Source organism: Pseudorasbora parva, chromosome 25 (assembly GCF_024679245.1).
Source record: "Pseudorasbora parva isolate DD20220531a chromosome 25, ASM2467924v1, whole genome shotgun sequence".
NCBI lineage: Eukaryota > Metazoa > Chordata > Actinopteri > Cypriniformes > Gobionidae > Pseudorasbora > Pseudorasbora parva.
The window spans coordinates 101,094-222,989 of record NC_090196.1 but is presented as its reverse complement, the minus strand read 5'-3'; the positions used below and the strand labels follow the sequence as shown (position 1 = coordinate 222,989).

The 121,896-nt window shown below is 39.6% G+C and overlaps 7 protein-coding genes across 13 annotated transcripts; 3 read left to right on the top strand and 4 right to left on the bottom strand.

Moving 5' to 3' along the window:
• Window positions 1-207: 207 nt before the first annotated feature.
• LOC137065493 (uncharacterized) lies at window positions 208-7,666 on the bottom strand. 2 transcript variants are annotated; one of them, XM_067437161.1, is made up of 11 exons: window positions 7,626-7,664; window positions 7,385-7,439; window positions 5,488-5,552; window positions 5,347-5,382; window positions 3,765-4,050; window positions 3,486-3,622; window positions 3,364-3,396; window positions 2,270-2,555; window positions 1,956-2,098; window positions 533-575; window positions 208-365 (listed from the first exon to the last, which is right to left on the bottom strand). In XM_067437161.1, the coding sequence occupies exons 2-10, from the start codon at window positions 7,393-7,395 to the stop codon at window positions 535-537; spliced, it is 1,038 nt and encodes a 345-aa protein (XP_067293262.1). In that variant the 5' UTR covers window positions 7,396-7,439; window positions 7,626-7,664; the 3' UTR covers window positions 208-365; window positions 533-534. The 2 variants fall into 2 exon arrangements, with proteins under 2 accessions (XP_067293262.1, XP_067293263.1); XM_067437162.1 differs by having other exon boundaries at window positions 210-361; window positions 7,626-7,666.
• A 4,313-nt stretch (window positions 7,667-11,979) lies between these two features.
• LOC137065487 (uncharacterized) lies at window positions 11,980-17,073 on the top strand. 2 transcript variants are annotated; one of them, XM_067437151.1, is made up of 10 exons: window positions 11,980-12,051; window positions 12,231-12,285; window positions 13,192-13,256; window positions 13,362-13,394; window positions 15,056-15,335; window positions 15,508-15,644; window positions 15,732-15,764; window positions 16,093-16,375; window positions 16,551-16,693; window positions 16,792-17,073. In XM_067437151.1, the coding sequence occupies exons 2-10, from the start codon at window positions 12,275-12,277 to the stop codon at window positions 16,857-16,859; spliced, it is 1,053 nt and encodes a 350-aa protein (XP_067293252.1). In that variant the 5' UTR covers window positions 11,980-12,051; window positions 12,231-12,274; the 3' UTR covers window positions 16,860-17,073. The 2 variants fall into 2 exon arrangements, with proteins under 2 accessions (XP_067293252.1, XP_067293253.1); XM_067437152.1 differs by having other exon boundaries at window positions 11,983-12,051; window positions 16,788-17,073.
• A 9,826-nt stretch (window positions 17,074-26,899) lies between these two features.
• LOC137065497 (uncharacterized) lies at window positions 26,900-34,483 on the bottom strand. Of its 2 annotated transcripts, none has more exons than XM_067437167.1 (11): window positions 34,409-34,483; window positions 34,175-34,229; window positions 32,286-32,350; window positions 32,145-32,180; window positions 30,564-30,849; window positions 30,285-30,421; window positions 30,163-30,195; window positions 29,073-29,358; window positions 28,759-28,901; window positions 27,339-27,381; window positions 26,900-27,171 (listed from the first exon to the last, which is right to left on the bottom strand). In XM_067437167.1, exons 2-10 carry the CDS (start codon window positions 34,183-34,185, stop codon window positions 27,341-27,343), a joined length of 1,038 nt encoding a protein of 345 aa, XP_067293268.1. In that variant the 5' UTR covers window positions 34,186-34,229; window positions 34,409-34,483; the 3' UTR covers window positions 26,900-27,171; window positions 27,339-27,340. The 2 variants fall into 2 exon arrangements, with proteins under 2 accessions (XP_067293268.1, XP_067293269.1); XM_067437168.1 differs by having other exon boundaries at window positions 26,900-27,167.
• Window positions 34,484-46,054: 11,571 nt separating this feature from the next.
• LOC137065491 (uncharacterized) lies at window positions 46,055-50,538 on the top strand. 2 transcript variants are annotated; one of them, XM_067437157.1, is made up of 10 exons: window positions 46,055-46,113; window positions 46,293-46,347; window positions 47,251-47,315; window positions 47,421-47,453; window positions 48,517-48,796; window positions 48,969-49,105; window positions 49,193-49,225; window positions 49,556-49,838; window positions 50,015-50,157; window positions 50,256-50,538. In XM_067437157.1, the coding sequence occupies exons 2-10, from the start codon at window positions 46,337-46,339 to the stop codon at window positions 50,321-50,323; spliced, it is 1,053 nt and encodes a 350-aa protein (XP_067293258.1). In that variant the 5' UTR covers window positions 46,055-46,113; window positions 46,293-46,336; the 3' UTR covers window positions 50,324-50,538. The 2 variants fall into 2 exon arrangements, with proteins under 2 accessions (XP_067293258.1, XP_067293259.1); XM_067437158.1 differs by having other exon boundaries at window positions 46,057-46,113; window positions 50,252-50,538.
• A 9,809-nt stretch (window positions 50,539-60,347) lies between these two features.
• Window positions 60,348-69,521, bottom strand: LOC137065496 (uncharacterized). Of its 2 annotated transcripts, none has more exons than XM_067437165.1 (11): window positions 69,485-69,521; window positions 69,251-69,305; window positions 65,806-65,870; window positions 65,665-65,700; window positions 64,037-64,322; window positions 63,758-63,894; window positions 63,636-63,668; window positions 62,546-62,831; window positions 62,232-62,374; window positions 60,807-60,849; window positions 60,348-60,639 (listed from the first exon to the last, which is right to left on the bottom strand). In XM_067437165.1, exons 2-10 carry the CDS (start codon window positions 69,259-69,261, stop codon window positions 60,809-60,811), a joined length of 1,038 nt encoding a protein of 345 aa, XP_067293266.1. In that variant the 5' UTR covers window positions 69,262-69,305; window positions 69,485-69,521; the 3' UTR covers window positions 60,348-60,639; window positions 60,807-60,808. The 2 variants fall into 2 exon arrangements, with proteins under 2 accessions (XP_067293266.1, XP_067293267.1); XM_067437166.1 differs by having other exon boundaries at window positions 60,348-60,635.
• A 12,082-nt stretch (window positions 69,522-81,603) lies between these two features.
• LOC137065498 (uncharacterized) lies at window positions 81,604-89,126 on the top strand. Its single transcript, XM_067437169.1, has 10 exons — window positions 81,604-81,672; window positions 81,852-81,906; window positions 83,216-83,280; window positions 83,386-83,418; window positions 87,106-87,385; window positions 87,558-87,694; window positions 87,783-87,815; window positions 88,158-88,440; window positions 88,612-88,754; window positions 88,849-89,126. The coding sequence occupies exons 2-10, from the start codon at window positions 81,896-81,898 to the stop codon at window positions 88,860-88,862; spliced, it is 999 nt and encodes a 332-aa protein (XP_067293270.1). The 5' UTR covers window positions 81,604-81,672; window positions 81,852-81,895; the 3' UTR covers window positions 88,863-89,126.
• An 18,894-nt stretch (window positions 89,127-108,020) lies between these two features.
• On the bottom strand, window positions 108,021-115,554 carry LOC137065492 (uncharacterized). 2 transcript variants are annotated; one of them, XM_067437159.1, is made up of 11 exons: window positions 115,534-115,554; window positions 115,300-115,354; window positions 113,411-113,475; window positions 113,270-113,305; window positions 111,687-111,972; window positions 111,408-111,544; window positions 111,286-111,318; window positions 110,196-110,481; window positions 109,882-110,024; window positions 108,459-108,501; window positions 108,021-108,291 (listed from the first exon to the last, which is right to left on the bottom strand). In XM_067437159.1, exons 2-10 carry the CDS (start codon window positions 115,308-115,310, stop codon window positions 108,461-108,463), a joined length of 1,038 nt encoding a protein of 345 aa, XP_067293260.1. In that variant the 5' UTR covers window positions 115,311-115,354; window positions 115,534-115,554; the 3' UTR covers window positions 108,021-108,291; window positions 108,459-108,460. The 2 variants fall into 2 exon arrangements, with proteins under 2 accessions (XP_067293260.1, XP_067293261.1); XM_067437160.1 differs by having other exon boundaries at window positions 108,021-108,287.
• Between the last annotated feature and the right edge of the window lie 6,342 nt (window positions 115,555-121,896).

Genomic DNA, 121,896 nt, shown 5'->3' with positions numbered 1-121,896 from the left:
TAGATGGGTAGCTTTAACTCTATACCTCCTCCTCCTCCTTATTGGTAAATATCTAAATCAACATTTTTTGATCCAGAAAAACACAATACATCATGCGATGCTGTAGTAATTTATTCATGTAGAAAGTAAAGATAAACAAATAAGGGTAAATACACACCCCTCTGAATCTGGTTTAGTTAAACAAAAAAAACAAAAACAAAAAAAAAATCAAAAAAAAATCAAACCTTTACTAATTGTGCACTGAAACTGATCTTTTATCTTAAGGGTAAAATTAAATCAATGAAAAAAAGTGCTCAGAAAAGAGTAGTTTGGTATTTTGCTTGTAGGATCAGTGGACTGTGGTGTAACATCTCATTCCACTCTATCTGGCAATGAAAACAGGAAAGAAATCATTAAGACAATTTACACATAGAAAAGGTTTGGTTCTGGACAAGAAGTGCACGATGACGAAGAAGATAGCTGAATTAGCTTTTAAATCATATACACAGGAGATTGAGGAGAAGGGTAACCAAACATTAGCATTTATACTTACGTTTATCGAGGACAGGGAGAGTGTGAATCAATACAGCCCATCCCTTAAATGAACAGAGACAAACGAGATAATTAATGAACTAATCAACAGCAGAGAAAACAAGGTCACAAAGAGCAGAACTAAAAACACAAAAGATCAGACATGTGACACACATAGTATGTATGTATGCATGTATGTATGTATTATATATATACTGCTGAAAAAAATTAAAGAAACACTTTGAATACACATAAGATCTCATTGGGGAAAAATATGATGCTGGAAATCTCTACTAATATGGACTGGGTAATGTGTTAGGAACGGAATGATGCCACATCGGTTGATTGAAATGAAAATGATCAATCTACAGAGGACTGAATTCAAAGACACACTGGAAATCTAAGTGAAAAAAAGAGCAGGTTAGTTTATTTTGCTGAAATTTCAATGCAGCAACTCAAAATGGCACTCAGGAATTCATCCCGATACCCAATGCCTGTCAGGGTGCCATTGTCTAGCCTTTAGAGGTCTATGTGTCCCTCCATGGATTTGCCTTCTCAGACCATCACTGACCCATCACCAAACCAGTCATGCTGAATGATGTTACAGGCAGCATAACTACCCAGCTTCTCCAGACCCTTTCACGTCTGTCACGTGTGCTCAGGGTGAACCTGCTCTCATCTGTGAACAGCACAGGGCACCAGTGGCGGACCTGCCAATTCTGGTGTTCAATAGCAAATGCCAATCAAGCTCCATGGTGCCGGGCAGTGAGCACAGGGCTCACTAGAGGACGTCGGGCCCTCATGCCACCCTCCTGAAGTCTGTTTCTGAATGTTTGGTCAGAGACAGTCACACCAGTGGTCTGCAGGGGGTCATTTTGTAGGGCTCTGGCAGTACGTATCCTGTTCCTCCTTGCACAAAGGAGCAGATACCGGTCCTGCTAAGTGGCTAAGGACCTTCTACTGCCCTGTCTAGCTCTCCTAGAGTAACTGTCTGTCTCCCAGAATTTTCTCCATGCTCTTGAGACTGTGCTAGGAGACACAGCACACCTTCTGGTAATGGCACGGACTGCCTGTGCAACCTCTGTAGGGTCCAGGTATTGCCTCATGCTACCAGTAGTTACACTGATCCTAGCCAAATGCTAAACTGGTGAAGAGTCAGAAAAGATGAGTTGGGGGAATAAAAAAAGTCAGTGGCCTCCACCTGTAAAACCATTCCTGTTTTGGGGGTCTTCTCATTGTTGCCCATCTAGTGCACCTGTTGTTAGTTTCAGTAACACCAAAGCAGCTGAAACTGATTAACAACCCCCTCTGCTGCTGAACTGACCAGATCAATATCCCTGGAGTTTAACTGATTTGATGCTATTCTCTGATTAGAAAGTGTTCCTTTATTTTTTTGAGCAGTGTATATAGTATTTGCACACCGTCTCTCTCCTTTTATCACTCACCTGCATACACCTCGACCTCACACAGTGTGAGAAATTCCTTGTGGAGTAACTGGGGTATGAAAATATTGACATATCGACCCTTAATAGGGCTAAACGTAAATGTTTTTGACTCTCCGGCTGGAATGGACTCAATAGTTGCCGCTCTGTGAAGACACACAGTAACAGAGAAATAGAGATGGGCGAATCAGAACAGCATGAATCATATTAAATATACTTCTGTCAAAGACAAGTTTGTATTAAAAAGATTCATTCCAAGTAATTGTATCTTATTTACTCATTTTCTAACCAAGTATTAAGAGAGAGACCATACTCACAGCTCATTATTGTTGCCATTATTGTCCAGCCAGTTGCCGATACGGATCTGAGCACCATTTATCCTCTCTGCAAAACCATCTCCTCGATTAGTGATGCGAACTCTGGTTACCACTTGTTCTTCCAGCAGGTCAACTCTCCACCAGGGGTTCCTCTCCTCTCTAGTATGACTGCATGAGCCACCATCCATAATTGAATTCCTGTTGCCATCAACAGCATTTTGAGCAGCTGCCTTGTGCCGCGGGTGTGTGGAAGACTGGACAGCTGTGCCTCCAAGAGCAAGATTCCCTGTTTAACATAAAATAATAAACAATTACTTTTTTCCTTATCTTTAATGTGCTAAAGTAAAAATAAATAATGCTAAGCTATGTAATCCAAATGATTATTACATGTCTCTCTGAATGATTGTGATTGGTCAGTAGTGACATTCTGAGGTCAGATATTTCCAGATAGCGAGCGTCATCAGTAGCAGCGCTCTATAACAGAGAGCTCATCCGGTTTCTGAAGCCGGCCTTTCTTTGATGTTTCTTGTATCACACATGGACCCGCTCTCTCTCGTTTCATTCAAACACAACTGGTGCCAGCTCTGTTATGGTTTGTGATTGTATCGAAGTATTTTTAGTATTAAGAGTACTGTAGTGTTCGTCTTGTTGCCTGAATGATTGCTCTTGTACACAGTAATGGATTCTAAGATACTAAACAGCTAAGAATTAAATATGTTTGTCTCTCAACTCTATATGTCTATGTAATTATTTTAATTTACTGTACATGACTGTACATTATCCCTTAAATGTTTTAGTTTGAACTTGTTCGTTTGTCTTGGTGGGAATATTTTTTCTTCCTGGAAGCTTTGCATTATTCAAGTGAGCTCATAAAATATTTCAACTCAAATCAATATTTTGTATCAAAAATTGGTCTAAATGTATTATTATTATTTCTTTCTCTTTGTTTTCTTGTTGTTTTTCACTCTTCTGTATGTTTTGTATCAATGGTCTCTTACTGTGTATAAACTATTCTTTTGTTAATTTGCAATTTTGTCCAATAAAAAACATTATATATGTCACTAACAACATTCAAAGTAATGAAGAACACTCACTTGGAGCACAACCGTACGCTGATGGGTACTTTTCTGTTGATAAAATAATAACAATTATACACACATTAATAAGTACATAAAAAAATTATATCACAGAGTCATCTTCTCTCTCTGTCCCTTACCTCCAAACACCTCGACCTCACACAGTGTGAGATATTCACTACGCCCAGGAATAAAAATGTTGACATAATGCCCCGAAATAGGCTTAAACTCAAATGTTTTTGTCTCTCCGGCTGGAATGGACTCAACAGTTGCCGCTCTGTGAAGACACACATTAACAAAGAAATTGAAATGGGCGTATCAAAACAGCATGAAGCATATTAAATATACTTCTGTCAAAGACAAGTTTGTATTATAACACTCATTTTCTAACCAAGTATTAAGAGAGAAACAATACTCACAGCTCATTATTGTTGCCATTGTTTTCTAGGCTGTTGCCGATACGAATCTGAGCACCATTTATCCTCTCTGCAAAACCATCTCCTCGATTAGTGATGCGAACTCTGGTTACCTCATAAAATTCCAGCAGGTCAATTCTCCACCAGGGGTTCATTTCCCCATTAGTTTGACTGCATGACCCAACATTGAAAATTGAATTCCTGTTGCCATCAACAGCATTTTGAGCAGATGCTTTGAGCGTCTCATTTGTAGAGGACTGGACAGCTGGTGCTCCAAGAGCAAGATTCCCTGTTTAACATAAAATAATGAACTATTTTAATAACTTTAAAAAAAAAACAACTTTAATGTGTTAACCCAAAATAATGGACAAACTAATGCTAAGATATGTAATCCAAATGATAATTACTTGGCTCTCTGAAATACTTGATTCTGATTGGTCAGTCATGACATTCTGAGGTCTAATAGGGCTGATAGGTCTTTAACTCATTTGGTAGCGATCACATCGTTATCTTAATACCACAGGCCACAGCTACATTTTCATTAGCTATGCTTAACATGTTGATGTGGTGTCGGAGCACACTCCTCTCTTTCATGATCGCTCCTAATGTTTGCCTTTTATCAAATAAGAGCATAAGGGTTATGTACTATTTATCAAATGACTAAACTGATGATACTTGACCTCAAGGCTAGATTATTGTAATGCTCTACTGGGTGGTTGCCTTCACACTTAATAAACAAACGCCAGCTGGTCCAAAACGCAGCAGCTCGGGCTCTTTCTAGAACCAGGAAGTATGACCATATTAGCCCAGTTCTGTCAACACTGCACTGGCTCCCTATTAAAACTATTGCGATCTCAAAACTCTGACCAGTTGATAATACCTAGAATATCTAAATCAACTGCAGGCGGTCAATCCTTTTCCAATTTAGCACCTAAACTCTGGAACAGTCTTCCTAGCATTGTTCAGGAAGCAGACACACTCTGTCCGTTTAAATCTAGACTATTCTCTTTAGTAATGACTTTAGTCTCTTTACAGCATACACAGAACATTTATCATTTATATTATTCAGATCAGTTTAATGATTGTTAGGCTGCATTAACTAGGTCAGCCGGAACCGGGAACACTTCCCATAACACCTGATGTACTCGTTACATCATCAGAAGAACAGCATCTACCCTAATATTAGTCTCTCTGTTTATCCTGAGGTTTACTGCAGTCAGCCGTATCCAGGCCGGATCCAGATCAGATGAAGGACCTGCGCCTGGACACGACCACAACACATCCTTGAGGAGTCAGAAGAGACTGTGTCTACTAGACTCTCCTTTGTGACTTCAACAAAATGACCGTAAACGACTAAAACGCTGTATTATTCATGCCAGACATATAGTAAAACATACGGCCCCATAAAAAAACAAAGCAGCACATATACGTCCCATACTCTGAATTTGTGTACACCTACACAGCAGTGAGTAGAGAACATATGAACGAATGTACATAAAGACAGTTATCAAATATACAGTAAGAATATTATATGTGTGTTATATGTGTGTTAGTGTCAACATTTAAAGTAATGAAGAACACTTACTTGGACCACAAGGGCACGATGGCATGACGATCTTTACTGTTAATAAAGTAATGACAGTTAGACACATTATTAAGTACATACATTTAATCTGGTTACAGATTTTTAAATCCAGGCATTTTACTTGTATTATTCTAAACGTACCTGTGGGATCAGCGACGCACATCACAGTAAAAAGTGTTAGAAACAAAATCCCACGAACGGCCATCCTGATATAAGACACAACAACACATCACCTCATCTCAGCATATGAAGGAATCATTTTCAGTTTCTCATCCTCATTTAAACAAAGAAACTGGGGACTAACCTGCCTCAGTTCTTTGGATTTTAAATGTCTTTGCTGAGTTTGTTCTAGTTTTAACTTATATACTAGCCTAGAAATCTAGACGCACCCTAGCGGCAGCAAATTTAATCTGCCCGCAAGTGTCTTCTAGGAACTCTCAATACCCTTCTGAGCTGTATTCCCCTCACTCTGGACGGGCCAATCACATCGTGTATAGAGTCAGCGGGCGGGACCATAATGATGATGCCGTGTTGCGTTTGCGTGCTTCTAGTAAACACAGAAACTGGCGAACGGCGGCGGTCTTTCGAATCAGCTGTGACTGCGATTCTGGAAGACTTGGAGTTAAGCTTTTCTCTGAGAAAAGAACGGCACTGAAGTCCTTCTTAAAAAGGGAAGATGTGTTCGGAGCTTTGCTGACCGGATATGGCGAATGTTTAATCTATCAACGAGCTCTGTTTCACCTTTGTGCTCTGGTTGGTGTAGCGCTATCCTATCGCGTGCAGAGGGAGTTTGAAAGACAGCCGTTTATCCGCCCCTCGGATTGAGCCCTGTCTTTGGCGAGTTTCCAGACCAAACATCTTGATGTGGGTCTGGCTTGTCAGGCTACTTATATACACTACCGGCCAAAAGTTTTTGGTTGGTAAGATTTGTTAAATGTTTTTAAAAGAAGTCTCTTCTGGCCAAGGCTTCAATTAGTTCATCCAAAAATACAGCAAAACAGTTAAATTGTGAAATATTTGTACTATTTCAAATAACGTTTCTATTTGAATATGCAGTTTGTTCCTGTGGTCAAAGCTGAATTTATCATCATTACTCCAGTCTTCAGTTTCACATCATCATTCACTAATCATTCTGATGAGGATTTGTCAGTGCTGTCAGTGTTTAAAACAGATTATTTTATGAATACAAAGTTCAAAAGCACAGCATTTATTCTGAAATAGTAAACTTTTGTAACATTATCACTAGGTACTGTTCAAAAGTTTTTTTGAAAGAAGTTAATATATTTATTCAGCAAGGATGCATTACATTTATCAAAATTGACAGTATATACGTTCATTATAATGTTGATATTTCATTAATTATGATAATAGTTTTATATTTATTAAATGTTCAGTGTTATTTAATGCTTTTGAGAATAATTATCAACAGTAATGTTTAGCCACATTTTGCTCTTTATAAAAGACAGATTGTCAATAAAACTGATTCTTGCTGAATGTTGTCTTGTCATTATTGGATTGCAGCGAGTGACACTTCTAGACTATTATATACTATATCTATACACCCTGAGTTGTCCAAACAAAAGTTTAGTTTTATTAGTAAAACCTCCTTTGCATATGATGCTCTCAGAGAAACACCACTAACAGCTTCTTCACTAACAAAGCCGTCTTTACGTCAGAACAGTTGCTATTAATCAAACGTGATTGGTTAATATTAAATGTGTGTGTGTTCAATAAGTAACAGTGATGATTTAATGGAATTTAATCTAGCTGCTCTTAATTATCTCACTTAATTTTAAGTTTATTATTTTGTGTTTTTTTCAAAATATGAACTTGACATTTACTCTGATATTATGGTTTTTAAAAAGGAAACATTCAACATGAATTAAAGAACAGTAGCGTTACAAGACTGAACGGCTTAGAGTTTTGAGATTTTTGCAAATTGTATCACTAATAAAACTGATCAACTGTATTCAATACATCTTAATTTCTATTATGACTATATCCTGGTGTAGAGCGTTCATAAACATTCATCACTCACCTGGAAATCATCAATGAATCAGCCTCACTGAAGACCTTCACAATTCAGCAGTTATCTGTAAATAATAAATAGTAAATAATACATTTTATGTCATAAATAAATTCCATTATTAATATTTGCTTATAAACAATCACTTTATTTATTATTTATCCAATAGATTAATCATATGAGGAATATCTTACCTTGTCAAAACATTACAAACCAAAAATGTGCCATTAAACATATGAATATTAATACTCACCAGCAGTCTATGTAGAGGGTCTAGTTGAATAATATTGTGCTCAGAAATGATGCTCTATTTATTGGTGAATTAAGGCCCTCCTAACCAAAAGAGTCTTATCTGATATCAGTAAAATCAACATTAAATTGACCTATTACAAAAGATTTCCTGTTTTTTTTTGATATCGTGACAGCCCTAGTTCAAATATTACTTTGGAGTTTGACATGCAAAGCGAATCGCCCACATGATTGTACACAAAACGAGGCTTTATTTCGTCCTTGACCGAGACAATACACTCTCCGATGAATGAAATTAAATATTAAATTAAATATACTTTATTGTCCCTTGAAGGGAAATTCGGGATGGACTCCTTAGCCAGCATTTGAACAAACCTGATACATTATAAAATTTTACACAATAATCATTCCCACCATATATACCTTAAGCGAGCTCTTAACACATTATACTCCATCACGTCTATTGCGGTCTCTAAACTCTGGCCAGTTGATAATACCTAGAATATCTAAATCAACTGCAGGCGGTCGACACGTGTACACACACACACACACGCACGCACGCACGCACGCACGCACGCACGCACGCACGCACGCGCACACACACACACACACACGCACGCACGCACACACACGCACACAGAATGTGAATTCATGAACCGTGACACGTATGTCATACTTCAAGATCTTAGGTCTGCTTTAACGCATACTGTGTTAATTATTAGTTGCAAAACAGTCACTAAACAGCTGCCATGAAAATACATTTATCATACAAATAATGTATTTTCATGCCAGCTGTTTAGTGATATTATTGAAGGGTTGTCAAGAAAGCTTTCAGAAGCTTAAGAAACAACCCCATTACTTTTTAATTTATGTTACGAATAATATTACATTTCATATTTATAATCACACAAACTTGCCAAACAGAGACATCAAATGAAAGCTCTGTTAAGAATATCCCAGTGTGGTCTATTTGACCAATATAACACTTTACAGTAACATAGTTATCAAAAGAATCAAAAAGATGGAAATGACTCCTGCATCACATTCCTCAAACGCTTCATCAGCTCTTTCCTTGGGTTTTTTCTTCAAGATGAGAGCATGGCCAAATAACACTGTAATATGTCCAGGATGTGAAGATCAAAACATCATGCAGCCAAAACCTTGTTGATTCTACCTCCTTTTGCATCCTGAGTGTGTATCAAACTACCTAGAAAGTAGGAAGTCTGATGACTCAACATCAGAGTTCGATGTTGATTCAATGACTTAATGTTGACAACAGAATGTTGATTTAACAAAGTTTCAATGACCTTTTGCTATCTGGGTAATAGACTGCGCTTCTCAGCGGCAGTAGTAGCTCAGTGGTTCATGTAGGTTGGCTACAAACCGGAAGGTTGGTTGTTCGATCCCCGGTTCTACCTGACCAAGTGTCGAGGTGTCCATGAGCAAGACACCTAACCCCAGCTGCTCCCGACGAGCTGGATGGCGCCTTGCATGGCTTACACCGCCGTGAATGGGTGAATGTGAGGCAAGATGTAAAGTGATTTGGATGGCCATAGGTCTGTTAAAAGCGCTATATAAATGCAGTCCATTTTACCATTTACCATTCTCGTCTTCCCTGCCAATTCGACAATACAACTTAACCATCCAGCTAGGTTCATCTCTGATCACCCTTTTCACGGCATCTGTTTAGTGATTCTTTATCAACTAATAATGAACACAGAGTATGTGTTAAAGCAGACCTAAGTCCTCGAAATATGACATACGACCCTAAGGAGAGCCAAAGTTTAAACACTTTGTCACAGTACCAGTCTTTTTCATAGACCCTTCAACTTGGCAGCCCAATTTGTGTCATGATTTCTCAGGCTGCATTTACACTGCAGGTCTTGATGCACAATTCCGATTTGGTGACTATTTTTTTTTTGACGACCCGCTTACATCATCTTTTCAAAAGCGACTCGTATCCGATATTTGCGTCTACACTGTACACTGGCAAAACAGCCCAAGACCTTCTTAACCGGTGAAAGGGTAAAACGGAAAAAATGGACGCAGACAAATGAAACGCAGACAAAATGATTGCACAATGTTTTGCCGTCTGCACAGTGCCACACATCTTTAAAGGTCGGCAAAACCTTTCTCTCCTAAGGCGGAGAAAAAGAGGAGAGCCCTTGACAGGGTTGCCAGGTTTTCACAACAGAACCCGTCCAATTGCAACTCAAAACTGTGTCCCAATTCTGCATGAAAACCGCGGACTTGGCAACACTGGCCCTTGATCACAGTTTGTGTCCACCTGAGTTGACGTCATTCGCCTCCGTCCTTTATTCAATGACGTACGACTCGCATTTACTGGAGAATATCCGATTGGACCGCTTACATGGCAGACGCTGATGCACGCATCCGAATCATATCAGATTTATTCCCACATATGAGTGAGGCCTGAATCCGATCTGAGGATATCGGAATTCATGTGTTTTTTTCCTGCTTACACGTTCTCATGTCATATCCGATCTGAGCCACATGAGAGGAAAAAATCGGAATTGAGTCACTTGAACCATGCAGTGTAAATGGGGCCTCTGTCGCCATAGATGATGCACAGATCGTGTTTTCTTCATAGTAAGATGGCAGTAACGCTCAAAGGAAATAGGTTGTAGTATATATACAAATAAAAATGTTACTGTTTTAGCTTGCAAAAAAAAAAAAAACAGTTCACGAATGCAGTTTCTGTAAAACACGAAAAAGTTTCTCGAATGCATGTATAGGTCTGTCTATTTTTTAGGGGCTTTGTGTGAATGTAGAAAGGATCCAAAGGCGAAAGCTGGTTTCAGTAATTTATTGAACAGAATAATTAAATCGGGCCTTCTGCCGGTCCCAGCCGTCAAGGCGGACACAGGTAAGGAGAAGGAAACTAAAAGAGTCCAGACATGAAACCGGCGGGTTGAAAGAGCAGATTTGTAGGCAGCAGATAACAGGAGAAAATCCTCTTCAGCCACTCACACACGGCAAAACAGGACAAGACGAGCACGCGATGACAAGGCGTTAGTTGCAGACATGATAGAACAAACAATAACCCGACAAAGAGGAGAGAAGAGCATGAGAATGAAATAGCAAGGTGATCAGGGCAAAGGAGGAACAGGTGTGAGATGCGCAGACCGTTGATTAAGATAGTGAAGAGCTGAAGCCTAGTTCACACTGCCGATTCTTGCCCCGATTTTGAGTCGCCGACAGGTTTTGCGAAATCGCGACAAGTGCCCGAGATCATAGGCAAATCGGTGCTCGTGCACGTGAGTGACAATCACGCAGTGTGAATAATCATATAGATGAAAATAATGCTGTATGAAACTGCTATGGGTATTGAAATGGAAATCTGGTAAATATTCATTTTTAATAGCACATTTTTGGTTTAAATGTTGTGACAGCATAATATTCCTAGTATGACTAATATATTGGATAAATAATAATCATTTTATAAACAATTGATATATTTATTAATTCAAAGTATTTGTTTAATAGTAGATCATTGCTGAATTTTGATGTTCTTCTGTGAGGTAGATACATGCATAAAATTGTTGAGTTGAATGTTTATGCACTTTCTATAGAGCATGATGAGGAATAAAGGTTTTACTAATAAAACTAAACTTATGTTTTATAGATATAGTATATTATAGTCTAGAAGTGTCTTGTTGCACTCACTGCAATCCAATAATGACAAAAGAACATTCAACAACATTCAGTTTTATTGACAATGTGTCTATAATGATTAAGATTTAAAAAAGGGCAAAATATGGCTAAACAATAGTGTTGCTTATAGCAACTATGAATATTAATCATCTGTATATCATTCAAGCTGATAGTTCCATGGGAGGTTTAATGCTAAAGATCTTGTATGTTCTATTAATTATGGAGCAGGAACCCTCATAAGGAACCATACCACCAAAGATAACTTGAGTTTCAATAAACTCAAAGTATTGGCCAAAGCTGTCCTGTCTGAATTGTGTTTGTCTTAACTTGAATGTTTCTGGACTCTCTCCTGGATTGCAGTTTGCGCTCTTCACAAAACATGCTAGTGATGTTACGAATAACACTGAAGCTTCGAGGCGCATATCAAGCACACAGCACAATCTCCAAGCCCCGTATCGGAGAGTGTATCGTCTCACAGTCACGTGACGTGATCACGGAAATAAAGCCTCATTTTGTGTACAATCATGTGGGCGATTCGCTTTGCCTGTCAGAATGTTCAAACTCCAAAGTAATGTTTGAACTAGGGCTGTCACAATATTAAAAAACAGGAAATCTTTTGTAATAGGTCAATTTAATGTTGATTTTACTGATATCAGATAAGACTCTTTTGGTTAGGAGGGCCTTAATTCACCAATAAATAGAGCATCATTTCTGAGCACAATATTATTCAACTAGACCCTCTACATAGACTGCTGGTGAGTATTAATATTCATATGTTTAATGGCACATTTTTGGTTTGTAATGTTTTGACAGGGCAAGATATTCCTCATATGATTAATCTATTGGATAAATAATTAATAAAGTGATTATTTATAAACAAATATTAATAATGTAATTTATTTATGACATAAAACGTATTATTTATTATTTACAGATAACTGCTGAATTGTGAAGGTCTTCAGTGAGGCTGATTCATTGATGATTTCCAGGTGAGTGATGAATGTTTATGAACTCTCTACACCAGGATATAGTCATAATAGAAATGAAGATGTATTGAATACAGTTGATCAGTTTTATTAGTGATACAATTTGCAAAAATCTCAAAACTCTAAGCCGTTCAGTCTTGTAACGCTACTGTTCTTTAATTCATGTTGAATGTTTCCTTTATCAAAACTATAATATCATAATATCAAAATGTCTCGTTCACTCTTTAAAACAAATAAAAAAATAATAAACCAAGTGAGATAATTAAAGAGTTATTTCAGCAATTTAGCATATTATTACCATATTGAAATATCAACATTATTAATGTCTATACTGATGCATCCTTGCTGAATAAATATATTAACTTTCAACAACAAAACTTTTTTTTAAACAGTAGTATCTAGTGATAATGTTACAAAAGTTTACTATTTCAGAATAAATGCTGTTCTTTTGAACTTTGTATTCATAAAATAATCTGTTTTAAACACTGACAGCACTGACAAATCCTCATCAGAATGATTAGTGAATGATGATGTGAAACTGAAGACTGGAGTAATGATGATAAATTCAGCTTTGACCACAGGAACAAACTGCATATTCAAATAGAAAAGTTATTTTAAATAGTACAAATATTTCACAATTTAACTGTTTTGCTGTATTTTGGATGAACTAAATGAAGCCTTGGCCAGAAGAGACTTCTTTTAAAAACATTTAACAAATCTTACCATCCCAAAACTTTTGGCCGGTAGTGTATATAAGTTAAAACTAGAACAAACTCAGCAAAGACATTTAAAATCCAAAGAACTGAGGCAGGTTAGTCCCCAGTTTCTTTGTTTAAATGAGGATGAGAAACTGAAAATGATTCCTTCATATGCTGAGATGAGGTGATGTGTTGTTGTGTCTTATATCAGGATGGCCGTTCGTGGGATTTTGTTTCTAACACTTTTTACTGTGATGTGCGTCGCTGATCCCACAGGTACGTTTAGAATAATACAAGTAAAATGCCTGGATTTAAAAATCTGTAACCAGATTAAATGTATGTACTTAATAATGTGTCTAACTGTCATTACTTTATTAACAGTGAAGATCATGCCATTGTGTCCCTGTGGTCCAAGTAAGTGTTCTTCATTACTTTAAATGTTGTCACTAACACACATATTCTTACTGTATGTTTGATAACTGTCTTCATGTACATTGTCCCTTATTGGTTAATATGGCAAGTAGCTTCTATTCAAATTATTCCTAGCAAGACAAGTGAACACGTTCAAAAATGACAAACATTTAGGGGATAATGTACCATCATGTAAACCCAAATAAATAACTACATAATTATAAACAATATTCTGTATGACATATTGATTTTAAATTAGTACCTGTTTATTATCTTAGAATCCATTACAGTACAGTACAAACACTACAGTACTCTCAGTCGTAGCCTAGCGGTTAGAGAGAGTTGGACTTGGACTTCAAATCTCAGGTCGGGGAGTGAATGATCAGTGCTCTCTTCCATTCTCATTACTCATGACTTAGGTGCCCTTGAGCAAGGCTCTTAATCCCCAATCTCTCCCCGGGTGTGTGTTCTCTACTCACTGCTGTGTAGGTGTACACAAATTCAGAGTATGGGACGTATGTGCTGCTTTGTTTTTTTATGGGGCCGTATGTTTTACTATTTGTCTGGCATGAATAATACAGCGTTTTAGTCGTTTCCAGTCATTTTGTTGAAGTCACAAAGGAGAGTCTAGTAGACACTAGTAGTCTAGTCTCTTCTGACTCCTCAAGGATGTGTTGTGGTCGTGTCCAGGCGCAGGTCCTTCATCTGATCTGGATCCGGCCTGGATACGGCTGACTGCAGTAAACCTCAGGATAAACAGAGAGACTAATATTAGGGTAGATGCTGTTCTTCTGATGATGTAACGAGTACATCAGGTGTTATGGGAAGTGTTCCCGGTTCCGGCTGACCTAGTTAATGCAGCCTAACAATCATTAAACTGATCTGAATAATATAAATGATAAATGTTCTGTGTATGCTGTAAAGAGACTAAAGTCATTACTAAAGAGATTAGTCTAGATTTGAACTGACAGAGTGTGTCTGCTTCCTGAACAATGCTAGGAAGACTGTTCCAGAGTTTAGGTGCTAAATTGGAAAAGAATTGACCGCCTGCAGTTGATTTAGATATTCTAGGTATTATCAACTGGTCAGAGTTTTGAGATCGCAATAGTTTTAATAGGGAACCAGTGCAGTGTTGACAGAACTGGGCTAATATGGTCATACTTCCTGGTTCTAGAAAGAGCCCGAGCTGCTGCGTTTTGGACCAGCTGGCGTTTGTTTATTAAGTGTGAAGGCAACCACCCAGTAGAGCATTACAATAATCTAGCCTTGAGGTCAAGTATCATCAATTTAGTCATTTTGATAATTCAATATGTAAATATTACATAACCCTTATGCTCTTTTTTGTTAAAAAGGCAAGCCATTAGGTAATGAAAGACGGGAGCGTGCTCTGACACCACATCAACATGTTAAGCATACTGTAGCCAATGAAAATTTAGCTGTGGTATTAAGATAACGATGTGATCGCTACCAAATGAGTTAAAGACCTATCAGCCCTATTAGACCTCAGAATGTCATGACTGACCAATCAGAATCTAGTATTTCAGAGAGCCAATTAATTATCATTTGGATTACATAGTTTAGCATTACTTTTTTTTATTATATTGGAATTATACTTTAGCACATTAAAGAAAAAAAGTTATTATTTATTATTTTATGTTAAACAGGGAATCTTGCTCTTGGAGCCCCAGCTGTCCAGTCTTCCACATACGATAATTTAACAGCTGCTGAAAATGCTGTTGATGGCAACAGGAATTCAATTATGGATGGTGGCTCATGCAGTCAAACTAGAGAGGAGAGGAACCCCTGGTGGAGAGTTGACCTGCGGGAAGTCTTCGCGATAACCAGAGTTAGCATCACTAATCGAGGAGATGGTTTTTCAGAGAGGATAAATGGTGCTCAGATCCGTATCGGCAACAGCCTAGACCATCATGGCAACAATGAGCTGTAAGTATTGTCTCTCTCTTAGTACTTGGTTAGATAATTAGTAAATAAGATACAATGACTTTTAATTAATCTTTTTTAGTAAAAACTTGTCTTTGACAGAAGTATATTTAATATGCTTCATGCTGTTTTGATACACCCATCTCCATTTCTTTGTTAATGTGTGTCTTCACAGAGCGGCAACTGTTAAGTCCATGGCACCCGGAGAGACAAAAACTTTTGAGTTTAAGCCTATTCTTGGGCGATATGTCAACATTTTTATTCCTGGGCGCAATGAATGTCTCACACTGTGTGAGGTCGAGGTGTTTGGAGGTAAGGAACACACAGAGAAGATGACTGTGATATAATTTGTTTATGTACTTATTAATGTGTGTATTACTGTTATTATTTTATTAACAGAAAAGTACACATCAGCTGACGCTTGTGCTCCAAGTGAGTGTTCTTCATTACTTTGAATGTTGTTAGTGACATATATAATGTTTTTTTTATTGAGCAAAATTGCAACAAAAAAAAAAAATAGCTTATAGAGGCTAAGAGAACAATGACAAAACATACAGAAGAGAGAAAAACAACAACAAAACACAGAGAAAGAAAATACTAATAGTGTCATAGTATAAGTAATAATCATACTAATGATGATAACAATAATAATAGTAGTAGCAGTGGTCCCTCTGGCCGACCGCACACCCAACCCCAGCAGTTGAGACTCTATGCCACATTTAAGAAAAAAAGTTATTGTTTTTTATTTTATGTTAAACAGGGAATCTTGCTCTTGGAGCCCAAGCTGTCCAGTCTTCCACATTCGATATTTTAACTGCTGCTGAAAATGCTGTTGATGGCAACAGGAATTCAATTATGGATGGTGGCTCATGCAGTCAAACTACAGAGGAGAGGAACCCCTGGTGGAGAGTTGACCTGCTGGAAGTCTCAGAGGTAACCAGAGTTAGCATCACTAATCGAGGAGATGGTTTTGCAGAGAGGATAATTGGTGCTCAGATTCGTATCGGCAACAACCTGGACAATAATGGCAACAATAATGAGCTGTAAGTATTGTTTCTCTCTTAATACTTGGTTAAATTTGTAAATCAGCGATACAATGACTTTGAATGAATCTTTTATAATACAATTTTTTTTTGTTTTGACAAAAGTATATTTAATATGCTTCATGCTGTATTGATACGCCCATCTCTATTTCTCTGTTACTGTGTGTCTTCACAGAGCTGCAACTATTGGGTCCATCCCAGCCGGAGAGACAAAAACATTTACGTTTAGGCCTATTAAGGGTCGATATGTCAATATTTTCATACCCCAGTTACTCCGCAAGGAATTTCTCACACTGTGTGAGGTCGAGGTGTATGCAGGTGAGTGATAAAAGGAGAGACGTTGTGCAGACATTTGTACTATTTATACTATGTGTACATTGTCGTAATGATTTTTTTCTGTTTTCATTGCCAGATAGAGTGGAATGAGATGTTGCACCGCAGTCCACTGATCCTACAAGCAAAATACCAAACTACTCTTTTCTGAGCAACTCTAAAGCACTTTTTTCATTGGTTTAATTTTACCTGTGCACATTGCATCATTAAGATAAAAGATCAGTTTCAGTGCACATTCAGTAAAGGTTTGAAATGTTTTTTTTTAATTTCACCTGATTCTTAACCCCAGTTTAATCCAGAGGGGTGTGTATTTAACCTTCTTTGTTTATCTTTACTTTCTACATGAATAAATTACTACAGCATCACATGATGTGTTTTGTGTTTCTGGATCAAAGGTTTAGATATTTACCAATGAGGAGGAGGAGGAGGTATAGTGTTAACGCTAACCATCTTGGATTGAGGAGCTGGTAACAAAGTAAAGATTTACATTTTACAAAAAAGAGGAAGAGAAAAACAATGGACAGAATGAGGATGTTCAACCTTCTGTCCCAGAATCAACAAAACAACCACCAAATCAATATATATGGAATTTTAATGTTCAGTTATAATTAAATAATAAATAATAATTAATTTGTAAATAATTGTCCTGAGCAATCGTGGCAAGTTCAAAGCACTCATAATGCTTGAGGGTATTTCTGAGCCAGGGTTGATGCAGGAAATGACGCAGTATTGATGTGCGCATGCCCAGGGCCCGTAGTTTTATCCCTTCTAGTCTTTCCCGTGCAGGACATGGTGGGATGACATCACCGTTTCACAAAATATACGGATTGGCTGTAGCCCTTACACATGGAAATGCAAGGCTGTCGTTTTCAGATTTATCCACTCTGGGATCTGGTTTAAAAAAATATCAGATTCATGCTCCTAAAACGCTGGATCCGTGTGGACGAAATGCTGATACTGTACTATATTTAAGTGTATATAGCTAAACACATCTCTGTGTGAACAGGGCCTTAGATATCACCACTTTATGTCCCATCAAAATCAAACTTGAAATGGCCTGAAAACTTTTAGACGGCTTGGGGAAATTAAAGGTACATCTTTGTGTCTGTGACCAGTCTGTACAAGCTTGACTGCTGAAATAAGTTACTATTTAAAATATAAGCTGACCATAAGTTTAAATTTTCTTTAGTTATTATTTTGGAATAATTGTGTTAAAGACTATTACATTTACGCATGTCACGCCTCTCTTCATCAGACTGCACTGGTTGCCAATGGCTGCACGCATCAAATTCAAAGCACGGTTCTCGCATACAAAACAACCACTGGCTCTGCACCAATATACCTAAACTCGCTTGTTCAGACTTACACGCCCTCCAGAAGCTTGCGTTCTGCGAGTGAGCGACGCCTCGTGGTTCCATCCCAAAGAGGCATGAAATCACTCTCACGGACATTTTCCTGGACCGTTCCCAACTGGTGGAATGAACTGCTGATCTGGAGGTTGTTCCCCTGGTCTGGGGAACCATCGGCCGTCCCAGCGGTTGACTACCGGTCCCGGGAGAGCAAGAGGGTCTGGGACTCCACACATCAACAACTCCAACGAGCCCTTTGCAGACGCAAGATGGCAGCGGAACTTCAACTTTCCAACACTCCCACCTTCCATCCAGGGCAGAAGGTCTGGCTGTCCACGAGGGACATCAGATTGCATCTGCAATACAGGAAGCCCAGTCCCAGATTTATTGGCCCCTACTACATCGTGAAGCAGATAAACCCAGTCACCTACCAGCTTCAGCCGCCACCTGTGTTTAGGGTAATGTCACAGACACACCAGGCTCCCACACCACTGAATATGCGCACGCTCTCACCTGAGTATTAACCACACACACCAGCAGCTCATCACCACCCCAATCAACAGAAGTTTCAGCAGTCTCCTTTGTAAAATGTACTAACCCTTCTGTTTACTTCAAGGACTCCCTCAATGTTACTTGCCTATCTCCAGGTCCAGGGTGTGTGTGTGTTCTGCCATCTGCAAGTTTACCCAGAGTATCAAGCCAGAGAACCATCACTGGCAAATCTGCACTTCAGTCAAGTTACTGACCTACTCACCTGTTCACTCTACTGGTTACTCAATAAACCTGATTCACTTACCATCTTGTCTCCATAGCCTCTGTACCATAACACTAGGAGCCCAGCTGAAATATTGACATTTAATGCCAAATCACTTAAAAAACAATATTCATGAAAAAAGTTGTTTTCCTCTCAAATAAAACTTTCAGGGTAATGGTCTTATAAGACCACTGAATAAGCTTCATTTTGTTAATTTGAGCTCAGGGCAGTAGATCTTCAAAATTATACGTGTAAAATAGAGTGCATCAATAGAGTGCCAAGACAGCTGAAACCTAAAAATAACTCAAAAAGCCCTGTATAGCAGGCGGGATTATCTACAAACCTTAATTCAAAACCGTTGGGACACTGTACAAATTTTGAATAAAAAAGAAATGCAATAATTTGTAAATCTCATAAATCTCATTAACTTATCTCACAATAGAATATAGATAACATATCAAATGTTGAAAATGACACATTTTGAAATGGCATGCAAAATAATGGCTCATTTTGGATTTCATGAGAGCTACACATTCCAAAAAAGTTGGGACAGCTAGCAATTAGAGGCTGGAAAAAGTTAAATGTGCATATAAGGAACAGCTGGAGGACCAATTTGTAACATATTAGGTCAGTGCTGACCCTGCACTTATGCAGGAGCTGCGGTCGGCCATCGACCTCGCCCTACAGGCGACGAAGGTGACCGCTCACGCTGTTGGTCAGGTGATGTCCACATGTGTGGTCCAGGAGAATCACCTATGGCTCAACCTGGCCGAGATGCGTGAGGCTGACAGGACACGGTTTCTGAACACCCCCATCTCCCAGGCTGGGCTATTCGGCGGGGCGGTTGAGGACTTAGCCCAACAGTTCTCGGCCACTCAGAGACAGACTGAGGCAATCAAACACATCCTGACCCGGCGGCCAGCTGCAGCGCCCGTTGGAACTGATGAGGAAGATTATGTACAAAGCAATCTTTAGTCCCAGCGGTTATAGTCCTGCCATATTTGAAGCAATGGGAAGGCTTTGCAGCCTTAGGTAAATTAAGTATACATGATACTAGGTAATGATCTGAGATGTCATCGCTCTGCTGCAGAATTTCAACGGTATCAACATTTATTCCATGTGACATTATTAGATCTAAAGTATGATAACGGCGATGAGTGGGTTCTGATACGTGTTGTCTAACTCCAATAGAGTTTAGAATGTCTCTAAATGCCAATCCCAAAGTGTTGTTTTCATTGTCTACATGGATATTAAAATCACTAACAATTAGCACTTTATATGCAGCCAGTACTAACTCTGATAGAAAATCAGCAAATTCTCTGATAAAGTCTGTATTGTGCCCTGGTGGCCTGTATACAGTAGCCAACACAAATGTCAAACGGGATTTATCATTTACACTACACAACATTACATAAAGCACCAAAACTTCAAAGGAATTATATTTGAAACTAGACTTCTGAGTAATGCTAAAGATATTATTATAAATTACAGCAACACCCCCTTTACCTTTCAGACGTGGCTCGTGTTTATAACAATAATCTTGGGGAGTGGACTCATTTAAAGTAATGTAGTCATTAGGTTTTAGCCAGTTCCCTTTATCGAGGGAACTTCCCACTGCGTCGGAACGACGAAATGGGGACGCTTCCTAAGCATCAGCGACTCTGAAGTCTGAATAGAAACTAGACCAATCCGATTGGTGTGCGTAATGACGTCATTGTGACGGCGTACCCGGAAGTATAAAAGGGGAGCCGGCGCATAATGGCGGCAGTCTTTGTTCTTCAGCAGGCGCTCTGTGTTACATTGTCTGTCTATTTACTGTTGTTCTGTCCAGTTGCGATTGAGTGTGTGTTTGAGTAGTTTAAAAAGTGAGAATGGAGAGAGAGTTTAAGCAGTGTGTGCATCCTTGCCCTCGTTACATCTCGGGCTCGGATACACACATGCTTTGTGTGCAGTGTCTGGGTGTTCAGCCCGCTCGGGCGGCTCTCGAGGGAGAACACTGCACATCGCCTGTGAACACTGCGAGTGGCTGACACTCAGACTGCTCCGCTCTCGGCTGGCCATATTTGATGAGACCAGTCAGCCTCGTGAGCCCCGTGGTTCTGGACCCGCAGTTGCTGAGGCGGCTCGGCGTCGCAGATCATGGGGCTCATAGCGGGACTTGTCAGAGGGTTTTGGGACTGCTGCGGCACTTTCCCAATCCTCCTCTGACAGTTCTGATGATCTTCCTTCCCGTGTGGAAGCCCGCTCTGCGGCATCTTCCCCCGGGGTGGAGGGTCAGATGCTCGTTCTCTCCGGTTCTGAGGAGCCAGAGGGAGCGGGAATCGAGGCGGGGGATGAAGCGGAAATTATACGTTTCATCCACCCGTCCATGAGGAGCTGGTTGAGGTGTTGACCCAGGCGGTGGCCAAATTAAAGATCGAGTGGCCACAAGAAACGCAGGAAGTCCAGCCACCCAGCAGGCTGGACGACCGGTTTCTTTCGCACCGGGTCCAAACACCGCGCCGGGGCTTACCTTTCTTCCCGGATCTGCACACTGAGGTGTGCAGATCGTGGAAGAAGCCCTACTCCTCGCGTGTTTCCAATCCCCCGGTGTTGGATTATTCCAATGTTCTGGGGGCACGCGAGGCGGGCTATGGGGCAATGCCGCGGGTGGAGGATGCTCTCGCGAGCTATCTTTCGCCCGAATCGGCATCGTCCCTGAAAGCTCCGGTGCTGCCCACCAAGCCCTGTCGTGACACCTCGGCTTTGGTGGGCAAGGCTTGTATGGCGGCTGGACAGGGCTGGTAGTTCCCTGCACACCCTTTCCATTCTGCAGGCCTACCAGGCCGACCTCCTGAAGGAGTTGGACGAGGGGGAAGTTCCCTCTCCGGAGGACATTTTAGAGCTGCGGAAGGCCGCAGATTTGTCTCTCCGCATTACCAAGGAGATGGCCTGTGCCATCGGCCGCTCCTTAGCTGGTATGGTAACTGTGGAGAGGCATCTCTGGCTGAATTTGTCAGGGATAAAGGAGAAAGATAGATCTTTTCTCCTTGACTCCCCGATCTCGCCTTCTGGGTTGTTTGGGGACGCGGTTAACGCCGTGGTCTCCAGACACAAGGAGGCGAAGAAACAGTCAGCGGCCTTCCAGCAATTCCTCCCTCGCCGCTCTAAACCAGGGAAGGCTGGCCCTAGCGGGCAGCCTCAGCCGTCTGCCAGCTCCTCGCATTGGCAGATGCAGAAGGAGAGCGTCGCCTCTAGAGCCCCTCCTCCGGGAGCTTGGCAACAGAGGCGGTTAGGGTTATAAACGGGATTTATTATTTACACTACACAACATTACATAAAGCACCAAAACTTTAAAGGAATTATATTTGAAACTAGACTTCTGAGTAATGCTAAAGATATTATTATAAATTACAGCAACACCTCCCCCTTTACCTTTCAGACGTGGCTCGTGTTTATAACAATAATCTTGGGGAGTGGACTCATTTAAAGTAATGTAGTCATTAGGTTTTAGCCAGTTTTCTGTCAAACACAGCACATCTAGGTTATGGTCTATAATCATATCATTAATAATAAGCGCTTTTTGAGAAGGGGATCGAATATTCAGCAACCCAAGCTTTATCATTTGTTCATCTGCATTATATATGCTGTTTGTTTGCTGGACATCAATTACATTTGTACTGTTAAAAGGATTTGATGGTTTTTGTTTTTGTTTTGTATTTACTAATTTGGGGAACATACACAGTCTATGTGATAATATCTAGGTGAAAGAATCTCCATGTACTCTGATTTTGCTGATTCTGGTGACGTGAGACAGCTAGCAGACGGTTGGTTTAGCCAGTTTGTCTGCTTCCTGACCTGGGCCCCGGTGAGTCAAGGTTTAGCTCTAAGACTATGTGCCAAATTACTAGAGAGAAGAGCAGCACCAGCCCAGCAGGGATGAATGCTCTCTATCTTCAACAGGTCAGGTCTGCCCCAAAAACTTTTCCAATTGTCTATGAACCCTGTTATTTTGCGGACACCACTTAGACAACCAGCCATTGAGTGATGATAATCTGCTAACTATCTCATCACTCCTTTTAACAGGGAGGAGACCAGAGCAAAAGACTGCCTTTGACATCGTACTTGCGAGTTTACACACCTCTTTAATGTTAATTTTGGTGATCTCCAACTTGTGAAGTCGAACATCATTAGTGCCAATGTGAATAATAATCATATAGAATTAACGATTAGCTTTTCCCAGCAGTTTTAAATTTGCTTTGATGTCAGGCGCTCTGGCTCCCGGTAAACATGTGTATATGGTGGCTGATGTCTCTGTTTTCACGTTCTGTGTAATAGAATCATCAATAACTAGGGCACTTCCAACATGATCCTCAGTGGGTGTGTCACTGAGTGGGGAGAACCTGTTTGATGTTCTAATCAGAACGGAAGAGTGATTTTTGATCCGCAAAGTGTTTTTTTGATCCGCGATACATCAAACGAATTTTATTCTTTAGCTAACAGTTCTCCAGTTCTTCGGGTTCCGCGACCATGAAAGCGAAAATTAATCTTTCTCACCTGCCATCTCACATAATGACCAAATAAAAGTATGATATGCCTGATAACACTAAAAAGGAGATAATAAACCACAAACTCAGTTCATTACTGACGGTGTCAGAATGAGTGTGGATTCTGTGTATACGTTTGCCGCCTATCAATGCTTATTAATGTGGTTTACTTGTAAGATTTTGGTCATATTTCCCTCAAACCCAAAGCCTGAATTTTCCATTATTTGTGATAAAGCGCTTCCCCGGCAATCGCAGAATTTTCTGGGTTTTTGTGTTTTTACTGTTAGGCACTAGGGGACGCTATTACGCATATTCTGAATGAGTACAAAATCTCCTGATCAAAACACACAAAAGGAAGACCCAGTAAAACAAACGATTGCATGTAATCATATTCATATGCAAAATAACATGATCATCATTATTAAACAGCTTATAAATTGCAAAACTATCTAATGTAACTAAATGAAATGTGGACCCAAGGCAATCTACAGGATGATGCAAGCATTAAGGGTGTTGACGGACTTGATCTACTCCATCTGTGTTTGATCATTGCTCTGAATCTGATCCTGATGTAGTCTTTCACAAAAATGAGATTTTCTCAGCTTTTGTTCAAAATGTTGCTTTTTTATGAAACTTAAACATATTCAAGTGTTGATAAAAAAAGCATTAAGCTAGAAAGCTAAAATAAAATATTCTATAGTTTATTACATTTTTGTGAAAAATGGTCCAAACCCGGTGACTGACAACTTTTTTTTTTAAACGCTAGCAAGGAAAGAGTTAAGCGATCATGTTATTAAGCCCTGGGCCTTTTATTGTCATGTGTTTAATTGGTGGTTGTGTTTTTGATAAACTTTTTGATCCAGAAACACACAATACAACATGTGATGCTGTAGTAATTTATTTATGTAGAAAGCAAAGATAAACAAAGAAGGGTAAATACACACCCCTCTGGATTAAACTGGGGTGAAGAATCAGGTGCAATTTAAAAAACATTTCAAACCTTTACTGAATGACTGAATAACTAATATATTAAATGGATAGTTCACCCAAAAAGGAAAATTCTGTCATCATTTACTCTCCCTCAAGTTGTTTCAAACCTGTATGAGTTTCTTTCTTCTGCTGAACACAATGGAAGATATTTGCAAGAATGTTTGTATTTAAGCAGATTTTGGGCCCCATTGACTACCATAAAAATACTATGGTAGTCAATGGGGACAACAATCTGCTTGGACACACACACACAAAAAATCTTCCTTTGTGTTCAGCAGAAGAAAGAAATTAATACAGGTTTGAAACAACTTGAGGGTGAGTAAATGATGACAGAATTTTAATTTTTTGGGTGAACTATCCCTTTAAAGTAAAAATAAACTGATTTGCAGGGGTTGTATTTAACACACGGCAGCATATATTTTTTAAATCTTGTTTATTTTTTTATTTTATGCTGCCAACAATTCAAGCTATACATGTTTTTGTTCAATAATAATAATTATTATTATTATTGAACAAAAAATGTTTTTATTGTTTGTGACAAATTTCTTCTTATTAATTTTTCACACAGTTTATTAGGTTATTAGAATAAATTTGTATTAAAGTTTATGGGAAAGCAAATTCTAAAGAATTGTTCACAAAGATTCTCCAATGCAAGAGTTACTGAATCGCTCTGATAAATCTAACTAATTACATACTGATTTGAAAAGTGAAAACTTAAAATTAAGCTTAAATGTCAATCAGTGTATTTGTTGACTGGCTGTTCATATGGAACATGCTATCTTTCAAAAGTTTAGTGGGTATGGTATTGACATCCCCCAGGAGGTTCCTCATCTGGTCCATTACGGCCTTCATCTCCTGTTTCTTCTGCCTCACTTTCTGTTAAAAATAATACATTTATTATTTTATTCAGCAAGCATGCATTGAATTGATAAAAAAAAAAAAGACCCCTCCAAATCACTGAGTTCAGGTGTTCAATTCCTTCATGACCACAGGTCTATAAATCAAGCTCTAGGCATGCAGACACTTCTACACACATTTGTGAAAGAATGGGTCGGTCTCAGGAGCTCAGTGAACTCAAGCGTGGCCCCGTGATAGGTTACCACGTGTGCATGATATTTCCTCACTACTTAATATTCCACGCTCAACTGTTAGTGGGATTATAACAATGTGGAAGCGATTGGGAACAACAGCAACTCAGCCACGAAGTGTTTGGCCACGTAAAATCCCAGAGCGGGGTCAGTGCATGCTGAGGGTCAAAGTGTGCAGAAATTCCCGTAAACACACTCCTAAACCTTGTGGAAAGCCTTCCCAGAAGAGTTAGAGATTTTTGTGGTTAAATAGATATTACATAATAAGGAGAGACCAAATACAAATCTGTTTTGCATTTTTACATTATGCAATGTACTATTTATTAAAAGCAAGTGTAAATTTAATAGTGTTTAACATATTTAATCCAAAAAATATAAACTAATGGTCAACTTATATTTTTAACAGTTATCTTATTTTAGCAGTCAAGCTTGTACAAACTGGTCACAGCAACCCGATCATAAATGCGTATAAATAGTACGAGTGTGCAATGTCGTGGAATGTATACGCCAAAACTCATTTTGGCGTGCATATGATACGCTCTTTATGGCGTATATATATGACACGCGCTTGGGTAGGTTTAGGGTGGTGGGGTGGGGGGTTCGTATGTATAATGCGCCATAAAATGCGTATCGTATGCACACGAAAAACAGCGTGCCATAGACACGCCAAAATGAGTTTTGGCGTATACATTCTACGACATTGCACACTCGTACTATTTATACGCATTTTTGTGAGAATACCCAGGTCACAGACACAAAGATGCAACTTTAATTTCCCCAAGCCGATTGCTCTTTAAATCCCCACCATCTAAAAGTTTTCAGGGCATTTCAAGTTTGATTTTGATGTGACATAAAGTAGTGATATCTAAGACCCCGTCCACACAGAGATGCATTTAGCTGTATACGCTAAAATTTAGTACCACACGGATCCAGCGTTTTGGGAGCATAAATCTGATATTTTTTTAAACCAGATCCCAGAGTGGATAAATCTGAAAACGACACCCTTGCATTTTCGTGTGTAGGGGCTACAGCCAATCCGTATATTTTGTGAAACGGTGATGTCATCCCACCATGTCCTGCACGGGAAAGACTAGAAGGGATAAAACTACAGGCACTGGGCATGCGCACATCAATACTGCGTCATTTCCTGCATCAACCCTGACTCAGAACTACGCTCAAGCATTATGAGTGCTTTGAACTGGTGCACTTGCCGCGATCGCTCAGGACAATAATTTGCTCTTTATAACTGATCATTAAAGTTAATATTTATTGATTTGGTGGTAGTGTTGTTGATTCTGGGACAGAAGGTTGGACATCCTCATTCTGTCCCTTGTTTTTCTTTTTTTTTTTCTAAAATGTAAGTCTTTACTTTGTTACCAGCTCCTCAACCCTAGATGGGTAGCTTTAACTCTATACCTCCTCCTCCTCCTTATTGGTAAATATCTAAATCAACATTTTTTGATCCAGAAACACACAATACATCATGCGATGCTGTAGTAATTTATTCATGTAGAAAGTAAAGATAAACAAATAAGGGTAAATACACACCCCTCTGAATCTGGTTTAGTTAAACAAAAAAAAAAAAAAAAAAAAAAAAAAAAAAAAAAAATCAAACCTTTACTAATTGTGCACTGAAACTGATCTTTTATCTTAAGGGTAAAATTAAATCAATGAAAAAAAGTGCTCAGAAAAGAGTAGTTTGGTATTTTGCTTGTAGGATCAGTGGACTGTGGTGTAACATCTCATTCCACTCTATCTGGCAATGAAAACAGGAAAGAAATCATTAAGACAATTTACACATAGAAAAGGTTTGGTTCTGGACAAGAAGTGCACGATGACGAAGAAGATAGCTGAATTAGCTTTTAAATCATATACACAGGAGATTCAGGAGAAGGGTAACCAAACATTAGCATTTATACTTACATTTATCGAGGACAGGGAGAGTGTGAATCAATACAGCCCATCCCTTAAATGAACAGAGACAAACGAGATAATTAATGAACTAATCAACAGCAGAGAAAACAAGGTCACAAAGAGCAGAACTAAAAACACAAAAGATCAGACATGTGACACACATAGTATGTATGTATGCATGTATGTATGAATTATATATATACTGCTGAAAAAAATTAAAGAAACACTTTGAATACACATAAGATCTCATTGGGGAAAAATATGATGCTGGAAATCTCTACTAATATGGACTGGGTAATGTGTTAGGAACGGAATGATGCCACATCGGTTGATTGAAATGAAAATGATCAATCTACAGAGGACTGAATTCAAAGACACACTGGAAATCTAAGTGAAAAAAGAGCAGGTTAGTTTATTTTGCTGAAATTTCAATGCAGCAACTCAAAATGGCACTCAGGATTTCATCCCGATACCCAATGCCTGTCAGGGTGCCATTGTCTAGCCTTTAGAGGTCTATGTGTCCCTCCATGGATTTGCCTTCTCAGACCATCACTGACCCATCACCAAACCAGTCATGCTGAATGATGTTACAGGCAGCATAACTACCCAGCTTCTCCAGACCCTTTCACGTCTGTCACGTGTGCTCAGGGTGAACCTGCTCTCATCTGTGAACAGCACAGGGCACCAGTGGCGGACCTGCCAATTCTGGTGTTCAATAGCAAATGCCAATCAAGCTCCATGGTGCCGGGCAGTGAGCACAGGGCCCACTAGAGGACGTCGGGCCCTCATGCCACCCTCCTGAAGTCTGTTTCTGAATGTTTGGTCAGAGACAGTCACACCAGTGGTCTGCAGGGGTCATTTTGTAGTGCTCTGGCAGTACTTATCCTGTTCCTCCTTGCACAAAGGAGCAGATACCGGTCCTGCTAAGTGGCTAAGGACCTTCTACTGCCCTGTCTAGCTCTCCTAGAGTAACTTTCAGTCTCCCAGAATTTTCTCCATGCTCTTGAGACTGTGCTAGGAGACACAGCACACCTTCTGGTAATGGCACGGACTGCCTGTGCAACCTCTGTAGGGTCCAGGTATCGCCTCATGCTACCAGTAGTTACACTGATCCTAGCCAAATGCTAAACTGGTGAAGAGTCAGAAAAGATGAGTTGGGGGAAAAAAAAAGTCAGTGGCCTCCACCTGTAAAACCATTCCTGTTTTGGGGGTCTTCTCATTGTTTCTCATCTAGTGCACCTGTTGTTAGTTTCAGTAACACCAAAGCAGCTGAAACTGATTAACAACCCCCTCTGCTGCTGAACTGACCAGATCAATATCCCTGGAGTTTAACTGATTTGATGCTTTTCTCTGATTAAAAAGTGTTCCTTTATTTTTTTGAGCAGTGTATATAGTATTTGCACACCGTCTCTCTCCTTTTATCACTCACCTGCATACACCTCGACCTCACACAGTGTAAAAAATTCCTTGTGGAGTAACTTGGGTATGAAAATATTGACATATCGCCCCTTAATAGGCCTAAACGTAAATGTTTTTGACTCTCCGGCTGGAATGGACTCAATAGTTGCCGCTCTGTGAAGACACACAGTAACAGAGAAATAGAGATGGGCGTATCAGAACAGCATGAATAATATTAAATATACTTCTGTCAAAGACAAGTTTGTATTAAAAAGATTAATTCCAAGTAATTGTATCTTATTTACTCATTTTCTAACCAAGTATTAAGAGAGAGACCATACTCACAGCTCATTATTGTTGCCATGATGGTCTAGGCTGTTGCCGATACGGATCTGAGCACCATTTATCCTCTCTGCAAAACCATCTCCTCGATTAGTGATGCGAACTCTGGTTACCTCTTGTTCTTCCAGCAGGTCAACTCTCCACCAGGGGTTCCTCTCCTCTCTAGTATGACTGCATGAGCCACCATCCATAATTGAATTCCTGTTGCCATCAACAGCATTTTGAGCAGCTGCCTTGTGCCGCGGGTGTGTGGAAGACTGGACAGCTGTGCCTCCAAGAGCAAGATTCCCTGTTTAACATAAAATAATAAACAATTACTTTTTTCCTTATCTTTAATGTGCTAAAGTAAAAATAATGCTAAGCTATGTAATCCAAATGATTATTACATGTCTCTCTGAATGATTGTGATTGGTCAGTAGTGACATTCTGAGGTCAGATATTTCCAGATAGCGAGCGTCATCAGTAGCAGCGCTCTATAACAGAGAGCTCATCCGGTTTCTGAAGCCGGCCTTTCTTTGATGTTTCTTGTATCACACATGGACCCGCTCTCTCTCGTTTCATTCAAACACAACTGGTGCCAGCTCTGTTATGGTTTGTGATTGTATCGAAGTATTTTTAGTATTAAGAGTACTGTAGTGTTCGTCTTGTTGCCTGAATGATTGCTCTTGTACACAGTAATGGATTCTAAGATACTAAACAGCTAAGAATTAAATATGTTTGTCTCTCAACTCTATATGTCTATGTAATTATTTTAATTTACTGTACATGACTGTACATTATCCCTTAAATGTTTTAGTTTGAACTTGTTCGGTTGTCTTGGTGGGAATATTTTTTCTTCCTGGAAGCTTTGCATTATTCAAGTGAGCTCATAAAATATTTCAACTCAAATCAATATTTTGTATCAAAAATTGGTCTAAATGTATTATTATTATTTCTTTCTCTTTGTTTTGTTGTTGTTTTTCACTCTTCTGTATGTTTTGTATCAATGGTCTCTTACTGTGTATAAACTATTCTTTTGTTAATTTGCAATTTTGTCCAATAAAAAACATTATATATGTCACTGACAACATTCAAAGTAATGAAGAACACTCACTTGGAGCACAACCGTACGCTGATGGGTACTTTTCTGTTGATAAAATAATAACAATTATACACACATTAATAAGTACATAAAAAAATTATATCACAGAGTCATCTTCTCTCTCTGTCCCTTACCTCCAAACACCTCGACCTCACACAGTGTGAGATATTCACTACGCCCAGGAATAAAAATGTTGACATAATGCCCCGTAATAGGCTTAAACTCAAATGTTTTTGTCTCTCCGGCTGGAATGGACTCAACAGTTGCCGCTCTGTGAAGACACACATTAACAAAGAAATAGAAATGGGCGTATCAAAACAGCATGAAGCATATTAAATATACTTCTGTCAAAGACAAGTTTGTATTATAACACTCATTTTCTAACCAAGTATTAAGAGAGAAACAATACTCACAGCTCATTATTGTTGCCATTGTTTTCTAGGCTGTTGCCGATACGAATCTGAGCACCATTTATCCTCTCTGCAAAACCATCTCCTCGATTAGTGATGCGAACTCTGGTTACCTCATAAAATTCCAGCAGGTCAATTCTCCACCAGGGGTTCATTTCCCCATTAGTTTGACTGCATGACCCAACATTGAAAATTGAATTCCTGTTGCCATCAACAGCATTTTCAGCAGATGCTTTGAGCGTCTCATTTGTAGAGGACTGGACAGCTGGTGCTCCAAGAGCAAGATTCCCTGTTTAACATAAAATAATGAACTATTTTAATAACTTTAAAAAAAAACAACTTTAATGTGTTAACCCAAAATAATGGGCAAACTAATCCTAAGATATATAATCCAAATGATAATTACTTGGCTCTCTGAAATACTTGATTCTGATTGGTCAGTCATGACATTCTGAGGTCTACTAGGGCTGATAGGTCTTTAACTCATTTGGTAGCGATCGCATCGTTATCTTAATACCACAGGCCACAGCTACATTTTCATTAGCTATGCTTAACATGTTGATGTGGTGTCGGAGCACACTCCTCTCTTTCATGATCGCTCCTAATGTTTGCCTTTTATCAAATAAGAGCATAAGGGTTATGTAATATTTATCAAATGACTAAACTGATGATACTTGACCTCAAGGCTAGATTATTGTAATGCTCTACTGGGTGGTTGCCTTCACACTTAATAAACAAACTCCAGCTGGTCCAAAACGCAGCAGCTCGGGCTCTTTCTAGAACCAGGAAGTATGACCATATTAGCCCAGTTCTGTCAACACTGCACTGGCTCCCTATTAAAACTATTGCAATCTCAAAACTCTGACCAGTTGATAATACCTAGAATATCTAAATCAACTGCAGGCGGTCAATCCTTTTCCAATTTAGCACCTAAACTCTGGAACAGTCTTCCTAGCATTGTTCAGGAAGCAGACACTCTCTGTCCGTTTAAATCTAGACTAATCTCTTTAGTAATGACTTTAGTCTCTTTACAGCATACACAGAACATTTATCATTTATATTATTCAGATCAGTTTAATGATTGTTAGGCTGCATTAACTAGGTCAGCCGGAACGGGGAACACTTCCCATAACACCTGATGTACTCGTTACATCATCAGAAGAACAGCATCTACCCTAATATTAGTCTCTCTGTTTATCCTGAGGTTTACTGCAGTCAGCCGTATCCAGGCCGGATCCAGATTAGATGAAGGACCTGCGCCTGGACACGACCACAACACATCCTTGAGGTGTCAGAAGAGACTGTGTCTACTAGACTCTCCTTTGTGACTTCAACAAAATGATCGGGAATGACTAAAACGCTGTATTATTCATGCCAGACATATAGTAAAACATACGGCCCCATAAAAAAACAAAGCAGCACATATACGTCCCATACTCTGAATTTGTGTACACCTACACAGCAGTGAGTAGAGAACATATGAACGAATGTACATAAAGACAGTTATCAAATATACAGTAAGAATATTATATGTGTGTTATATGTGTGTTAGTGTCAACATTTAAAGTAATGAAGAACACTTACTTGGACCACAAGGGCACGATGGCATGACGATCTTTACTGTTAATAAAGTAATGACAGTTAGACACATTATTAAGTACATACATTTAATCTGGTTACAGATTTTTAAATCCAGGCATTTTACTTGTATTATTCTAAACGTACCTGTGGGATCAGCGACGCACATCACAGTAAAAAGTGTTAGAAACAAAATCCCACGAACGGCCATCCTGATATAAGACACAACAACACATCACCTCATCTCAGCATATGAAGGAATCATTTTCAGTTTCTCATCCTCATTTAAACAGAGAAACTGGGGACTAACCTGCCTCAGTTCTTTGGATTTTAAATGTCTTTGCTGAGTTTGTTCTAGTTTTAACTTATATACTAGCCTAGAAATCTAGACGCACCCTAGCGGCAGCAAATTTAATCTGCCCGCAAGTGTCTTCTAGGAACTCTCAATACCCTTCTGAGCTGTATTCCCCTCACTCTGGACGGGCCAATCACATCGTGTATAGAGTCGGCGGGCGGGACCATAATGATGATGCCGTGTTGCGTTTGCGTGCTTCTAGTAAACACAGAAACTGGCGAACGGCGGCGGTTTTTCGAATCAGCTGTGACTGCGATTCTGGAAGACTTGGAGTTAAGCTTTTCTCTGAGAAAAGAACGGCACTGAAGTCCTTCTTAAAAAGGGAAGATGTGTTCGGAGCTTTGCTGACCGGATATGGCGAATGTTTAATCTATCAACGAGCTCTGTTTCACCTTTGTGCTCTGGTTGGTGTAGCGCTATCCTATCGCGTGCAGAGGGAGTTTGAAAGACAGCCGTTTATCCGCCCCTCGGATTGAGCCCTGTCTTTGGCGAGTTTCCAGACCAAACATCTTGATGTGGGTCTGGCTTGTCAGGCTACTTATATACACTACCGGCCAAAAGTTTTTGGTTGGTAAGATTTGTTAAATGTTTTTAAAAGAAGTCTCTTCTGGCCAAGGCTTCAATTAGTTCATCCAAAAATACAGCAAAACAGTTAAATTGTGAAATATTTGTACTATTTAAAATAACTTTTCTATTTGAATATGCAGTTTGTTCCTGTGGTCAAAGCTGAATTTATCATCATTACTCCAGTCTTCAGTTTCACATCATCATTCACTAATCATTCTGATGAGGATTTGTCAGTGCTGTCAGTGTTTAAAACAGATTATTTTATGAATACAAAGTTCAAAAGCACAGCATTTATTCTGAAATAGTAAACTTTTGTAACATTATCACTAGGTACTGTTCAAAAGTTTTTTTGAAAGAAGTTAATATATTTATTCAGCAAGGATGCATTACATTTATCAAAATTGACAGTATATACGTTCATTATAATGTTGATATTTCATTAATTATGATAATAGTTTTATATTTATTAAATGTTCAGTGTTATTTAATGCTTTTGAGAATAATTATCAACACTAATGTTTAGTCACATTTTGCTCTTTATAAAAGACAGATTGTCAATAAAACTGATTCTTGCTGAATGTTGTCTTGTCATTATTGGACTGCAGCGAGTGACACTTCTAGACTATTATATACTATATCTATACACCCTGAGTTGTCCAAACAAAAGTTTAGTTTTATTAGTAAAACCTCATTTGCATATGATGCTCTCAGAGAAACACCACTAACAGCTTCTTCACTAACAAAGCCGTCTTTACGTCAGAACAGTTGCTATTAATCAAACGTGATTGGTTAATATTAAATGTGTGTGTGTTCAATAAGTAACAGTGATGATTTAATGGAATTTAATCTAGCTGCTCTTAATTATCTCACTTGGTTTATTATTTTGTGTTTTTTTCAAAATATGAACTTGACATTTACTCTGATATTATGGTTTTTAAAAAGGAAACATTCAACATGAATTAAAGAACAGTAGCGTTACAAGACTGAACGGCTTAGAGTTTTGAGATTTTTGCAAATGTATCACTAATAAAACTGATCAACTGTATTCAATACATCTTCATTTCTATTATGACTATATCCTGGTGTAGAGCGTTCATAAACATTCATCACTCACCTGGAAATCATCAATGAATCAGCCTCACTGAAGACCTTCACAATTCAGCAGTTATCTGTAAATAATAAATAATACGTTTTATGTCATAAATAAATTACATTATTAATATTTGTTTATAAATAATCACTTTATTAATTATTTATCCAATAGATTAATCATATGAGGAATATCCTGCCCTGTCAAAACATTACAAACCAAAAATGTGCCATTAAACATATGAATATTAATACTCACCAGCAGTCTATGTAGAGGGTCTAGTTGAATAATATTGTGCTCAGAAATGATGCTCTGTTTATTGGTGAATTAAGGCCCTCCTAACCAAAAGAGTCTTATCTGATATCAGTAAAATCAACATTAAATTGACCTATTACAAAAGATTTCCTGTTTTTTAATATTGTGACAGCCCTAGTTCAAACATTACTTTGGAGTTTGAACATTCTGACAGGCAAAGCGAATCGCCCACATGATTGTACACAAAATGAGGCTTTATTTCCGTGATCACGTCACGTGACTGTGAGACGATACACTCTCCGATACGGGGCTTGGAGATTGTGCTGTGTGCTTGATATGCGCCTCGAAGCTTCAGTGTTATTCGTAACATCACTAGCATGTTTTGTGAAGAGCGCAAACTGCAATCCAGGAGAGAGTCCAGAAACATTCAAGTTAAGACAAACACAATTCAGACAGGACAGCTTTGGCCAATACTTTGAGTTTATTGAAACTCAAGTTATCTTTGGTGGTATGGTTCCTTATGAGGGTTCCTGCTCCATAATTAATAGAACGTACAAGAGCTTTAGCATTACAGATGATTAACTCTGCAAATGTAAATTATTTTATTTTTATTATTTTAGATGAATTAGTTACGGTCAGACTTAAGTCATCTAACTTTTCATACAATTGATTGATGAAGAATATGATACAGGGCAACAACTCACTGTGTGAGGAAGCCTATAGAATGCAGTTAGAATGTCCCTAAAATTCAATATATGGGGCAAAAATGCCCAAGTTTTTGTCTCTGTGTTTTTACACTGGGCACGTTTGTTGTGCTCCACGTCAGATCATGATTGTTCCCTCCGGTGCGTGGATACACTGCAGGCTCTCTCTCGCTCGTATCAGAGGTAAATAATCAACACTGTCATTTGTTTTATTGATCTAAATACATCGTCATCTGATAAAACGCATCCGCAGGTTACGTTTCTTGCGCACAGAGTCTGTGTTGCTTTCCCATTCCAGTGAATCATGGCACAGTTTGAGCGCAATGAAATTTTCATTAAAAGTTTTAGAGAAAAACCCTGCATTCAATATCTCTCCAATGTGCTTTGTAAGTGAGATTGCACCAGCAGAGTAATGCTAGTACTGAGATGTAATAACTCCTCAGGTATGGTAGACCTTTCTGTTTCAATAGTTGTAATGTTTTATATCAGACTCAAGGTTTTTCCCCTTGCCATAGGGATCTTGATATAGTTTTACAGGTTTTCCTTATTTAAAATAAGGTATTTTACTTTAATTTTATGTTGTTGTTTTGTTTATTTGGTAGCCGCTGCTGTAAGTCATGTTATTTGACCATATATATATATATATATATATATATATATATATATATATTACATTGAAACTCTGTAATTCTGGCTACAAATATATTCTTTACAAGCTCATAGTCCCCCCCCCCCCCCCCCCCAAAAAAAAAAAAAAAAACATAAACTATCCATAAACTATTACAAACACACTAATGGCATACAGCCATCTCAAAGTATTGGTTGCTATATATTTAATCTGGTCATAATGTGCATTTGTTGTCTGGAGAGTGTGAGAGAAACCAACACTGAGACATTTTAAACTAGAAAAAGCAGAACAGGGTCTGAAAGGACTGGAATGCATCTCAGCATGTAATGTATGGAAAACACACATTAAATTGGAAAGTTTAGAACCCTCAGTTTGTCAAATGTGCATGTCTGTGTTGTGGAAACACCTTGTTGTGAGGTGCCAGTATTAACCACTGGGCCATCATGCTGCTGCAAGCACTTCAGTGTTGAAATGAATGACAGAAAATGCCACAGTTGTGTGCACAGCTGCATTTATGCATTAGAGTGGTTTTAATGGAAAGGCAAGGGATTGTTAAATGTAAATCTAATTCACAAGTATAGCCAAACATGTACACACACTATCTCTTAGTCTTATCTGATATCAGTAAAATCAACATTAAATTGACCTATTACAAAAGATTTCCTGTTTTTTTTTTGATATCGTGACAGCCTAGTTCAAATATTACTTTGGAGTTTGACATGCAAAGCGAATCGCCCACATGATTGTACACAAAACGAGGCTTTATTTCGTCCTTGACCGAGACAATACACTCTCCGATGAATGAAATTAAATATTAAATTAAATATACTTTATTGTCCCTTGAAGGGAAATTCGGGATGGACTCCTTAGCCAGCATTTGAACAAACCTGATACATTATAAAATTTTACACAATAATCATTCCCACCATATATACCTTAAGCGAGCTCTTAACACATTATACTCCATCACGTCTATTGCGGTCTCTAAACTCTGGCCAGTTGATAATACCTAGAATATCTAAATCAACTGCAGGCGGTCGACACGTGTACACACACACACGCACGCACGCACGCACGCACGCACACACGCACGCACGCACACACACGCACACACACACACACACACACACACACGCACGCACACACACAGAATGTGAATTCATGAGCTGTGACACGTATGTCATACTTCAAGATCTTAGGTCTGCTTTAACGCATACTGTGTTAATTATTAGTTGCTAAACAGTCACTAAACAGCTGCCATGAAAATACATTTATCATACAAATAATGTATTTTCATGGCAGCTGTTTAGTGATATTATTGAAGGGTTGTCAAGAAAGCTTTCAGAAGCTTTAGAAACAACCCCATTACTTTTTAATTTATGTTACGAATAATATTACATTTCATATTTATAATCACACAAACTTGCCAAACAGAGACATCAAATGAAAGCTCTGTTAAGAATATCCCAGTGTGGTCTATTTGACCAATATAACACTTTACAGTAACATAGTTATCAAAAGAATCAAAAAGATGGAAATGACTCCTGCATCACATTCCTCTAACGCTTCATCAGCTCTTTCCTTGGGTTTTTTCTTCAAGATGAGAGCATGGCCAAATAACACTGTAATATGTCCAGGATGTGAAGATCAAAACATCATGCAGCCAAAACCTTGTTGATTCTACATCCTTTTGCATCCTGAGTGTGTATCAAACTACCTAGAAAGTAGGAAGTCTGATGACTCAACATCAGAGTTCGATGTTGATTCAATGACTTAATGTTGACAACAGAATGTTGATTTAACAAAGTTTCAATGACCTTTTGCTATCTGGGTAATAGACTGCGCTTCTCAGCGGCAGTAGTAGCTCAGTGGTTCATGTAGGTTGGCTACAAACCGGAAGGTTGGTTGTTCGATCCCCGGTTCTACCTGACCAAGTGTCGAGGTGTCCATGAGCAAGACACCTAACCCCAGCTGCTCCCGACGAGCTGGATGGCGCCTTGCATGGCTGACACCGCCGTGAATGGGTGAATGTGAGGCAAGATGTAAAGTGATTTGGATGGCCATAGGTCTGTTAAAAGCGCTATATAAATGCAGTCCATTTTACCATTTACCATTCTCGTCTTCCCTGCCAATTCGACAATACAACTTAACCATCCAGCTAGGTTCATCTCTGATCACCCTTTTCACGGCATCTGTTTAGTGATTCTTTATCAACTAATAATGAACACAGAGTATGTGTTAAAGCAGACCTAAGTCCTCGAAATATGACATACGACCCTAAGGAGAGCCAAAGTTTAAACACTTTGTCACAGTACCAGTCTTTTTCATAGACCCTTCAACTTGGCAGCCCAATTTGTGTCATGATTTCTCAGGCTGCATTGACTATTTTTTTTTTGACGACCCGCTTACATCATCTTTTCAAAAGCGACTCGTATCCGATATTTGCATCTACACTGTACACTGGCAAAACAGCCCAAGACCTTCTTAACCGGTGAAAGGGTAAAACGGAAAAAATGGACGCAGACAAATGAAACGCAGACAAAATGATTGCACAATGTTTTGCCGTCTGCACAGTGCCGCACATCTTTGTAGACAAATCTTTTTATTGAATTTTCCAAACATTTAAACAACAATCACAATAACAAATTAAAATGTTAATACAACATTGCAACCGTTATATGAAACAAAACCAACAAACAAACAAACAAAACCACTGGGTGTGGGGGAGGGGGGATTGGGAGGGGAGCTAACAGTTAGTGTTTGGGTTGAATCTATCTTCAAAATATGAAAGGAAAGGCCTCCAGACTTTAAAAAATTTGTTGACAGAGCCTTGCATGGAATGTCTCAGTTTCTCTAACTTTAAATATGTCATGACATTTTCTACCCATTTAATGTGTGTTGGTGGTTTATTTGACTTCCATTTTAGAAGTATTAGTCGTCGAGCCAACAAAGAAGAAAAAGCCAGTGCATCTGACTGACCTGGTGGTAGTGAGAGGTTCTCAGATGTCACACCAAATATTACTAATGTGGGATCCGGTTTTATCTCCTTTCCACACATGTATGAAAACGTCTCAAACACAGCAGACCAGAATGGTCCAAGAGCTGGGCATGTCCAAAACATATGACCCAAAGTGGCCTCATATCTTTGACATCTAACACATGTTGGGTCTATTTCTGGAAATATTCTTGCCAGTTTACTTCTAGAAAAGTGTAGCCTATGGATTATCTTAAATTGCAGTAGTCCGTGTCTGACACAAATGGATGTCGAATGAATTCTCCTAATGGCTGATTGCCAGACTGTTTCTTCAACTGCACTTCCCAAATCCTCTTCCCATTGTCTCTTTAAAAAATCTAAAGATGGAGAGGCCGCTCTTTGGATCAAACTGTATACTGTTGATATCAGACCTCGTTCAGATATACTCAAGTCAAAGAGCTCCTCAATCCAGCAATGAGGAGGAGGGGCCGAAAGGGTATTAAAATATTTTTTGGCTAGACTTCGCACTTGCAGATATCTATAAAAATTAGATTTGGGAATATCAAATGCTTTGGTCATATGATCAAAAGAGACAAAACTACCACCCTGAAAAAAATCCCTTACACACCTGAGTCCCTTTCTAAACCATGCCTGGAAAGCATGATCAATAAGGGATGGTGGAAACAGTGCATTGGAAGTAATGGGTAATAAGGAAAGTGCTTGTTTTTGCTTAAAGTGTGACCTAAACTGAGCCCATATTTTTAGAGAGCTAGTCACCAATGGGTTGCTTGTCAGATGTTTTCTGTTGAGTGGTAGTGGGCCACAAAGCATTGAGAACAGCGAGATTGGACCACAAGATGTTTGTTCCATCTCCACCCAAACAGGTTTATTCTCCTGATCCAAATTTCCTGCCCAATAAATAACTTTATCAATATTACATGACCAGTAATAATACAGAAAGTTGGGCAATGCCAGTCCCCCTTCATCCTTCTGTCTTTCTAAAAATGCTTTTCGGATTCTCGGAATGCTTTTATTCCATATGAAGGAAGATAAAAGTTTGTCTAATTCCTTAAAGGAAGATTTGGGGATAAACAATGGGACATTTTGAAATAAAAATAAAAACCTTGGTAGAACAGACATCTTAATTGTGTTTATTCTGCCTGCCAGTGAGATAGGTAATAAGGACCATCGGTTTAAATCTTTTTTAGTGTTTTCCATCAATACAGTGAAATTACATTTATATAGCTCTTTGAATGTACTTGTCACTGAAATTCCCAAATACTTAAAAGAATTGTGAGTTGTTTTGAATGGGAATTTTTTGAGGTCTAACTGCTTTGCCTCATTATTAATTGGGAATAATATACTTTTATTAAAATTTATCTTATATCCTGATATTCCCCCAAAACTGTTTATAAGTTCTATCGCTTTAGGTATGGACATGTCTGGGTTGGATATATAAATTATGAGGTCATCTGCATACAGCGAAATCTTGTGGGTGCTCCCACCTCTAGTTATACCCAGCAGATCTACCTCCTTCCTTAAAGCTATAGCTAGGGGTTCTATTGCTATGTTAAATAAGAGTGGTGACAGGGGGCAGCCCTGCCTTGTACCCCTGTGCAGACGAAAATAATCTGATATTACCCTATTGGTTCTTATACAAGCAGTTGGATGTGAATAGAGTATACTGATCCAAGTGCAAAAACTGGATCCAAAACCAAAGTGTTTTAGAGCTGTAAACAAATACATGTATTCTATGCGGTCAAAGGCTTTATGTGCGTCTAATGACAACAGAACCTCTGGTAGTCGTGAGCTACCTTGTGAATAAAGTATATTGAAAAGTCTTCTGAGATTACTTGAGAGCTGCCGTCCAGGTATGAACCCAGTCTGGTCTTGATGAATAATAGATTGCATGACAGGATTCAACCTCATTGCTAAAACCTTAGCTAGTATCTTATAATCATTTGAAAGCAAACTTATAGGGCGATATGAATCGCATTTTAGACGATCTTTACCTTTTTTGTGTACAACTGTAATAATAGCCTGAGACATTGTTGATGGTAAAAAATTTTTCTCAGTTATTTCCTTAAACACCTCTTTCAAAATAGGGGATAATTTTCCTGAAAACTTTTTATAGAATTCAATTATAAACCCATCGGGGCCAGGTGCTTTTCCACTTTTCATTTGTTTAATAGCTTGTTCTATCTCTACAGTTGATATAGATTGTTCAAGATTGGCTTTATTTTGTTCACTGATGGTAGGTATTTCTAATTTGGCGAAAAAACTTGCCATATTCGCCTTGTCACATGGTTCTGATGTATACAATTCCTCATAGAAATTTTTAAACTGCTTGTTAATATTCAATTGGTCTGCGGTTACTCCATTTGCTGTCTGAATTTCAGCTATGTAATTAGCTTCAGCTGTTTGTCTCAGGTGGTGCGAGAGCAGCTTGCTAGCCCTTTCACCATATTCAAATTCTCGCTGTTTAGATCTCAAATAGAGCGCCTCCTCTGCCTCTGTAGTCAGGTTATCTAATTCTGACTGTAATACTCCTCTCTCCTTATATAGAGTATCAGTGGGGGTTCTAGAATGTTCTTGATCTATATCATTTATCCTTGAGATAATCTGATTAATCCTCTCCATTCTTTTTTTCCTCATAGCTACACTGTATGAAATTATTTGGCCTCTTAAAAAGGCCTTCATTGTCTCCCAGAGGATGCAGTGAGTCATACCCGGTGTGCGGTTTGTTTCAAAGAAGTAGTCTATCTGATTAGATAAGAAATCAACAAACTTCTCATCCGTCAATAATCTGGAATTAAATCTCCACATACCCTGGGGTGGAATGTTATTAGGAAAGCAGAGAGTCATCAGTACAGGGCTATGGTCAGAAATTACTATACCTGTGTATTCACATGATCTAAGTAGTGGTAACATTCTCTTGTCTATAAAGATGAAATCAATCCTAGAATAAATCTGATGCGCTGCAGAAAAAAAAGAATATTGCCTAGATGTCGGATTCTTATATTTCCATGCGTCGATCAAGCCATAAGTTTGCATAAACTCATTGACACATCGAGCTGATTTACTAAGTGGCCCAGATGATGCTTTAGATCGGTCCAGCACTGGGTGGAGTGTACAATTTAAATCACCGCCTAAAATAAGCTGGTGACTGTCAAGATCTGGAAGACGTGCAAAAAGGTCTTTGAAAAAATTTACATTGTCCCAATTAGGTGCATATATGTTTACCAGCAGCACTTGCTTGTTGAACAGTTTCCCTTGAGCAATAACATAACGCCCCTCTTTATCAGCTATCACCTTTGATTCCTCAAATAGCACATCTCTATGAATTAATATGGCAGTACCTCTACTTTTCCCAGTAAACTTTGAATGAAAATTTTTTTGAAAACCTCCTCTTTTCAACTTATTGATATCTTTAGGAATCAAATGTGTTTCTTGTAAATATACAATCGATGCTTTCTGTTTGGAGATGTGAGAGAAGACCTTGCTGCGTTTTATTGGGTGATTAAGACCTCGACAATTCCAAATTAAAACTACTGTGCTGCCTTTTTTCTCCATAGGCCTACGTGATTACTATGTACTGCATAACATATGCTCCCGTGGGGTGGGGTGGGCGGGCGGGCGGGGCGGGGCGGGGCAGGGTAAAAAAAAAAAAAAAAAAAAAAAACACACACACAACAACAACAATTTGAGCTGGCCTCCAAAAGGAGGCTGCTAATACTACCAGTTACCATATCCTCTTGGCTTAACTCCGTTCCACTGACTTAACTCCATTCTGAACTGTTGTGATAGAATAATATTGCACAAACTGCATTTCTCTTATTTACAAGAAGATGATTAATACTAGAGATATAAAGAACGTATCTCTTAAATGTATTAAGTTACTGTTAACCGACTTTATCTTCAGATACGAGGTGTCATAATCAGTTAGCAATCAGATAAAGTCCGAATGATAAAGATTTAACTCACCACGCATTAATCAGCAAGATACTAAAGGTATCGCTTGCATTAGGGTTTCAGAGTGTCTCTAACGAACTCCATAGCCTGCTTTGGATCTTTGAAACTCCGTCTCACCCCATCTTTCGCGGTGACTCTCAACTCTGCGGGATAGAACAGACCGTAGCGCACACCCTCACATCGTCTGAGTAGTCCACGCACCTCATTGAAGGCAGATCGCTGCTTCACCACCTTTTGGGTATAATCAGGCTGGAGGTGTATTTTGTCTCCGTCCGGTGTGACAATTTCCCTTCTTTGCATGGCTTTCTTAATCAATGATTCCTTCTCCTGAAAGTAGTGAAATTTCACTATGATTGCCCTTGCTGGTTGATCGTCTCCTGGTCTCAATCTCAAGGTTCTGTGTGCGCGATCTATTACAGGGGCCTTGTCCAGCTGTAACGAGTCCTTTAATAGCTCGGATATGAAGTCGGGAATATGCTTTCCCTCCTCCCGTCTCTCCTTCACTCCCGTGATGCGTAGATTACAGCGGCGCGATCTAGCCTCAAGATCCTCATTTTTAGCTTCCAATGCAACGACGTCTTGTTTAAGTTTCGCCACCTCTCGTTGCAGAGTACTCACGTCATCCGAGTGACCGCTTTCTGCTTCTTCCAGCGAGAGCACTCGCGTCTCAATTGTGGTCATTCTCGCGGCTGCTAGGCCCAACGCGGTCCCAAACTCCTCTTTTAGTTGCTCACATTGCGTCTTTATTGCCGCGGCCTGAATTTCAGCTTTTTCGTCTATTTTCAACAGTAGCTCCGTTTTAAGCATTCGTATCTCTCTGAGAATAATCTCTTGGTTAGTTTCCATTCTGTTTTCGGCTACTTCCATCGTCGTATTTTCCGCCATCTTATCTGGTTTGCTGCGAGTACCTGGCATATTCAATAATCCTCTAAATTAGGCGGTTGTTTACTCGAACTTTACTTTGCAGGGTCTCTTCTCTTTTAACTATATTAAATCAAAATGAGCTGGTCGAGAATGCATTTGTTTTTTAACTAGTTAAATAAAGTTCTGTATGGAGACAAGTCCAACACGTCTTCACATGTTGCCGTCCAAACCGGAAGCCCCGCACATCTTTAAAGGTCGGCAAAACCTTTCTCTCCTAAGGCGGAGAAAAAGAGGAGAGCCCTTGACAGGGTTGCCAGGTTTTCACAACAGAACCCGTCCAATTGCAACTCAAAACTGTGTCCCAATTCTGCATGAAAACCGCGGACTTGGCAACACTGGCCCTTGATCACAGTTTGTGTCCACCTGAGTTGACGTCATTCGCCTCCGTCCTTTATTCAATGACGTACGACTCGCCTTTACTGGGGAATATCCGATTGGACCGCTTACATGGCAGACGCTAATGCACGCATCCGAATCATATCAGATTTATTCCCACATATGAGTGAGGCCTGAATCCGATCTGAGGATATCGGAATTCATGTGTTTTTTTCCTGCTTACACGTTCTCATGTCATATCCGATCTGAGCCACATGAGAGGAAAAAATCGGAATTGGGTCACTTGAACCATGCAGTGTAAATGGGGCCTCTGTCGCCATAGATGATGCACAGATCGTGTTTTCTTCATAGTAAGATGGCAGTAACGCTCAAAGGAAATAGGTTGTAGTATATATACAAATAAAAATGTTACTGTTTTAGCTTGCAAAAAAAAAAAAAACAGTTCACGAATGCAGTTTCTGTAAAACACGAAAAAGTTTCTCGAATGCATGTATAGGTCTGTCTATTTTTTAGGGGCTTTGTGTGAATGTAGAAAGGATCCAAAGGCGAAAGCTGGTTTCAGTAATTTATTGAACAGAATAATTAAATCGGGCCTTCTGCCGGTCCCAGCCGTCAAGGCGGACACAGGTAAGGAGAAGGAAACTAAAAGAGTCCAGACATGAAACCGGCAGGTTGAAAGAGCAGATTTGTAGGCAGCAGATAACAGGAGAAAATCCTCTTCAGCCACTCACACACGGCAAAACAGGACAAGACGAGCACGCGATGACAAGGCGTTAGTTGCAGACATGATAGAACAAACAATAACCCGACAAAGAGGAGAGAAGAGCATGAGAATGAAATAGCAAGGTGATCAGGGCAAAGGAGGAACAGGTGTGAGATGCGCAGACCGTTGATTAAGATAGTGAAGAGCTGAAGCCTAGTTCACACTGCCGATTCTTGCCCCGATTTTGAGTCGCCGACAGGTTTTGCGAAATCGCGACAAGTGCCCGAGATCATAGGCAAATCGGTGCTCGTGCACGTGAGTGACAATCACGCAGTGTGAATAATCATATAGATGAAAATAATGCTGTATGAAACTGCTATGGGTATTGAAATGGAAATCTGGTAAATATTCATTTTTAATAGCACATTTTTGGTTTAAATGTTGTGACAGCATAATATTCCTAGTATGACTAATATATTGGATAAATAATAATCATTTTATAAACAATTTATATATTTATTAATTCAAAGTATTTGTTTAATAGTAGATCATTGCTGAATTTTGATGTTCTTCTGTGAGGTAGATACATGCATAAAATTGTTGAGTTGAATGTTTATGCACTTTCTATAGAGCATGATGAGGAATAAAGGTTTTACTAATAAAACTAAACTTATGTTTTATAGATATAGTATATTATAGTCTAGAAGTGTCTTGTTGCACTCACTGCAATCCAATAATGACAAAAGAACATTCAACAACATTCAGTTTTATTGACAATGTGTCTATAATGATTAAGATTTAAAAAAGGGCAAAATATGGCTAAACAATAGTGTTGCTTATAGCAACTATGAATATTAATCATCTGTATATCATTCAAGCTGATAGTTCCATGGGAGGTTTAATGCTAAAGATCTTGTATGTTCTATTTATTATGGAGCAGGAACCCTCATAAGGAACCATACCACCAAAGATAACTTGAGTTTCAATAAACTCAAAGTATTGGCCAAAGCTGTCCTGTCTGAATTGTGTTTGTCTTAACTTGAATGTTTCTGGACTCTCTCCTGGATGGCAGTTTGCGCTCTTCACAAAACATGCTAGTGATGTTACGAATAACACTGAAGCTTCGAGGCGCATATCAAGCACACAGCACAATCTCCAAGCCCCGTATCGGAGAGTGTATCGTCTCACAGTCACGTGACGTGATCACGGAAATAAAGCCTCATTTTGTGTACAATCATGTGGGCGATTCGCTTTGCCTGTCAGAATGTTCAAACTCCAAAGTAATGTTTGAACTAGGGCTGTCACAATATTAAAAAACAGGAAATCTTTTGTAATAGGTCAATTTAATGTTGATTTTACTGATATCAGATAAGACTCTTTTGGTTAGGAGGGCCTTAATTCACCAATAAATAGAGCATCATTTCTGAGCACAATATTATTCAACTAGACCCTCTACATAGACTGCTGGTGAGTATTAATATTCATATGTTTAATGGCACATTTTTGGTTTGTAATGTTTTGACAGGGCAAGATATTCCTCATATGATTAATCTATTGGATAAATAATTAATAAAGTGATTATTTATAAACAAATATTAATAATGAAATTTATTTATGACATAAAACATATTATTTATTATTTACAGATAACTGCTGAATTGTGAAGGTCTTCAGTGAGGCTGATTCATTGATGATTTCCAGGTGAGTGATGAATGTTTATGAACTCTCTACACCAGGATATAGTCATAATAGAAATGAAGATGTATTGAATACAGTTGATCAGTTTTATTAGTGATACATTTGCAAAAATCTCAAAACTCTAAGCCGTTCAGTCTTGTAACGCTACTGTTCTTTAATTAATGTTGAATGTTTCCTTTATCAAAACTATAATATCATAATATCAAAATGTCTCGTTCACTCTTTAAAACAAATAAAAAAATAATAAACTAAGTGAGATAATTAAAGAGTTATTTCAGCAATTTAGCATATTATTACCATATTGAAATATCAACATTATTAATGTCTATACTGATGCATCCCTGCTGAATAAATATATTAACTTTCAACAACAAAACATTTTTTAACAGTAGTATCTAGTGATAATGTTACAAAAGTTTACTATTTCAGAATAAATGCTGTTCTTTTGAACTTTGTATTCATAAAATAATCTGTTTTAAACACTGATAGCACTGACAAATCCTCATCAGAATGATTAGTGAATGATGATGTGAAACTGAAGACTGGAGTAATGATGATAAATTCAGCTTTGACCACAGGAACAAACTGCATATTCAAATAGAAAAGTTATTTTAAATAGTACAAATATTTCACAATTTAACTGTTTTGCTGTATTTTGGATGAACTAAATGAAGCCTTGGCCAGAAGAGACTTCTTTTAAAAACATTTAACAAATCTTACCATCCCAAAACTTTTGGCCGGTAGTGTATATAAGTTAAAACTAGAGCAAACTCAGCAAAGACATTTAAAATCCAAAGAACTGAGGCAGGTTAGTCCCCAGTTTCTTTGTTTAAATGAGGATGAGAAACTGAAAATGATTCCTTCATATGCTGAGATGAGGTGATGTGTTGTTGTGTCTTATATCAGGATGGCCGTTCGTGGGATTTTGTTTCTAACACTTTTTACTGTGATGTGCGTCGCTGATCCCACAGGTACGTTTAGAATAATACAAGTAAAATGCCTGGATTTAAAAATCTATAACCAGATGAAATGTATGTACTTAATAATGTGTCTAACTGTCATTACTTTATTAACAGTGAAGATCATGCCATGGTGTCCTTGTGGTCCAAGTAAGTGTTCTTCATTTCTTTAAATGTTGTCACTAACACACATATTCTTACTGTATGTTCGATAACTGTCTTCATGTACATTATCCCTTATTGGTTAATATGAAAAAAATAACCCAGGCAGGGTTTTAGTAGCTTGTATTAAAATTATTCCTATGTCTGGCATGAATAATACAGCGTTTTAGTCATTCCCGATCATTTTGTTGAAGTCACAAAGGAGAGTCTAGTAGACACAGTCTCTTCTGACACCTCAAGGATGTGTTGTGGTCGTGTCCAGGCGCAGGTCCTTCATCTAATCTGGATCCGGCCTGGATACGGCTGACTGCAGTAAACCTCAGAATAAACAGAGAGACTAAAATTAGGGTAGATGCCATTCTTCTGATGATGTAACGAGTACATCAGGTTTAGGTGTTAGAGTTTTGGTGCTAAATAGGAAAATGATCGACCACCTGCAGTTGATTTAGATATTCTAGGTTTTATCAACTGGTCAGAGTTTTGAGAACGCAATAGTTTTAATAGGGAGCCAGTGCAGTGTTGACAGAACTGGGCTAATATGGTCATACTTCCTGGTTCTAGAAAGAGCCCGAGCTGCTGCGTTTTGGACCAGCTGGAGTTTGTTTATTAAGTGTGAAGGCAACCACCCAGTAGAGCATTACAATAATCTAGCCTTGAGGTCAAGTATCATCAGTTTAGTCATTTTGATAATTCAATATGTAAATATTACATAACCCTTATGCTCTTTTTTGATAAAAAGGCAAGCCATTATGTAATGAAAGACGGGAGCGTGCTCTGACACCACATCAACATGTTAAGCATACTGTAGCCAATGAAAATGTAGCTGTGGTATTAAGATAACGATGTGATCGCTACCAAATGAGTTAAAGACCTATCAGCCCTATTAGACCTCAGAATGTCATGACTGACCAATCAGAATCAAGTATTTCAGAGAGCCAATTAATTATCATTTGGATTACATAGTTTAGCATTACCTTTTTTTATTATATTGGAATTATACTTTAGCACATTAAAGAAAAAAAGTTATTATTTATTATTTTATGTTAAACAGGGAATCTTGCTCTTGGAGCCCCAGCTGTCCAGTCTTCCACATACGATAATTTAACAGCTGCTGAAAATGCTGTTGATGGCAACAGGAATTCAATTATGGATGGTGGCTCATGCAGTCAAACTAGAGAGGAGAGGAACCCCTGGTGGAGAGTTGACCTGCGGGAAGTCTTCGCGATAACCAGAGTTAGCATCACTAATCGAGGAGATGGTTTTTCAGAGAGGATAAATGGTGCTCAGATCCGTATCGGCAACAGCCTAGACCATCATGGCAACAATGAGCTGTAAGTATTGTCTCTCTCTTAGTACTTGGTTAGATAATTAGTAAATAAGATACAATGACTTTTAATTAATCTTTTTTAGTAAAAACTTGTCTTTGACAGAAGTATATTTAATATGCTTCATGCTGTTTTGATACACCCATCTCCATTTCTTTGTTAATGTGTGTCTTCACAGAGCGGCAACTGTTAAGTCCATGGCACCCGGAGAGACAAAAACATTTGAGTTTAAGCCTATTCTTGGGCGATATGTCAACATTTTTATTCCTGGGCGCAGTGAATATCTCACACTGTGTGAGGTCGAGGTGTTTGGAGGTAAGGAACACACAGAGAAGATGACTGTGATATAATTTGTTTATGTACTTATTAATGTGTGTATTACTGTTATTATTTTATTAACAGAAAAGTACACATCAGCTGACGCTTGTGCTCCAAGTGAGTGTTCTTCATTACTTTGAATGTTGTTAGTGACATATATAATGTTTTTTTTATTGAGCAAAATTGCAAACAAACAAAAAAAAATAGCTTATAGAGGCTAAGAGAACAATGACAAAACATACAGAAGAGAGAAAAAGAACAACAAAACACAGAGAAAGAAAATACTAATAGTGTCATAGTATAAGTAATAATCATACTAATGATGATAACAATAATAATAGTAGTAGCAGTGGTCCCTCTGGCCGACCGCACACCCAACCCCAGCAGTTGAGACTCTATGCCACATTTAAGAAAAAAAGTTATTGTTTTTTATTTTATGTTAAACAGGGAATCTTGCTCTTGGAGCCCAAGCTGTCCAGTCTTCCACATACGATAATTTAACAGCTGCTGAAAATGCTGTTGATGGCAACAGGAATTCAATTATGGATGGTGGCTCATGCAGTCAAACTACAGAGGAGAGGAACCCCTGGTGGAGAGTTGACCTGCTGGAAGTCTCAGAGGTAACCAGAGTTAGCATCACTAATCGAGGAGATGGTTTTGCAGAGAGGATAATTGGTGCTCAGATTCGTATCGGCAACAACCTGGACAATAATGGCAACAATAATGAGCTGTAAGTATTGTTTCTCTCTTAATACTTGGTTAAATTTGTAAATCAGAGATACAATGACTTTGAATGAATCTTTTATAATACAATTTTTTTTTTGTTTTGACAAAAGTATATTTAATATGCTTCATGCTGTATTGATACGCCCATCTCTATTTCTCTGTTACTGTGTGTCTTCACAGAGCTGCAACTATTGGGTCCATCCCAGCCGGAGAGACAAAAACATTTACGTTTAGGCCTATTAAGGGTCGATATGTCAATATTTTCATACCCCAGTTACTCCGCAAGGAATTTCTCACACTGTGTGAGGTCGAGGTGTATGCAGGTGAGTGATAAAAGGAGAGACGTTGTGCAGACATTTGTACTATTTATACTATGTGTACATTGTCGTAATGATTTTTTTCTGTTTTCATTGCCAGATAGAGTGGAATGAGATGTTGCACCGCAGTCCACTGATCCTACAAGCAAAATACCAAACTACTCTTTTCTGAGCAACTCTAAAGCACTTTTTTCATTGGTTTAATTTTACCTGTGCACATTGCATCATTAAGATAAAAGATCAGTTTCAGTGCACATTCAGTAAAGGTTTGAAATGTTTTTTTTTTAATTTCACCTGATTCTTAACCCCAGTTTAATCCAGAGGGGTGTGTATTTAACCTTCTTTGTTTATCTTTACTTTCTACATGAATAAATTACTACAGCATCACATGATGTGTTTTGTGTTTCTAGATCAAAGGTTTAGATATTTACCAATGAGGAGGAGGAGGTATAGTGTTAACGCTAACCATCTTGGATTGAGGAGCTGGTAACAAAAGTAAAGATTTACATTTTACAAAAAAGAGGAAGAGAAAAACAATGGACAGAATGAGGATGTTCAACCTTCTGTCCCAGAATCAACAAAACAACCACCAAATCAATAAATATGAAATTTTAATGTTCGGTTATAAATAAATAATAATTAATTCGTAAATAATTGTCCTGAGCAATCGTGGCAAGTTCAAAGCACTCATAATGCTTGAGGGTATTTCTGAGCCAGGGTTGATGCAGGAAATGACGCAGTATTGATGTGCGCATGCCCAGTGCCCGTAGTTTTATCCCTTCTAGTCTTTCCCGTGCAGGACATGGTGGGATGACATCACCGTTTCACAAAATATACGGATTGGCTGTAGCCCTTACACATGGAAATGCAAGGCTGTCGTTTTCAGATTTATCCACTCTGGGATCTGGTTTAAAAAAATATCAGATTCATGCTCCTAAAACGCTGGATCCGTGTGGACGAAATGCTGATACTGTACTATATTTAAGTGTATATAGCTAAACACATCTCTGTGTGAACAGGGCCTTAGATATCACCACTTTATGTCCCATCAAAATCAAACTTGAAATGGCCTGTAAACTTTTAGACGGCTTGGGGAAATTAAAGGTACATCTTTGTGTCTGTGACCAGTCTGTACAAGCTTGACTGCTGAAATAAGTTACTATTTAAAATATAAGCTGACCATTAGTGTAAATTTTCTTTAGTTATTATTTTGGAATAATTGTGTTAAAGACTATTACATTTACGCATGTCACGCCTCTCTTCATCAGACTGCACTGGTTGCCAATGGCTGCACGCATCAAATTCAAAGCACGGTTCTCGCCTACAAAACAACCACTGGCTCTGCACCAATATACCTAAACTCGCTTGTTCAGACTTACACGCCCTCCAGAAGCTTGCGTTCTGCGAGTGAGCGACGCCTCGTGGTTCCATCCCAAAGAGGCATGAAATCACTCTCACAGACATTTTCCTGGACCGTTCCCAACTGGTGGAATGAACTGCTGATCTGGAGGTTGTTCCCCTGGTCTGGGGAACCATCGGCCGTCCCAGCGGTTGACTACCGGTCCCGGGAGAGCAAGAGGGTCTGGGACTCCACACATCAACAACTCCAACGAGCCCTTTGCAGACGCAAGATGGCAGCGGAACTTCAACGTTCCAACACTCCCACCTTCCATCCAGGGCAGAAGGTCTGGCTGTCCACGAGGGACATCAGATTGCATCTGCAATACAGGAAGCCCAGTCCCAGATTTATTGGCCCCTACTACATCGTGAAGCAGATAAACCCAGTCACCTACCAGCTTCAGCCGCCACCTGTGTTTAGGGTAATGTCACAGACACACCAGGCTCCCACACCACTGAATATGCGCACGCTCTCACCTGAGTATTAACCACACACACCAGCAGCTCATCACCACCCCAATCAACAGAAGTTTCAGCAGTCTCCTTTGTAAAATGTACTAACCCTTCTGTTTACTTCAAGGACTCCCTCAATGTTACTTGCCTATCTCCAGCATCCTGGTCCAGGGTGTGTGTGTGTTCTGCCATCTGCAAGTTTACCCAGAGTATCAAGCCAGAGAACCATCACTGGCAAATCTGCACTTCAGTCAAGTTACTGACCTACTCACCTGTTCACTCTACTGGTTACTCAATAAACCTAATTCACTTACCATCTTGTCTCCATAGCCTCTGTACCATAACACTAGGAGCCCAGCTGAAATATTGACATTTAATGCCAAATCACTTAAAAAACAATATTCATGAAAAAAGTTGTTTTCCTCTCAAATAAAACTTTCAGGGTAATGGTCTTATAAGACCACTGAATAAGCTTCATTTTGTTAATTTGAGCTCAGGGCAGTAGATCTTCAAAATTATACGTGTAAAATAGAGTGCATCAATAGAGTGCCAAGACAGCTGAAACCTAAAAATAACTCAAAAAGCCCTGTATAGCAGGCGGGATTATCTACAAACCTTAATTCAAAACCGTTGGGACACTGTACAAATTTTGAATAAAAAAGTAATGCAATAATTTGTAAATCTCATAAATCTCATTAACTTATCTCACAATAGAATATAGATAACATATCAAATGTTGAAAATGACACATTTTGAAATAGCATGCAAAATAATGGCTCATTTTGGATTTCATGAGAGCTACACATTCCAAAAAAGTTGGGACAGCTAGCAATTAGAGGCTGGAAAAGTTAAATGTGCATATAAGGAACAGCTGGAGGACCAATTTGTAACATATTAGGTCAGTGCTGACCCTGCACTTATGCAGGAGCTGCGGTCGGCCATCGACCTCGCCCTACAGGCGACGAAGGTGACCGCTCACGCTGTTGGTCAGGTGATGTCCACATGTGTGGTCCAGGAGAATCACCTATGGCTCAACCTGGCCGAGATGCGTGAGGCTGACAGGACACGGTTTCTGAACACCCCCATCTCCCAGGCTGGGCTATTCGGCAGGGCGGTTGAGGACTTAGCCCAACAGTTCTCGGCCACTCAGAGACAGACTGAGGCAATCAAACACATCCTGACCCGGCGCCAGCTGCAGCGCCCGTTGGAACTGATGAGGAAGATTATGTACAAAGCAATCTTTAGTCCCAGCGGTTATAGTCCTGCCATATTTGAAGCAATGGGAAGGCTTTGCAGCCTTAGGTAAATTAAGTATACATGATACTAGGTAATGATCTGAGATGTCATCGCTCTGCTGCAGAATTTCAACGGTATCAACATTTATTCCATGTGACATTATTAGATCTAAAGTATGATAACGGCGATGAGTGGGTTCTGATACGTGTTGTCTAACTCCAATAGAGTTTAGAATGTCTCTAAATGCCAATCCCAAAGTGTTGTTTTCATTGTCTACATGGATATTAAAATCACTAACAATTAGTACTTTATATGCAGCCAGTACTAACTCTGATAGAAAATCAGCAAATTCTCTGATAAAGTCTGTATTGTGCCCTGGTGGCCTGTATACAGTAGCCAACACAAATGTCAAACGGGATTTATCATTTACACTACACAACATTACATAAAGCACCAAAACTTCAAAGGAATTATATTTGAAACTAGACTTCTGAGTAATGCTAAAGATATTATTATAAATTACAGCAACACCCCCTTTACCTTTCAGACGTGGCTCGTGTTTATAACAATAATCTTGGGGAGTGGACTCATTTAAAGTAATGTAGTCATTAGGTTTAAGCCAGTTCCCTTTATCGAGGGAACTTCCCACTGCGTCGGAACGACGAAATGGGGACGCTTCCTAAGCATCAGCGACTCTGAAGTCTGAATAGAAACTAGACCAATCCGATTGGTGTGCGTAATGACGTCATTGTGACGGCGTACCCGGAAGTATAAAAGGGGAGCCGGCGCATAATGGCGGCAGTCTTTGTTCTTCAGCAGGCGCTCTGTGTTACATTGTCTGTCTATTTACTGTTGTTCTGTCCAGTTGCGATTGAGTGTGTGTTTGAGTAGTTTAAAAAGTGAGAATGGAGAGAGAGTTTAAGCAGTGTGTGCATCCTTGCCCTCGTTACATCTCGGGCTCGGATACACACATGCTTTGTGTGCAGTGTCTGGGTGTTCAGCCCGCTCGGGCGGCTCTCGAGGGAGAACACTGCACATCGCCTGTGAACACTGCGAGTGGCTGACACTCAGACTGCTCCGCTCTCGGCTGGCCATATTTGATGAGACCAGTCAGCCTCGTGAGCCCCGTGGTTCTGGACCCGCAGTTGCTGAGGCGGCTCGGCGTCGCAGATCATGGGGCTCATAGCGGGACTTGTCAGAGGGTTTTGGGACTGCTGCGGCACTTTCCCAATCCTCCTCTGACAGTTCTGATGATCTTCCTTCCCGTGTGGAAGCCCGCTCTGCGGCATCTTCCCCCGGGGTGGAGGGTCAGATGGTCGTTCTCTCCAGTTCTGAGGAGCCGGAGGGAGCGGGCATCGAGGCGGGGGATGAAGCGGGAAATTATACGTTTCATCCACCCGTCCATGAGGAGCTGGTTGAGGTGTTGACCCGGGCGGTGGCCAAATTAAAGATCGAGTGGCCACAAGAAACGCAGGAAGTCCAGCCACCCAGCAGGCTGGACGACCGGTTTCTTTCGCACCGGGTCCAAACACCGCGCCGGGGCTTACCTTTCTTCCCGGATCTGCACACTGAGGTGTGCAGATCGTGGAAGAAGCCCTACTCCTTGCGTGTTTCCAATCCCCCGGTGTTGGATTATTCCAATGTTCTGGGGGCACGCGAGGCGGGCTATGGGGCGATGCCGCGGGTGGAGGATGCTCTCGCGAGCTATCTTTCGCCCGAATCGGCATCGTCCCTGAAAGCTCCGGTGCTGCCCACCAAGCCCTGTCATGACACCTCGGCTTTGGTGGGCAAGGCTTGTATGGCGGCTGGACAGGGCTGGTAGTTCCCTGCACACCCTTTCCATTCTGCAGGCCTACCAGGCCGACCTCCTGAAGGAGTTGGACGAGGGGGAAGTTCCCTCTCCGGAGGACATTTTAGAGCTGCGGAAGGCCGCAGATTTGTCTCTCCGCATAACCAAGGAGATGGCCTGTGCCATCGGCCGCTCCTTAGCTGGTATGGTAACTGTGGAGAGGCATCTCTGGCTGAATTTGTCAGGGATAAAGGAGAAAGATAGATCTTTTCTCCTTGACTCCCCGATCTCGCCTTCTGGGTTGTTTGGGGACGCGGTTAACGCCGTGGTCTCCAGACACAAGGAGGCGACGAAACAGTCAGCGGCCTTCCAGCAATTCCTCCCTCGCCGCTCTAAACCAGGGAAGGCTGGCCCTAGCGGGCAGCCTCAGCCGTCTGCCAGCTCCTCGCATTGGCAGATGCAGAAGGAGAGCGTCGCCTCTAGAGCCCCTCCTCCGGGAACTTGGCAACAGAGGCGGTTAGGGTTATAAACGGGATTTATTATTTACACTACACAACATTACATAAAGCACCAAAACTTTAAAGGAATTATATTTGAAACTAGACTTCTGAGTAATGCTAAAGATATTATTATAAATTACAGCAACACCTCCCCCTTTACCTTTCAGACGTGGCTCGTGTTTATAACAATAATCTTGGGGAGTGGACTCATTTAAAGTAATGTAGTCATTAGGTTTTAGCCAGTTTTCTGTCAAACACAGCACATCTAGGTTATGGTCTATAATCATATCATTAATAATAAGCGCTTTTTGAGAAGGGGATCGAATATTCAGCAACCCAAGCTTTATCATTTGTTCATCTGCATTATATATGCTGTTTATTTGCTGGACATCAATTACATTTGTACTGTTAAAAGGATTTGATGGTTTTTGTTTTTGTTTTGTATTTACTAATTTGGGGAACATACACAGTCTATGTGATAATATCTAGGTGAAAGAATCTCCATGTACTCTGATTTTGCTGATTCTGGTGACGTGAGACAGCTAGCAGACGGTTGGTTTAGCCAGTTTGTCTGCTTCCTGACCTGGGCCCCGGTGAGTCAAGGTTTAGCTCTAAGACTATGTGCCAAATTACTAGAGAGAAGAGCAGCACCAGCCCAGCAGGGATGAATGCTCTCTATCTTCAACAGGTCAGGTCTGCCCCAAAAACTTTTCCAATTGTCTATGAACCCTGTTATTTTGCGGACACCACTTAGACAACCAGCCATTGAGTGATGATAATCTGCTAACTATCTCATCACTCCTTTTAACAGGGAGGAGACCAGAGCCAAAGACTGCCTTTGACATCGTACTTGCGAGTTTACACACCTCTTTAATGTTAATTTTGGTGATCTCCAACTTGTGATGTCGAACATCATTAGTGCCAATGTGAATAATAATCATATAGAATTAACGATTAGCTTTTCCCAGCAGTTTTAAATTTGCTTTGATGTCAGGCGCTCTGGCTCCCGGTAAACATGTGTATATGGTGGCTGATGTCTCTGTTTTCACGTTCTGTGTAATAGAATCATCAATAACTAGGGCACTTCCAACATGATCCTCAGTGGGTGTGTCACTGAGTGGGGAGAACCTGTTTGATGTTCTAATCAGAACGGAAGAGTGTTTTTTGATCCGCAAAGTGTTTTTTTGATCCGCGATACATCAAACAAATTTTATTCTTTAGCTAACAGTTCTCCAGTTCTTCGGGTTCCGCGACCATGAAAGCGAAAATTAATCTTTCTCACCTGCCATCTCACATAATGACCAAATAAAAGTATGATATGCCTGATAACACTAAAAAGGAGATAATAAACCACAAACTCAGTTCATTACTGACGGTGTCAGAATGAGTGTGGATTCTGTGTATACGTTTGCCGCCTATCAATGCTTATTAATGTGGTTTACTTGTAAGATTTTGGTCATATTTCCCTCAAACCCAAAGCCTGAATTTTCCATTATTTGTGATAAAGCGCTTCCCCGGTAATCGCAGAATTTTCTGGGTTTTTGTGTTTTTACTGTTAGGCACTAGGGGACGCTATTACGCATATTCTGAATGAGTACAAAATCTCCTGATCAAAACACACAAAAGGAAGACCCAGTAAAACAAACGATTGCATGTAATCATATTCATATGCAAAATAACATGATCATCATTATTAAACAGCTTATAAATTGCAAAACTATCTAATGTAACTAAATGAAATGTGGACCCAAGGCAATCTACAGGATGATGCAAGCATTAAGGGTGTTGACGGACTTGATCTACTCCATCTGTGTTTGATCATTGCTCTGAATCTGATCCTGATGTAGTCTTTCACAAAAATGAGATTTTCTCAGCTTTTGTTCAAAATGTTGCTTTTTTATGAAACTTAAACATATTCAAGTGTTGATAAAAAAAGCATTAAGCTAGAAAGCTAAAATAAAATATTCTATAGTTTATTACATTTTTGTGAAAAATGGTCCAAACCCGGTGACTGACAACTTTTTTTTTTAAACGCTAGCAAGGAAAGAGTTAAGCGATCATGTTATTAAGCCCTGGGCCTTTTATTGTCATGTGTTTAATTGGTGGTTGTGTTTTTGATAAACTTTTTGATCCAGAAACACACAATACAACATGTGATGCTGTAGTAATTTATTTATGTAGAAAGCAAAGATAAACAAAGAAGGGTAAATACACACCCCTCTGGATTAAACTGGGGTGAAGAATCAGGTGCAATTTAAAAAACATTTCAAACCTTTACTGAATGACTGAATAACTAATATATTAAATGGATAGTTCACCCAAAAAGGAAAATTCTGTCATCATTTACTCTCCCTCAAGTTGTTTCAAACCTGTATGAGTTTCTTTCTTCTGCTGAACACAATGGAAGATATTTGCAAGAATGTTTGTATTTAAGCAGATTTTGGGCCCCATTGACTACCATAAAAATACTATGGTAGTCAATGGGGACAACAATCTGCTTGGACACACACACACAAAAAATCTTCCTTTGTGTTCAGCAGAAGAAAGAAATTAATACAGGTTTGAAACAACTTGAGGGAGAGTAAATGATGACAGAATTTTAATTTTTTGGGTGAACTATCCCTTTAAAGTAAAAATAAACTGATTTGCAGGGGTTGTATTTAACACACAGCAGCATATATTTTTTAAATCTTGTTTTTTTTTTTTTTTTATGCTGCCAACAATTCAAGCTATACATGTTTTTGTTCAATAATAATAATAATTATTATTATTGAACAAAAAATGTTTTTATTGTTTGTGACAAATTTCTTCTTATTAATTTTTCACACAGTTTATTAGGTTATTAGAATAAATTTGTATTAAAGTTTATGGGAAAGCAAATTCTAAAGAATTGTTCACAAAGATTCTCCAATGCAAGAGTTACTGAATCGCTCTGATAAATCTAACTAATTACATACTGATTTGAAAAGTGAAAACTTCTAAAATTAAGCTTAAATGTAAATCAGTGTATTTGTTGACTGGCTGTTCATATGGAACATGCTATCTTTCAAAAGTTTAGTGGGTATGGTATTGACATCCCCCAGGAGGTTCCTCATCTGGTCCATTACGGCCTTCATCTCCTGTTTCTTCTGCCTCACTTTCTGTTAAAAATAATACATTTATTTTTTTTATTCAGCAAGCATGCATTGAATTGTTAAAAAAAAGACCCCTCCAAATCACTGAGTTCAGGTGTTCAATTCCTTCAAGACCACAGGTCTATAAATCAAGCTCTAGGCATGCAGACACTTCTACACACATTTGTGAAAGAATGGGTCGGTCTCAGGAGCTCAGTGAACTCAAGCGTGGCCCCGTGATAGGTTACCACGTGTGCATGATATTTCCTCACTACTAAATATTCCACGCTCAACTGTTAGTGGGATTATAACAATGTGGAAGCAATTGGGAACAACAGCAACTCAGCCACGAAGTGTTTGGCCACGTAAAATCCCAGAGCGGGGTCAGTACATGCTGAGGGTCAAAGTGTGCAGAAATTCCCGTAAACACACTCCTAAACCTTGTGGAAAGCCTTCCCAGAAGAGTTAGAGATTTTTGTGGTTAAATAGATATTACATAATAAGGAGAGAACAAATACAAATCTGTTTTGCATTTTTACATTATGCAATGTACTATTTATTAAAAGCAAGTGTAAATTTAATAGTGTTTAACATATTTAATCCAAAAAAATATAAACTAATGGTCAACTTATATTTTTAACAGTTATCTTATTTTAGCAGTCAAGCTTGTACAAACTGGTCACAGCAACCCGATCATAAATGCGTATAAATAGTACGAGTGTGCAATGTCGTGGAATGTATACGCCAAAACTCATTTTGGCGTGCATATGATACGCTCTTTATGGCGTATATATGACACGCGCTTGGGTAGGTTTAGGGTGGTGGGGTGGGGGGTTCGTATGTATAATGCGCCATAAAATGCGTATCATATGCACGCGAAAAACAGCGTGCCATAGACACGCCAAAATGAGTTTTGGTGTATACATTCCACGACATTGCACACTCGTACTATTTATACGCATTTTTGTGAGAATACCCTGGTCACAGACACAAAGATGTACCTTTAATTTCCCCAAGCCGATAGCTCTTTAAATCGAAAAGTTTTCAGGGCATTTCAAGTTTGATTTTGATGTGACAAAGTAGTGATATCTAAGACCCCGTCCACACAGAGATGCATTTAGCTGTATACGCTAAAATTTAGTACCACACGGATCCAGCGTTTTGGGAACATTAATCTGATATTTTTTTAAACCAGATCCCAGAGTGGATAAATCTGAAAACGACACCCTTGCATTTTCGTGTGTAGGGGCTACAGCCAATCCGTATATTTTGTGAAACGGTGATGTCATCACACCATGTCCTGCACGGGAAAGACTAGAAGGGATAAAACTACAGGCACTGGGCATGCGCACATCAATACTGCGTCATTTCCTGCATCAACCCTGACTCAGAACTACGCTCAAGCATTATGAGTGCTTTGAACTGGTGCACTTGCCGCGATCGCTCAGGACAATAATTTGCTCTTTATAACTGATCATTAAAGTTAATATTTATTGATTTGGTGGTAGTGTTGTTGATTCTGGGACAGAAGGTTGGACATCCTCATTCTGTCCCTTGTTTTTCTTTTTTTTTTCTTCTAAAATGTAAGTCTTTACTTTGTTACCAGCTCCTCAACCCTAGATGGGTAGCTTTAACACTATACCTCCTCCTCCTCCTTATTGGTAAATATCTAAATCAACATTTTTTGATCCAGAAACACACAATACATCATGCGATGCTGTAGTAATTTATTCATGTAGAAAGTAAAGATAAACAAATAAGGGTAAATACACACCCCTCTGAATCTGGTTCAGTTAAACAAAAAAAAAAAAAAAAAAAAAATCAAAAAAAAAAAAAAAAAAAAAAAAAAAAATCAAACCTTTACTAATTTTGCACTGAAACTGATCTTTTATCTTAAGGGTAAAATTAAATCAATGAAAAAAAGTGCTCAGAAAAGAGTAGTTTGGTATTTTGCTTGTAGGATCAGTGGACTGTGGTGTAACATCTCATTCCACTCTATCTGGCAATGAAAACAGGAAAGAAATCATTAAGACAATTTACACATAGAAAAGGTTTGGTTCTGGACAAGAAGTGCACGATGACGAAGAAGATAGCTGAATTAGCTTTTAAATCATATACACAGGAGATTGAGGAGAAGGGTAACCAAACATTAGCATTTATACTTACATTTATAGAGGACAGGGAGAGTGTGAATCAATACAGCCCATCCCTTAAATGAACAGAGACAAACGAGATAATTAATGAACTAATCAACAGCAGAGAAAACAAGGTCACAAAGAGCAGAACTAAAAACACAAAAGATCAGACATGTGACACACATAGTATGTATATATGCATGTATGTATGTATTATATATATACTGCTGAAAAAAAATTAAAGAAACACTTTGAATACAGCATAAGATCTCATTGGGGAAAAATATGATGCTGGAAATCTCAACTAATATGGACTGGGTAATGTGTTAGGAACGGAATGATGCCACATCGGTTGATTGAAATGAAAATGATCAATCTACAGAGGACTGAATTCAAAGACACACTGGAAATCTAAGTGAAAAAAAGAGCAGGTTAGTTTATTTTGCTGAAATTTCAATGCAGCAACTCAAAATGGCACTCAGGATTTCATCCCGATACCTAATGCCTGTCAGGGTGCCATTGTCTAGCCTTTAGAGATCTATGTGTCCCTCCATGGATTTGCCTTCTCAGACCATCACTGACCCATCACCAAACCAGTCATGCTGAATGATGTTACAGGCAGCATAACTACCCAGCTTCTCCAGACCCTTTCACGTCTGTCACGTGTGCTCAGGGTGAACCTGCTCTCATCTGTGAACAGCACAGGGCACCAGTGGCGGACCTGCCAATTCTGGTGTTCAATAGCAAATGCCAATCAAGCTCCACGGTGCCGGGCAGTGAGCACAGGGCCCACTAGAGGACGTCGGGCCCTCATGCCACCCTCCTGAAGTCTGTTTCTGAATGTTTGGTCAGAGACAGTCACACCAGTGGTCTGCAGGGGGTCATTTTGTAGGGCTCTGGCAGTACGTATCCTGTTCCTCCTTGCACAAAGGAGCAGATACCGGTCCTGCTAAGTGGCTAAGGACCTTCTACTGCCCTGTCTAGCTCTCCTAGAGTAACTGTCTGTCTCCCAGAATTTTCTCCATGCTCTTGAGACTGTGCTAGGAGACACAGCACACCTTCTGGTAATGGCACGGACTGCCTGTGCAACCTCTGTAGGGTCCAGGTATCCCCTCATGCTACCAGTAGTTACACTGATCCTAGCCAAATGCTAAACTGGTGAAGAGTCAGAAAAGATGAGTTGGGGGAATAAAAAAAGTCAGTGGCCTCCACCTGTAAAACCATTCCTGTTTTGGGGGTCTTCTCATTGTTGCCCATCTAGTGCACCTGTTGTTAGTTTCAGTAACACCAAAGCAGCTGAAACTGATTAACAACCCCCTCTGCTGCTGAACTGACCAGATCAATATCCCTGGAGTTTAACTGATTTGATGCTATTCTCTGATTAGAAAGTGTTCCTTTATTTTTTTGAGCAGTGTATATAGTATTTGCACACCGTCTCTCTCCTTTTATCACTCACCTGCATACACCTCGACCTCACACAGTGTGAGAAATTCCTTGTGGAGTAACTTGGGTATGAAAATATTGACATATCGACCCTTAATAGGGCTAAACGTAAATGTTTTTGACTCTCCGGCTGGAATGGACTCAATAGTTGCCGCTCTGTGAAGACACACAGTAACAGAGAAATAGAGATGGGCGTATCAGAACAGCATGAATAATATTAAATATACTTCTGTCAAAGACAAGTTTGTATTAAAAAGATTCATTCCAAGTAATTGTATCTTATTTACTCATTTTCTAACCAAGTATTAAGAGAGAGACCATACTCACAGCTCATTATTGTTGCCATTATTGTCCAGCCAGTTGCCGATACGGATCTGAGCACCATTTATCCTCTCTGCAAAACCATCTCCTCGATTAGTGATGCGAACTCTGGTTACCACTTGTTCTTCCAGCAGGTCAACTCTCCACCAGGGGTTCCTCTCCTCTCTAGTATGACTGCATGAGCCACCATCCATAATTGAATTCCTGTTGCCATCAACAGCATTTTGAGCAGCTGCCTTGTGCCGCGGGTGTGTGGAAGACTGGACAGCTGTGCCTCCAAGAGCAAGATTCCCTGTTTAACATAAAATAATAAACAATTACTTTTTTCCTTATCTTTAATGTGCTGAAGTAAAAATAACGCTAAGCTATGTAATCCAAATGATTATTACATGTCTCTCTGAATGATTGTGATTGGTCAGTAGTGACATTCTGAGGTCAGATATTTCCAGATAGCGAGCGTCATCAGTAGCAGCGCTCTATAACAGAGAGCTCATCCGGTTTCTGAAGCCGGCCTTTCTTTGATGTTTCTTGTATCACACATGGACCCGCTCTCTCTCGTTTCATTCAAACACAACTGGTGCCAGCTCTGTTATGGTTTGTGATTGTATCGAAGTATTTTTAGTATTAAGAGTACTGTAGTGTTCGTCTTGTTGCCTGAATGATTGCTCTTGTACACAGTAATGGATTCTAAGATACTAAACAGCTAAGAATTAAATATGTTTGTCTCTCAACTCTATATGTCTATGTAATTATTTTAATTTACTGTACATGACTGTACATTATCCCTTAAATGTTTTAGTTTGAACTTGTTCGTTTGTCTTGGTGGGAATATTTTTTCTTCCTGGAAGCTTTGCATTATTCAAGTGAGCTCATAAAATATTTCAACTCAAATCAATATTTTGTATCAAAAATTGGTCTAAATGTATTATTATTATTTCTTTCTCTTTGTTTTGTTGTTGTTTTTCACTCTTCTGTATGTTTTGTATCAATGGTCTCTTACTGTGTATAAACTATTCTTTTGTTAATTTGCAATTTTGTCCAATAAAAAACATTATATATGTCACTGACAACATTCAAAGTAATGAAGAACACTCACTTGGAGCACAACCGTACGCTGATGGGTACTTTTCTGTTAATAAAATAATAACAATTATACACACATTAATAAGTACATTAAAAAATGATATCACAGAGTCATCTTCTCTCTCTGTCCCTTACCTCCAAACACCTCGACCTCACACAGTGTGAGATATTCACTACGCCCAGGAATAAAAATGTTGACATAATGCCCCGTAATAGGCTTAAACTCAAATGTTTTTGTCTCTCCGGCTGGAATGGACTCAATAGTTGCCGCTCTGTGAAGACACACATTAACAAAGAAATAGAGATGGGCGTATCAAAACAGCATGAAGCATATTAAATATACTGCTGTCAAAGACAAGTTTGTATTATAACACTCATTTTCTAACCAAGTATTAAGAGAGAAACAATACTCACAGCTCATTATTGTTGCCATTGTTTTCTAGGCTGTTGCCGATACGAATCTGAGCACCATTTATCCTCTCTGCAAAACCATCTCCTCGATTAGTGATGCGAACTCTGGTTACCTCATAAAATTCCAGCAGGTCAATTCTCCACCAGGGGTTCATTTCCCCATTAGTTTGACTGCATGACCCAACATTGAAAATTGAATTCCTGTTGCCATCAACAGCATTTTCAGCAGATGCTTTGAGCGTCTCATTTGTAGAGGACTGGACAGCTGGTGCTCCAAGAGCAAGATTCCCTGTTTAACATAAAATAATGAACTATTTTAATAACTTTAAAAAAAAACAACTTTAATGTGTTAACCCAAAATAATGGGCAAACTAATCCTAAGATATATAATCCAAATGATAATTACTTGGCTCTCTGAAATACTTGATTCTGATTGGTCAGTCATGACATTCTGAGGTCTAATAGGGCTGATAGGTCTTTAACTCATTTGGTAGCGATCACATCGTTATCTTAATACCACAGGCCACAGCTACATTTTCATTAGCTATGCTTAACATGTTGATGTGGTGTCAGAGCACACTCCTCTCTTTCATGATTGCTCCTAATGCTTGCCTTTTATCAAATAAGAGCATAAGGGTTATGTAATATTTATCAAATGACTAAACTGATGATACTTGACCTCAAGGCTAGATTATTTATCAAATGACTAAATTGATGATACTTGACCTCAAAGCTAGATTATTGTAATGCTCTACTGGGTGGTTGCCTTCACACTTAATAAACAAACGCCAGCTGGTCCAAAACGCAGCAGCTCGGGCTCTTTCTAGAACCAGGAAGTATGACCATATTAGCCCAGTTCTGTCAACACTGCACTGGTTCCCTATTAAAACTATTGCGATCTCAAAACTCTGACCAGTTGATAATACCTAGAATATCAAAATCAACTGCAGGTGGTCAATCCTTTTCCAATTTAGCACCTAAACTCTGGAACAGTCTTCCTAGCAATGTTCAGGAAGCAGACACACTCTGTCCGTTTAAATCTAGACTATTCTCTTTAGTAATGGCTTTAGTCTCTTTACAGCATACACAGAACATTTATCATTTATATTATTCAGATCAGTTTAATGATTGTTAGGCTGCATTAACTAGGTCAGCTGGAACGGGGAACACTTCCCATAACACCCGATGTACTCATTACATCATCAGAAGAACAGCATCTACCCTAATATTAGTCTCTCTGTTTATCCTGAGGTTTACTGCAGTCAGCCGTATCCAGGCCGAATCCAGATCAGATGAAGGAACAGCGCTTGGACACGACCACAACACATCCTTGAGGTGTCAGAAGAGACTGTGTCTACTAGACTCTCCTTTGTGACTTCAACAAAATGATCGGGAATGACTAAAACGCTGTATTATTCATGCCAGACATATAGTAAAACATACGGCCCCATAAAAAAACAAAGCAGCACATATACGTCCCATACTCTGAATTTGTGTACACCTACACAGCAGTGAGTAGAGAACATATGAACGAATGAACATAAAGAGAGTTATCAAATTTACAGTAAGAATATTATATGTGTGTTATATGTGTGTTAGTGTCAACATTTAAAGTAATGAAGAACACTTACTTGGACCACAAGGGCACGATGGCATGACGATCTTTACTGTTAATAAAGTAATGACAGTTAGACACATTATTAAGTACATACATTTAATCTGGTTACAGATTTTTAAATCCAGGTATTTTACTTGTATTATTCTAAACGTACCTGTGGGATCAGCGACGCACATCACAGTAAAAAGTGTTAGAAACAAAATCCCACGAACGGCCATCCTGATATAAGACACAACAACACATCACCTCATCTCAGCATATGAAGGAATCATTTTCAGTTTCTCATCCTCATTTAAACAAAGAAACTGGGGACTAACCTGCCTCAGTTCTTTGGATTTTAAATGTCTTTGCTGAGTTTGTTCTAGTTTTAACTTATATACTAGCCTAGAAATCTAGACGCACCCTAGCGGCAGCAAATTTAATCTGCCCGCAAGTGTCTTCTAGGAACTCTCAATACCCTTCTGAGCTGTATTCCCCTCACTCTGGACGGGCCAATCACATCGTGTATAGAGTCAGCGGGCGGGACCATAATGATGATGCCGTGTTGCGTTTGCGTGCTTCTAGTAAACACAGAAACTGGCGAACGGCGGCGGTCTTTCAAATCAGCTGTGACTGCGATTCTGGAAGACTTGGAGTTAAGCTTTTCTCTGAGAAAAGAACAAAGAACGGCACTGAAGTCATTCTTAAAAAGGGAAGATGTGTTCGGAGCTTTGCTGACCGGATATGGCGAATGTTTAATCTATCAACGAGCTCTGTTTCACCTTTGTGCTCTGGTTGGTGTAGCGCTATCCTATCGCGTGCAGAGGGAGTTTGAAAGACAGCCGTTTATCCGCCCCTCGGATTGAGCCCTGTCTATGGGGAGTTTCCAGACCAAACATCTTGATGTGGGTCTGGCTTGTCAGGCTACTTATATACACTACCGGCCAAAAGTCTCTTCTGGCCAAGGCTTCATTTAGTTCATCAAAAATACAACAAAACAGTTAAATAGCATATTGCAGGTTAGAGACTCCAGTGAGTCAGTGTATAGAAAAATAATGTAGGACCTAGAATATCTTTAAAATATACTTGTAAATACGCTAATAAGGCTTTTTGAGTCGTTTTTGTGAGAAAATTTTACTTCCGCATCTAAAAATGCGCAAACCGGAAGTGACATAACGAGAGGGAGTGCCGTGACTTTCAACCATAGGAAAACAATGGATCGCAATGACAGTTCGGACGCTGAGGAAATTATAAATGTTTATTAATACTCATATGGCAGACCACAGCCATGCAATTATGACACACAATAAGGGAAAGGCCAGGATTAGACAGAACAACGATCAGAGGAGAGGATTTGGGTTGTTGTGTGAGGAGAAACTGTGATTATTGTTGCTGCAACCATTACAGTGCCTTTTTACACACACACACACCATGACACACACACATACATACGCACGTGCACCCTCACTCCCTCTCTGGTTGTTTCTGTTGAAAGGGCTGCTGTTCTCTGCTTTTCAACAAATCATTTGCACACAAGTAATGTTTTCTATCTAAAGCTAGCAGCAACATTGAGTCTCTGGTTTGAGTCTTCAGTCTCTGTTTAACGCGAACGCTCGTGTGTGTGTGTGTGTGTGTGTGTGTTCGCCCGGATCGCCTCAGTTTAGGTGCTCAGTTCACGTGGTTTCTCCGAGCTGATTGTCTGATGGATCCGCGACCGGCCGTCACACTCCGCCGCGGCCGAGCCACAGACAGTATAACGTGTTATTGTGATCCTTTATTCACTCATTCTGTGTTATGGGTTTATTTTGTGCCGATTCACCGTCGATAGTGTGGGGATGTATGACGTTTTGAGTTTGTATTTGAGTGAACGATGTATATACGCTTGAATAAAATATTATCAGCACATAATTCCTGACTTTTTTTTAAAAGTGTGAAACTATGCATGTGTGTTTATGTAGCCTACATACTTTGTATTAATCAATGTTGAAATTGATTAATGTAAAAACAATAACCAAGAAGCATTGCGTGTGAGTATTTAATCATTTAATATTATCCTTTAACTACATGAGTATTGCAATGCTAAACTTCATCATATCGCTGATAATCCGCGGTGTAAAGTGAACACACACACACACACACACCACCGCGTGTGTCAAAGCAGATGCAGAAGTGAACTACCGTCTCTTCACCTGCACAAAACGCCACAATGCAGCTTTTCTAACTTTTGTTTTTAGGAAACCTGTGGACTCGATGTCCTGACAGGCTGGACAGAATAATTTTCCATGACAATGATAAATTTAAATAGAAAAACTACCGAAAATACACTGATTACTACAGAATACCAACCTATTCTGAACTGAGCCGATGCAGAGCTTGGCAGACGACTCCCTCTCGTGACGTAATATGACGCGATGTTGAAAAAAACTGCGGTTTTACAAACAGCCAAAGAAACGGCCACTTTATCTGCTAAATTTGTGCTCTTATGTCTTTTAAAAACATTTTAAATCCTGCATTACCTTTTCATATGGCATTTTCATACAAGGTTATATGTTTATCTAAAAAAAAATTTAACCTGCAATATGCTCTTTAAATTGTGAAATATTTGTACTATTTAAAATAACGTTTCTATTTGAATATGCAGTTTGTTCCTGTGGTCAAAGCTGAATTTATCATCATTACTCCAGTCTTCAGTTTCACATCATCATTCACTAATCATTCTGATGAGGATTTGTCAGTGCTATCAGTGTTTAAAACAGATTATTTTATGAATACAAAGTTCAAAAGAACAGCATTTATTCTGAAATAGTAAGCTTTTGTAACATTTTCACTAGATACTACTGTTAAAAAGTTTTTTTGAAAGAAGTTAATATATTTATTCAGCAAGAATGCATTGCATTTATCAAAATTGACAGTATATACGTTCATTATAATGTTGATATTTCATTAATTATGATAATAGTTTTATATTTATTAAATGTTGAGTGTTATTTAATGCTATTGAGAATAATTCTCAACACTAATGTTTAGCCACATTTTGCTCTTTATAAAAGACAGATTGTCAATAAAACTGATTCTTGCTGAATGTTGTCTTGTCATTATTGGATTGCAGCGAGTGACACTTCTAGACTATTATATACTATATCTATACACCCTGAGTTGTCCAAACAAAAGTTTAGTTTTATTAGTAAAACCTCATTTGCATATGATGCTCTCAGAAAAACACCACTAACAGCTTCTTCACTAACAAAGCCGTCTTTACGTCAGAACAGTTGCTATTAATCAAACGTGATTGGTTAATATTAAATGTGTGTGTGTTCAATAAGTAACTGTGATGATTTAATGGAATTTAATCTAGCTGCTCTTAATTATCTCACTTGGTTTTATTATTTTGTGTTTTTTTCAAAATATGAACTTGACATTTACTCTGATATTATGGCTTTTAAAAAGGAAACATTCAACATTAATTAAAGAAAAGAAGCATTACAAGACTGAACGACTTAGAGTTTTGAGATTTTTGCAAATTGTATCACTAATAAAACTGATCAACTGTATTCAATACATCTTCATTTCTATTATGACTATATCCTGGTGTAGAAAGTTCATAAACATTCATCACTCACCTGGAAATCATCAATGAATCAGCCTCACTGAAGACCTTCACAATTCAGCAGTTATCTGTAAATAATAAATAATACGTTTTATGTCATAAATAAATTACATTATTAATATTTGTTTATAAATAATCACTTTATTAATTATTTATCCAATAGATTAATCATATGAGGAATATCTTGCCCTGTCAAAACATTACAAACCAAAAATGTGCCATTAAACATATGAATATTAATACTCACCAGCAGTCTATGTAGAGGGTCTAGTTGAATAATATTGTGCTCAGAAATGATGCTCTATTTATTGGTGAATTAAGGCCCTCCTAACCAAAAGAGTCTTATCTGATATCAGTAAAATCAACATTAAATTGACCTATTACAAAAGATTTCCTGTTTTTTAATATTGTGACAGCCCTAGTTCAAACATTACTTTGGAGTTTGAACATTCTGACAGGCAAAGCGAATCGCCCACATGATTGTACACAAAATGAGGCTTTATTTCCGTGATCACGTCACGTGACTGTGAGACGATACACTCTCCGATACGGGGCTTGGAGATTGTGTGCTTGATATGCGCCTCGAAGCTTCAGTGTTATTCGTAACATCACTAGCATGTTTTGTGAAGAGCGCAAACTGCAATCCAGGAGAGAGTCCAGAAACATTCAAGTTAAGACAAACACAATTCAGACAGGACAGCTTTGGCCAATACTTTGAGTTTATTGAAACTCAAGTTATCTTTGGTGGTATGGTTCCTTATGAGGGTTCCTGCTCCATAATTAATAGAACGTACAAGAGCTTTAGCATTACAGATGATTATCTCTGCAAATGTAAATTATTTTATTTTTATTATTTTAGATGAATTAGTTACGGTCAGACTTAAGTCATCTAACTTTTCATACAATTGATTGATGAAGAATATGATACAGGGCAACAACTCACTGTGTGAGGAAGCCTATAGAATGCAGTTAGAATGTCCGTAAAATTCAATATATGGGGCAAAAATGCCCAAGTTTTTGTCTCTGTGTTTTTACACTGGGCACGTTTGTTGTGCTCCACGTCAGATCATGATTGTTCCCTCCGGTGCGTGGATACACTGCAGGCTCACTCTCGCTCGTATCAGAGGTAAATAATCAACACTGTCATTTGTTTTATTGATCTAAATACATCGTCATCTGATAAAACGCATCCGCAGGTTACGTTTCTTGCGCACAGAGTCTGTGTTGCTTTCCCATTCCAGTGAATCATGGCACAGTTTGAGCGCAATGAAATTTTCATTAAAAGTTTTAGAGAAAAACCCTGCATTCAATATCTCTCCAATGTGCTTTGTAAGTGGGATTGCACCAGCAGAGTAATGCTAGTACTGAGATGTAATAACTCCTCAGGGATGGTAGACCTTTCTGTTTCAATAGTTGTAATGTTTTATATCGGACTCAAGGTTTTTCCCCTTGCCATTCTTTACAAGCTCATAGTCCCCCCCCCCAAAAAACATAAACTATCCATAAACTATCACAAACACACTAATGGCATACAGCCATCTCAAAGTATTGGTTGCTATATATTTAATCTGATCATAATGTGCATTTGTTGTCTGGAGAGTGTGAGAGAAACCAACACTGAGACATTTTAAACTAGAAAAAGCAGAACAGGGTCTGAAAGGACTGGAATGCATCTCAGCATGTAATGTATGGAAAACACACATTAAATAGGAAAGTTTAGAACCCTCAGTTTGTCAAATGTGCATGTCTGTGTTGTGGAAACACCTTGTTGTGAGGTGCCAGTATTAACCACTGGGCCATCATGCTGCTGCAAGCACTTCAGTGTTGAAATGAATGACAGAAAATGCCACAGTTGTGTGCACAGCTGCATTTATGCATTAGAGTGGTTTTAATGGAAAGGCAAGGGATTGTTAAATGTAAATCTAATTCACAAGTATAGCCAAACATGTACACACACTATCTCTTAGTCTTATCTGATATCAGTAAAATCAACATTAAATTGACCTATTACAAAAGATTTCCTGTTTTTTTTTTGATATCGTGACAGCCCTAGTTCAAACATTACTTTGGAGTTTGACATGCAAAGCGAATCGCCCACATGATTGTACACAAAACGAGGCTTTATTTCGTCCTTGACCGAGACAATACACTCTCCGATGAATGAAATGAAATATTAGATGAAATATACTTTATTGTCCCTTGAAGGGAAATTCGGGATGGACTCAGTAGCCAGCGTTTGAACAAACCTGATACATTATAAAATTGTACATAATAATCACAGATAAGAATATGTAGAATGTCACTAATCCATATTCAACAATCTGATTGATACGGGCACAAAATCATTTTTAATCCTGTTCCGTTTATAACGAAGAACTCTATAACTTCTTCTGGATGGATAGCAGGGATAAAGATCATGAGTTGGGTCACTTAAAATCCTTTCTGCCTCATTCAGTGTGCATCGCTGATACAAAGTCTGAATACTGGGACAGCCTTTCAGTCCAATCATTTTCATCGCAATTCGAACAATACACATTATCTTTATCTATATTATCTAAATTCTGATTTAACAGAGAGATTACCAAACCTGGAAGACAGGCTATATCTGTTGACATTTTCTAGTACAGAGTGATAAAAGAGGAACATGTTTTTTTTTTTATCAACTCCATAAAACTGCAGTCTTTGTAAAAAAATAAATAAAAAAAATAATACAATCTCTGGTGAAGTCTTTTACACATCCAATCAACATGCGTGTCGCACATAATGATAATTGATGCGCATTCCCTCGGATGAGATTATATACCCTGGCTGTAGCTCTATAGCAGGATCATAGGGATGGTGAGGAGGTAGAGAAGCAGTGCAAGACTTGACTCAGCCCAACACTCCTTCAACACAGAACTATACACAGACGCACAAGCAGAGACAAGACAAGAGCCATAGCACGGATTTCTCCAGGCAGAGACAGAGTTGTGGCCCCAGTCAACCCTGAGGTTATGCTAATGTCTCAGTTATGTCTCAGTGTGGTTCCCTGATGTGACCAAAGTGAGTCAGTGGAGTGAGTGATGGTCGGAAGTATCTGTCCATTGAGGACAGCAATGGAGTTACAGAGGGGAGTGATGGGAATCTGGAGATGAACAATGCAAACATCCCAACTGAATTTGGGATGTTGCTTAGTTGTCAGTTATAATCATCAAAATTAAAAGAAATAAAGATTTGTAATATATCAGTATGTGTGCAATGAATGAATATACTATACAAGTTTCACTTTTTGAATGGATTAGTGAAATAAACTTTTTGATGATTGTGGCGAAGGGGGCGTGGTTCTGCGAGGTCTGCAGCGGGAGAGAGAGCTCAGAGCGGAGCGACAGGTGAGTAGGTCAAGCACAGATGACGAACACCTGTTTCCTATTGCAGTAATTGGCATGGAGAGATCGCATTTAAGCCCCGGTCGGGAGAGAGTCGAGAGAGAGAGTTGGACTGGGACTTCGCATGCACAGCAGAGAAACTGAGAGACTGACACAGAGAGTCTGATTTAGAAGGAGCGATCCATATCGTGGAGAAACTGAGTTATCACACACACACACACGTGTGTGTTTGTTATTTGTTTTGAAAAGACTGAATAAAGAGAGCGAGTCCCAGTCAAAGCCGACCCATGTCTTCTTCCTTCCTAACACAACGAACTTTACTACAATGATATTCTAATTATATGACCAGCACCTGTATATAGGGACGATAATCAGGTGCAGCAGGTGGAGAAGATCACATCCTCAGCAATGGGTGACCAACACACACACACACACGCACGCACACACACAGAATGTGAATTCATGAACTGTGACACGTATGTCATACTTCAAGATCTTAGGTCTGCTTTAACGCATACTGTGTTAATTATTAGTTGCTAAACAGTCACTAAACAGCTGCCATGAAAATACATTTATCATACAAATAATGTATTTTCATGGCAGCTGTTTAGTGATATTATTGAAGGGTTGTCAAGAAAGCTTTCAGAAGCTTAAGAAACAACCCCATTACTTTTTAATTTATGTTACGAATAATATTACATTTCATATTTATAATCACACAAACTTGCCAAACAGAGACATCATATGAAAGCTCTGTTAAGAATATCCCAGTGTGGTCTATTTGACCAATATAACACTTTACAGTAACATAGTTATCAAAAGAATCAAAAAGATGGAAAAGACTCCTGCATCACATTCCTCTAACGCTTCATCAGCTCTTTCCTTGGGTTTTTTCTTCAAGATGAGAGCATGGCCAAATAACACTGTAATATGTCCAGGATGTGAAGATCAAAACATCATGCAGCCAAAACCTTGTTGATTCTACATCCTTTTGCATCCTGAGTGTGTATCAAACTACTTGAAGTTTCACAAACTAATTTCGGGAGAAGCACGCGCAGACAATTAAATCTAATTAAACACAGGTGGAGCAGGCTCAGATAATTAACCCAATTGGAACACAAGAGGAGCACATTAAACTAATCAGTTAATCAATGATAGGAGGTGTATATAGACAGCCGATTTACCTTCCTGTCATTGACAGTTTCTCACCATTGCCTTTGATTCAACACTTCTCAACTCGAGGCTCATGTAAGCTTGTTAACACAGGGCTTGACTCAGTGAGTACTACCATCTTGCTAGCATTTTCAACTAAGGGCATTTTCACACCTGAAAGTCTGCCCCAACGTCCGAACCAAAGTTCATATTTGATTTGATACATTTGGTAAGTGTTTTGGTTTCACATTGCAATCATGCGAGCCGCTAGGCTAGCACACTAAAACATTTTACATGGACACTTGCGTCCTGTAAGTTATATTCATCTATCTGGGCTGCATTTTGACATTGATTGGCTTAACTGACGTGCGTCTGATGTCAGCGTGTTGTCATTCGGCGGATAACTTTGACGAGAAACATTGACATAAACAGGAACTGCCTGTAAATGGTCTGAAAGTCACGTTCGTTCTTGAACAAATCTTCTAGGTGATCGAATCACTCATTCGTGTGGTCCATGGTCTCATTTAGTTCACCAAAAAACAAATCCTCCCTCCACAAACAGCGTGGAGCCATTGGCAACGAGCGCATGCGCAGCCCCTGACTTTTTCATTTCTGCCAAAGAATGACAAACCTCAAGCCATAGCATTCAAGTATGAGACGTGATGGATCATTTGTTCATTGATTCAACTAATCACATACGCCCTTTACTGACTGAGATGCTTTGAGTCTGACTCTGAACAGGAGATCTAAGCAAACGAATTGAACAAACTGGTGCATGATGTTCGTGAAACGAGTGACTTAAACGAAGTAAACCAGTCGTTGAACATACCGATAGCGAAAAGGTGGAGCTCTGCTCGTGTAGGTAGCATATTGCAGCAAAGAGCGAAATATACACCTTACCATTGTAATTAAAACAGTGTAACAACACAGACTGATGGTGATTACCTCACAATTGAAGTGAGTCCGTATTATTTTAATTCAATGTTTTAACAGTTTCTTCTTTTAAATCCAACGACCTCATTACATTTTGAGTCATGTCATGCTCTTCTCGAACGTCAAAAAATCAGGATCAACTGTAAAATGTATTTTAGAGAACCCCGTTTTTAAACATAACATCAATACCTTACAGTAAGCTGCACTGTTTCTAGTCATCTCATATTCTGGGGAGAGAAAACGTATGATTCTATAAACCTCAAGGCCATGATTTCACTAAATAAACATGAGCTCACTTTCCAGAGGATTTTACAGCCTGCACACTACAATGCTTAAGACTGTCTTAAGTTCAGAGCAGTGTGCAGTCAATGAATACCGTGCATTATAATGCTAGGCAAATTCTCATGACCAATGTTTAACGCTTTGACCCAGATAACTGTCGTTGAATCATGAAAATAAAGAGCGTGAACGCGAAAAGTCCGTATTTCACACGTTTAATGATAGGTACACAGACACGCGCTGCCTCATGAGGGATTCACTCTTCACAGCGTCTCAAATAAAAGTAATCAAATATTATCACTATAAGGTAGAGCAATACGTATCATCACCGTTGCTGCCATCACACTGAAGATACCGCTAATCTACGTCATCAACACGTAGTGCACGTCATAAGTCAAGTGATTAATTTCTTAAAGGGGCCACTACACAATAATGTGATGTACGCAAAAATCATAGTTTTTGGACATTCCAAATGATAGTCTTCACGTTTGGCCAGTAGCTTTAAATGCGTCATTATATTTAAACCGCAAACACACGAGAGGAGTCTCTGCATTAAAGACCCTCAAATGGCAATCAACGTGCAGCTATCCGATGCGGTAGGAAATTAAACTGAATGTGTAGGATTTTAACTGTGACAAATCTGACGATGATTGTCAAGGCAGCTAAATGGTGATGATGGGATACATGTAACTAAGCGACAGAGTTGTTTAAAAAAAAAACTTTTCTGTACTTTTCTGCTACACACTTAAAAGGATGTACTTTTTTCACAAAAAGATAACATACTTTTAGGTCGTAGTAAAAGTGGGTGAATTGGGACGCAGGCAGTATCTCCCTCATATGGATCTGAAGGAGCATCCCACAATAATCAAACAGACATTTCAAAATAAAAGTCCCAGTTGGATACACAATTTGTTTCTCCATTTGTTCATCTAACCTTTTCTCCTATTTTGCAGAAGTGTCGTTCCTTCCGTTCTGGCAGAAGCTGAATTTCTCTGGCTTAACTTCTCCCATGCCGCAGCAATGCTGTTCCCTCTGCTCCCGCAGGAGCTCAGCTTCTCTGACCAAATTCTCCACAGCCGCAGCAGTGCTGCTTCCTCTGCTCCCGCTTGAGCACAGCCTCTCTGGCTAATTCCTCCACTGGCGCAGCAGCGCTGTTCCCTCTGCTCCCGCAGGAGCTCAACTTCTCTGACTAATTTCTCCACAGCCGCAGCAGTGCTGCTTCCTCTGCTCCCGCTGGAGCTCAGCCTTTCTATCTAATTTCTCCACAGCCGCAGCAGTGCTGTTTCCTCTGCTCCTGCTGGAGCTCAGCCTCTCTGGCTAATTTCTCCACTGCCGCAGCAGTGCTGTTTCCGCTGGAGCTCAGCCTCTCTGGCTAATTCCTCCACTGCCGCAGCAGTGCTGTTTCCTCTGCTCCTGCTGGAGCTCAGCCCCTCTGGCTAATTCCTCTACTGCCGCAGCAGTGCTGTTTCCTCTGCTCCTGCTGGAGCTCAGCCTCTCTGGCTAATTTCTCCACTGCCGCAGCAGTGCTGTTTCCGCTGGAGCTCAGCCTCTCTGGCTAATTCCTCCACTGCCGCAGCAGTGCTGTTTCCTCTGCTCCTGCTGGAGCTCAGCCCCTCTGGCTAATTCCTCTACTGCCGCAGCAGTGCTGTTTCCTCTGCTCCTGCTGGAGCTCAGCCTCTCTGGCTAATTTCTCCACTGCCGCAGCAGTGCTGTTTCCTCTGGAGCTCAGCCTCTCTGGCTAATTTCTCCACTGCCGCAGCAGTGCTGTTTCCTCTGGAGCTCAGCCTCTCTGGCTAATTTCTCTACTGCCGCAGCAATGCTCTTCCCTTCCAGAACCTTCCAATCCTACGTAACCACTTGGAAATGTTCAAAGCATTCCACTTTCTCTTATGCTGTACATATTTTCCCTCCTTTGAATCACCTCACTCGATTCCTACCTTAAATACTGTAAAGGGGCTCCAAGTTGGTTCTATCAAAGGCTACTTGAGTAGTGTCCTTCATTATTTTTTATTTATTTATTTTTCACAACTGATTTACCGCCCTCTCTCCCCAGAGAATTCACTAACCTTTCTCCTTTAAAAAAAAACAAAAACCTTTATATTCTCTTTTTCCATCCAGCGAAGCTCACCCATCCAATACAGCGAGTTCAATCTCCTGTCGAATTTTGCAAGAGCTCTCCGGGACCATTTTTTTTTTCCCCCTCCTCCTTCGTCTGGCGAGGCTCACTCATCCAGCGCCCTAAGCTTGCTCTCCCGTCGGATGCTGTGAAACCCTCTAGGCCAGCACTCTTCCCTCTCTTTTTCTGACCGGTAAAGGATTCCCTTTCCGATGCCTTGAGAATTGTTCTCCCATCGGATGCCGCGAGGGCCCTCGAGGTTGCTGTCAATCCTTTTTTCATTTTCCATCCAGCGAGGCTCGCTCGTCCGATACAGTGAGTATTGATCTCCCTTTGGACACCACAGAGCTCTCCAGATCTATACCTATCCCTTTTCTTTTCATCGTCCAGCGATGCTTACCCGATACCGTGAGTATTGATCTCCTTTCGGATGCTTGCAAAACCTCTCCTGGACGATCATTTAAGCTTTACCTTCCACCCTGCTGCCAGCGAAGCTTACCCATCTGATAAAGCGAGTATTGACCTCCCATCAGATGTTCGGCAAGAGCTTCCTGGCCGGGTGTTCCACCGTACCGTTGGCCGATAGGACCCACTCACCCACTCCTCTCTTCCTGGCAGAGGCTGGGTGGGCCCCCTCGGTCAGTCGTTCCTTTTAATTGCGTCGTCCCGTCTTTCGGTCGGTAGGACTCACCCACCTGACATCACGAGTATTGATCTCCTCTCAGATGAGGGCTGAGCCTTCCCGATCGGCCGTCCCAAACAGCGCGCCCCCTGTCCACCAGCCGGGACGCTCCCGGCTGAGCTGGACGGACTAAACCATGTGCTCCCCTTTCCGACCGGTAGGGTTTTTTCCATCTGATACAGTGAGCATTGGCCTCCCATCTGATGTTGAGAAAAAAAAAAAAAAAAACCTTACCAGTCGGTCACCCTAAATTCTGACCACTCCATTTACCAGCCAGTAGGGCCCGTCCCGCCAGGCGCTGTGAACTTCCGCCAGAGGCAACACGGGTCCTCCCGGCCAGCTAATTCCAAATCACCCCCGCTTCTCGGTCATTGGCTGGTTGGGTTCTTCCATCCGATACAGTGAGCATTGGCCTCCCATTGGATGTTGAAAGAGCCCTCCCGGCCCGGCGTTCAAAATCATCTTGCTTCCCAGTTACTGGCTGGTAGGGTTTTTTTTTTCATCTGATACAGTGAGCATTGGCCTCCCATCAGATGTTGAAAGAGCCCTCCCGGCCAGGCGTTTAAAACCATCCTGCTTCTCAGCTATCGGCTGGTAGGGTTTTTCCATCTGATACAGTGAGCATTGGCCTCCCATCGGATGTTGAAAGAGCCCTCCCGGCCAGGCGTTCAAAATCATCTATCTTCCCAGTTACTGGCCGGTAGAGTTTTTCCATCGGATACAGTGAGCATTGGCCTCCCATCGGATGTTGAAAGAGCCCTCCCGGCCAGGTGTTATAAACTAAGAATGCTTCCAAATTTTCAGCCAGTAGGCTGGTCCGCCGATGCCATGAGCGGCTCCCATCAAAAGCAACACGGGCCCTCCTAGCTAGGTAATCAGACAGCCCACCATTTCTATGCGTATTTGGGGGGTCTCGGTGGCTGTCCTTGTCTCTTTGCTTTTTGGGGGTATACTCTGGGTTCGGGCAAATTTTCCGAGCCCGGAGCCCTCCCCGGACAGCACGCCAAATACGCATAATCTTTACTCTATTTAATTGATGTAAGTGTGAACTCGTGAATTGAAGTTTCACAAACTAATTTCGGGAGAAGCACGCGCAAACAATTAAATCTAATTAAACACAGGTGGAGCAGGCTCAGATAATTAACCCAATTGGAACACAAGAGGAGCACATTAAACTAATCAGTTAATCAATGATAGGAGGTGTATATAGACAGCCGATTTACCTTCCTGTCATTGACAGTTTCTCAGCATCCCACCACCACCCCTTCTCCGCACTTACTTAAATCAACTGCTATAAATATCAAAATAAATCACAAATTGCAATCTAGTTCTAAACTATCCATGTCGGGGGGGGGGATACTCTGGGTCCGGGCAAATTTTCCGAGCCCGGAGCCCTCCCCGGACAGCACGCCAAATACGCATAATCTTTACTCTATTTAATTGATGTAAGTGTGAACTCGTGAACTAGAAAGTAGGAAGTCTGATGACTCAACATCAGAGTTCGATGTTCATTCAATGACTTAATGTTGACAACAGAATGTTGATTTAACAAAGTTTCAATGACCTTTTGCTATCTGGGTTATAGACTGAGCTTCTCGTCTTCTCTGCCAGTTTGACAATAGAACCTAACCATCCAGCTAGGTTCATCTCTGATTAGCCTTTTCATGGCATCTGTTTAGTGACTGTTTAGCAACTAATAATGAATACAGAGTATGTGTTAAATCAGAGCTAAGTCCTTGAAATATGACATACGACCCTAAGGAGAGCCAAAGTTTGAACACTTTGTCACAGAACCAGTCTTTTTCATAGACCCTTCAACTTGGCAGCCTAATTTGTGTCATGGTTTCTCTGTCGCCATAGATGATGCACAGATGGTGTTTTCTTCATAGTAAGATAGCAGTGACGCACAAAGGAAATAGTTTGTAAAATATATAAAAATAGAAATTGGAATGTTTTAGCATTCAAAAAAATCCAGTGCGCATGTGAATAGTTTCTGCAAAACACGAAAAACTGTATCGAATGCATGTAAAGGTCTGTCTATTTTTTAGGGGCTTTGTGTCAATGTAGAAAGGACCCAAAGGCGAAAGCTGGTTTCAGTAATTTATTGAACAGAATAATTAAATCGGGCTGTCTGCCGGTCCCAGCCGTCAAGGCAGACACAGGTAAGGAGAAGGAAACTAAAAGAGTCCAGACATGAAACTGGCGGGTTGAAAGAGCAGATTTGTAGGCAGCAGATAACAGGAGAAAATCCTCTTCAGCCACTCACACACGGCAAAACAGGACAAGACGAGCACGCGATGACAAGGCGTTAGTTGCAGACATGATAGAACAAACAATAACCCGACAAAGAGGAGAGAAGAGCATGAGAATAAAATAGCAAGGTGATCAGGGCAAAGGAGGAACAGGTGTGAGATGCGCAGAGAGCGGCCGCTGATTAATGGACTGCATTTATATAGCGCTTTTATCCAAAGCACTTTACATTTTTCCCTCACATTCACCCATTCATACACCGACAGCGATATCAGCCGCCATCCAGCTCATCGGGAGCAGCTGGGGTTAGGTGTCTCGCTCATGGACACTTCGACACTTGGTCAAGTGGAACCGGGGATCAAACCACCAACCTTCTGGTTTGTAGACAACCTACATGAACCACTGAGCCACTGCCGCCCCTGATTAAGATAGTGAAGAGCTGAGAGAAAGCGTAAAAGCAGGACTGAGAGAAGGAAAACAAGAGGAGTCAAACCAAACTCCTGACACTTTGTATGTTGTCATTATGAGCAAATCAATGGGAAAATAACATGAGAAAATTACAATATTTAGAGATGACTGTGCTATTTGCCAAATAGAAAAGGTGGGCATTGAAATGGAAATCTGGTCAATATTCATTTTTAATAGCACATTTTTGGTTTAAATGTTGTGACAGCATAATATTCCTAGTATGAATAATATATTGTATAAATAATAATCATTTTTATGAACAATTGATATATTTATTAATTCAATGTATTTATTGTTTAAAAGCAGATTATTGCTGAATTTTGATGTTCTTCTGTGAGGTAGATACATTCATAAAATTGTTGAGTTGAATGTTTATGCACTTTCTATAGAGCATGATGAGGAATAAAGGTTTTACTAATAAAACTAAACTTATGTTATATAGATAGTATATTATAGTCTAGAAGTGTCTTGTTGCACTCACTGCAATCCAATAATGACAAAAGAACATTCAACAACATTCAGTTTTATTGACAATCTGTCTATAATGATTAAGATTTTAAAAAGGGCAAAATATGGCTAAACAATAGTGTTGCTAATAGCAACTATAGATATTAATCATCTGTAATGCTAAAGCTCTTGTACGTTCTATTAATTATGGAGCAGGAACCCTCATAAGGAACCATACCACCAAAGATAACTTGAGTTTCAATAAACTCAAAGTATTGGCCAAAGCTGTCCTGTCTGAATTGTGTTTGTCTTAACTTGAATGTTTCTGGACTCTCTCTCGGATTGCAGTTTGCGCTCTTCACAAAACATGCTAGTGATGTTACGAATAACACTGAAGCTTCGAGGCGCATATCAAGCACACAGCACAATCTCCAAGCCCCGTATCGAAGAGTGTATCGTCTCACAGTCACGTGACGTGATCACGGAAATAAAGCCTCATTTTGTGTACAATCATGTGGGCGATTCGCTTTGCCTGTCAGAATGTTCAAACTCCAAAGTAATGTTTGAACTAGGGCTGTCACAATATTAAAAAACAGGAAATCTTTTGTAATAGGTCAATTTAATGTTGATTTTACTGATATCAAATAAGACTCTTTTGGTTAGGAGGGCCTTAATTCACCAATAAATAGAGCATCATTTCTGAGCACAATATTATTCAACTAGACCCTCTACATAGACTGCTGGTGAGTATTAATATTCATATGTTTAATGGCACATTTTTGGTTTGTAATGTTTTGACAGGGCAAGATATTCCTCATATGATTAATCTATTGGATAAATAATTAATAAAGTGATTATTTATAAACAAATATTAATAATGTAATTTATTTATGACATAAAACGTATTATTTATTATTTACAGATAACTGCTGAATTGTGAAGGTCTTCAGTGAGGCTGATTCATTGATGATTTCCAGGTGAGTGATGAATGTTTATGAACTTTCTACACCAGGATATAGTCATAATAGAAATGAAGATGTATTGAATACAGTTGATCAGTTTTATTAGTGATACATTTGCAATAATCTCAAAACTCTAAGCCGTTCAGTCTTGTAACGCTACTGTTCTTTAATTAATGTTGAATGTCTCGTTCACCCTTTAAAAAAATAAAAAAAATAAAAAATAAACTAAGTGAGATAATTAAAGGGTTATTTCAGCAATTTAGCATATGGCTTTGTGTCAGTAGAAACCCTGTAGTATATTCAAACATACCCCCCCCCCCCCCCATATCCCCCTGAGACAAGAGATTTTATTTCTGAAAAAAACATCCTCCGATCACGAAAATATCGTAATTTTGCGTCACCAGAGGCTTTTTTGGCCAGTGCCTAAAGACTACAGCCAGAGGAGCTATTTCCACATGTTTAACCCATCCAATGGGGCGAGGTGGGTGGGGGGGGGGGGGGGGATACAGGGTGTATAGATATAGTATATAATAGTCTAGAAGTGTCACTCGCTGCAATCCAATAATGACAAGACAACATTCAGCAAGAATCAGTTTTATTGACAATCTGTCTTTTATAAAGAGCAAAATGTGGCTAAACATTAGTGTTGAGAATTATTCTCAATAGCATTAAATAACACTGAACATTTAATAAATATAAAACTATTATCATAATTAATGAAATATCAACATTATAATGAATGTCTATACTGATGCATCCCTGCTGAATAAATATATTAACTTTCAACAACAAAACATTTTTTAACAGTAGTATCTAGTGATAATGTTCCAAAAGTTTACTATTTCAGAATAAATGCTGTTCTTTTGAACTTTGTATTCATAAAATAATCTGTTTTAAACACTGATAGCACTGACAAATCCTCATCAGAATGATTAGTGAATGATGATGTAAAACTGAAGACTGGAGTAATGATGATAAATTCAGCTTTGACCACAGGAACAAATTGCATATTCAAATAGAAAAGTTATTTTAAATAGTACAAATATTTCACAATTTAACTGTTTTGCTGTATTTTGGATGAACTAAATGAAGCCTTGGCCAGAAGAGACTTCTTTTAAAAACATTTAACAAATCTTACCATCCCAAAACTTTTGGCCAGTAGTGTATATAAGTTAAAACTAGAACAAACTCAGCAAAGACATTTAAAATCCAAAGAACTGAGGCAGGTTAGTCCCCAGTTTCTTTGTTTAAATGAGGATGAGAAACTGAAAATGATTCCTTCATATGCTGAGATGAGGTGATGTGTTGTTGTGTCTTATATCAGGATGGCCGTTCGTGGGATTTTGTTTCTAACACTTTTTACTGTGATGTGCGTCGCTGATCCCACAGGTACGTTTAGAATAATACAAGTAAAATGCCTGGATTTAAAAATCTGTAACCAGATTAAATGTATGTACTTAATAATGTGTCTAACTGTCATTACTTTATTAACAGTAAAGATCATGCCATGGTGTCCTTGTGGTCCAAGTAAGTGTTCTTCATTACTTTAAATGTTGTCACTAACACACATATTCTTACTGTATGTTTGATAACTGTCTTCATGTACATTATCCCTTATTGGTTAATATGGCAAGTAGCTTCTATTCAAAGTATTCCTAGCAAGACAAGTGATATGGCAAAATTATCCCAGGCAGGGTTTTCGTAGCTTGTATTAAAATTATTCCTATGTCTGGCATGAATAATACAGCGTTTTAGTCATTCCCGATCATTTTGTTGAAGTCACAAAGGAGAGTCTAGTAGACACAGTCTCTTCTGACTCCTCAAGGATGTGTTGTGGTCGTGTCCAGGCGCAGGTCCTTCATCTGATCTGGATCCGGCCTGGATACGGCTGACATAGGAATCTCAGAATAAACAGAGAGACTAACATTAGGGTAGATGCCGTTCTTCTGATGATGTAACGAGTACATCAGGTTTAGGTCTTTCTTTCTTTCTTTTATTTATTTATATAGCACACATAATACAACAGGCGTTGCCCAAGGTGCTTCACAAATAGTAAGATAAAACACTAAGTTAAAAAGTTTCATACAAACAATCACTACAATATAAAACAAAACACAGATACATGACGTTACAGCAAGACACACCAACACTAGATCACTTCCATGCAACAGGCCAGGCCGCACTAGACTGATCCCCAAACAACATCTAAAAGATAGGTTTTCAATAATGATTTAAACATACCTAAAGACGTTGCTGATCTGACTGAGTTCGGAAGATCATTCCACAGTTTTGGACCCATTCGAGAGAACGCTCTATCACCTTTACGTTTATAATTTGTTCTTGAAATCACAAGGAGAGTTCGATTTTCCGATCTTAATGACCTATGTGGGATATATAACGATAATAGCTCAGAAAGGTATGGTGGGGCCAAATTATGTAGTGCTTTATAAACGAGAACAATAATCTTGTAGTGCACCCTATACTCGACTGGTAGCCAATTTAATGGTCTCAATAAAGGTGTAATATGATCCATGTTCTTGGCTGACTTAATCAATCTGACTGCAGCATTTTGTATATTTTGCAAGCGTGCCAAAGCTTTTTTCTCAATCCCAGCATACAGTGAACTACAATAATCCATTCTGGAGAAAACAACCGCAGAAATAGCTCTCTCAAAATCTGTCTGAGACAGAAAAGGCTTGGTCTTTGCTAAGAGCTTTAAATGAAAAAAACTAGATTTAACTACCGAATTTATTTGTTTATCCATTTTTAGCTCAGAGTCTAAGATAAAGCCAAGGCTTTTAACCTTGTCAGAAATGGCAACTGCCAAGGGAGTCCCTTTTAATCCCTCTGAAATTAAGTGAGTATTTGGACCGAAAACTATAACTTCGGTTTTCTCCTCGTTCAGTTTTAATAAATTTGCTGCCAACCAGTCTTTCACCTCCTGAAAACAGGTTAATAAGTTACAGAAAGTATTGCAGTTTGACTGTTTAACCGAAAAATAAATATGTACGTCATCCGCGTAACAATGAAAAGATATGTTGTGTTTCCGAAAGATAGAACCCAGAGGTAGCATATACAGAGAAAATAAAATGGGAGCTAAAATTGAGCCTTGGGGAACCCCGCACAATAACGGAGACCTCCGGGACATGCTGTCGTTTACAGACACCGAAACAGATCTGTCAGCAAAATATGATGTGAACCATTTTAAAACATTCCCCTTTAAGCCAACCAAAGATTCCAGACGCTGCAGTAAGATATTATGATCCACCATATCAAACGCAGCACTGAGATCAAGAGTCATCAATACAGAGTATTCCCCTTTGTCCAAAGTCAAAAAAACATCATTAAGCACCTTCACAAGTGCTGTCTCAGTGCTATGCTTCGACTTAAAACCAGATTGAAACACCTCTGTTATAGAGTTTGACCACAGATGATCTTGAAGTTGCTTTAAAACAACTCTTTCTAGCACCTTAGCCAAGAATGACAGATTTGAAATCGGCCTGAAATTTTTCGGGGTCATCCATTGGAAGGTTTGGCCGTTTTAATAAAGGCGTCACAACAGCATGCTTGAAATCATTTGGGCAAATGCCCTGGCTAAGGCATTTGTTAATTAAGTTCAAGATAGTAAAATCCACAGTATCCACGATCTGCTTGAATAGACGTGGTGGCATGATGTCATCTCTCGAAGAGGAAGGTTTCAAATGTGCAATAATATCTGCTAGAGCAGACCGAGTCATAGGAGCAAAATCGCTCCACTCCCTTGGGGAAGTCCCTGGTGGCGTAAAGGTAACATCAACCACTGCATGTGGTATATGAGCACGAAGGTTCTCAATCTTCTCTTTGAAAAAGTTTTGAAACTCATCGCAGGTGATAGTTGAGGAGTCCGGATGCAAATTTTGAATAGGATTTATAGCCGCATTTATTGTGTCAAATAGTACTTTCGGATTATTAGCATTCTTTAAAATTGTCTCTGAATAAAATTTGCGCTTGGCTTCCTTTGATACCTTCTGAAATGTGTCTAAAGATTCTCTGTACAAGTCATAATGCACTTGAATTTTAGATTTTCTCCATCTCCTTTCTGCCTGCCTAGACAGTCGTCTCGATGAGCGAATGTCATCATTTACCCATGACGGGGAAGAATGACTAACATGTTTAACTGTGAACGGAGCAATGACATCCAGAATTTCAGAACATACAGATCTAAATTGGAAGAGATGTTTATCAACACTTAAAGAGGAGACTGCAGTTTCAGAGCATGTGGTTGCATACTTTCTATCATAAAACTCCGCAAACTCACCACTCGTCGCTGGAGTTATTTTTCGAGCCCGCTTTTTTGTCCGATGCCTCATTTGAGTCTTTTCAATGCGCAGATTAAAAAGCACTGTTTTATGATCTCAAAAGGGCACTTCATCAATATTTAAGTCGTGAATGGGCAGATTATGTGATAAAACCAGATCTAACATATGACCCAATCTGTGCGTTGGCCCATTTACCCATTGTATTAAGTCATACGAGTCCATCACATTCATAAACTCCTTTGAGACTGCGGTGCACTGAGGTGTTAGAGTTTAGGTGCTAAATTGGAAAAGGATTGACCGCCTGCAGTTGATTTTGATATTCTAGGTATTATCAACTGGTCAGAGTTTTGAGATCGCAATAGTTTTAATAGGGAACCAGTGCAGTGTTGACAGAACTGGGCTAATATGGTCATACTTCCTGGTTCTAGAAAGAGCCCGAGCTGCTGCGTTTTGGACCAGCTGGAGTTTGTTTATTAAGTGTGAAGGCAACCACCCAGTAGAGCATTACAATAATCTAGCCTTGAGGTCAAGTATCATCAATTTAGTCATTTTGATAATTCAATATGTAAATATTACATAACCCTTATGCTCTTTTTTGATAAAAAGGCAAGCCATTAGGTAATGAAAGACAGGAGCGTGCTCTGACACTACATCAACATGTTAAGCATACTGTAGCCAATGAAAATGTAGCTGTGGTATGTAGATAACGATGTGATCGCTACCAAATGAGTTAAAGACCTATCAGCCCTATTAGACCTCAGAATGTCATGACTGACCAATCAGAATCAAGTATTTCAGAGAGCCAATTAATTATCATTTGGATTGCATAGTTTAGCATTACTTTTTTATTATATTGGAATTATACTTTAGCACATTAAAGAAAAAAAGTTATTATTTATTATTTTATGTTAAACAGGGAATCTTGCTCTTGGTGCCCAAGCTGTCCAGTCTTCCACATACGATAATTTAACAGCTGCTGAAAATGCTGTTGATGGCAACAGGAATTCAATTATGGATGGTGGCTCATGCAGTCAAACTAGAGAGGAGAGGAACCCCTGGTGGAGAGTTGACCTGCGGGAAGTCTTCGCGATAACCAGAGTTAGCATCACTAATCGAGGAGATGGTTTTTCAGAGAGGATAAATGGTGCTCAGATCCGTATCGGCAACAACCTGGACCATCATGGCAACAATGAGCTGTAAGTATTGTCTCTCTCTTAATACTTGGTTAGAAAATGAGTAAATAAGATACAATGACTTTGAATGAATCTTTTTTAATAAAAACTTGTCTTTGACAGCAGTATATTTAATATGCTTCATGCTGTTTTGATACACCCATCTCCATTTCTTTATTAATGTGTGTCTTCACAGAGCTGCAACTGTTAAGTCCATGGCACCCGGAGAGACAAAAACATTTGAGTTTAAGCCTATTCTTGGGCGATATGTCAACATTTTTATTCCTGGGCGCAATGAATGTCTCACACTGTGTGAGGTCGAGGTGTTTGGAGGTAAGGAACACACAGAGAAGATGACTGTGATATAATTTGTTTATGTACTTATTAATGTGTGTATTACTGTTATTATTTTTTTTAACAGAAAAGTACACATCAGCTGACGCTTGTGCTCCAAGTGAGTGTTCTTCATTACTTTGAATGTTGTCAGTGACATATATAATGTTTTTTTTATTGAGCAAAATTGCAAACAAACAAAAAAAAAGTAGCTTATAGAGGCTAAGAGAACAATGACAAAACATACAGAAGAGAGAAAAACAACAACAAAACACAGAGAAAGAAAATACTAATAGTGTCATAGTATAAGTAATAATCATACTAATGATGATAACAATAATAATAGTAGTAGCAGTGGTCCCTCTGGGCGACCGCACACCCAACCCCAGCAGTTGAGACTCTATGCTCCAAGAGCCACATTTAAGAAAAAAAAAGTTATTGTTTTTTATTTTATGTTAAACAGGGAATCTTGCTCTTGGAGCCCAAGCTGTCCAGTCTTCCACATACGATAATTTAACAGCTGCTCAAAATGCTGTTGATGGCAACAGGAATTCAATTATGGATGGTGGCTCATGCAGTCAAACTACAGAGGAGAGGAACCCCTGGTGGAGAGTTGACCTGCGGAAAGTCTCAGAGGTAACCAGAGTTAGCATCACTAATCGAGGAGATGGTTTTGCAGAGAGGATAAATGGTGCTCAGATCCGTATCGGCAACAGCCAAGAAAACAATGGCAACAATAATGAGCTGTGAGTATTGTTTCCCTCTTGATACTTGGTTAGAAAATGAGTAAATAAGATACAAAGACTTTGAATGAATCTTTTTAATACAAACTTGTCTTTGACAGAAGTATATTTAATATGATTCATGCTGTTTTGATACGCCCATCTCTATTTCTCTGTTACTGTGTGTCTTCACAGAGCTACAACTATTGGGTCCATCCCAGCCGGAGAGACAAAAACATTTACGTTTAGGCCTATTAAGGGTCGATATGTCAATATTTTCATACCCAAGTTACTCCGCAAGGAATTTCTCACACTGTGTGAGGTTGAGGTGTATGCAGGTGAGTGATAAAAGGAGAGACGTTGTGCAGACATTTGTACTATTTATACTATGTGTACATTGTCGTAATGATTTTTTTCTGTTTTCATTGCCAGATAGAGTGGAATGAGATGTTGCACCGCAGTCCACTGATCCTACAAGCAAAATAGCAAACTACTCTTTTCTGAGCAATTCTAATGTTGCACTTTTTTCATTGGTTTAATTTTACCCTTAAGATAAAAGATCAGTTTCAGTGCACATTCAGTAAAGGTTTGAAATGTTTTTTTTATTTTTATTGCACCTGATTCTTAACCCCAGTTTAATTCAGAGGGGTGTGTATTTAACCTTCTTTGTTTATCTTTACTTTCTACATGAATAAATTACTACAGCATCACATGATGTGTTTTGTGTTTCTGGATCAAAGGTTTAGATATTTACCAATGAGGAGGAGGAGGAGGTATAGTGTTAACGCTAACCATCTTGGATTGAGGTGCTGGTAAAAAAGTAAAGACTTACATTTTACAAAAAAGAGGAAGAGAAAAACAATGGACAGAATGAGGATGTTCAACCTTCTGTCCTAGAATCAACAACACAACCACCAAATCAATAAATATTAACTTTTAATGTTCAGTTATAATTAAATAATAATTAATTAGTAAATAATTGTCCTGAGCGATCACGGCAAGTTCAAAGCATTCATAATGCTTGAGGGTATTTCTGAGCCAGGGTTGATGCAGGAAATGACGCAATATTGATGTGCGCATGCCCAGTGCCCGTAGTTTTATCCCTTCTAGTCTTTCCCGTGCAGGACATGGTGTAGTGACATCACTGTTTCACAAAATATACGGATTGGCTGTAGCCCCTACACACGAAAATGCAAGGATGTCGTTTTTAGATTTATTCACTCTGGGATCTGGTTTAAAAAAATATCAGGGGGGGGGGAGAGCAATCGGCTTGGGGAAATTAAAGGTACATCTTTGTGTCTGTGACCAGTTTGTACAAGCTTGACTGCTGAAATAAGTTACTATTTAAAATATAAGCTGACCATTAGTGTAAATTGTCTTTAGATATTATTTTGGAATAATTGTGTTAAAGACTATTACATTTACGCATGTCACGCCTCGTTTCATCAGACTGCACTGGTTGCCAATGGCTGCATGCATCAAATTCAAAGCACTGGTTCTCGCCTACAAAACAACCACTGGCTCTGCACCAATATACCTAAACTCGCTTGTTCAGACTTACACACCCTCCAGAAGCTTGCGTTCTGCAAGTGAGCGACGCCTCGTGGTTCCATCCCAAAGAGGCATGAAATCACTCTCACGGACATTTTCCTGGACCGTTCCCAACTGGTGGAATGAACTGCTGATCTGGAGGTTGTTCCCCTGGTCTGGGGAACCATCGGACGTCCCAGCGGTTGACTACCTGTTCTGGGAGAGCAAGAGGGTCTGGGACTCCACACATCAATAACTCCAATGAGCCCTGGGCAGACGCAAGATGGCAGCGGAACTTCAACGTTCCAACACTCCCACCTTCCATCCAGGGCAGAAGGTCTGGCTATCCACGAGGGACATCAGATTGCGTCTGCAATGCAGGAAGCTCAGGCCCATATTTATTGGCCCCTACTACATCGTGAAGCAGATAAACCCAGTCACCTACCAGCTTCAGCCACCACCTGAGTTTAGGGTAATGTCACAGACACACCAGGCTCCCACACCACTGAATATGCGCACGCTCTCACCTGAGTATTAACCACACACACCAGCAGCTCATCACCACCCCAATCACCAGAAGTTTCAGCAGTCTCCTTTGTAAAATGTACTAACCCCTCTGTTTACTTCAAGGACTCCCTCAATGTTACTTGCCTATCTCCAGCATCCTGGTCCAGCGTGTGTGTGTGTTCTGCCATCTGCAAGTTTACCCAGAGTATCAAGCCAGAGAACCATCACTGGCAAATCTGCACTTCAGTCAAGTTACTGACCTACTCACCTGTTCACTCTACTGGTTACTCAATAAACCTGATTCACTTACCATCTTGTCTCCGTAGCCTCTGTACCATTACACTAGGAGCCCAGCTGAAATATTGAAATTTAATGCCAAATCACTTAAAAAACAATATTCATGAAAAAAGTGTTTTTCCTCTCAAATAAAACTTTCAGGGTAATGGTCTTATCAGACCACTGAATAAGCTTAATTTTGTTAATTTGAGCTCAGGCCAGTAGATCTTCAAAATTATACGTGTAAAATAGAGTGCATCAATAGAGTGCCAAGACAGCCGAAACCTAAAAATAACTCAAAAAGCCCTGTATAGCAGGCGGGATTATCTACAAACCTTAATTCAAAAACGTTGGGACACTGTACAAATATTGAATAAGAAAGTAATGCAATCATTTGTAAATCTCATAAATCTCATTAATTTATCTCACAATAGAATATAGATAACATATCAAATGTTGAAAATGACACATTTTGAAATGGCATGCAAAATAATGGCTCATTTTGGATTTCATGAGAGCTACACATTCCAAAAAAGTTGGGACAGCTAGCAATTAGAGGCCGGAAAAGTTAAATGTGCATATAAGGAACAGCTGGAGGACCAATTTGTAACATATTAGGTCAGTGCTGACCCTGCACTTATGCAGGAGCTGCGGTCGGCCATCGACCTCGCCCTACAGGCGACGAAGGTGACCGCTCGTGCTGTTGGTCAGGTGATGTCCACATGTGTGGTCCAGGAGTATCACCTATGGCTCAACCTGGCCGAGATGCGTGAGGCTGACAGGACACAGTTTCTGAACATCCCCATCTCCCAGGCTGGGCTATTCGGCAGGGCGGTTGAGGACTTAGCCCAACAGTTCTCGGCCACTCAGAGACAGACTGAGGTGATCAAACACATCCTGACCCGGCGCCAGCTGCAGCGCCCGTTGGAACTGATGAGGAAGATTATGTACAAAGCAATCTTTAGTCCCAGCGGTTATAGTCCTGCCATATTTGAAGCAAGGGGAAGGCTTTGCAGCCTTAGCTAAACTAAGTATACATGATACTAGGTAATGATCTGAGATGTCATCGCTCTGCTGCAGAATTTAAACGGTATCAACATTTATTCCATGTGACATTATTAGATCTAAAGTATGATAACGGCGATGAGTGGGTTCTGATACGTGTTGTCTAACTCCAATATAGTTAAGAATGTCTCTAAATGCCAATCCTAAAGTGTTGTTTTCATTGTCTACATGGATATTAAAATCACCAACAATTAGTTCTTTATATGCAGCCGGTACTAACTCTGATAGAAAATCAGCAAATTCTCTGATAAAGTCTGTATTGTGCTCTGGTGGCCTGTATACAGTAGCCAACACAAATGTCAAACGGGATTTATCATTTACACTACACAACATTACATAAAGCACCAAAACTTCAAAGGAATTATAATTGGAACTAGACTTCTGAGTAATGCTAAAGATATTATTATAAATTACAACAACACCCACTTTACATTTCAGACGTGGCTCGTGTTTATAACAATAATCTTGGGGAGTGGACTCATTTAAAGTAATGTAGTCATTAGGTTTTAGCCAGTTCCCTTTATCGAGGGAACTTCCCACTGCGTCGGAACGACGAAATGGGGACGCTTCCTAAGCATCAGCGACTCTGAAGTCTGAATAGAAACTAGACCAATCCGATTGGCGTGCGTAATGAGGTCATTGTGACGGCGTACCCGGAAGTATAAAAGGGGAGCCGGCGCATAATGGCGGCAGTCTTTGCTCTTCAGCAGGCGCTCTGTGTTACATTGTCTGTCTATTTACTGTTGTTCTGTCCAGTTGCGATTGAGTGAGTGTTTGAGTAGTTTAAAAAGTGAGAATGGAGAGAGAGTTTAAGCAGTGTGTGCATCCTTGCCCTCGTTACATCTCGGGCTCGGATACACACATGCTTTGTGTGCAGTGTCTGGGTGTTCAGCACGCTCGGGCGGCTCTCGAGGGAGCCGCCTGTTAACACTGCGAGCGGTTGACACTCAGACTGCTCCGCTCTCGGCTGGCCGTGTTCGATGAGACCAGTCAGCCTCGTGAGCCCCGTGGTTCTGGACCCGCGGTCGCTGAGGCGGCTCGGCGTCGCGGATCATGGGGCTCACAGCGGGACTTGTCAGAGGGTTTTAGGACTGCTGCGGCACTTTCCCAATCCTCCTCTGACAGTTCTGATGATCTTCCTCCCCGTGTGGAAGCCCACTCTGCGGCATCTTCCCCCAGGGTGGAGGGTCAGATGCTCGTTCTCTCCGGTTCTGAGGAGTCGGAGGGCGCGGGCATCGAGGCGGGGGATGAAGTGGGAAATTGTACGTTTCATCCGCCCGCCCATGAGGAGCTGGTTGAGGTGTTGACCCGGGCGGTGGCCAAATTAAAGATCGAGTGGCCACAAGAAACTCAGGAAGTCCAGCCACCCAGCAGGCTGGACGACCGGTTTCTTTCGCACCGGGTCCAAACACCGCGCCGGGGCTTACCTTTCTTCCCGGATCTGCACACTGAGGTGTGCAGATCGTGGAAGAAGCCCTACTCCTCGCGTGTTTCCAATCCCCCGGTGTTGGATTATTCCAATGTTCTGGGGGCACGCGAGGCGGGCTATGGGGCGATGCCGCGGGTGGAGGATGCTCTCGCGAGCTATCTTTCGCCCGAATCGGCATCGTCCCTGAAAGCTCCGGTGCTGCCCACCAAGCCCTGTCGTGACACCTCGACTTTGGTGGGCAAGGCTTATATGGCGGCTGGGCGGGCTGGTAGTTCCCTGCACACCCTTTCCATTCTGCAGGCCTACCAGGCCGACCTCCTGAAGGAGTTGGACGAGGTGGAAGGTCCCTCTCCGGAGGGCATTTTAGAGCAGCGGAAGGCCGCAGATTTGTCTCTCCGCATTACCAAGGAGACGGCCCGTGCCATCGGCCGCTCCTTAGCTGGTATGGTAACTGTGGAGAGGCATCTCTGGCTGAATTTGTCGGGGATAAAGGAGAAAGATAGATCTTTTCTCCTTGACTCCCCGATCTCGCCTTCTGGGTTGTTTGGGGACGCGGTTAACGCCGTGGTCTCCAGACACCAGAAGGCGAAGAAACAGTCAGCGGCCTTCCAGCAATTCCTCCCTCGCCGCTCTAAACCAAGGAAGGCTGGCCCTAGCGGGCAGCCTCAGCCGTCTGCCAGCTCCTCGCATCGGCAGATGCAGAATGAGAGCGTCGCCTCTAGAGCCCCTCCTCTGGGAGCTTGGCAACAGAGGCGGCGCTCTCACCAGCAGCCATCCGCGCCTAAAGGCGATCTACGGAACGTCCTTCAGGCACGGAAGGCTGCCGGGAAGAAGTCCTAGCCGCGGCAGGGCTTCTAAGGGCGGTCCCTCCCACGAAGAGACAACCGAGGTTGTTTTCTTCGTGGCGCCCTGGGGAAATCAATGTGGTAATCCCGCCATCTATGACGCCTCGGGCCACATCGATTTCCCCCGAAAGCATGCTGCCCCAACCGCCTCTGGAAAGACCTGTGGTGGGACAGCTTGCGCGTCCGCACATAGGGACTCATTCCCAGCTTCTCCCTGCCGGTCAGCCGCTTCAGGGGGTTGGGAACGAGCCTCGTGTAACACCCGACGCCAGCCTCGAGAGGTTGGTTCCCTTAGTAGATTATCTTGGCGCATGGAAATGCCTTCCGAGTATTTCTACATGGGTCCTGCGTACTGTAGAGACAGATTACAGACTGCAGTTCGGTCACCCTCCTCCGAAATTCAGGGGGTTGAACTGGACTGCAGTGGTACCAGAGCAGGCTCGGGTAATGGAGCTAGAAGTAAAATCCTTACTGGCGAAGGAAGCCATAGAACAGGTTCCTCCGCTGGAAAGGGAGTCCGGGTTCTACAGCCGGTACTTTATAGTTCCCAAAAAGGATGGGGGGTTACGTCCAATTCTAGATTTGCGGCATTTGAATCGGTCTCTAAGGAGGTTCAGATTCAAAATGCTCACGATCCCCACCATCGTGAGTCAGATCCAGTCCGAGGACTGGTTCGTCACGATAGATCTAAAGGACGCATATTTCCATATTTCCCTTCGGCCTAGCCCTCTCCCCACACACATTCACGAAATGCATGGATGCAGCTCTAGCTCCAATGAGGCTTCTGGGCATCCGTGTATTGAATTACATCGACGACTGGCTCATATTGTCCCAGTCGTACGATATGGCAGTTCGGCATCGAGATGTCGTTCTGGCCCATATAAAGTGCTTGGGGCTGAGACTCAACACGAAGAAGAGCGCGTTGACGCCATCCCAGAGAATTACGTTCCTAGAGATAGTATAGGATTCGATGCGGGCACAATTGTCTCCCGCGCGAGTCGAGACCGTACGGGCGTTGGTCTCGGGAATAAGGCTAGGCCACAGCATCACTGTGAAGCACTTTCAGAGAGTGCTGGGGCACATGGCGGCAGCGTCCAATGTGATACCGTTCGGCCTGTTGCACATGAGACCCCTCCAGTGGTGGCTGAAAACCAAGGGGTTTTCCCCCAGAGGGAATCCGTTCTGTATGATCAGGGTAACGCGCAGATGCCTTCGATCCCTAGTCATATGGTAGAAACCTTGGGATGAGGATGAGGCCTGTGGCTCAGTCCAGAGTTCCTACATGGGACTTGGCAGTGGTTCTCGGAGGGTTGTCTGAGGCCCCCTTCGAGCCACTGGAGCTGGCAGAACCGAAACACCTGACCTTTAAAGTAGCTTTTCTCCTTGCTATAACCTCTCTTAGGAGAGTGGGAGATCTCCAGGCCTTGGCAGTAACGCCAACTTGCCTGGAGTTTGCCCCGGGTGGAGTAAAGGCTATTTTACATCCTAGGCCGGGTTACGTACCTAAGGTCCCATCAAGGGTGGTCAGGTCTTTGGTTCTGCAGGCATTTCATCCCCCGCCTCACGTGACGGTGGAAGAAGGGAGGCTTCACCGACTCTGCCCGTTGAGGGCGCTAAGAGTTTATTTGGAGAAGTCTGCTCAGTGGAGGAGATCTCAGCAGCTGTTAGTGTGTTTTGGTTCACCTAAGAAAGGGTTGCCTGCTTCTACTCAGACAATCAGTAATTGGATTGTCCAGGCAATAACCATGGCCTATCGGGTGCGCAGATTGTCTTCACCCTTGGCCGTGAGGGCTCATTCCACCAGAGGCATGGCCTCTTCAGTGGCCCTCCTTTCTGGGGTCCCCTTGCAGGATATCTGTGAGGCGGCTGGGTGGGCCACCCCGCACACCTTTGTCAGATTTTACAGCCTGGATCTCCCTGCGACGCCTGGCGCTAGGGTGCTCCAGTCCTAGTTGTGCCCGGTCTCCGGCTTCACACTAGGGCAGGCGCTACCCTCGGTGTGGCCTAGTGGGTACTCATCCCCATTTCGTCGTTCCGACGCAGTGGAAAGTTCCCTCGATAAAGGGAACGGCTTTGGTTATGTATATAACCCTTGTTCCCTGAGAGGCAACGAGCACTGCGTCGCGCCGCCACACCTCGGCACGCCTGGAGCGCATGCTTCAGAGCAAAAAACTGCCGCCATTATGCGCCGGCTCCCCTTTTATACTTCCAGGTACGCCGTCACAATGACGTCATCATGCACGCCAATTGGATTGGTCTAGTTTCTTTTCAGACTTCAGAGTCGCTGATGCTTAGGGAGCATCCCCATTTCGTCGTTCTGATGCAGTGCTCGTTCCCTCTCAGGGAACAAGGGTTATATACATAACCCGAGCCGTTTTCTTTCATATACAGCACATCTAGGTTATGGTCTATAATCATATCATTAATAATAAGCGCTTTTTGAGAAGGGGATCGAATATTCAGCAACCCGAGCTTTATAATTTGTTCATCTGCATTATATATGTTGTTTATTTGTTGGACATCAATTACATTTTTACTGTTAAAAGGATTTGAGTTTTTTATTTTATTTACTAATTTGGGGAACATACACCGTCTATGTGATAATATCTAGGTGAGAGAATCTCTATGTGCTGGGATTTTGTTGATTCTGGTGACTGAGACAGCTAGCAGACGATTGGTTTAGCCAGTTTGTCTGCTTCCTGACCTGGGCCCCGGTGAGTCAAGGTTTAGCTCTAAGACTATGTGCCAAATTACTAGAGAGAAGAGCAGCACCAGCCCAGGTGGGATGAATGCTCTCTATCTTCAACAGGTCAGGTCTGCCCTAAAAACTTTTCCAATTGTCTATGAACCCTATGTTATTTTGCAGACACCACTTAGACAACCAGCCATTGAGTGATGATAATCTGCTAACTATCTCATCACTCCTTTCAACAGGGAGGGGACCAGAGAAAAAGACTGCCTTTGACATTGTTCTTGCGAGTTTACACACCTCTTTAATGTTAAGTCGACTTGCGAAGTCGAACATCATTAGTGCCAATGTGAATAATAATCATATAGAATTAACGATTAGCTTTTGCCAGCAGCTTTAAATTTGCTTTGATGTCCAGGCGCAATGGCTCCCGGTAAACATGTGTATATAGTGGCTGGTGTCTCTGTTTTCACATTCTGTGTAATAGAATCATCAATAACTAGGGCACTTCCAACATGATCCTCAGTGGGTGCGTCACTGAGTGGGGAGAACCTCTTTGATGTTCTAATAGGAACAGAAGAGTGTTTTTTGATCCGCAAAGTGTTTTTTTGATCCGCGATACATCAAACAAATTTTATTCTTTAGCTAACAGTTCTCCAGTTCTTCGGGTTCCGCGACCATGAGAACCAAAATTAATCTTTCTCACCTGCCAACTCACATAATGACCAAATAAAAGTATGATATGCCTGATAACACTAAAAAGGAGATAATAAACCACAAACTCAGTTCATTACTGACCAATGTCTGACTGACTGTGGATTCTGTGTATACATTTGCCGCCAATCAATGCTTATTAATGTGGTTTACTTGTAAGATTTTGGTCATATTTCCCTCTAACCCAAAGCCTGAATTTTCCATTATTTGTGATAAAACACTTCCCCGCCAATCGCAGAATTTTCTGGGCTTTTGTGTTTTTACTGTTAGGCACTAGGGGACGCTATTACGCATCTTCTGAATGAGTACAGAATCTCCTGATCAAAACACACAAAAGGAAGACCCAGAAACAAACGATTGCATGTAATCATATTCATATGCAAAATAACATGATCATCATTATTAAACAGCATATAAATTGCAAAACTATCTAATGTAACTGAATGAAATGTGGACCCAAGGCAATCTACAGGATGATGCAAGCATTAAGGGTGTTGACGGACTTGATCTACTCCATCTGTGTTTGATCATTGCTCTGAATCTGATCCTGATGTAGTCTTTCACAAAAATTAGATTTTATCAGCTTTTGTTCAAAATATTGCTTTTTATGAAACTTAAACATATTCAAGTGTTGATAAAAAAATGCATTAAGCTCGAAAGCAAAAATAAAATATTCTATGGTTTATTACATTTTTGTGAAAAATGGTCAAAACCCGGTGGCTGACCACTTTTTTTTTTTTTTTACGTTAGCAAGGAAAGAGTTAAGCGATCATGTTATTAAGCCCTGGACCTTTTATTGTCATGTGTTTAATTGGTGGTTGTGTTTTTGATTAACTTTTTTGATCCAGAAACACACAATACAAAATGTGATGCTGTAGTAATTTATTTATGTAGAAAGCAAAGATAAACAAAGAAGGGTAAATACACACCCCTCTGGATTAAACTGGGGTTAAGAATCAGGTGCAATTTAAAAAAACATTTCAAACCTTTACTGAATGACTGAATAACTAATATATTAAATGGATAGTTCACCCAAAAAGGAAAATTCTGTCATCATTTACTCTCCCTCAAATTGTTTCAAACCTGTATGAGTTTCTTTCTTCTGCTGAACACAAAGGAAGATATTTCCAAGAATGTTTGTATTTAAGCAGATTTTGGGCCCCATTGACTACCATAGTAGGGGGAAAAATACTATGGTAGTCAATGGGGATCACAATCTGCTTGGACACACTCACAAAAAATCTTCCTTTGTGTTCAGCAGAAGAAAGAAATTCATACAGGTTTGAAACAACTTGAGGATGAGTAAATGATGACAGAATTTTCATTTTTTGGGTGATCTATCCCTTTAAAGTAAAAACAACCTGATTTGCAGGGGTTGTATTTAACACCCGGCAGCAAATATTTTTTAAATCTTTTTTTTATTTTTTATGCTACCAACAATTCAAGCTATTCATGTTTTTTTAAAATGTTTTTTTATTGATTTTTTTTTTTATTGTTTTGTGACAAATTTCTTATTATTAATTTTTCACACAGTTTATTAGGTTATTAGAATAAATTTATATTAAAGTTTATGGGAAAGTGTATCCTTACTGATGCACAAGCAAATTCTAAAGAATTGTTCACAAAGATTCTCCAACGCGAATGGAGCTCTAATAAATCTAACTAATTACATACTGATTTGAAAAGTGAAAACTTCTAAAATTAAGCTTAAATGTAAATCAGTGTATTTGCTGACTGGCTGTTCATATGGCACATGCTATCATTCAAAAGTTTAGTGGGTATGGTATTGACATCCCCCAGGAGGTTCCTCATCTGGTCCATTACGGCCTTCATCTCCTGTTTCTTCTGCCTCACTTTCTGTTAAAAATAATACATTTATTATTTTATTCAGCAAGCATGCATTGAATTGATAAAAAAGACCCCTCCAAATCACTGAGTTCAGGTGTTCAATTCCTTCAAGACCACAGGTCTATAAATCAAGCTCTAGGCATGCAGACACTTCTACACACATTGTGAAAGAATGGGTCGGTCTCAGGAGCTCAGTGAACTCAAGCGTGGCCCCGTGATAGGTTACCACGTGTGCATGATATTTCCTCACTACTAAATATTCCACGCTCAACTGTTAGTGGGATTATAACAATGTGGAAGCGATTGGGAACAACAGCAACTCAGCCACGAAGTGTTTGGCCACGTAAAATCCCAGAGCGGGGTCAGTGCATGCTGAGGGTCACAGTGTGCAGAAATTCCCGTAAACACACTCCTAAACCTTGTGGAAAGCCTTCCCAGAAGAGTTAGAGATTTTTGTGGTTAAATAGATATTACATAATAAGGAGAGACCAAATACAAATCTGTTTTACATTTTTACATTATGCAATGTACTATTTATTAAAAGCAAGTGTAAATTTAATAGTGTTTAACATATTTAATCCAAAAAAATATAAACTAATGGTCAGCTTATATTTTTAATAGTTATCTTATTTCAGCAGTCAAGCTTGTACAAACTGGTCACAGACACAAAGATGTACCTTTAATTTCCCCAAGCCGATAGCTCTCTAAATCCTCTAAAAAAATGATTTTGATGTGACATAAAGGGGTGATATCTAAGACCCCGTCCACACAGAGATGCATTTAGCTGAATACGCTAAAATTTAGTACCACACGGATCCAGCGTTTTGGGAACATTAATCTGATTTTTTTTTTTTTTTACTGGATCCCAGAGTGGATAAATCTTAAAACGACACCCTTGCATTTTCGTGTGTAGGGGCTACAGCCAATCCTTTTTTTTTGTGAAACGGTGATGTCATCTCACCATGTCCTGCACGGGAAAGACTAGAAGGGATAAAACTACGGGCACTGGGCATGCGCACATCAATACTGCGTCATTTCCTGCATCAACCCTGGCTCAGAAATACCCTCAAGCATTATGAATGCTTTGAAATGGTGCACTTGCCGCGATCGCTCAGGACAATAATTGGTAACACTTTATAATAACGTTCAGTTGTAAGTCATTTATAAGTGATTAGTTAATGATGAACTAATCATTTACAAAACATTCATAAATGATTATCAAGTGATATGCTAACATTTTATAAATGTTTTGTAAATTCCGTTACAAGTCATTTACAAGTGATTAGTAAATAATGAACTAATGATTTATGAAACATGACTATGTGTTCATTAATGATTAATGAGTGATTTTTTAATTATTTTACTTATATTTAGTAGATTCAGGTAAATGTGATTTACAATTGTTTAGTTAATAATGAACTAATGATGTACAAAACATGACAATGCATTTCATAAATGTTACTAAATTGTTACTTTTTTGTATATTTTGTAGATTCAGTTATACATTATTTATAAGTTATTAGAAAATGATAAAATAATAATTTACAAATCATGACTATACATTCATAAATGATTAAGTATAATATGCTAACCATTTGCAAATCTGTAAGTTATCTTTAAAAAATAGCATACCATAAAATAACCAAACAGATCCTTAGTAAATGGTTAAGTTACTAGTTAATATATTATTAATCACTGAAATGTCAGTGTACCATTATCTCAATAAACATTTGTTAATTGTGATCAAATGATGATCAAGCCATTAGTAGATAATGAATATATAATTTATTGATGCATCATTACATTTTTAAGCTGGTCTGTTAAAACCCACGAAATGCATTTATGCTAAAGCATTTTTTTTTAAAGAATGATAAATTACTAGTTGTCAAATTAATAAACATTTTAGAATGACTTAAAGTCAGGGGATTGCAGTGTTAAGTTAAATCTTTTTACTCAGTGGTGCAGACTTGTGTTCTGTGAAGGGTCTAACGTTAGTGATAATGTGAACTGGTGTTCTGTGATGGGTCTAACGTTAGTGATAATGTGAACTGGTGTTCTGTGATGGGTCTAACGTTAGTGATAATGTGAACTGGTGTTCTGTGAAGGGTCTAACGTTAGTGATAATGTGAACTGGTGTTCTGTGAGGGGTCTAACGTTAGTGATAATGTGAACTGGTGTTCTGTGAAGGGTCTAACCTTAGTGATAATGTGAACTGGTGTTCTGTGAAGGGTCTAACGTTAGTGATAATGTGAACTGGTGTTCTGTGAGGGGTCTAACGTTAGTGATAATGTGAACTGGTGTTCTGTGAGGGTCTAACGTTAGTGATAATGTGAACTGGTGTTCTGTGATGGGTCTAACGGTAGTGATAATGTGAACTGGTGTTCTGTGAGAGGGTCTAACGTTAGTGATAATGTGAACTGGTGTTCTGTGAGGGGTCTAACGTTAGTGATAATGTGAACTGGTGTTCTGTGATGGTCTAACGTTAGTGATAATGTGAACTGGTGTTCTGTGATGGGTCTAACGTTAGTGATAATGTGAACTGGTGTTCTGTGATGGGTCTAACGTTAGTGATAATGTGAACTGGTGTTCTGTGAAGGGTCTAACGTTAGTGATAATGTGAACTGGTGTTCTGTGAGGGGTCTAACGTTAGTGATAATGTGAACTGGTGTTCTGTGAGGGGTCTAACGTTAGTGATAATGTGAACTGGTGTTCTGTGATGGGTCTAACGTTAGTGATAATGTGAACTGGTGTTCTGTGAAGGGTCTAACGTTAGTGATAATGTGAACTGGTGTTCTGTGAGGGGTCTAACGTTAGTGATAATGTGAACTGGTGTTCTGTGAGGGGTCTAACGTTAGTGATAATGTGAACTGGTGTTCTGTGAGGGGTCTAACGTTAGTGATAATGTGAACTGGTGTTCTGTGATGGGTCCAACGTTAGTGATAATGTGAACTGGTGTTCTGTGATGGGTCTAACGTTAGTGATAATGTGAACTGGTGTTCTGTGATAGGTCTAACGTTAGTGATAATGTGAACTGGTGTTCTGTGATAGGTCTAACGTTAGTGATAATGTGAACTGGTGTTCTGTGAAGGGTCTAACGTTAGTGATAATGTGAACTGGTGTTCTGTGAGGGGTCTAACGTTAGTGATAATGTGAACTGGTGTTCTGTGATGGGTCTAACGTTAGTGATAATGTGAACTGGTGTTCTGTGAGGGGTCTAACGTTAGTGATAATGTGAACTGGTGTTCTGTGATGGGTCTAACGTTAGTGATAATGTGAACTGGTGTTCTGTGAGGGGTCTAACGTTAGTGATAATGTGAACTGGTGTTCTGTGATAGGTCTAACGTTAGTGATAATGTGAACTGGTGTTCTGTGATAGGTCTAACGTTAGTGATAATGTGAACTGGTGTTCTGTGAAGGGTCTAACGTTAGTGATAATGTGAACTGGTGTTCTGTGAGGGGTCTAACGTTAGTGATAATGTGAACTGGTGTTCTGTGATGGGTCTAACGTTAGTGATAATGTGAACTGGTGTTCTGTGAGGGGTCTAACGTTAGTGATAATGTGAACTGGTGTTCTGTGATGGGTCTAACGTTAGTGATAATGTGAACTGGTGTTCTGTGAGGGGTCTAACGTTAGTGATAATGTGAACTGGTGTTCTGTGATAGGTCTAACGTTAGTGATAATGTGAACTGGTGTTCTGTGAAGGGTCTAACGTTAGTGATAATGTGAACTGGTGTTCTGTGATGGGTCTAACGTTAGTGATAATGTGAACTGGTGTTCTGTGATGGGTCTAACGTTAGTGATAATGTAAACTGGTGTTCTGTGATGGGTCTAACATTAGTGATAATGTGAACTGGTGTTCTGTGAGGGGTCTAACGTTAGTGATAATGTGAACTGGTGTTCTGTGAAGGGTCTAACGTTAGTGATAATGTGAACTGGTGTTCTGTGAGGGGTCTAACGTTAGTGATAATGTGAACTGGTGTTCTGTGATGGGTCTAACGTTAGTGATAATGTGAACTGGTGTTCTGTGAAGGGTCTAACGTTAGTGATAATGTGAACTGGTGTTCTGTGATGGGTCTAACGTTAGTGATAATGTGAACTGGTGTTCTGTGAGGGGTCTAACGTTAGTGATAATGTGAACTGGTGTTCTGTGAGGGGTCTAACGTTAGTGATAATGTGAACTGGTGTTCTGTGATGGGTCTAACGTTAGTGATAATGTAAACTGGTGTTCTGTGAGGGGTCTAACGTTAGTGATAATGTGAACTGGTGTTCTGTGATGGGTCTAACGTTAGTGATAATGTGAACTGGTGTTCTGTGAGGGGTCTAACGTTAGTGATAATGTGAACTGGTGTTCTGTGAGGGGTCTAACGTTAGTGATAATGTGAACTGGTGTTCTGTGATGGGTCTAACGTTAGTGATAATGTGAACTGGTGTTCTGTGATGGGTCTAACGTTAGTGATAATGTGAACTGGTGTTCTGTGAAGGGTCTAACGTTAGTGATAATGTGAACTGGTGTTCTGTGAGGGGTCTAACGTTAGTGATAATGTGAACTGGTGTTCTGTGAAGGGTCTAACGTTAGTGATAATGTGAACTGGTGTTCTGTGATGGGTCTAATGTTAGTGATAATGTGAACTGGTGTTCTGTGAGGGGTCTAACGTTAGTGATAATGTGAACTGGTGTTCTGTGAGGGGTCTAACGTTAGTGATAATGTGAACAGGTGTTCTGTGAGGGGTCTAACGTTAGTGATAATGTGAACTGGTGTTCTGTGAGGGGTCTAACGTTAGTGATAATGTGAACTGGTGTTCTGTGATGGGTCTAACGTTAGTGATAATGTGAACTGGTGTTCTGTGATGGGTCTAACGTTAGTGATAATGTGAACTGGTGTTCTGTGATGGGTCTAACGTTAGTGATAATGTGAACTGGTGTTCTGTGATGGGTCCAACGTTAGTGATAATGTGAACTGGTGTTCTGTGATGGGTCTAACGTTAGTGATAATGTGAACTGGTGTTCTGTGATGGGTCTAACGTTAGTGATAATGTGAACTGGTGTTCTGTGATGGGTCTAACGTTAGTGATAATGTGAACTGGTGTTCTGTGATGGGTCCAACGTTAGTGATAATGTGAACTGGTGTTCTGTGAGGGGTTTAACGTTAGTGATAATGTGAACTGGTGTTCTGTGAGGGGTCTAACGTTAGTGATAATGTGAACTGGTGTTCTGTGATGGGTCTAACGTTAGTGATAATGTGAACTGGTGTTCTGTGATGGGGTCTAACATTAGTGATAATGTGAACTGGTGTTCTGTGAAGGGTCTAACGTTAGTGATAATGTGAACTGGTGTTCTGTGATGGGTCTAACGTTAGTGATAATGTGAACTGGTGTTCTGTGAGGGGTCTAACGTTAGTGATAATGTGAACTGGTGTTCTGTGAGGGGTCTAACGTTACTGATAATGTGAACTGGTGTTCTGTGAGGGGTCTAACATTAGTGATAATGTGAACTGGTGTTCTGTGATGGGTCTAACGTTAGTGATAATGTGAACTGGTGTTCTGTGATGGGTCTAACGTTAGTGATAATGTGAACTGGTGTTCTGTGATGGGTCTAACGTTATTGATAATGTAAACTGGTGTTCTGTGATGGGTCTAACGTTAGTGATAATGTGAACTGGTGTTCTGTGAAGGGTCTAACGTTAGTGATAATGTGAACTGGTGTTCTGTGAGGGGTCTAACGTTAGTGATAATGTGAACTGGTGTTCTGTGATGGGTCTAACGTTAGTGATAATGTGAACTGGAGATCTGTGATGGGTCTAACGTTAGTGATAATGTGAACTGGTGTTCTGTGATGGTCTAACGTTAGTGATAATGTGAACTGGTGTTCTGTGATGGGTCTAATGTTAGTGATAATGTGAACTGGTGTTCTGTGAGGGGTCTAACGTTAGTGGTAATGTGAACTGGTGTTCTGTGAGGGGTCTAACGTTAGTGGTAATGTGAACTGGTGTTCTGTGAGGGGTCTAACGTTAGTGATAATGTGAACTGGTGTTCTGTGATGGGTCTAACGTTAGTGATCATTTGAACTGGTGTTCTGTGATGGGTCTAACGTTAGTGGTAATGTGAACTGGTGTTCTGTGATGGGTCTAACGTTAGTGATAATGTGAACTGGTGTTCTGTGATGGGTCTAACGTTAGTGATAATGTGAACTGGAGTTCTGTGATGGGTCTAACGTTAGTGATAATGTGAACTGGTGTTCTGTGATGGGTCTAACGTTAGTGATAATGTGAACTGGTGTTCTGTGATGGGTCTAACGTTAGTGATAATGTGAACTGGTGTTCTGTGAGGGGTCTAACGTTAGTGGTAATGTGAACTGGTGTTCTGTGAGGGGTCTAACGTTAGTGATAATGTGAACTGGTGTTCTGTGAGGGGTCTAACGTTAGTGATAATGTGAACTGGTGTTCTGTGAGGGGTCTAACATTAGTGATAATGTGAACTGGTGTTCTGTGAGGGGTCTAACGTTACTGATAATGTGAACTGGTGTTCTGTGAGGGGTCTAACGTTAGTGATAATGTGAAATGGTGTTCTGTGATGGGTCTAACGTTAGTGATAATGTGAACTGGTGTTCTGTGATGGGTCTAACGTTAGTGATAATGTGAACTGGTGTTCTGTGAGGGGTCTAACGTTAGTGATAATGTGAACTGGTTTACCCTCCAGTGAAGCATCAGGTGCTCGTGTCAGAGAAGAGCTGTCTATACCTTCACCAGTCAGCATTTACATTAAAGTACACACCTCAAAGTGTTCATCACCTCTTAGAGATGATGGTGTAAACGCATGAATAAATAATTTACAAATCTTTATCACCCGTTACAAATGATCTGCACACGTATACAAGGCATTTACAACGCTTTCTGCGTCCCCTAATCTAAAGTGTTGACTATTTATCACTTGTAAATATTTTACACGTCATTTGTAGATATTTCTCACCCATTGCAAATGCGTCAATTGATTGCTACAACAAATGTAACATTAAATGTGAAAATTAAATTCTGCTATTCCTCACCTGCTGCAATAGAAATGTGTAAATAGGTAATTCATCTAAATACTGAAAGCATTTAACTCCAATTCGTCACAACCAATCCCTTCCCTAAACCTACCCATTTGTGTTTTAAAATAAAAAAAAAACAGGCAGATACGACTGCAGGAACAATTTATTCAAAAAGTAGAAATATTCCAAGTGTCCCGAGGCCAAACGATTGGTTTGCGTGAAGTAAATCCCCAGAAGCGATCAGCAGCGTCGAGTCCATCAACCGGCCGATGATTAATGATTAACACATTTCAAATTTTGCCACCCGGAACTTCCGGAAGAAACGTCACCACAGCTTTGACAGCATTGGCTGGCGTGTGTCTCGTGACCAATTGCGTCATTACGTTAGCTTTGATTGTAAAATGCCATTGGCTCTCGTGTGTCATGTGACCGATTGCGTCCTGCTAATAGTCAGGACAGGAGTATTATTTGAATGATATATAGGATAAATATGCGTTCATAAAGGGATCATTTCATAGATTAAAACAGTAAGATCAACTCTGTTCTTCACATAAAGATATCGTATGACTTCAGAAAACGTTGAATACAACATGAGCTAATACTTTTATACTGTTTTTGGTCAGTTTTTGCAATAAAAAGTAGCCTATTTATATTTATAAAATCATGTCTACTTTTACAAATGCAAAGAATTAAATGCGTCTTGATCTGATGCATTGGGATATGCATCAATACATTATATGGGCTACTCATCATTTACTAATGGTTTGATCATCATTTGTTCATGATTAACAATTTATTGAGATAATAGTATATTGACATTTTGTTGATTAATAATATATTAACTAGTAACTAAACCATTTACTAAGGATCTGTTTGATTATTTTATGAAATGTTTTTTTTTTTTTTAAAGATAGGCCTAACTTATGACAGATTTGTAAATCGTTACCATATTGATAATTTATGAATGTTTAGTCATGATTTGTAAATTATTAGTTTATCATTATCTAATAACTTTTAAATAATGTATAACTGAATCTACAAAACATACAAAAAAGTAACATTTATGAAATGCATTGTCATGTTTTGTACATCATTAATTCATTATTAACTAATCATTTGTAAATCACATATACCTGAATCTACTAAATATAAGTAAAATAATTAACAAATCACTCATTAATCATTAATGAACACATAGTCATGTTTCATAAATCATTAGTTAATTATTTACTAATCACTTGTAAATGACTTGTAACGGAATTTACAAAACATTTATAAAATGTTAGCATATCACTTGATAATCATTTATGAATGTTTTGTAAATGATTAGTTCATCATTAACTAATCACTTATAAATGACTTACAACTGAACGTTATTATAAAGTGTTACCCAATAATTTGCTCTTTATGAATTATAAATGTAATATTTATTGATTTGGTGGTAGTGTTGTTGATTCTGGGACAGAAGGTTGAACATCCTCATTCTGTCCATTGTTTTTCTCTTTCTCTTTTTTCTAAAATGTAAGTCTTTACTTTGTTACCAGCTCCTCAACCCTAGATGGGTAGCTTTAACACTATACCTCCTCCTCCTCCTCCTCCTCCTCCTCCTCCTCCTCCTTATTGGTAAATATCTAAATCAACATTTTTTGATCCAGAAACACACAATACATCATGCGATGCTGTAGTAATTTATTCATGTAGAAAGTAAAGATAAACAAATAAGGGTAAATACACACCCCTCTGAATCTGGTTCAGTTAAACAAAAAAAATAAAATAAAACAAAAATCAAACCTTTACTGAATGTGCACTGAAACTGATCTTTTATCTTAAGGGTAAAATTAAACCAATGAAAAAAAGTGCAACATTAGAATTACTCAGAAAGAGTAGTTTGGTATTTTGCTCGTAGGATCAGTGGACTGTGGTGTAACATCTCATTCCACTCTATCTGGCAATGAAAACAGAAAAAAAATCATTAAGACAATGTACACATAGAAAAGGTTTGGTTCTGGACAAGAAGTGCACGATGACGAAGAAGATACCTGAAATAGCTTTTAAATCATAAACACAGGAGATTGAGGAGAAGGGTAACCAAACTTTAGCATTCATACTTACATTTATCGAGGACAGGGAGAGTGTGAATCAATACAGCCCATCCCTTAAATGAACAGAGACAAACGAGATAATTAATGAACTAATCAACAGCAGAGAAAACAAGGTCACAAAGAGCAGAACTAAAAACACAAAAGATCAGACATGTGACACACATAGTATGTATGTATGCATGTATGTATGTATTATATATATACTGCTGAAAAAAATTAAAGAAACACTTTGAATACACATAAGATCTCATTGGGGAAAAATATGATGCTGGATATCTCTACTAATATGGACTGGGTAATGTGTTAGGAACGGAATGATGCCACATCGGTTGATTGAAATGAAAATGATCAATCTACAGAGGACTGAATTCAAAGACACACTGGAAATCTAAGTGAAAAAAGAGCAGGTTAGTTTATTTTGCTGAAATTTCAATGCAGCAACTCAAAATGGCACTCAGGATTTCATCCCGATACCTAATGCCTGTCAGGGTGCCATTGTCTAGCCTTTAGAGGTCTATGTGTCCCTCCATGGATTTGCCTTCTCAGACCATCACTGACCCATCACCAAACCAGTCATGCTGAATGATGTTACAGGCGGCATAACTACCCAGCTTCTCCAGACCCTTTCACGTCTGTCACGTGTGCTCAGGGTGAACCTGCTCTCATCTGTGAACAGCACAGGGCACCAGTGGCGGACCTGCCAATTCTGGTGTTCAATAGCAAATGCCAATCAAGCTCCATGGTGCCGGGCAGTGAGCACAGGGCCCACTAGAGGACGTCGGGCCCTCATGCCACCCTCCTGAAGTCTGTTTCTGAATGTTTGGTCAGAGACAGTCACACCAGTGGTCTGCAGGGGTCATTTTGTAGGGCTCTGGCAGTACGTATCCTGTTCCTCCTTGCACAAAGGAGCAGATACCGGTCCTGCTAAGTGGCTAAGGACCTTCTACTGCCCTGTCTAGCTCTCCTAGAGTAACTTTCAGTCTCCCAGAATTTTCTCCATGCTCTTGAGACTGTGCTAGGAGACACAGCACACCTTCTGGTAATGGCACGGACTGCCTGTGCAACCTCTGTAGGGTCCAGGTATCGCCTCATGCTACCAGTAGTTACACTGATCCTAGCCAAATGCTAAACTGGTGAAAGACAGTCAGAAAAGATGAGTTGGGGGGAAAAAAAAGTCAGTGGCCTCCACCTGTAAAACCATTCCTGTTTTGGGGGTCTTCTCATTGTTGCCCATCTAGTGCACCTGTTGTTAGTTTCAGTAACACCAAAGCAGCTGAAACTGATTAACAACCCCCTCTGCTGCTGAACTGACCAGATCAATATCCCTGGAGTTTAACTGATTTGATGCTTTTCTCTGATTAAAAAGTGTTCCTTTATTTTTTTGAGCTGTGTATATAGTATTTGCACACCGTCTCTCTCCTTTTATCACTCACCTGCATACACCTCGACCTCACACAGTGTGAGAAATTCCTTGTGGAGTAACTTGGGTATGAAAATATTGACATATCGACCCTTAATAGGGCTAAACGTAAATGTTTTTGACTCTCCGGCTGGAATGGACTCAATAGTTGCCGCTCTGTGAAGACACACAGTAACAGAGAAATAGAGATGGGCGTATCAGAACAGCATGAAGCATATTAAATATACTTCTGTCAAAGACAAGTTTGTATTAAAAAGATTCATTCCAAGTAATTGTATCTTATTTACTCATTTTCTAACCAAGTATTAAGAGAGAGACCATACTCACAGCTCATTATTGTTGCCATTATTGTCCAGCCAGTTGCCGATACGGATCTGAGCACCATTTATCCTCTCTGCAAAACCATCTCCTCGATTAGTGATGCGAACTCTGGTTACCACTTGTTCTTCCAGCAGGTCAACTCTCCACCAGGGGTTCCTCTCCTCTCTAGTATGACTGCATGAGCCACCATCCATAATTGAATTCCTGTTGCCATCAACAGCATTTTGAGCAGCTGCCTTGTGCCGCGGGTGTGTGGAAGACTGGACAGCTGTGCCTCCAAGAGCAAGATTCCCTGTTTAACATAAAATAATAAACAATTACTTTTTTCCTTATCTTTAATGTGCTGAAGTAAAAATAACGCTAAGCTATGTAATCCAAATGATTATTACATGTCTCTCTGAATGATTGTGATTGGTCAGTAGTGACATTCTGAGGTCAGATATTTCCAGATAGCGAGCGTCATCAGTAGCAGCGCTCTATAACAGAGAGCTCATCCGGTTTCTGAAGCCGGCCTTTCTTTGATGTTTCTTGTATCACACATGGACCCGCTCTCTCTCGTTTCATTCAAACACAACTGGTGCCAGCTCTGTTATGGTTTGTGATTGTATCGAAGTATTTTTAGTATTAAGAGTACTGTAGTGTTCGTCTTGTTGCCTGAATGATTGCTCTTGTACACAGTAATGGATTCTAAGATACTAAACAGCTAAGAATTAAATATGTTTGTCTCTCAACTCTATATGTCTATGTAATTATTTTAATTTACTGTACATGACTGTACATTATCCCTTAAATGTTTTAGTTTGAACTTGTTCGGTTGTCTTGGTGGGAATATTTTTTCTTCCTGGAAGCTTTGCATTATTCAAGTGAGCTCATAAAATATTTCAACTCAAATCAATATTTTGTATCAAAAATTGGTCTAAATGTATTATTATTATTTCTTTCTCTTTGTTTTCTTGTTGTTTTTCACTCTTCTGTATGTTTTGTATCAATGGTCTCTTACTGTGTATAAACTATTCTTTTGTTAATTTGCAATTTTGTCCAATAAAAAACATTATATATGTCACTGACAACATTCAAAGTAATGAAGAACACTCACTTGGAGCACAACCGTACGCTGATGGGTACTTTTCTGTTGATAAAATAATAACAATTATACACACATTAATAAGTACATAAAAAAATTATATCACAGAGTCATCTTCTCTCTCTGTCCCTTACCTCCAAACACCTCGACCTCACACAGTGTGAGATATTCACTACGCCCAGGAATAAAAATGTTGACATAATGCCCCGTAATAGGCTTAAACTCAAATGTTTTTGTCTCTCCGGCTGGAATGGACTCAACAGTTGCCGCTCTGTGAAGACACACATTAACAAAGAAATAGAAATGGGCGTATCAAAACAGCATGAAGCATATTAAATATACTTCTGTCAAAGACAAGTTTGTATTATAACACTCATTTTCTAACCAAGTATTAAGAGAGAAACAATACTCACAGCTCATTATTGTTGCCATTGTTTTCTAGGCTGTTGCCGATACGAATCTGAGCACCATTTATCCTCTCTGCAAAACCATCTCCTCGATTAGTGATGCGAACTCTGGTTACCTCATAAAATTCCAGCAGGTCAATTCTCCACCAGGGGTTCATTTCCCCATTAGTTTGACTGCATGACCCAACATTGAAAATTGAATTCCTGTTGCCATCAACAGCATTTTCAGCAGATGCTTTGAGCGTCTCATTTGTAGAGGACTGGACAGCTGGTGCTCCAAGAGCAAGATTCCCTGTTTAACATAAAATAATGAACTATTTTAATAACTTTAAAAAAAAAAACAACTTTAATGTGTTAACCCAAAATAATGGACAAACTAATGCTAAGATATGTAATCCAAATGATAATTACTTGGCTCTCTGAAATACTTGATTCTGATTGGTCAGTCATGACATTCTGAGGTCTAATAGGGCTGATAGGTCTTTAACTCATTTGGTAGCGATCGCATCGTTATCTTAATACCACAGGCCACAGCTACATTTTCATTAGCTATGCTTAACATGTTGATGTGGTGTCGGAGCACACTCCTCTCTTTCATGATCGCTCCTAATGTTTGCCTTTTATCAAATAAGAGCATAAGGGTTATGTAATATTTATCAAATGACTAAACTGATGATACTTGACCTCAAGGCTAGATTATTGTAATGCTCTACTGGGTGGTTGCCTTCACACTTAATAAACAAACTCCAGCTGGTCCAAAACGCAGCAGCTCGGGCTCTTTCTAGAACCAGGAAGTATGACCATATTAGCCCAGTTCTGTCAACACTGCACTGGTTCCCTATTAAAACTATTGCAATCTCAAAACTCTGACCAGTTGATAATACCTAGAATATCTAAATCAACTGCAGGCGGTCAATCCTTTTCCAATTTAGCACCTAAACTCTGGAACAGTCTTCCTAGCATTGTTCAGGAAGCAGACACACTCTGTCCGTTTAAATCTAGACTATTCTCTTTAGTAATTACTTTAGTCTCTTTACAGCATACACAGAACATTTATCATTTATATTATTCAGATCAGTTTAATGATTGTTAGGCTGCATTAACTAGGTCAGCCGGAACCGGGAACACTTCCCATAACACCTGATGTACTCGTTACATCATCAGAAGAACGGCATCTACCCTAATATTAGTCTCTCTGTTTATCCTGAGGTTTACTGCAGTCAGCCGTATCCAGGCCGGATCCAGATTAGATGAAGGACCTGCGCCTGGACACGACCACAACACATCCTTGAGGTGTGAGAAGAGACTGTGTCTACTAGACTCTCCTTTGTGACTTCAACAAAATGATCGGGAATGACTAAAACGCTGTATTATTCATGCCAGACATATAGTAAAACATACGGCCCCATAAAAAAACAAAGCAGCACATATACGTCCCATACTCTGAATTTGTGTACACCTACACAGCAGTGAGTAGAGAACATATGAACGAATGTACATAAAGACAGTTATCAAATATACAGTAAGAATATTATATGTGTGTTATATGTGTGTTAGTGTCAACATTTAAAGTAATGAAGAACACTTACTTGGACCACAAGGGCACGATGGCATGACGATCTTTACTGTTAATAAAGTAATGACAGTTAGACACATTATTAAGTACATACATTTAATCTGGTTACAGATTTTTAAATCCAGGTATTTTACTTGTATTATTCTAAACGTACCTGTGGGATCAGCGACGCACATCACAGTAAGAAGTGTTAGAAACAAAATCCCACGAACGGCCATCCTGATATAAGACACAACAACACATCACCTCATCTCAGCATATGAAGGAATCATTTTCAGTTTCTCATCCTCATTTAAACAAAGAAACTGGGGACTAACCTGCCTCAGTTCTTTGGATTTTAAATGTCTTTGCTGAGTTTGTTCTAGTTTTAACTTATATACTAGCCTAGAAATCTAGACGCACCCTAGCGGCAGCAAATTTAATCTGCCCGCAAGTGTCTTCTAGGAACTCTCAATACCCTTCTGAGCTGTATTCCCCTCACTCTGGACGGGCCAATCACATCGTGTATAGAGTCGGCGGGCGGGACCATAATGATGATGCCGTGTTGCGTTTGCGTGCTTCTAGTAAACACAGAAACTGGCGAACGGCGGCGGTCTTTCGAATCAGCTGTGACTGCGATTCTGGAAGACTTGGAGTTAAGCTTTTCTCTGAGAAAAGAACGGCACTGAAGTCCTTCTTAAAAAGGGAAGATGTGTTCGGAGCTTTGCTGACCGGATATGGCGAATGTTTAATCTATCAACGAGCTCTGTTTCACCTTTGTGCTCTGGTTGGTGTAGCGCTATCCTATCGCGTGCAGAGGGAGTTTGAAAGACAGCCGTTTATCCGCCCCTCGGATTGAGCCCTGTCTTTGGCGAGTTTCCAGACCAAACATCTTGATGTGGGTCTGGCTTGTCAGGCTACTTATATACACTACCGGCCAAAAGTTTTTGGTTGGTAAGATTTGTTAAATGTTTTTAAAAGAAGTCTCTTCTGGCCAAGGCTTCAATTAGTTCATCCAAAAATACAGCAAAACAGTTAAATTGTGAAATATTTGTACTATTTCAAATAACGTTTCTATTTGAATATGCAGTTTGTTCCTGTGGTCAAAGCTGAATTTATCATCATTACTCCAGTCTTCAGTTTCACATCACCATTCACTAATCATTCTGATGAGGATTTGTCAGTGCTGTCAGTGTTTAAAACAGATTATTTTATGAATACAAAGTTCAAAAGAACAGCATTTATTCTGAAATAGTAAACTTTTGTAACATTATCACTAGGTACTGTTCAAAAGTTTTTTTGAAAGAAGTTAATATATTTATTCAGCAAGGATGCATTACATTTATCAAAATTGACAGTATATACGTTCATTATAATGTTGATATTTCATTAATTATGATAATAGTTTTATATTTATTAAATGTTCAGTGTTATTTAATGCTTTTGAGAATAATTATCAACACTAATGTTTAGCCACATTTTGCTCTTTATAAAAGACAGATTGTCAATAAAACTGATTCTTGCTGAATGTTGTCTTGTCATTATTGGATTGCAGCGAGTGACACTTCTAGACTATTATATACTATATCTATACACCCTGAGTTGTCCAAACAAAAGTTTAGTTTTATTAGTAAAACCTCCTTTGCATATGATGCTCTCAGAGAAACACCACTAACAGCTTCTTCACTAACAAAGCCGTCTTTACGTCAGAACAGTTGCTATTAATCAAACGTGATTGGTTAATATTAAATGTGTGTGTGTTCAATAAGTAACAGTGATGATTTAATGGAATTTAATCTAGCTGCTCTTAATTATCTCACTTGGTTTATTATTTTGTGTTTTTTTCAAAATATGAACTTGACATTTACTCTGATATTATGGTTTTTAAAAAGGAAACATTCAACATGAATTAAAGAACAGTAGCGTTACAAGACTGAACGGCTTAGAGTTTTGAGATTATTGCAAATGTATCACTAATAAAACTGATCAACTGTATTCAATACATCTTCATTTCTATTATGACTATATCCTGGTGTAGAAAGTTCATAAACATTCATCACTCACCTGGAAATCATCAATGAATCAGCCTCACTGAAGACCTTCACAATTCAGCAGTTATCTGTAAATAATAAATAATACGTTTTATGTCATAAATAAATTACATTATTAATATTTGTTTATAAATAATCACTTTATTAATTATTTATCCAATAGATTAATCATATGAGGAATATCCTGCCCTGTCAAAACATTACAAACCAAAAATGTGCCATTAAACATATGAATATTAATACTCACCAGCAGTCTATGTAGAGGGTCTAGTTGAATAATATTGTGCTCAGAAATGATGCTCTATTTATTGGTGAATTAAGGCCCTCCTAACCAAAAGAGTCTTATCTGATATCAGTAAAATCAACATTAAATTGACCTATTACAAAAGATTTCCTGTTTTTTAATATTGTGACAGCCCTAGTTCAAACATTACTTTGGAGTTTGAACATTCTGACAGGCAAAGCGAATCGCCCACATGATTGTACACAAAATGAGGCTTTATTTCCGTGATCACGTCACGTGACTGTGAGACGATACACTCTCCGATACGGGGCTTGGAGATTGTGCTGTGTGCTTGATATGCGCCTCGAAGCTTCAGTGTTATTCGTAACATCACTAGCATGTTTTGTGAAGAGCGCAAACTGCAATCCAGGAGAGAGTCCAGAAACATTCAAGTTAAGACAAACACAATTCAGACAGGACAGCTTTGGCCAATACTTTGAGTTTATTGAAACTCAAGTTATCTTTGGTGGTATGGTTCCTTATGAGGGTTCCTGCTCCATAATTAATAGAACGTACAAGAGCTTTAGCATTACAGATGATTAACTCTGCAAATGTAAATTATTTTATTTTAATTATTTTAGATGAATTAGTTACGGTCAGACTTAAGTCATCTAACTTTTCATACAATTGATTGATGAAGAATATGATACAGGGCAACAACTCACTGTGTGAGGAAGCCTATAGAATGCAGTTAGAATGTCCCTAAAATTCAATATATGGGGCAAAAATGCCCAAGTTTTTGTCTCTGTGTTTTTACACTGGGCACGTTTGTTGTGCTCCACGTCAGATCATGATTGTTCCCTCCGGTGCGTGGATACACTGCAGGCTCACTCTCGCTCGTATCAGAGGTAAATAATCAACACTGTCATTTGTTTTATTGATCTAAATACATCGTCATCTGATAAAACGCATCCACAGGTTAAGTTTCTTGAGCACAGAGTCTGTGTTGCTTTCCCATTCCAGTGAATCATGGCACAGTTTGAGCACAATGAAATTTTAATTAAAAGTTTTAGAGAAAAACCCTGCATTCAATATCTCTCCAATGTGCTTTGTAAGTGAGATTGCACCAGCAGAGTAATGCTAGTACTGAGATGTGATAACTCCTCAGGTATGGTAGACCTTTCTGTTTCAATAGTTGTAATGTTTTATATCGGACTCAAGGTTTTTCCCCTTGCCATAGGGATCTTGATATAGTTTTACAGGTTTTCCTTATTTAAAATAAGGTATTTTACTTTAATTTTATGTTGTTGTTTTGTTTATTTGGTAGCCGCTGCTGTAAGTCATGTTATTTGACCATATATATATATATATATATATATATATATATATATATATATATATATATATATATATATATATATATATATATATATATATATATATATATATATTACATTGAAACTCTGTAATTCTGGCTACAAATATATTCTTTACAAGCTCATAGTCCCCCCCCCCCCCAAAAAAAAAAACATAAACTATCCATAAACTATTACAAACACACTAATGGCATACAGCCATCTCAAAGTATTGGTTGCTATATATTTAATCTGGTCATAATGTGCATTTGTTGTCTGGAGAGTGTGAGAGAAACCAACACTGAGACATTTTAAACTAGAAAAAGCAGAACAGGGTCTGAAAGGACTGGAATGCATCTCAGCATGTAATGTATGGAAAACACACATTAAATTGGAAAGTTTAGAACCCTCAGTTTGTCAAATGTGCATGTCTGTGTTGTGGAAACACCTTGTTGTGAGGTGCCAGTATTAACCACTGGGCCATCATGCTGCTGCAAGCACTTCAGTGTTGAAATGAATGACAGAAAATGCCACAGTTGTGTGCACAGCTGCATTTATGCATTAGAGTGGTTTTAATGGAAAGGCAAGGGATTGTTAAATGTAAATCTAATTCACAAGTTTAGCCAAACATGTACACACACTATCTCTTAATCTTATCTGATATCAGTAAAATCAACATTAAATTGACCTATTACAAAAGATTTCCTGTTTTTTTTGATATCGTGACAGCCCTAGTTCAAATATTACTTTGGAGTTTGACATGCAAAGCGAATCGCCCACATGATTGTACACAAAACGAGGCTTTATTTCGTCCTTGACCGAGACAATACACTCTCCGATGAATGAAATTAAATATTAAATTAAATATACTTTATTGTCCCTTGAAGGGAAATTCGGGATGGACTCCTTAGCCAGCATTTGAACAAACCTGATACATTATAAAATTTTACACAATAATCATTCCCACCATATATACCTTAAGCGAGCTCTTAACACATTATACTCCATCACGTCTATTGCGGTCTCTAAACTCTGGCCAGTTGATAATACCTAGAATATCTAAATCAACTGCAGGCGGTCGACACGTGTACACACACACACGCACGCACGCACGCACGCACGCACGCACGCACACACGCACGCACGCACACACACGCACACAGAATGTGAATTCATGAACCGTGACACGTATGTCATACTTCAAGATCTTAGGTCTGCTTTAACGCATACTGTGTTAATTATTAGTTGCTAAACAGTCACTAAACAGCTGCCATGAAAATACATTTATCATACAAATAATGTATTTTCATGCCAGCTGTTTAGTGATATTATTGAAGGGTTGTCAAGAAAGCTTTCAGAAGCTTTAGAAACAACCCCATTACTTTTTAATTTATGTTACGAATAATATTACATTTCATATTTATAATCACACAAACTTGCCAAACAGAGACATCAAATGAAAGCTCTGTTAAGAATATCCCAGTGTGGTCTATTTGACCAATATAACACTTTACAGTAACATAGTTATCAAAAGAATCAAAAAGATGGAAAAGACTCCTGCATCACATTCCTCTAACGCTTCATCAGCTCTTTCCTTGGGTTTTTTCTTCAAGATGAGAGCATGGCCAAATAACACTGTAATATGTCCAGGATGTGAAGATCAAAACATCATGCAGCCAAAACCTTGTTGATTCTACATCCTTTTGCATCCTGAGTGTGTATCAAACTACCTAGAAAGTAGGAAGTCTGATGACTCAACATCAGAGTTCGATGTTCATTCAATGACTTAATGTTGACAACAGAATGTTGATTTAACAAAGTTTCAATGACCTTTTGCTATCTGGGTTATAGACTGCGCTTCTCAGCGGCAGTAGTGGCTCAGTGGTTCATGTAGGTTGGCTACAAACCGGAAGGTTGGTTGTTCGATCCCCGGTTCTACCTGACCAAGTGTCGAGGTGTCCATGAGCAAGACACCTAACCCCAGCTGCTCCCGACGAGCTGGATGGCGCCTTGCATGGCTGACACCGCCGTGAATGGGTGAATGTGAGGCAAGATGTAAAGTGATTTGGATGGCCATAGGTCTGTTAAAAGCGCTATATAAATGCAGTCCATTTTACCATTTACCATTCTTGTCTTCCCTGCCAATTCGACAATACAACTTAACCATCCAGCTAGGTTCATCTCTGATCACCCTTTTCACGGCATCTGTTTAGTGATTCTTTATCAACTAATAATGAACACAGAGTATGTGTTAAAGCAGACCTAAGTCCTTGAAATATGACATACGACCCTAAGGAGAGCCAAAGTTTAAACACTTTGTCACAGTACCAGTCTTTTTCATAGACCCTTTAACTTGGCAGCCCAATTTGTGTCATGATTTCTCAGGCTGCATTTACACTGCAGGTCTTGATGCACAATTCCGATTTGGTGACTATTTTTTTTTTGACGACCCGCTTACATCATCTTTTCAAAAGCGACTCGTATCCGATATTTGCATCTACACTGTACACTGGCAAAACAGCCCAAGACCTTCTTAACCGGTGAAAGGGTAAAACGGAAAAAATGGACGCAGACAAATGAAACGCAGACAAAATGATTGCACAATGTTTTGCCGTCTGCACAGTGCCGCACATCTTTAAAGGTCGGCAAAACCTTTCTCTCCTAAGGCGGAGAAAAAGAGGAGAGCCCTTGACAGGGTTGCCAGGTTTTCACAACAGAACCCGTCCAATTGCAACTCAAAACTGTGTCCCAATTCTGCATGAAAACCGCGGACTTGGCAACACTGGCCCTTGATCACAGTTTGTGTCCACCTGAGTTGACGTCATTCGCCTCCGTCCTTTATTCAATGACGTACGACTCGCATTTACTGGAGAATATCCGATTGGACCGCTTACATGGCAGACGCTGATGCACGCATCCGAATCATATCGGATTTATTCCCACATATGAGTGAGGCCTGAATCCGATCTGAGGATATCGGAATTCATGTGTTTTTTTCCTGCTTACACGTTCTCATGTCATATCCGATCTGAGCCACATGAGAGGAAAAAATCGGAATTGAGTCACTTGAACCATGCAGTGTAAATGGGGCCTCTGTCGCCATAGATGATGCACAGATCGTGTTTTCTTCATAGTAAGATGGCAGTAACGCTCAAAGGAAATAGGTTGTAGTATATATACAAATAAAAATGTTACTGTTTTAGCTTGCAAAAAAAAAAAAAACAGTTCACGAATGCAGTTTCTGTAAAACACGAAAAAGTTTCTCGAATGCATGTATAGGTCTGTCTATTTTTTAGGGGCTTTGTGTGAATGTAGAAAGGATCCAAAGGCGAAAGCTGGTTTCAGTAATTTATTGAACAGAATAATTAAATCGGGCCTTCTGCCGGTCCCAGCCGTCAAGGCGGACACAGGTAAGGAGAAGGAAACTAAAAGAGTCCAGACATGAAACCGGCAGGTTGAAAGAGCAGATTTGTAGGCAGCAGATAACAGGAGAAAATCCTCTTCAGCCACTCACACACGGCAAAACAGGACAAGACGAGCACGCGATGACAAGGCGTTAGTTGCAGACATGATAGAACAAACAATAACCCGACAAAGAGGAGAGAAGAGCATGAGAATAAAATAGCAAGGTGATCAGGGCAAAGGAGGAACAGGTGTGAGATGCGCAGACCGTTGATTAAGATAGTGAAGAGCTGAAGCCTAGTTCACACTGCCGATTCTTGCCCCGATTTTGAGTCGCCGACAGGTTTTGCGAAATCGCGACAAGTGCCCGAGATCCTAGGCAAATCGGTGCTCGTGCACGTGAGTGACAATCACGCAGTGTGAATAATCATATAGATGAAAATAATGCTGTATGAAACTGCTATGGGTATTGAAATGGAAATCTGGTAAATATTCATTTTTAATAGCACATTTTTGGTTTAAATGTTGTGACAGCATAATATTCCTAGTATGACTAATATATTGGATAAATAATAATCATTTTATAAACAATTTATATATTTATTAATTCAAAGTATTTGTTTAATAGTAGATCATTGCTGAATTTTGATGTTCTTCTGTGAGGTAGATACATTCATAAAATTGTTGAGTTGAATGTTTATGCACTTTCTATAGAGCATGATGAGGAATAAAGGTTTTACTAATAAAACTAAACTTATGTTTTATAGATATAGTATATTATAGTCTAGAAGTGTCTTGTTGCACTCACTGCAATCCAATAATGACAAAAGAACATTCAACAACATTCAGTTTTATTGACAATGTGTCTATAATGATTAAGATTTAAAAAAGGGCAAAATATGGCTAAACAATAGTGTTGCTTATAGCAACTATGAATATTAATCATCTGTATATCATTCAAGCTGATAGTTCCATGGGAGGTTTAATGCTAAAGATCTTGTATGTTCTATTTATTATGGAGCAGGAACCCTCATAAGGAACCATACCACCAAAGATAACTTGAGTTTCAATAAACTCAAAGTATTGGCCAAAGCTGTCCTGTCTGAATTGTGTTTGTCTTAACTTGAATGTTTCTGGACTCTCTCCTGGATGGCAGTTTGCGCTCTTCACAAAACATGCTAGTGATGTTACGAATAACACTGAAGCTTCGAGGCGCATATCAAGCACACAGCACAATCTCCAAGCCCCGTATCGGAGAGTGTATCGTCTCACAGTCACGTGACGTGATCACGGAAATAAAGCCTCATTTTGTGTACAATCATGTGGGCGATTCGCTTTGCCTGTCAGAATGTTCAAACTCCAAAGTAATGTTTGAACTAGGGCTGTCACAATATTAAAAAACAGGAAATCTTTTGTAATAGGTCAATTTAATGTTGATTTTACTGATATCAGATAAGACTCTTTTGGTTAGGAGGGCCTTAATTCACCAATAAATAGAGCATCATTTCTGAGCACAATATTATTCAACTAGACCCTCTACATAGACTGCTGGTGAGTATTAATATTCATATGTTTAATGGCACATTTTTGGTTTGTAATGTTTTGACAGGGCATAATTTACATTTACATT

What these genes read in the sequence shown, in the direction of transcription:
- LOC137065493 (XM_067437162.1), bottom strand. An exon ending in AATGGCAACAATAATGAGCT is followed by an intron (nt 2,099 to 2,269) that starts GTGAGTATGGTC and finishes GTGTCTTCACAG; the next exon opens with AGCGGCAACTATTGAGTCCA. An exon ending in TGAGGTCGAGGTGTATGCAG is followed by an intron (nt 576 to 1,955) that starts GTGAGTGATAAA and finishes TGTTCATTTAAG; the next exon opens with GGATGGGCTGTATTGATTCA.
- LOC137065487 (XM_067437151.1), top strand. An exon ending in TGAGGTCGAGGTGTTTGGAG is followed by an intron (nt 15,645 to 15,731) that starts GTAAGGAACACA and finishes TTTTATTAACAG; the next exon opens with AAAAGTACACATCAGCTGAC. An exon ending in AGCTGACGCTTGTGCTCCAA is followed by an intron (nt 15,765 to 16,092) that starts GTGAGTGTTCTT and finishes TATGTTAAACAG; the next exon opens with GGAATCTTGCTCTTGGAGCC.
- LOC137065497 (XM_067437167.1), bottom strand. An exon ending in GTGCGTCGCTGATCCCACAG is followed by an intron (nt 32,181 to 32,285) that starts GTACGTTTAGAA and finishes CTTTATTAACAG; the next exon opens with TAAAGATCGTCATGCCATCG. An exon ending in ATCGTGCCCTTGTGGTCCAA is followed by an intron (nt 30,850 to 32,144) that starts GTAAGTGTTCTT and finishes TATGTTAAACAG; the next exon opens with GGAATCTTGCTCTTGGAGCA.
- LOC137065491 (XM_067437157.1), top strand. An exon ending in CATCATGGCAACAATGAGCT is followed by an intron (nt 48,797 to 48,968) that starts GTAAGTATTGTC and finishes GTGTCTTCACAG; the next exon opens with AGCGGCAACTGTTAAGTCCA. An exon ending in AATGGCAACAATAATGAGCT is followed by an intron (nt 49,839 to 50,014) that starts GTAAGTATTGTT and finishes GTGTCTTCACAG; the next exon opens with AGCTGCAACTATTGGGTCCA.
- LOC137065496 (XM_067437165.1), bottom strand. An exon ending in AATGGCAACAATAATGAGCT is followed by an intron (nt 62,375 to 62,545) that starts GTGAGTATGGTC and finishes GTGTCTTCACAG; the next exon opens with AGCGGCAACTATTGAGTCCA. An exon ending in TGAGGTCGAGGTGTATGCAG is followed by an intron (nt 60,850 to 62,231) that starts GTGAGTGATAAA and finishes TGTTCATTTAAG; the next exon opens with GGATGGGCTGTATTGATTCA.
- LOC137065498 (XM_067437169.1), top strand. An exon ending in ATGGTGTCCTTGTGGTCCAA is followed by an intron (nt 83,419 to 87,105) that starts GTAAGTGTTCTT and finishes TATGTTAAACAG; the next exon opens with GGAATCTTGCTCTTGGTGCC. An exon ending in AATGGCAACAATAATGAGCT is followed by an intron (nt 88,441 to 88,611) that starts GTGAGTATTGTT and finishes GTGTCTTCACAG; the next exon opens with AGCTACAACTATTGGGTCCA.
- LOC137065492 (XM_067437159.1), bottom strand. An exon ending in AATGGCAACAATAATGAGCT is followed by an intron (nt 111,545 to 111,686) that starts GTGAGTATTGTT and finishes GTGTCTTCACAG; the next exon opens with AGCGGCAACTGTTGAGTCCA. An exon ending in TGAGGTCGAGGTGTATGCAG is followed by an intron (nt 108,502 to 109,881) that starts GTGAGTGATAAA and finishes TGTTCATTTAAG; the next exon opens with GGATGGGCTGTATTGATTCA.